The sequence below is a fragment of the Beta vulgaris genome, chromosome 5, assembly GCF_026745355.1.
Source record: "Beta vulgaris subsp. vulgaris cultivar EL10 chromosome 5, EL10.2, whole genome shotgun sequence".
Taxonomy (NCBI): domain Eukaryota; kingdom Viridiplantae; phylum Streptophyta; class Magnoliopsida; order Caryophyllales; family Amaranthaceae; genus Beta; species Beta vulgaris.
In genome coordinates this window covers 3,581,636-3,719,814 of record NC_079206.1, presented here as the reverse complement: position 1 = coordinate 3,719,814, position 138,179 = coordinate 3,581,636, and the positions used below count along the sequence as shown (strand labels likewise).

The following is a 138,179-nucleotide window of genomic DNA, read 5'->3' as shown; positions in this document are numbered from 1 at the left end:
CTCCGCACAAAAACCTATTGTCGCATACCGCGAGTCGCAGTGTGCTTTCGGCCGTTCTTCGTAAAACGGGTGTATCTTTCTTGTTTCTCAGCGGAATTGAACATATGACTTATCGTTGGAAAGCTCTTGAAACAAACTATCACCTCTAATTTGAATCACATTAAAACCAATTATAAATTAAGAGATATGTGCATTTAAAGAAAGTCTTATGGCATTCACAAGATTTCAAGTTACAAATAACATGTGCCTTAATTAAATTGCATTTCGAAGTACATCAAAATTTAAGTTAGGTTGATAAGTATGGACATATTAAAACTAATAACAACATTATGTACAAGTAACTACATCTATTTCAAAAAAGTCTAAAGTCTGCTATGATCACATATTCACATATAAATTGTAAAATAGAAGATCCAAGTCCCAAAATAATGATAATGAAGTTTTTTTTATAACAATGTCCAACATCTAAGTACCCATCTAGACTAGTCTATACACTAACACACAATAATCCTTATAGGATAACTTTAAACTATTAGGGTTGGAGATTTATGTAACAAGAGGGTAGTAGGTACCAAAATAAGATAATCAGCTATTTAGAGATGAAGATTTATGTAACGACAGGGTAACTCTCGACTACATTATATATATGCTAAAAAAATATTTGGCCTGGGTTGGACTTTTGACTCCACAAAGTTGATTCCAAGTTCGATCCGAAATTTTTGGTGTCAAAAATTTGAATCTGAGTCCGGTCCATATTTTCTCATGTCCAATCCAATTCGACAAGATTGGATTGATATTTGAATTTTTCACAGTACACTTATACCCCTACCTTTGATGCTTTAGTTAGTAAATCCAAGGATCAAGTCTTAGTGAGGAAAAATAGAGAGAGAGACTCAGAGGTCTTGCTGGAGAGCTGTTGATTACCTTCATAAACAGGAAACTGACATCACGCATGGCGCGTGAGATTTCGTGTGATCAATGAACTGTTTTCATATATTTCGGATCGGATAGGGGTCATAAATTTTCATTTTCGGATATCCAATCCTAAATAATATACGTTCTCAAGGTCGGATTTGAATATCTGATGATTCGATCCGAAACTTATTTTATAAACTTTTCCTTTAAAATTTTCATTTTTTTAGTTTTTGGATGTTGTGTTTGATTCGATTTTTTTTGAATCGGATTCGAATCGTATTTTTCCCGACCGAAATGAACACCACTACCCTCCCTTGCTACCAGAAAGAAAATCCATTATTGTAACACAAGCTCCTCAAAAAACAACGATGTAGAAGCGCTTGATGTACACCCAAACATCAACGTATATAGAAAACATTGTTAAAAAGAGTAACCTTATTTTTTAAAAAAAAGGAGAATCATCAAAAGCGCTCATGAAATTATGAAGGCCGTTAAACATAGTAATCTCTATATGCTTCAGGGTTCTTCAATTGCGTCTTCATCATACCAAACTCCAATTTGGCGTTGGTGCGTGTCCACGTCAAACCAGTTCAAGCATATCACTTTCTATTTCTAAGCTCGGAGATTATTCGGGTTAGCAGGTGACACATCTGCCTAATACCCTTCGGGTTTCATATGAGAAGTACACACTTATAGAATTTGTGCCAAGGTGGAGAATGTTGTGTCACAAAATTCTAGCTACTACAAGTTATTTCCTTTTCCTCTAAGACTTTGAAGACTCTTGGCTCCAAGACTTGTGAAGACCCTTGGCCTCCAAAGTTATTACTCATGTCCTTGGGCTCTAAGGCTAGTGCATATACTTGGCCTCTCCAAGGTCAAGGTTTATGACAACTTGTAGCTTATTATAAATACCCATTATGCTCCTTTTGTTTTAAAACACACAACACACAAGAGCTATGCATGCACACAATACCCATACACATATTAGCTCAATCAAATTAGATCCAATATTAGTTAGAGATTCATACCATACTCTTATTACCCTTTGCGGTTGTACTCTCATACCTTTTCATATATTGGATAATATTAGTGCTCGTCAGCTTGTTCTTTTTTTACCTCTTTTGAGGATTTTTTTCATGTTAAATGTGTTCATCTTTCCTTTTTTATGTCTATCTTTTACCTAATTTTCTCATTATCACTATTTGCTTCCGCTTGCGTTCGAAACCCCAACAAGTTTAGTTGGACTTTGAGTTCACACTTCATAGAAAAGTTTCGACCTAGATCCTAAAATAATCCAAGGAGCCTAGAAGTCTGGAACAACTGATATATTATTTTTCATCTAGTCAGTCATACATTGTACTAAGCCTAAATTTCTTTTCTATTTTTGACGGAATACTAAAGTCAAGTTTTTATTTTGACGGTTACCAAGTTTAGTTACTTGGTCGTGATGAGAACCTTAATCAATTCAACTGTAAGCACTACTGAGCATGAAGGAGAGGGATTCTACAAGGAAACACACACATGACACACTACACATATATCTTCAAAGTCGTTTAATAATCAACGTATGTTGCACCTTCAAGTTCTTAAACAGGAACATGTCTTCTAGTCAATTACAACTTCCTATCGTCAATTAAGTCGACTCAAAATTACGATAGATTGTAAATTCAAACAAGCCGCCAAGGCTTGATTTAGAAACATAATTAGTATTTGGGCCCGGACGTTGCTTCGGGTTGGTACCGTTACAAATTTGATATGCATTTTTTCCCATTCTCATTAAAATATATTAAGGGTAACTCAACATTTTAAAGGTACAAATATAATAAAGTAGATACTTAAAACATGATTAAAAGTTGGTTGAGATGGTAATTGTGTCATATACAATTGCAAGAGGTCACAAGTTCAAATCTTGTTGGAAGTTAATTTTATTTTTGTTAATTGAGATGGCTTGTCACTTGTGTACACATTCGATAATTCTAGTGGAGTAACAGAGGTGCCATGTGACGTGTATATATTGTGTGGAGGTGCCACGTGACGTGTATACATTGTCACGCACGCCTTTTAATATATTTGTATATATTGGCTATATATGTATTGATCTAAGGCAGCAGTTACATATACGTGAGAGTAGGGGTGATAATGAGCATGACTTATTCGGTAATAGTTCGAAATCGACTCTATCATAGCTCGACTCATGGTGGCTCGGCTCAAATTCAGGCTCAGATCGAGAATTTAACGAGTCGAGCTAAGCTAGGTAAAGCTCGGCTTGAAAGCTCGTGAACAGGCTCAATTATATATACATAAATATATGAACCTAGATATCACACAGTAATAAATTAATAGTTTCATTGTCTAAAAGAAAACTTATAAATCTCAAATACTAATAAAAGAAAAATATAGAAAACATGTAAAAACTAAGAGTGATAAAGAATTAAGGTTGTTTGTGAACAGTTCGATCTCGGCTTGTTTAAGTTTGGTCAAAGCTCGGCTCGAACAAAAGTTCAATTCGTTAAACTTTGAGCTCGACTCGAGCTCGAATAAACATAAACGAACAAAATCCGACCAAACCACCATTAGGGCTTGGCTCGACAGATAAGTAGCCCTATGCAAGACCACCTGATTTAATTAAGAGAATCTTATTATAACCCAAATCACTCCCTTTACGGTCCATTTAGTAATTGGTTATAAATGGTGGTAATGGGGAATGACTTTGTATGTAAAATTGTCAAGAAAATCATTGTTCATTCCATGTTAATGCTAATTTATCCTAAAGTGTCTAATTTTCTTTTTGAATAGTCATTCCCATCAAATACCACCTTGTAGGTGGTAAAGGTCGGTAATAAAAATTGCTTTCCTTGGAGAAAAAACACAAGTTTCGGGTTGAGATTGTTCCCCATAGAGAAAAAAATACAAACTTGGGAGTTGAAATTGTCTCCCCTTGAAGATATTAAGGGTCCTTTCTGATAGAATATAGATCTATTCCTGAGACCTCAACCATCAGCTTAAGCTTTTGGTATTTAATTAGCTTTTGGTTGGATCCATAGGTATATAAGTTAAATTCCCTCAATCATAACTTGTTTAATAATTGGGTTAATTTGAATTGACCCAGGCCATTTATTTAATCGGGTTAAAAACCTTAATCGTACCCAACTCAAATCCTTAATTCGTGTCCATTGAGTTGCCATATATATTGTGTTGATATCTTCAACTTTTAAGCCAAATGTATTTGTTTCTATAGGTTTAGTTGAATTTTAGTTTCCCATATATTGACTCCATACCTTGAATATTAATGTTTTTTTTTTGAATAGGTAGTTGACATTTCAGCCTTTAATTAATGGCCGTAATTTCATTCTAAATATAAGTCCTCAATGATCAACCTTTTTTTTTTTTGACTAATGATCAACATTTCAGTATTTTAGAAAAAGTTGCTTTATACCTTGGTCCATTATATAAAGGGGTTTTCTGTTATTCAATAGTCACATATCAGCCAAAAGCACCTCCCTTAAAAAAGAATTATTCACATGGATTTATTTAGCTATATGCTATGGATGCTACTCTTATGTGCAACAATTATAATGTTTTTCCTGATTTCACTTACAAAACCAAAATCATATGCTAAAAACTTACCTCCGGGACCTTCCCCTTTACCTATTTTTGGCAACCTCTTGGATTTGTTGCCTTACACTACCAAGCCTCACAAGTACTTCGCCGAGCTAGCTAAGACTCATGGCCCTATCATGAGCCTTCAACTCGGCTCCATTACCGCCATTATTGTCTCGAATTCCGTGCTCGCCAAACAAATCCTTCTCAAAAACCACAAAATTTCCTCCACCCTCTATGATCTTGACGCTGTTCAGGCTCATGATCATGAAAAGTTCTCAATCGGCCCGTTATCGGCTTCTTCACCCATGTGGAAGATCCTTAGAAAAATTTACAATACAAGGTTGTTAAGTGATAAAATGATGGAAGCCATGCAAACTCATAGATATAGAAAGTTGGAAGATTTGTTATGTTACATGAAAATAAGCTCGGAAGCTAACATTTGTGTCGATGTGGGACAAGTGGTTTATGATGCTTCTTTCAATATGATATGTAGTACCATATTTTCCATGGATTTGTCTAGTGATATTAGGATAATAGAGATTAAAAATTTGATGGATTGTATTATACAAGAGATTGGTAGACCTAACATCGTGGATTGTTATCCTTTTCTTAAGATGATTGATCCACAAAGGATCAAACACCGTTTGACAATTTATTGTGTGAAATTGTTTAAGTTATTTGATGAGATTGTAGGGTTGAGATTGAAGTCTAAGGAAGGTGAAGCCAACTATTCAGGCTTGTATAATGATTTGTTGGATGTGATCTTGGATGTTATGGAAGAACAAAAGGATGAAATCAACGGAGATCATCTGCACCATTTGCTTTTGGTAAGTGCACTACTCCTTTTTTTCTTAAATAAATTTGGCTGTAACAGCTGCGTTATTAGGGTTTTGAAACACACACCTTTATTTGAGAACTATTATATTTGTTTACGTATATAAGAATTATTAATTAAAGAGTAGTATTATGCATGAAAATACGAATTTAATAACATCCACATGATAATAATTTTCTTATGCATTAATTTTTTCTGAAAGGGGACTCCAATTAGGAGTTTCTTATGCAATAGTTGGTCAAAGGTAGTGGAGTTTCTCAATAGTAAATGTTAGAACTAATTTGAGACAAGTTAAAAGATAGCATCCCTTCAAATTAAAGCAGGAAAATATTGTATTTTAATAGGGTAATAAGCTCGGAATAGAAGAAAAATCTCATATATCGATACTTCATTAGTCTCTAAATAAGATATTTCCTTAAGTACCTTTACAAGGATTTTCATAGTAAGCTTGTACTACTAATTGATATGGGCAAACAAATTAAATTCAAATGTTTAAAAAAAGTTGTGAAATTTAACTCAAATTTCGGAAAAATGACTTATATCCAGGGCAACCTATTAATAAGAAAATAAGAGTATTTTAAGGTTATGCAAACAGTATACATACCATTACATGATATATATTCACGTAATGTACATATGTGTTGGTTAAGAATCAGGTTCACCTAGTTAGTTTTCTCTCAGAGAGGTCCCGACTTTTGTTTTTAGTTAGACCATTGATGTCATTTCAATGCTAGTCGGTATATTACTTTCGTGCTATATGTTACTTAATTATTGTTCTTTGAACATTTTCTATATGTGGATAAATTCTTTATTATATATTGCACTAATACTATATTTTGGAAACAAAAATTCCTAATGTATGATAGGATCTCCTTGGTGCTGGAATGGATACAACTTCGAAAACAATAGAGTGGGCAATGGCAGAATTACTCCGAAACCCTAGTGTTCTACTCAAGTTACAAGAAGAATTAGAAGGAGTGATGGGAAAAGGAAAAAATACAGTGGTCCAAGAATCAAACATCTCACAACTCCCATACCTCCAAGCAGTTGTTAAAGAAACCCTTAGACTTCATCCAGCCGCACCATTGTTACTCCCTCGCAAAGTTGAACAAGACATTGATATTGATGGCTTTCTACTCCCTAAGGATGCAATGCTTATAATCAATGCATGGGCTATCGGTCGCGATCCAAATACCTGGACTAGTCCAGATTTGTTCTCTCCGGAGCGCTTCTTAGGCTCGGAGCTTGAAGTGAAGACACAATTTTCGCAGTTATTTACATTTGGTGCAGGAAAGAAAATTTGCCCTGGGATGCCCTTGGCAATGTGTATGATATCTCTGGTGTTGGGTAACTTGATTCACAAGTTTGATTGGAAGCTTGAAGATTGTGGGGAGCTGCAACAGGTTTTGGACATGGATGATCATTATGGGATTACTATTAAGAAGGCCAAATCCTTACGTGCTTTTCCTATCCAACGTTTTGTATGAAAATGGGTGGGAATTGTTTTTATGATTGTAATCATAATCCATATATATATATAAGTGGAATTGTTTTTGTGATTGGTTATTAAGAATGGTGTTGGAGTACAAGGTGACACTCAAGAGGGTGTTGGATTGAGTGAAAAAAATTAATCAATTGTCGCAAAAACACTCCTATAGCACAGTATCTTACAGTGTTTTATTTACTCGTAAACTTTTCGTTTGATGTTTTTGCTCGAACTAAATTGTATCAAAACAAGAAAACAATGAAATCAAATACTAAGACATAGAAATTTAACGTCCTTTGATCTCACCTCTGAGATCTATGTCCACACAAACTACTCTTTTATTATTTGAATCTTAAAATACCAAAACTTTGATATAATATGATTCCTTCACTACTAACTCTAGTAGTGCTCCCAACACTTAATCCTAAGTGTTGCTACTCTCTATATATATAATATGAGAATTACATAAAGAATGATTTCTCACAAGCATGCTTCTTAATTATTCAAGCAAATGGATGATCATTACAATCGTTGTTTAGAAGTCTTAACTTACTAGAACTCTGTGTCGAACACTGTGCACTAGGGATCCATTTTCAACTCTAAAAATTTATCAAACGGGACCTTTGGTAGAGCTAACATCCTGCAAGTTCTCTGAAATAGAAGAAAACAAGAAAAAGAATTGATGCTTCAATTTAAACGACTTCCTTTGGTATGGTGTAAAATGTTTTTCATGAAAATGAGTTTTCCTTTTTCTCTCATTTTTTGTTGTTTGGTTAAGTTTCTCATAAAAGGAAAAGAGCTCTTGTATAGGTGTAAATCATTTTCCTTTTAAAAAAAAGAAAAAATATTTTCTTCCATCCTCCTTAGTAAACTTTTACTCTTCTCTTATCCATCCTTTTCCTCTTAGCTTCCTTCCCCTTCCATTTTTCTTTTTTCATAGATTTTTTTGGGGTGTGCTATATACAACAAAAAAAGGCTAAATACAGCAAAACATATTAAAAGACTAACCTACCCTTTGGAGTGTCATCTATGCAAATGACCCCCTCTTGGGGGGTCATTAATGACAAATGACCCCGCTTTGGGAGTGTCATCTATGATAAATGACCCCCTTATATGGGAGTCATCTATGATAAATGACCCCCTATTCTTATAGGGGGTCATCTATGTTAAATGACCCCATTCCCACCATACTGCTACCGCGTCAAACATATAATATAACCTGACACGAAAATTTTAGGCGCCGGCTATTATGTTAGGGGGATGTGATAGGCCCATTTCAGTATTTTTCCCAACCCTAATGCATCCAACTTTATAAATAAATGTAACACGTTGGCTTGTGCGCACAAGTACGTACTTATGGTAATGTATTTTGCTGCATTTTTGCACCATTGCCAACGAGATTTTTTTTAAAAAAAAATTCAAATTAACCATGGTTAAGTTAGGCATAATTTTAGATGATGTATTTAGCCCTTTTTTTTTTTATGCATATAGCACTTACGATTTTTTTAAAAGTTGAACCAAACAAAGGAAAATTAGCTTTGCAATTGAATTTTCCATTATAAAATATTTTACATGAAAAATCATTTTACATGTAAAATGTTTTACATCCAATCAAATAGAGCCTTTAGCCAACATTTCCGTTAAAAGGAAGATCAATAACGGTTATCAAGAAGGCAAGGGTGCCAAATATTTCTCATTCTTCCCTCCTTGATTCCACCCATTATTTTCTTTTTTCTCTCTTAAAGAAATTTTTTTTTTATCGATTTCAGGAAACTTATAGATTGTATCTATATGGATGAAATATGGGTAACTTGTAGATAATCAAATATTCAATCAGATCAGACTTAAGAGTTGCCACTCTACTCCATTCATCATAAAGTTAAAGGGTTATGCAAAGACCAAAATCATATCAGATCGAAATTTGGACTGGATCGGACTAGACTATTTAGCAGAAGAGATTATTTTAAAAGTACATATTCCGGTCCACTTGGAAAAATTCCAGTCCCAACCGGACCGGACTAATAGACTAGAATGTTCCTGTCTCAATCAAAAAAATTGCCAGATTCCAGTTCACATGTTTCAGTCATGCCCGATCCTTCCCATTAATGGAGTGGGGATTATACTCGAACAAAATATTTTCTAATGGATAAGGTTTTACTAGTGAGATTGTCCATTATCTACTCCATAACATGTTTAATACATTGCGGAACATTCCTCTAAAGTCTAAATATCTTGGGGTACAACTTTGTTAACCACCAATGTGGGATAACAACAAATGAAGTTAATTAACTTTCATGTTTGGACCAACATAAACCAAATTATTCTAACAGTGTGTAAGTCTTGTCTCACATTGATTATAAAAAGTGAAACAAACAACTTAATAAGTTTGAGAAGTTACTTCTCTCATTACAATCTGTGTTAAGTTGCTCAAACTCTCCTCCATTCACGAACAAAACTCTTTTAAATTTCAATCAAGTAGAAGAGACATATGTGTTTGTCGTCTACTCAAGTTCCAAAAACAAATATGCAATTCAATCGATAGTATCAACCGGAAGTTTTTTTGGCGCTCTTCTGCCAACTCCACAGGACTGCCTTTAATATCATGGTCAAAAATTTGTCGGCCAAAAAAATATGGAGGCTTAAATTTTCGAAAAATGACACATACTAACGAAGCTTACATAGCCAAAATGGGTTGGAGAATCCTTTATGATCAGCAATCTCTTTGGCCTACCCTTATGCGTCAAAAAGATCTTCGAAATTCGTCATTCTTTGAATACAAAGCAAAGCCGAATGACTGTCAGATTTGGAAGGCTATCCTTCAATCACGAGAATTATTAAGAAAAGGAATTCGTTGGAAAGTTGGCAATGGTACAAATATCTTCTTCTGGATAGATAACTGGTGTGCCAACCAGAGTCTCATTCAACTATTAGATCTCATAATGTCTTCTATTGCTAATTTAGAACTCACAATAAATAAGGTCATACTGCCTACAAATCAATGGAATATTTCGCTCCTAAATGACTTAGTACCACCGCATATTGTCCACATGATATTAGGCATTCCTATCCCTAACTCCCCTACCCCTGATCAACCCTGTTGGGGATTGACTAGTTCTGGAAATTTTTCCGTTAAAACGGCTACCTGGCTAGCTCATGGCATCAATCCTGAAACTATTCCATGGCAATTCAACTGGGTATGGACAATCGATATGGCACCAAAAATCCAGATATTTCTATGGCAATGTTTACAAAATGGACTTCCACTAAAATCTATATTATACAACACCGACAAATCACTAATGAAAACCTCTGTCCTGTTTGTAAACACACTACTGAAACTATTGACCATCTTTTCTTCTCCTGTCCATCCATTTCTCAATATTGGAATTCACAAAGGATAAAACAAAAGATACATAACATAGTTCCACTGGAGCTCACTCAAAGCCTTACTGATATCCGATCTTATCCAAAAGCATTACAAATTTTTTGTTATAATATCTATCTGGAGTATTTGGAAGGAACGTAATTTAATAGTATTTGAAAACAATACTATTAATTTCAATCGAATTTATTACAGAGCGTGGCATATGTATTCGGAATGGAACGCACGAAATATGATGGACTTTTCTTTTACTAATTCTTATTTTCTTCCTTGCAGGTTCCAAAAATCAATTGCAGTCTACTGGAAACCACCTCCCGTCGGGTATCATAAATTAAATTTTGATGGATCAGTTAATGGCCCTTCAGCTGCTGCTGGTGTGGTTATTCGAGACTCTACTGGACAGATTGTGGGAGCACAAGTATATCGATTTGGACAAACCTCGGCACTGGTTGCAGAAGCATGGGGGTTAAGGAATGGACTCCTTCTCGCCCTCCACAGGGATATAAAAGAATTATACATTGAAGGAGATAACCAAGTGGTTGTAAGAATATTGCAAGGACAATATGCTTGCCCCTGGATCATACAAACTCTCATTGAAGATATACGCCAACTGCTAAGCCAATTCAGATTCTATACCATCAATCATATTTTTCGGGAAGCAAATCGAGTAGCAGATATTCTATCAAAAAAAGGGCATACCAGTTTTGCTGCCACAATTGACTTCGACCCCTCCACTGATCCCCATCTTCAAAAAATTGTTCTTCTGGATTCGTTAGGTTTCTCCCTTGAGAGAAGGGTGCCCTAACTTCTTTCTTGTACCAAAAAAAAAAAAAAAAAAAAATGTGTTTGTCGTCTTGGAATATTGAGTTAATGGATAGTCTTATCTTACGTTCATAAGATATTCAAGGATACTAGCTATAATGTGTATGATGGACTGAAAGAGAGTACGAGAAACACAAGGAATAGCATGGAGATCGTGGCATTCAATCGCTTTTTTTTTTTTTCCAACAAACTTCTTTTAAGGTAACACGACAATTACTATTCACTTATTGATATTTTTATCCCATTCAACATAGTAGTAACAATTTGATTGTTTAGCTTTTTAATACTTCTACATAACTTTGACAATTGATAACTTTAATAATCTATTAGTAGGTATCATATAAAAAGTTAATACTCAAATATATACACTGGAATTATCCAACACCGATTTACATTTTACATAATCAAGTTCCCCAAAGAACTCTACATACTTTTAACGAACTAATTTATTAAACTGAAACGGAGGGAGTACTATAATAGCCTCTTTCCGCGAGAGCAAGGAGACGATGGAGTGGAAAATATTTGCTGCTATACGTGCTTTTATCTGACCCCTCTTTGGCAAAGGCCTCTTATTTCCGCAACGCGGTTTCGCTGTTGTTGCCATGACAATAGCTTTCCCTACATTTTTCATATTTTTGTGACTTATTTCTTTTGTTTGTTCACTAGTAGAATAAATGCTATTTGCTGCGGTGATATTGCTGCGGTTTTACCTATACGCAGCAATATAACACGCAAAAAAAAAGAAAAAATAGAAATTAGCAATATTGCTGCGGTTCCGCCCAAAACCGCAGCAATATTGTCTAACAGACACTTTTTAAAAATAATGTGGAGCGCTGAACACAAATTGATGCGGTTTCCTAGGACCGCAGCAATATATTAAAAAATATTTTTGTAACTATATTGCTGCGGTCTACGTGGCAACCGCAGCAATTATGCTGAACTAACCAAAAAATAAACGGCGCCTTTTGAAATTATAAACACAACATTAGGGTTTTTCTTTCACTCCTGTCAAGAGAGGCGCCTCTCTCTCCTCCTCTCTCCTCTCTCTCTCTCCTCTCTCCTCTCTTCCAGTCGTTCGTTTTCTCTCACCTTCTCTCTCCTCTCAGCCTTCGTTTTCTCTCCTACCCTTCTCAGTGCTGAACGCTCGGTCCACTCAATCGTCGTTCGTCGGATGCGGGGATGCGGAGGGTGATTGCGAGAATTCGTGGTGGTGGTTTTCTCGAGCCGCTTTCGTTCTCCTCTTCGCCGGTCGATCGTTCTCCTCTTCGCCGGTGGTCGATGTTCGTCCTCTGGTAGCCTCCAAAGGTATGTAATTTGTTACGTATACGTTGTGATGATTACGAATATGAGAAATCGATTGATTAGGTTTTTAGTTTTTGTTGCGTGTTGTTGATTACGATTGTTGTGTTTTATTTTATCGATCTAGTTGCGTTGATTACGATTTGTCGAGTGCTGAAGAGGTTTTTGTTGTTGAATCATTTTGTTCTTCGTGGGTTCACCTGGTGAGATGAAGCTCGCTCGTGCGCTCGTCGTTCTAATTCTTTGTTCCTCAAAAATCTCAGATTTTTTTTTGCATTTTTATTTTTGAGATTCAATATAGTATTAGGTTCTGATTTTTGGTTATTTTTGTAATATTTTTCTTTTGAATCTCTTTTCTTATGTGTTGTATTTTTTGTGTATTTTTTTTTGTTTTTGAATTTTGTGTATCTCTTCTGTTTTTGAGTATTTTTTTTTGATGTTAGTTTGAACTTTATTTTATTATTTGAGAATTTTAATTTGTTGTGTTTTATTTTTTTCCATTATTTTTATTTTTCAATTTGATGACAAAATGCAAAAAAAAAAAAAAAATTTTTTTTTGCCTGTAGTAGTCATATTGCTGCGGTTTTCTCCGCGCTATGCTTTACAAAAATCTGATATAAATTAAATATATTGCTGCGGTTTGACCTAAAACCGCAGAATCTGCAGATATTGCTGCGGTTTAAAACCGAGCAATATTATTAATACCTATTGCTGCGCCCTTAATTGCTGCGCGCCCAAATCCGCAGCAATAGGGCACTTTTTAACCGCAGCAAGTAGCATTTATTCTACTAGTGGTTGGAGGTAGCTAGTTTCAGGAAGGTTTTGTGTTTTTGAAATGTGAAGTAATTGCAGTATTTATACTGGTTATATATCACTAGCAGCAACATATTCAATGGATAATCATGGGAGAATACTTTACCTAGGAGTAGGATTATTCTATTATATTATAACCTAAGGTTTTAGGTCTGCATAATTACATGCATGGTGGGATAACGTTAAAAGGCAAAGTGTGGCTTGTTTTTCCAGCTAATATTCTTTCTTAATTACAACTTGATGTTGAATTAGTTACTCTACTATTCATATAAAGAATACTTAATTACTAAACCATAAAGTGGCTGGTAACTAAATACTATGGATTAGAGGGATATGATCTGATGATATCATGAGATTCCAAGAATTAGATGATTAGGTGGCCTCACATTATCTAATTGTTTGCCATACAGGATTAGTACGACCAATTGTCTCTTAATTAAGGTTGTTTTAATTTACAAAGTTTTGGAAAATTTATTGCTACTTTGAGTCAGACTATGACAATATGCAGCTGATAACTTGTTTGTTGTTTCATGAGTAGAGGACATGTACCTGGCTTATCTAGACATATGATTATGTCCAGATTTATGTGATGATGCAAGTGCAACATTGGTCAATTGTTGGATGATTTTGGTGTGGGGCATTTCTTGCATTTAAAATCCTTTTTGTACCATAAGAGCAACATTTAAGTTTCATGAGATATTACACGCTAGCTTTCATGTCCTGGAAGCCTAGAAGGAGAAAAGAAGAAATATGTAGCAACAACCAAAATCAAATTAACGTCTTATTGTAACATGAGTGGTACGCACTCTCACAATTTCATGTTATATACCATAAACGAGTAAGCAACTATGTTTCTAAAGACCTGTGTAGCAAGTAGGTCGTGACAAATAACACTAAATAGATATAAACTTGCATATAATTGCATATATAAATATAATGAAAGTTTCATGCCAATATTTGTGATAATAAAACTTACAGAAAATAGAAATATTTCAATATGAACATATATATTCATAAACTCGGCGTTTAAATTTAATGAACATTAGTTTTTTTTTTTTTGACGGGAATGAACATTAGTTACATTACCATTATTTAGCTATGTCATCTGCCCACCAATTAATCTCGCCATAAGTATCTTTTAGAGATGGCCAACAGTAGGGGCCAATCCAGCCCAGCCCACCTTGTGGGTTGTGTGGGCCGAGCCAGCAAAAAGCCTGGTCCAGCCCAACTCGAACTGTGAAATTGGTGGGTGGGCCATGGGCCAGATTTCTTGAGCCCAACTCACTACTAAAACCTTCCATCCCGGACCATGAAATCAGTCCAACCCCATCCATGAACCAGACCAACCCAATCCAAGTAAATATTGAACCAAATTGTGTATATTTTAATCAAATTGTATATATTTTAATCAAATTGCATATATTATAATCAATCAAATTTTAAAATAATGAAGTTATTCATTAATATTAATATTTGTATATATTTTTAATTCATTTTAAAGATTTTATGGAACAATAATGAATAATTTCAATGATTAAATAATTTTGAAAAAAAAATTAGCATGCCGGCACGTCAGCGCGGTTCAGCCCATCAGACCCATGAACCGTGAAAATCGGTAACAGACTGGTGTGGGTCAAGATTTTTCAGCCCGCGGACCAGCCCGCCCAACCCATGAATTTCATGGTCAGGTCCTAGGCCGTGAAATCTCAACCCAACCCACTACAGCCCACGATCCGGCCCGCCTAGCCTGCACTAGTGGCCATCACTAGTATCTTTCAGGTTTTATTTCGTTATATATACTAAATAGTCAATTGTTCAACTTGGTAGTCTTGCTTCTAAGGATCTGAAGATTTCAACTAAAAATAAAATACAGTCTCATTAACATACATGTAGGGTCACTACATAGGGGGTAAATAAGGAGAAAGTTGGTAGAACAATGACAAATTGAAATAAGGGGGGGAAAAAAATTTAGAAACAATTTTTTAAAAGTGAAATTTTGTTAGAAACAACCTTATAAATTTTTGTTATTGTGAGAAATAACCTTTAAACTCTATTTTCTTGTCAGATCAAACATGTCAACCATTTTCCGACATTAACTGAATTTTTCGGCATTAGACTTATATCACCCCCTCTTCACTCTCTTTTATTTGGTTTAGAGGTTCATTTCCCTCCGTATTTCCGCATATATAACCTTCTTTCCCTCTCTTATACACTTAACCTCTCTTTCCCACACCCCAAATCCAATTTTTCCAAAGAAATTCCCTCAATCAGGATATTCAATTGGTAAGTTTAGGTTTCTTGATTCTTAAATCTTGTTTGATGTATGTTTTAGGGTCATTCATCTCAATACATAATATTCTTCAAAACAACTAGGCTTTTCTTTTCGATTGAATTAGGGCATTCTTACAAACTTAATTTGTGATTTTCAAAACAATATGGTGAATTATGGTTTTCAAGAGAGAAATGAATTACTGAAAGAGGGAGGGGAGACTTAATGTTTCTTACTTGTTGTTGCAGATAGTAATTGATTATTGTCGAATGAGAGACTTCAATAATGTTGTTCTTCAATGCTAAGGATGTGTAAGAGAGGAGGGAGAGAATAGTTTACTTAGGTTTGAAAGAGGGTGGATATATAAGGTAGAAGTTGAAGGGAAATGAGGAGATTATGGGGTAAAAAAAATCAATGTCGAAAAAATTCAGTCAATGCCGAAAATGATTGACAGGTTTGATCTGACAAGAAAATATAGTTTAAACTTTAAAGGTTGTTTCTCACAAAAAAAAAATTATAAGGTTATTTTTCATAAAATGTCACTTTTAAAAGGTTGTTTCTGACAAAAAAAAACTCTAAGAAAAAATGGTTGACTATAAAAAAAAAAGTTGAGAAACAACAACAAATTGTTAAGAAAGCTAGTGGTACAAAAAAACGTAGTACATTTAACCAATAAAGTAATACATTGGGTCTTGAACGTGCTATTTTTTGTATACTACATTTTTGTATAGCATACTTTATGTATAACATACTTCATTAGTTAGGAAATAAGTGAAACACTTCTTTTTAAAAACTCAAAAGAGACGGTTTCATTTCTTCATAACGGAAAAAGTATTACTTTTCTACTATCGATATACTACTTTTTTGTTCGTTAAATAATAATTTTTAGTCCTAAACTAATGACGTTTAATTACGCTATTTCTTTTCTTTTTTTTCCTTTTTTTAATAATCATTTTCTCATTATTTATGGAAGTGTCACAATTCTGTACAAATTTGTACATAATAACCTTCTGAATTGGGCAGCCCTCTAACTCTGATATCTTCTATAGGGTTCCTGTAGTTGTGGACTTGTGCCTACTTGTGGGTTTGCACATTGTAGCCCTTAAGGATAACTGCTGGAAAGCCGAAAGCCTTACTTAAATTATTCCGGATTTGTCGCAAATCCACCAGAAAAAACAAGGTTCGCAAAACCGGAAACATTAGCCTCAGATTCATCAACCTTAATTTAATAAAAGTTGTATCTGGAAATATGTTTTTTATGCTTGCTTCGACACTTTTGTTTCTGTTCCTTACCTAGATTATTTAATTTTCTTTAACAATAACAAATCGTGCATTAATTAAAAGAGTAAGTACGGCCTAATGTCTAAATTACTTTTAGGCATAATCCCTTTCCTAAAAATATATAAAAGTAAAATAATTTTCACTTTACCTTGGGGCAAAAAGTATTCGTCCTTTACTTGCTAAGTTCCTACATTTCCATTTTGAGAAAGCAAAACATCAGTTTTAGGAGTGTTCGCTAATAGTTTTTGAGGTATCTTTTAATGTTTTGGACTAAGTCAAAACTTTAATAATAGTGAAAAGTTGTGTTTGGTAAAGTAGTGTTTGGATTGACTTTTGATGTTTGAATTAGTGTTTTGTAAAAGGTATATATATAGCTTTTGAGGTATAAGTATATTTTGCAATAGCTTTTAAAAATTGAATGTAATTTATTTTTGTTATTTTTATAAACTTACATCTTAGTTTTGCCAAATACTAATTATCATAAACACTATCTTCACAGACAAACTATACATCTGATATGTGACAGCTAAAAGCTAGTACAAAAGCTGATAGCTAACATCTAGGGCGTGGTCGGCACAAACTTTTTAAGTAGCTATTAGTGTCTTGACTCGATCAAAACACTAATTGAAGAAAATAGTAGTGTTTGATAAGTTAGTGGTATAAGTAGCTTTTAGTAGTATAAGTAGTGTTTGTCAAATGCTAAAATTTGTAGCTTTTGGGGTAGCATTTATTGGTGTATAAATAATTGTTAAAGTTTTGTTTGAGTTTTTAACATCAATATCTTATACCGTTACTTGAACAGCTAAAAGCTAATAGCTACACATCAATCACTAACAGCTACCAGCACAGTTAAAAGCTACCACCACAGGTATCGTTGTCAAACACGCCCTAGGCCCTTTGAGACTTTGAACCATTATTTTGATTTTTTTTATAACTAAAAAAATAGTCTTGTCTCTTGTGTGGTCTTATGATCGACTCGATGTACATGATTCATAATATCAAATTCTACAACTTTTTACTTGAATTGAGTAAAAGAAATGTATTCAATAAATAACCTTTTATAACTTTTTACACAACATTTTATATGAGAGTAAGAATCTATGAATGACAATGGCTCGAACATAGATTAGATGTTGTATAGTTCAACTCTTACACTATTTGTAGTCGAATGTCCTATCTACCTCTGCCTCCGACTTGAATTTCCATCCTTCGACTACGTCCCGAGTTGTAACCTCCGATATTCGACTTTGCCCCATCATCCAACCTGACCTTTTGTTCTAATTATTATGACTGTCTTTCTAACTCGAATGAGGCCTCTCTCCATGAAGTGCATATGAATCTTTAAACTAGGCAATATTTCTTTTAGCTTAACTACATAAATTGTGTTTGTAACATATATAAAACAACAATAGTGTCTTCAATACATTTGTTTTTCCAAAGGCAGCAAGCCAATAATTCATAAAAGACAAAAGTCCTAAAATTGATGTTCCACAAGTATAACTCATAAGTACAAAAATAACCAGTTACATTTGTTTACTAAGGCTATGTTCAGTTCACCTTATTTTTGCTTATTTTAGATCTAATCAGATCAGATCAGAAAAAATAAGTTCAGATCAGATCAGTTTAGATCTTGCTTATATTTAAAAATCATTATATCTTTCATACATATTAGTAAAAATTATAATAATTGAATATTAATAAAGTACTCATTGAGACGAATCAAACAAGACCCCACATGACTATATTTTTTCTTATATATTGAGAAAAATCTAAAAAGATAAGATCTTGTAATCAGAAAAAATAAGTTCAGATCAGATCAGATAAGTTCAGATCAGAAAATTTCAGGTGAACTAAACATAGCCTAAGTACTACTCCCTCCGTTTCATTTTAATCTACACACTTACACTTTTCACGCATGCCAATGTAAAACTTTGAGGATATATATCTTTAGTTTTGTATTTGTAAAAATTATAAAAAGTACATATTTATAAAATATATACTAATACGAATCTAACAAGATCCCACATGACTATGTTTTTATTCACATATAAATCACAAACGAGGGTCAAAGTGCAATTTGTGAATAGTGTAAAATTGTCAAAGTGTGTAGATTAATATGAAACGGAGGGAGTATGATTTATGAATTCAAGATAAAATTATCATAAGATACAATTAAATGATACATATTGATGTCCTAGCGATGTTACCCCTTATGTACTCATGGACTCTTTGTCCCTTGATTAATGCACTTCTCTTTCCCCTCAAAAAATGATACATATTGATTGAATATTAGATAATTTGTGTATGAACTCGTGCATTTTATAACGGTATATATTGTATAATAATATAAAATATTATGTTAGAAGATGACTAATGTATAATTTTATATTATTAAATACTCATAAATTATGTTCATTACAACTTACAAGATGAACGTTGACATTTAAATTAAAGGAAAAAATCACATGAATAATCCCAACTTTCATCCATCTTCTCAAAATAATCCCAACTTTGAATTATTCTAGAATAATTTCAACTTTTAAAGGAACCTTCTCAAAATAAAACCAACTTGTATTTTTTCTTGCCTATACTAATCCAATTTAGGTCTATAATATAGTGAAAATTAATAATTAGGGTTATTTTAAGACTGTACCCCCTAAATTGGGATTATTCTGAAATAATTCAAATTTGAGATTATTTTGAGAAAACTGGTGAAATTAAAATTATTCGTGTGAATTTTTCCTAAATTCAATACAATAATATCCAATGCAATATATTGGAAATTGGAAACCGTAAAAGTCATACTAGTTAGTGGTTTACAACTTTCAACTCATATGAAGTATTTTCTTTTGATGAAAACTAATATCAAGTTGAGGTAAAAAAAAAAATAGATCAATTCGATAGGGTCAAATATGAGATTAAGTCATAGCAGAAATGGGACTTTGGATCGGAGTCGGAAGCAGTGAATCGAATCCACCTCGTAATTGGAGTCGAATAAGGGTCAAATCCGGCCAAATTGTCATCCTTACATGAGATGCATCTCAGGTATTCAAATTTTGTTGTCAGTTTATAAACTTAAAACTAAAGATGTCTAGATTAAATTGACTTGTTGTAGCTTAAATTGATAGGTGCCTTGGTTAGACTAATAGACATACGGGGTTAAACTAATAGATGTAAACTTAAATTATTACCCATCTCATAAATGTCATAATTCGAGAGAATCTCACACAATTTTTTTTTTATTTTTCCGTTATACAACTAAAAAGACAGCTCAAATCTTTTTGATCGAAAACTCTGACATATTATATGGATGATCCGATCCGCAAGGATCATGATTGGAAATTGTTTGATTGTCTTTCTCTTTTTTGGGAAAACGTATCGAGAGAATCAAATTCTATCCAATATCCAACTTTAAAAATCGAACATAGTTTCATAATCCGAAATTGAAACTTGTAATTGAGTTTTGAATACAAATCACGAGAATGCACCATAACATGTTTGGTTAGTATTACTATTTCTTTCGATATTGTCTTTTGAAATTTTTTCTATTTGATTTGCTAATAATTTTACAATAAAACCACTCATGTCTGGTAATGCAAGGGATGGCTTTTCAGATAATCAAATAGCCATTTACTATGTAAGATATTGTATCTATTATTGTCTAATTACATATGCAAGATGTATTTATCTTATTGTCTAATTACAACATGTCAACCTTCTATATTTTTCACTAGATAAGCAAATATATAAAAGATCAAAGTTGTACTTTGTCAAGTACAGAGTCAAAATGTAGCAACTTTTACAAAAATAGAATTAGTACCATTCACACAAGAAGGGAATTTAAGCCCTGTATAATAAGAAAGAGTCATCCAACAATGGCATGAAATCCTATACCTACCTTACATTATAAGGCAGAAAATATATTATTGATGCCTTCCTCCCTCTGCCATTTTACAGTTCCTTGTGCCAGAAACAAAGAACATTTCTCTTCTGACTCTATCATACATATACCATATAAATTTTTTAGCTTTTACTTTCCAATATTAAGGCAGAAGACATATTATTGATGCCTTCCTCTTCCCTGCCATTATACATTTCCCACTACCAGAAAGAAAGAACATTTCTCTTGTGCAACCCCCTTAATTTGTAACAAACAATGGCCTTCGCCGCTGTTTTTCCCTGCCAAAACATACCTTATCGTTGTCGCTTCAACCTAACTGCCCTAACCAATGTAAGATCACCAATCTACAGGAGAAACCTACAAATACCCAGAGGAAAGGAAGTTGTCCCTGAACCTATTTTTGGAACAAGAAATGCAGGAAAATATGTCATCAGCCACCGGTGGAGGCCCCAGATCACACCTCCAGCAGTAGCAGCGAACTCGGAGTCCAGCTTTGAGATTCTTTCCTTGTCAGATGTTGTGAAGAAATTTTACAGGTGCATCAATGAAGGCGACAGGAAGGGGCTAGAAGATCTCATCTCCAGCAACTGTCGCCTTGAGGATTCAACTTTCCCCTATATTATCCAGGGGAAGAAGGTCAAAGCTCTTTGTAATCTTTTACACCTGAAAACTTTCAGAAAATTTTACATTTACTTCTAAATGTTTTCTTGCAGGAAGTCATGAGCTTGTTTATTCAGCTCGCTGAGTCTATGGGCGAAACTGTGCATTTCAAACTAGGAACTATTTGTGAAGGAGATGAACTCACAGCTTCTGTGAATTGGCATTTGGGTATATTATCATGCTTTAAATGAAATTTATGTTTTTAAACTTAGCACAAAGTAGAACAAATAAAAGAGTTCAAACTTTCTCTCACGAAAGAACTGCCTAAAAGTTTATCTACTGTCATGCTATGCAGAGTGGAAGAACGATCAAATACCATTCTCCAGAGGTTGCAGTGTTTTTCAGTGCTCAAATGAAGACGGCAGACTTGTAATAATGTAAATAAAGTGAACCAACTGTAATTACTCCCTTCATTACCCAAAAGAAAATTAACAAACTTGCCAAAAAAATTATTACAGGAACGCTCAGATCATAACAGAGTCACCCATAAAACCGGCAAAATTAGCCATGGTACAATTTTAACTCTTCATGAATAAATTCAGCCTTAGTTTGCACTTATCATTTGTTAACAAATTCAACAGACACTGCTGAAGACGGTGACATCACTTATCAATGAATTCCCAGATGCAGCAAAATGTAAGCAAATACTTTTAACTTCCATAATGTGCAAACCATATGTTATACTACACAAGCATCATACTTACATATGTGACACATTTAGGGTTCCTAAAGAGTCCACACATCATACTCAAAGCAGTGTTGAATATATACAATCTATGCTTAGCTCCGGTGGTGAACCCAGTTCTAACATTCTACATCACCCTATGGAGAATTGTTGCTCGAACACTTGGATACGGGATAAGCTTTCTGCACATCATTGCAAGATTTTTCAATAAACACTCATCATCAAATGACAATGATAAAGATACCTCAAACTTGGAATCCGAGCAAGGGCCAAGCAGTTTGCCCTGAAATAAATCTCAGTCGTCGTTGTTGTCCTGTTTCGACAACGTATCCAGAAAAGAGAGGGCAACAAGCGGTCCTAAAATGGGCGGAAGCGGAGGCGGCCTGCTGAAGGCTACAATAGGGTCAGCACCTTTCTCATCTGACACCGTTCTCCTTGCCTTACAACTCTCTTCATTGCCATTCTTTTTGGGCTCCAAAGTAGGAGCAATACCACCTGTTGTAGATAAAAATATTTTGTTCAGTTATAATTGTTATGCACAATCAATAGATGAAAACAAACAAATTACTCCCCTCCCTTCACCCCTTTTGAAGTTCCTAGTTTCACTTTTTGCGTCTAAAAAATATTCCAACAAGCAACATAAAAAAAGAAACGGACAGATTTACCCCATGCTCGTTGGATTTGGTATGCTTGTTTCTGAATACTTCGCGCCAATGAACGCGGAGAAGCTGATCCTCTCATGTATATGCTACCACTGAAAACACCAGATTCTGCAACATTTAAGCATAAGAAACAAGGTAACATCATATCCAGATCAAAATTAGTGTAAAAAATCCCTAATCAGACCATTTGAAAGACTAAATATTACTCCTACATTGATCATTTCAAATCAAAATCAGCTACAAAAATTAGTTTACATAACCCAAAAAACACTTTCCACCGGTAAAAATCAGAAAGAAAAAAAAAACAGAAACACAATTTTAGCCAACCATAATATAACAAGCATAGGATTATCAAATGCAAGTAGCTAAATTTGACAGTTTGGAGTAAGAGAGAGAAAAAGGTAGAAAAGCGGATGAATCAGAAAGAAATTAGAAAAAGGAATCACATGATGGAGATCCATCATCTTCCCTATTAACTGTCATCATCTTCATCCTCTTCATCAAACAGTAATAATATACTAGCGTTTATTTTATTTTTTAGATTTATATAATAACAAGCATAGACTAGTAAAAATTAGTTTACATGACCAAAAATCACTTCCAATAAATATTTGAATCACCAAAAATCAACTCAATGCCATAAAATACAGTTAAACGATTAAAAAAATATGAATAAATAAAGATGTTAAGGAACAAAGTAGTGCATTAGATAGCGTGCAGACAGTAAATGTCGAAATGATGAAGTATTAGGAAACATATGAAGTATATTGAAGTAAAAAAAAATAGTAGTAAGAGAAGATGAATCAGAAAGAAATTAGAGTTTTGGAAAGGAATCATATGATGACATCCATCATCTTCCCTATCAACTTTCATCATCTTCATCCCTTTTCATCACATAACAATAATATACTAGCATATACTCCATCAGTTTTTTTATGTTCTTCCTACTTAGAAATTGCAACACACTTAAGGAGTAAAAACAAAATAAAACAGAGGAGGTACTCCCAGTCCCTCTGTTTTTTTAATCATTCTCACTTGATATCTTCACACTATTCATACTTAGAGAGAATTTTCCTCAATTTTTTTTTAATTTATAAGAAAAAATATTGTTATGGATCTTGTTTGATTCGTCTCAATTGGTACTTTGTTAATATTCAAACTTTACTAATATAAAACAGAAGATATTTAAATTCAAATATGTACATTGGGAGACGCTTACCAAAAAGTTAGAATGATAAGAAATCAGAGGGGATACTAGCTAAAACTAGTTCAGCTACCAAAAATCACTTTCAATAAATATTTGAATCACCTAAAATCAACTCAATGCAATAACAATAATATACGGTTAAACGATTCAAAAAATATATATGAATTTTACCGGAAATATGAAGAAAGATATACTTTCTCCGCTTCCTAATACTTGCATAATACTCCCTCCATTTTATTTTAATTGTTACATTATGATATTTTATACTATTAACAAATTTCACTATGACGTTATACGCAGATGAAAAAAAATATAATCATGTGAAATCTTATTAGATTACATGTATTTTATTAATATGTACTTTTTATAATTTTTACAAATACAAAACTAAAGATATGTCTCAACAGTTTTAGCAGTTGACATAAATGAAAAGTGTAAGTGTGTAAATTAAAATGAAACGGATGGAGTAACTATTATTCATCAACCAACCTTATTCCATATTCTCTCACAAATATACAAGAAAAAAAATATAGTCAAATGTGATCTTATTTGATTTGTCTTTAAGTATACTTCCATAGTATCAATTTTTTATAATTTTTACTACTAATAATTAAAGATATTGAAGGAACAAAATATAATAATTAAAGATATTAAAGAACAAAATAGTAAATTAAACCGCATACAAACAGAAAACGATAGTAACAAACACATGAAATACATTGGAGTGAAAATATAGTAGAAATAGAGGATGAATCAGAAAGAAATTAGAGTTTTGTAAAGGAATCATATGATGAAGATCCATCATCTTCCCTATAAATTTTCATCATCTTCATCCTCTTTAATTATCGCATGAGAATTTCTACAACTACTTAAGTGCAAATTTAAAGATAACAATGGAAGAGAGAGAATGAGAGAGAGAGAGAGAGTACCTGAGAATTGAAATGCGCGGCGATGCAAAGACGAAAGAGTAAAAACTAAAGAGTAGAAAAGAGTAGATAGTACTGAAATCCTCTTGAAGAAGTTGAAGAAATTTCGAGATTTCTCAAAATAAAAGGTCATATATTACCACGTGGCCAACATTTTACTGTGGTTTGGTTGTGGCCAAACCCTAATTGCCCGATTGATCATTCGGGTCATCGGGTGGGTTTTTCAAACTTTATTTGCTTTTGTATCATTCATTAGGTCAAGTGTATTAGAAAAGATATCGGATCCAATTTGATGAGATCCATTTCATTTGGGCCTATGCTTAAAACTAAGAAGTTATGTCTTTCTTCGATGCTTATATAGGGATTTCCTAATTTGATAAATAATAGTGCTCCTCCCATAAACTAGGTATGTTGATTCCAAGTAGATCTGTTTTTTTTTTTTTTTTTTGGGTAAGATGATCTAAAGATGTAGTTAAAAATAACACAACTCGTCAACTCGACCTGAACCTAACACAACATTAACGGGTTTTTAAGATTAAGTAAACGGGCTAATCTGACACGATTCGTTTATTAAACGGGTCGGGTTAAGGTTGAAATTTTTAACACATATCCAACCTGATAACCCATTTTATATTTAAATTTCTATTCTTATATCAATATTGTTAGTTTTGCTTGGAATAATTTGAATATATTTTCTTAATATGACTCGAACCATACACGAAATTAGCGAATTTGCATTGAGGTTTACAACTCATTTAAGTAAGTGTGCTGACCCAACAGGACTTATCCAATAAACAAATTAGGTTAAGGTTGAGAGACTTTTAACTCGTTTAGCGACGAATTCTACACGAATTTAATATGAGCCGACCCGTTTACCAGTTTTACTTAAAACCTCTAACATGTTAACATGCCTGGGTTAGTAGTTAGCAAGCTAGACATTTTGGGGAGGGTAAAGGAAATGCCCTTCCCTAAAGCACCCGCAGTGAAAATTGAACATCTAACCTTGAAATTAAAAGGTACAATTTTAATCACTAGATCAAACTTGGTATAGATAAGTGGATATGTATTTTATGAAGTTATGTACTCTATAAAATATATCTTGTCGAAAATTGTTACAATCAGGACCTAACTTGTCAAACTAATATGCCACTTTACAACTTCCAAGTGGTGTTTGGATCCTCTATAGTTGTAAAATAACTCTACAAGGTAGAGTTTGAGCAATATCAACCATTGAATTAAAAATCAATGGCTCATGTATTCTCTTTTTAAAATCCCTCCTTATTTTTTCTCATCAAAATCCACCCCCTAATTTTGTTCCCTCCCATCAATATGAACCATTAATTATTAAATGTAAAGTTTAGATACAACTCTACTTTATAAAGTTTCACTAAAATTCTAAAGGATCCGGACTCTTCCAAATAAGTGTTGAAGTTGATAAGTTTGTACTCCTTTCCAGATAGAGTCTCATATCAACTATCAACTTGATTTCTCATCATGCATCATTGACTTTGACACTCAAAAATTTTGAAAATTACTAATATTATTGATCTCTTTGACTCCTACGTGATTTACTAGCTAGTAGTAGTAACACATTTTGAAAACTATGCATCAACAATATATAATGCGTCCTTTATCAGGGGGCGTTTGGTTCATATGATGGTATGAGTTTGGAATCAGATATGAAATCAAGGCGGTGGGTTTGGAACTTGATACTTAATACCTTGTGTTTGGTTTCATTTAGGAATAAAAAATCTTCTTTTATTTGATACCTAGAGGTAAGGTATGAGCCATACCCACCTCCCTCCATGGGTTTCTAAACCCCATACCTTATGGGTTTGAGGTATGGGTTTAAAATTTAGAAATAAGTTAAACAAACACTAGGTATGAGTTTTGTTTATTCCAAACCCATACCTCATATCTAAAACTAGTGAACCAAACACTCCCTCAGTGGTCAGATCATGGTGCAACCAAACCACCAGTGAAATACTAGATTTACACTAGTTAAACATAAAGAAGATTCTTAAAATAACAGGGGATAAATCAGGGTGTAATTAGTAATGGTATCCTATATGATATTGTGGATTTGTGGTTGCCCATCATCATCCCCCTCTTGATTCATCACACTAATAATATAGGTGCAGACTGCAGAGGGTGAATCAAGAAGATATGATATAATTTTCGGTTATTTCACCAAATACTTCTTGAAAAAAAAATTATTCATCAAATACCTTCAGTTTTTCAAAATTTATCAAATATTCCTGACCTTTTAAAACATTCACCAAATACCCCTAAACTTTAAAAAAAAAAACCCCGAAATGCACTTTTGGCTAATGGAGGTTAGTGCTTCGCTAACTAATTAACTAATTAACCCTAAAAAACCCTAAATAAACATAAATGAACTCTAAGTAAACTCTTAACTCTTTTTGTCCCTAACCCAACCCCAGCCCCACCACCCAACCCAAACCCCACCCTCTCCCCTCCCCGGCAGCCCCCATACAGACCCCCTCCCCTCGACCTCCCTCGCGCATCCCCCTCCCTGCCTCGTGCGTCCCCCTCCCTCCTTTACGCCTCCCCCTCCTTCCCTCCCTTACGCCTCCCCCTCCCTCACACGCGTTTGTTCAACACCAGTCCCCCCTCCCTTGATATTACCGACATCTCCCCCTTCCTCACTCACTCGATCTCGTCAGTTCAACACCAGTTCGCCGACGAGTTTCTTCTACTTTTCAGTTTACCCCGAATTTGATGCGGGATTCTACGGGGGAGGCATGGCTGCGGGGGAGGGGGAGGCGCGGTTACGGCTGCGTAGGAGGGGGCTGATGGGGCTGAGGTTGGTGGGCTGGGGGCTGGTGGGGTTATTAGAGGGGTTGGTGGGTTAGGGGAGATAGTGTGTTAGGGTTAGTTAGGGTTACATAGGTTTACTTTTGGGATAATAAGGTTGACTAGGGGCTAGTTAGGTTGATTTAGGGCAAAATTGTAAATAAAAGCTAACGGATGACTAACATCCGTCAACAAAAGGGTATCTGGTGTAATTTTGTAAGGTCAAGGGTATTTAGTGAATTTTGAAAAAAAGTAGTGCTAGGGGTATTTTGTGAAATTAATAACTGTATAATTTTACAACATACTTCCTCTATCTTTAAGTAAATACATGAAGATAAATTTTTATATATTAACTGTTAGATAGAATATTTGTCACATAACTATTAGTCACATAATTATTCTATCTAACATTAAACTTTGGCTATAAGTAATTACCAATATGTAAAAATAAATGATTTATATAAATATATTAAAAGTCGTTCTTAAACAAGGAACTATGTCACGTGGCGCTCTTCCTAAGGGTGTTTTACTTTATGCAATCCATGTTCATATCTACTAAAATTTTAACCACTAGACCAAGTTCTATCTAGTGCTAACATTTTAAAGTACAATATAAATAAAAGAAAATTTTCCTTACCCGGATATTAGCCCAGATCTGGTAGTTTTAATTATTATTAGGTTACTTCAATGTACCTTATTTAATTTTAAGTGGTCAAATTTATGCATCGACAATTCTTCTAATTCAATACTATGCAAATCTATTAAGAAAAAGGAGAAGTTTCAGCTAGTCGATTATATTTTCAGAAAGCTCTTGGCAAATTTGTCTCTACTCTCTACTTACTTCATAATGGGATATCGAAGATTTGTAAATTTACCGGCTCCGATTCGAGGGTTCGGAGAATATTAGACACAAATATATATTTGTAGTACACCATCTTTTTTCTTTTTAGTCCATCCGTTTCATTTTAATCTACACTTACACTTTTCACGCATGTCAATACAAAACTTTGAGGACATATATCTTTAGTTTTATATTTGTAAGAATTATAAAAAGTACATATTAATAAAATACATGTTATCATGAATCTAATAAGATCCCACATGACTATATTTTCATCCGTGTATAAATGACAAACGATGGTCAAAATGAAATTTGTGAATAGTGTAAAATGTCAAAATGTGTAGATTAAAATGAAACGGATGAAGTACATTATAAATATTTTGACATCATTTACATACATCTCTTTGTTCACCTTTGTAATTTATAGATAAGTTAAAATAACCAGTCGCTTCACCACCACAACCACCACCGACCCACCACACTACCACAACCACGATAATGACTGAACCACCACCCCACTAGCACCACAACCATGAAACCACAACAACCACAAAACCAACACACCACACATCCACAATCGGGAACCAACCCACCAGTCTACAAACCAGAAAACCATCACCACCAGATATCCACACTACCAAAGTATCAGGTCACAAAACGACCCACCAAGCTATCAGCCTATCACTAGGAAACCAATGGACCACCTCCACGAAACAACCACCACATAATAACGAAAAAATTCAGCTATGAAACAACCACAAAACCACACAGCAGCTACCACGAACAAAAAAAAGGAAGCAAGAGTAACAAATTAACAATGGAATAATCTTTTCTAATCCTTAATTATGGCTTTAATTAAATGCTCAAATTCGGCCATTAAAACTTAATCTGAAGTTTATATGATCGAATTTGACTTTTAAAACCTCATATTTGAGCTTTTATGGTGGTGAAGAAGGAAAAAGGAGAGAACGAAGGGGGGGGGGGGCGATGGCAGCGAGAAGGAGGCGACAGGGGCGACAGTTGCAACAAAGGGGACGGGAGACACATCAAAAGTGATGGGGGTGGCGGCGAGGTGGCGACGAAGGTGTATACTAGGATCGAGTGAGCAACTCCAATAGTGAATATTAGGGACTTGCTAGCAAATAAATAAAAAGTTAAGCAATTAGCCCAACCATTAGTGTGAATAGCTAAAATTTCATTTGTTAACCAATGTAGCTTAACTAAGCCAATTTGCTTGAGCTAAAGTTGCGGGCTCATGTGAAAATTTTGGTGAACAATTCGATACTCTTCTCTAAAAAAAAACTATCTTACTTCAAGTGGGACCTACTCATATTGGTTAACCATTGGGGAAATTTTGGCTTAAAGTGGAGTTAGTTAGAAAAATCTATGTGGCACTCTAAGCCAATTTTCATTTTGCTCTACCATTGGAGTTAAGAGGAAGAACATATATGGTAGAGCCATGGTAGAGCCATGGTGACGCACTCAGAATTAATGGAGAAAAAACAAGTGTAATTCCTAATATGAATAAACAGATTTACAAGCAATAAATTTTTAGAAACTCTTCCATGGGGAGTTTTAGTTCATGTAATCTATGTACAATAAAAAATTTAGAAATTGCATAACATAGGATTTGATCCCGAGACCTCAAGTACATATACTAAAGTCTTAACCACTAGGCTATGTTGTATTTAGTATTATTATCATAAAGTATTATATCAATAAATGAAATTTTTTCTTACCAGGGGCATAGCCCGAGCCTACTAACTAGTTAACAAAACAAAAAGTTTTCTCCTAATGTCGGCTAAAACATTTAAATAGTCTAAAAAACCCTGATAGGAAGATTAGGAAAAAAATAAAATCCGTGAATTATTAAACTGTTATTTTAAAACCCTAAACGAACTCGGATGGCCTATAAAGTCTGTTTCTCTCTCCTAAAAAGTATTTTATTAAGCATTCTAACATCGAGTGTCGGATTAGTATAAATCATTTTAGACTTCATCGAAGATGAGCTTCTTCGTCGAACCGTGCAGTTAATCTCCCCGTCACATGGTGAGAGGAGTATATTCTACCTAAACAAAACTTTTAATCAAAGTATTTAGCTTTCCGGTCTCCTTATTTTCCTTTTTTAAACCCTTTTCCCTTCATAAATCAAATGTTCTCTTAGGACTTTCCATATAAGTACAAAAGATAAACATTAGCATAAACACATTTCAACAACAAACATGACAATGCACGATGAACATGAAAAGTGGTTATGTTCATAAATCGTTGGCACTAATGCACTATCGAAAGCACAGTATTCGCATCACCTTCAAAACAAAAAAAAAAAAGGTATTGTCATGCATAGTTCCGCACTTTGCGTGATTGACCTTGTTGATGGAGTACGGATAATCTCTTCAAACTTCCCCACCTCCCTTACGCAAAAGACAAAATAGCAAGGACTATGAACTATGACTCGATGAGTGCAGATCGATAAATAATAAGTTGGTCTCCGACATATATCAATGGGATGAGGTAATCTCACTGAAGCTCGGGAATTACTAAAGATAATGGATGATTGGATGTTTTACTTCAATAAATGCAGATGGATAAGTAATAACTTCGTTTCGGACATTGCTATATTTATCTACTGGGTAAACCACACATTAGAAATAAATAATTAAAAAATAAATAATTCTGCTGAGTTGGACTCTACTTATTATTAATGTCTATCTCTAGTGGGTGGATTACCCATTGGGTAGATAATATTTTTCCCGTTGGTCTCCCTCTATTTTCTCCTCCCCTTACTCTCACTCAAACTGTAAAACTATTATGTAGTTCAATTCATGTTTCGAAAATATAATATCACTTTTTCCTAAGTTTTTGTATTTTGCTAAATACCGCCCTAGATTTTCCTACTAACGCCCTGTACAAATACATATACATGTATTTATACTTTAACACTCACTATCCCACTCTCTTTCACTCTCCCTCACTCTTCATCAATCCCTCACTACATCTCTTTCATCAACAAGGATCTCCCATCAAAAACTCCGGCAATTTTTTCTGCGACAGTAAATCTGGCGACAATAACTCCGACAACTTTTCCGACTACTTTTGCGGCCACATTATTGCATTATTGATATTAATGAAATTTTATAATTCTTTTAATACACAAATATCGGACTATATTGACTTTAAAAAAAAAGTGTCCAGGCACCTAGATTAGGTGCCCGAACCTGTGGTCAGGCACCTAAATTAGGCGCTCAACCACAGGTTTAGGCACCTAATTTAGGTGCCTGACCACATGTTCGGGCACCTAATTTAGGTGCCTGACCACAGGTTCGGGCACCTAATTTAGGTGCCTGGACACTTTTTTTTTAAAGTCAATATAGTACGATTTTGTGTATTATAAGAATTATAAAATTTAATTAATATTAATAATGTGGCCGGAAAAGTTGCCGGAGATATTGTCGTCGGAAAGTTAGCCAGAAAAATTGCCGAAGTTCTTGATGGGAAAGTTAGCTGGAATAATTGCCGGAGTTATCTCCATCACTCCCTCACTACATCTCTTTCATCAGCAAGGATCTCCCATCAAAAACTCCGGCAATTTTTCCGGCGACAATAACTCCGACAACTTTTCCGACTAATTTTCCAGCCACATTATTGCATTATTAATATTAATGAAATTTTATCATTCTTTTAATACACAAAATCGGACTCTATTGACTTAAAAAAAAAGTGTCCAGGCACCTAAATTAGGTGCCCGAACCTGTGGTCAGGCACCTAAATTAGGTGCCTGTACCTGTGGTCAGGCACCTAAATTAGGCGCTCAACCACAGGTATAGGCACCTAATTTAGGTGCCTGACCACAGGTTCGGGCACCTAATTTAGGTGCCTGGACACTTTTTTTTTTCAAGTCAATATAGTCCGATTTTGTGTATTAAAAGAATTATGAAATTTAATTAATATTAATAATGTGCCCGGAAAAGTTGCCGGATTTATTTTGCAGGAGATATTGTCATCGGAAAGTTAGCCGGAAAATTGTCGGTGTTCTTGATGGGAAAGTTAGCCGGAATAATTGCCGGAGTTATTGTGGATGAAAGAGATGTAGGGAGGGAAATACAACCCATGTATACATATACAAAAATACAGGGCGTTAACTGGAAATTCTAGGGCGGCATTTAGCAAGACCGTAGTTAATGATAGATATATACTCCCTCCATTTCAAAATATAAGGCACGCACGATGTTCGAGGTCGAACATTAATCATTAATTGCTTTCAATTTATGTGGATAAAAAATTTAAAAAATTAATTTCATAGTATTTTTTAGGACGAATCCAACGGTATAATTTTTATTTATCACATTATGAGAGATATTTGTGGTCAAAGAAAATTTTCGTAAAGAGTGAATGACTTATATTTTGAAACGGGTAGAGTATATATTAATGGTCAAAATTAATTCTCAAATTCATACGCCTCTCTCTCACCAAATCCTAGCGAAAGAAACACTTACAATAAACCCTCCCTTCGCCGCACTACCCACTCCCTCTGCTGGCTCGGCGGCGGCCTGAGCACACTAGTAGAATAATTGCTTATTGCTGCGGTGATATTACTGCAGTTTTACCTTTACGTAGCAATATATCACGTAAAAATAAAAGAAAAAAAGTAAAATAACCCTATTGCTGCGGTTTCGACCAAAACCCGCAGCAATATGGTTTAAACGGAATTTTTTTTATTATTTGACGAAACATATTGCCGCGGTTTCTAACAAAAACCGCAACAATATATTAAAATAATGTGAAAAAATATTATTTTAATATATTGCTGCGGTTTTTGACAAAAACCGCAGCAATAGGTCCCTAAAAAGTATTTTAAGATGTTAGGGCTACAAGCCCATCTCTCTAACCCTAAACATCATGTTAGGCGCCTCTCTCTCATTTCTTCAGTTTCTCACGCTGCTCCTCTCTCCTCTCCCTTCTCTCACCCTCTCTAACCCTCGTCTGTTTGTCTCTCCTCTCTCCTCTCACCCTCTCTAACCCTCGTCTGTTTGTCTCTCCTCTCGCCTTTCGTTCGTTCATCTACTCCGACGACTCTCCTCCCGCCTTTCGTTCGTTCATCTGCTCCGGCGAGGCTGATAAAGAAAAAAAGTTTCGATTGCGTAGATTCGTTCATTTGCTCCGGCGAGGTTCATTCATCTGCTCGCCGACGTCGTTCGTCTCCCTCGTTTGTTTGTTTCTCGTCCTCGTCCTTCATCTCCTCGCCGACGTCGTTTGTCTCTCGTCTTCCTCGTCTGTTCATTCTTCGTTCAACGACAACAACGACGCAATTTCTATTTTTTTTCGTTTTTTTGTTTTTAGAATTTTTTTTTTGGTTTTTATTTTCCTTTTTTTCCGTTTCTTAAGTTTGGTTTGTAGTTATTTTTTATTTTTATTTTTTTATTTTTTTAGTATTATTTGTTTTCATTTGTCATATACTGGTAATTGTTTTTTTAATTTTGCTTTTCTATTTTCTATTTTATTATTTTGTAATATTGATTTAATTAGATTTTTCATCTTTATATATTAATGAACATGTTATCTTCAGTTTGTCTGCAAATTTAATGGATAGTGAATATGTTAGTTGTTTGGTTTTGATATTTCAAATTTAATTGGCAAATGCAAAAAAAAAAAAAATCTGTACCAGGTCATATTGTTGCGGTTTCGGCCAAAAACCGCAGCAATATACCGGATTTTTTCTGATATAAAATAATAATAATACTGCGGTTTTGTACTAGAAACTACGGCAATATGTTGAAATATTGCTGCGGTTAAAAACCGCAGCAATATAATATTTGACTATTACTGCCCCCTTAATTGCTGCGCGACCAAAACTGCAGCAATAAGCCACTTTTTGACCGCAGCAATAAGCATTTATTCTACTAGTGGCATCTTCGGCTCTAAAGGTCATCGACAAGCCCAGTCTCCTTTCCCACCCCCACCCCCCCACAGTAGTCATAGTGTAGGTGACGCAAACGGTGGTCTTCAGGAGCTTCGTCTCAAACAGAAGGAGGAATCCTCGACGAAGGATCTCGAAGTCGACTGCCACAACGATGAATAAGCACCAGCATAGGCCTCTATCAGCTTTTCTTTTTTGGGCGCTGACGATTCACCACCACCACCCATGATTTCAGTAATTGCGGTGTTTCGATGTTCGATTTGAAATTTTACTGTTGAGGTTATCTCTTTATCTATCCTATTCTCCTAGTTTCCGTTATTCCACTAATTGTAGATATTCACAACCTAGCTTAGGTTAATTTTCTAGTCACTCTCTTCTACTAAGAGGGTGTTGGTGCCTCCTTATCTGTTAGTGGATTAATCGTTTTAGTATTTAGATTATCTTGCAAAGTATTATCTCCAAATTAGGGAGAAGCGAATCCTAACACTTTGGTGGAAAATTTAGTTCACCACATTAGTAAGTCTTGGAATAGAGCTTTGGTGTCACAATTGTTTCTTACGTTTGAGGTGGAAAGAGTTATGAGCATTCCACTTAGCTCACGCTTGCCTGTGTATACTGTATGTTGGGATATTGAAAAGAATGGCGTGTATTCAGTGAAATCGGCCTATAAAGCTTTGTGGGGGGACTCAAATATGGAGCATGAAGTGTTTGCTTCTTATACCATGGATTTGTGGAAAAAGATTTGGAGGTTGAAGGTGCTGCCCCAAGTGAAGATTTTTGCGTGGAGAGCAGTTGCAAATGAGTTGCCAACGAACTTTGATCTTCAGCATAGGTTGCCGAATCATTGTGCTACTTGTAGTTTGTGTGAGAGGGAGGACGAAAGTAGCTTGCATGCGTTGTACTTTTGCTCACTGGCGACGGAACTGAAGGCTTAGTTCGTTTGCTGATATGCGGCGGGAAGGGGATGGATCGGTTGGGGATTGGTGGGAGAGGTGCTTTGGGAGGTTGAAGGATGAGGATATGTGCATGTTATTGACTATTGTCTGGGCAGTTTGGGGTGCTAGATGTAAGGTGTTGATGGAACACGCAAGGGGGAAACCTACTGATATCCTCGCCTATGCGTTGAAGACAAGTAAGGAGGCTCTCGAGGTGAGCCCAGTACACTCGGTAGCTAGTGGGACTGTTCAGTCTTCTCATCCAAGTGCGTGGACAAAGCCTGCAACGCATAGGGTCAAAGTGAATGTAGATGCAGGTTGTCTGGGTTCGTTGGGGTGTGGTTTAAGAGTTGTTTGCAGGGATGACAGAGATGAGGTGATGGTTACATTCCAGTTCAATTCAATGATATATGGGAGCCTCGGGTTGCGGAAGCAAAGACGATCTTTCATGGTTTGAAGGTGGCGTTATTATTGGAGTTGGGGCATTATCACATTGAAGTAGAAAGTGATAGCCTCTTAGCTATACAAGCTTTGAGGAGTGGTAAAAGGGGATCTAGTGAGTTTAATTTTATTGATGATGTTTTAGATTTGGCTTGTTCTTTTCATTCTGTTGTTTGGAGTATCTTAAACGCGCAGGGAACAAGGTTGCTCATATGTTAGATCATCTCCAACATTGGGAGATTGGCAAGCGTGTTTGAGTAGACGATGTCTCGGATGATGTTATTTATGTTGCTTTGAAAGATATAATATGATCCCCTTCTAATGGGTTTCTCTCAAAAAAAAAAAAGGAATCATGAACAATATTGATGACTTAAAGGGGGATTTGTGCCTATATCACTTTGAAGAGAGTGATTGTTATTCTAATAGTTGGGTCAAGAGGATTGGTCATATCGTTAATCCTTTTGGTATCTTCGAGTATGCTCGAAGTTTAAAAGATGAGGGTAACACTATTTACAAAAATAATGTTATTATATCAACCATTGCACACATTATATTCAAGCCATCAATATCTTGTTTTTTGCTAAAATTAATGGTGAGGAGAAGAAGTCTGTTTTTTAAGCTTAGTTATCTCTATTAATGTGAACTTGGCTACATGTTTTATCAAGGAAATGAATTTTGAAAAAGCGGGTGAGTTGTGCTATCTTGTTTTAATTTATGAAGCAACAAATGCCAACGCTTATTTTAGGATCGGAGAGAAGTTGCAGCATTGGAACTCAGCAAGCCAAACTTAGCGTTTATAGATTTTACACAAGCTCTTAAATTTCACCCAAATAATGGAGAATGTCAACAAAAATTAAATGAAGTATCGTCATTGTTAGGACTGTCTTCAAATTTTGTTGATACTACTACTCAAGTAGTCGACGCGGATGAATTGTTTAGGAAATCTTCAATCCTTGGAAAGGAGGAGAAAAGGGGAAAGGAAATTCTACTAAGGTACCACTACTACTAAAGTGGAGAAGAATCACACCTTATCAGAGCAGGTGAAAATGAATGTTGTTGAAACAGATTATAACATTAAAAATACTAATTCGGTCCTGAAGTCTACTTCGGAAAAAAAAAAACGAAACTTGCGGGGTCTAATTCTCAGTTTTCAAATCTGAAAGCGCAAGATACCCATTTTCATATCACTCCCTCCATGTACAGGGTGATGTAAGCGGGGAGAACTTTGCATTACTATTGCTCTTCCCAAAAACAAATGATCAGCATCCAAACTCTAAATCCATCACAAAGCTAATGATGAATTGCAGCACGACTACAAATTACCATACGCCCATAGAGACGGGACACTCCTTTGTTGAAGGGTATTATCAATGTAAACAAGCTCCAAATATAGGCCTAGAAGTTAAGACTACAAGTATGGATTCTCAATAGTCGTCTTGTGTCTCTTTATTAGTACCTCCAAGCACCTCATTTTGTTCTCTAGCGAAGTCTACTTCATGGGTCACCAGTTAGTTTATCAGCAAGATGAAAATCTACTCTCATTTGCACTCCAAAATCAAAACACAACATAATGCGGTAAAGCATAGAAGTTCCTCTTTTTCTAACCCTTTGTGTTGTAACCTAAGGGAACACTCAAGAAGGGGGGGTTGAATTGAGTGGTGAAATCTAATCGATTTTCGCAAAAATCCTTTCACAGCTCAGTGCCAGGCTCTGAGCTGAACACTCGAAAATTGCTAATTTGCGTTTTTGCGAATAATAAACTTAAAAGATATTAGATTTGACACAATATAACGTGGTTCAATCTCACCTCTGAGATCTACGTCCACAAGAAACAAAAACTCTTTTATTTCTTTGAATCCTATAATATCAAACTCTTGATACAATACGATTCCCCTCACTACTAACCCTAGTAATGACTCCCCAACACTTAACTCTAAGTGTTGACACTCTTATAATGTAAAAGTTACAAGAAAAGAACGATCCTCAATGATGTGCTTCTTAGTCAAGCAAATAGAGGACAATTACAATTTGAAATAGTAACTTAAACCTAACGCTCAGTGCTATGCTCAGTGCCAAGGAAATAGTTTTCAGCTTTTTAATTAGACTCGATTTTTCTCTCTGAAAACGTGAGATTTAAAAGTGAATTCTGATTCCCTTTTATAGGCTTGTTAGGACGAAAATCACTTAAAAATATCTTTATCTTTTAATCCTTGATTTAAGGGATAAAACTTTATCTTTTTCTATCTTTATCTTTTAAACTTAAAAAGATAAGTTTTCCACATTAGATTTTCTTTTCAACTCAAATTCTGTTTTCTTTTATCAAAAAGATATTTTCCAAAATAAAATCTGATTTTATATTTTCTCAAAACACGTTTTAATTCAAATTCAGTTTTAAAACCTTTTTTCAAAACACGTTTTACTAAAACACGTTTTTTCCGAAAATTCTTTTTCTAAAATTCTTTAAAACTCGTTTTTATCAAAATCTGATTTTTGTTTAAAATATTTCAAAACTCGTTTTTATCAAAATCTTATTTTTATTAAAATCTTTTCAAAAACTCATTTTTATTAAAATCTTTTAGAAACTCGGTTTTACAAAATCTTTTTCTAAAAACTCATTTTCCTTAATCCCTTTTATTTCTGATTTCGAAAATCTATTTCCTTATTTTGAAAACTAATTTCCTTTTATATAGAATATAAATTAACATAATTATTTATTTCTTAACTCTAAGAAAATAATAATTATATAATATCATATATCTATATTTCGACACTAGCATATCACAAGTTGAGCATATTACATTTTAATCTAAAGTTACTATTCTAAGAAATTATAAACTAAAACTTCATTCTTGATTCTTCTTTTCTTCAAAGTCTTCGTTTATCAATTTCTTTCTTCATGCATCTGTTGCAACTGTTACATACTTTCATGCTACAACATATTATATTAATTTTCATCATCAAAACATAACATGTGCATAAAATAAAACATGTACATGCACAAATTCCCCCTTTTTGATGATGAGAAATCATAAATATAATATTGTTAAATAAACATTTGTTCCCCCTTAAAGTATGCATATTGACTTTTGTTCCCCCTCAAACAATGCATGGATTATTCACCCTTTATAGAATCTATCCGTACATCAGATTAATAGCATTCAATTATTCACTTTTGTCCCACATGCTCATTTATATTCAATTCACATTAGCTCAACCTAGGATATCATCAAGACACAAAGTCAATATTATATACCTTCTTTTCCCCCTTTTGTCATTCTCAAAAAGTACATAAAGACAAAAAAATCATTCACACATCAGAAGAGTTTAAAATAATCCAATAGCTCAACTAATTAAGCTAGTGATGCTGGTGCTACAACCAACACCAATTCACAATTTCAGAATAATCCAAATAACATCCAAAAGTATCAAAACAGTTTTAACAAAAAATTTGTCCAAAAACTACAAGGAATATGCAAAGATACAGAGTAGAACTGGGATCAAAGGAAAGTTGTTTATGGTTTAGACATAAGCTGGCGATGTCGCTGTGCCGCAAGTGTATCACTAGCACTGCCAAAATTTCAGCAGGATTTTCCACAGACAAAGTTATCACGATTTCGTTCACAGTGGAGGAGAGAAGAAAATTTTCGGAAATTTCTAGGTTGTTATAGAATTGACAAATCTCCTCTTCATATAAAGCATCATTAAAAACGAGTAATTTTTCCCACCCATGATTTTGAATAGATTCTAGAAGAATACTAGAAGGCTTAATTACCTAGCCACTCGGTGGGAAAGATCCGACCGGATAACACTCTAACAAACACCGAAACTCGTGGGCGTTTAGAGGAGGAGGGAGGGTCGTTCGTATTTGTGAGGTGGTAGCAGCGGAAGTCATCGGAATTTTCCAGTTGGATGTTCGAGTGGTGGGTTTTGTTACGGTTTTTTTTTTTTTTTTCGTGGCCAGCAGTTTTGAGGCGAAGTTTTGACGGGGGTGTCGGAGTTAATGGGGGATGGGTTTACTTGTTTGTTTAAGTTGGTGGTGAGATTGTGTTTGGGCTTTGAGTTCACTATGCACCTCTAACAACCTTGCATACATTTTTAAAAAAACAATTTTGAAAACCAATTTTTGAAATTAATTTAGTTTTATCAAAGCAACATCAATGTATATTTTTATAAACATGATACTTTTATTGGAGTTTTTCATGGAATTTTCTTAAAGCAACTTAGGTGTCATTATCAGGACAACATCAATAGCCTTTTCAGGAGTCTTGGATTAAATCAAAAATCTGACTTAGTGTAGATATAATCTTTCGAACTCTTGAGCATGTAAAGGGGTCAAATAAGCACATAAATCAACTAAGTACCAGAAATCAATCCCAAAGCTAATCTAAGTTTTTCAAATCTTTCACGAGCAAGTGGTTTAGTGAAAATATCAGCTATTTGGTCTTAGTACAAATAAATTCAAGGGCTACCTTTTTCTACAAGATTACTTGTTTTTTTAGGAACCCATATTTGCTTGGGTCCTTTTTCTTACGTTGAGCATCTAGTATGTCTTTCCTAACCCAGATTTGAGTAACATGTTTGACATTCTTTGCAATTCGATTTTTCTTTTTGTTGCAGTCGTCAATTAGATGACCATTATTTCCACAAAAATTGCAAATTAGATATTCAGGAAGGCCCACGTATTTTCTCTTTCGAAAGTCTCTTTCGAAGGTTCTGGCACTGAGCCTGGCACTGGTTGCTGGTCAGATATATCCTAATCCAGTTTTGTTCATGTTGTTTGTGTGCAAGTTAAGTAATTTAGAGCATTCATCCATTAGTCCATTTTTCGTGCATCTTTCGAGCAATAGAAAGTTGTGATTCCAAAAATTCAACTGAGGTATTTAAATCACTACTTCTTTTTGGGAAGTCTCTAAGTCTCTTTTAACTTTATCCAACTCTTCTCTATCTTTGCATCACTAGGCAGCATTAGTGGAACAATTCTAGATTGTTGTCTTGAGTTCTTAAGATCATTCAACTCGTGATTTAATTTTCAATTTGTTCCTCAAGACTAGATTTTTCAGCTTCGAACTCAGTGACTGGCACTGAGCTATTTACGAGATTATCAACTAGAGTCTTTTCTGTTTTAGTGTGTTTATCTCATGTCTTTCTCGTCAATCCTTTTCATCAGAGTTTTGTTTTCTTTCAATAAATCCTTATATTCTGTTTCTAATCCAATTTTTAGCCTGGTCAAATTTTTTATTTCCTTTTTCATGTTATCAAAATTATCATTCAGTTTTGACAATCATCAATTACGTTTTCAAGCAATGTACAAGCTTACTTTTGAAAGAAGATGAATTGAAGGTTTTAAAGAAGTTAGACTTACCTCACTGTCTTCTTCCTCTTCAAGAGGGTTCGAACTTTTAGCCATCAAGCATAGATGTGAGTCGTCATGGCTCAGTGCCGTCTTCAGAGTTGTCTGTACAGCATTCAGACATAATTTTGCTTCGTGGCTCTGAGCTGGCACTGATCCTCGTCAGAATCCGAGTCTCCCCAGACTGCGCATCATAGCTTTCTTGTACTCTTTCTTCGACTGCTCTCGTTTTTCCTTAGGCTTTTCTTCATCCACAGAGGGCATTCTTTAATCCTGTGATCAACTCACCACACTTGAAACAACCAGAGTTAGTAGCACTTTTCTTAGGGTTAGAAGTAGTGCCTTTACCTTTGAAGTTTCCACTTCTCCTGAAGTTGTTGCTCCTGTTCTCTTTTAAGAAATTTTGAAACTTTCTAGTTAGAGACGCTACTTCTTCATCACTTTCACTATCATCCGTTTCTACTTCAGTTTTTAAGGCCAACCCTTTATTCTTTGGTTCATTTGATTTAGGATCTAAAACAAGTTCATGGGTCATTAAAGAACCAATTAGTTGTTCTAGTGAGAGTTTTGTTAGATCTTTAGCCTCTTGAATAGCAGTGATTTTGGGAAGCCATTTATTAGTCAAACTTCTTAACACTTTTCTAACTAAATCTTCAGAAGAATAGATTTTTCCTAAGGATCTTAGTTCATTAGTTATTAGTGTGAATCTGGTAAACATATCTTTAATAGATTCGTCCTTATTCATTGTGAACAATTCATATTCATGGACTAGTAAATCTATCCTAGACTGTTTTACCTCGTTTGTACCTTCATGGGCCAATTCCAATGTGTCCCAAATTTCCTTAGCAGTGGTAGACAGCCGAGATTCTTGAATATTCATCAGGTCCAATTCCAGATTGGAGAATACTCATAGCTTTAAATTCTTTTCGCCTTTCCATAGTCAACAGAATTGTACTCATCTTCCTCCTTGTCGATCAGGTTTCCTTCATCATCTTTGTTTTGAATAGGAAGAGGTCCAGTCTTTATGATTCTCCAGCATTAAAGTCAGAACCTTGAATGTAATCCTCATCCTAGTCTTCCACCATCCATAATCTTTCCCGTTGAAAATGGACACTTGGAATACTTGTCACGAAAGTCTCTTGTGTGTTCATGGTTTCTATTCTCTAGATGTGAGTCTTACGAGAATAGCCTGCTCTGATACCACTTGTTGACCCAAGGGAACACTCAAGAAGGGGGGGTTGAATTGAGTGGTGAAATCTAATCGATTTTCGCAAAAATCCTTTCACAGCTCAGTGCCAGGCTCTGAGCTGAACACTCGAAAATTGCTAATTTGCGTTTTTGCGAATAATAAACTTAAAAGATATTAGATTTGACACAAGATATAACGTGGTTCAATCTCACCTCTGAGATCTACGTCCACAAGAAACAAAAACTCTTTTATTTCTTTGAATCCTATAATATCAAACTCTTGATACAATACGATTCCCCTCACTACTAACCCTAGTAATGACTCCCAACACTTAACTCTAAGTGTTGACACTCTTTATAATGTAAAAGTTACAAGAAAGAACGATCCTCAAGATGTGCTTCTTAGTCAAGCAAATAGAGGACAATTACAATTATGAAATAGTAACTTAAACCTAACAGCTCAGTGCTATGCTCAGTGCCAAGGAAATAGTTTTCAGCTTTTTAATTAGACTCGATTTTCTCTCTGAAAACTGAGATTTAAAAGTGAATTCTGATTCCCTTTTATAGGCTTGTTAGGACGAAAATCACTTAAAAATATCTTTATCTTTTAATCCTTGATTTAAGGGATAAAACTTTATCTTTTTCTATCTTTATCTTTTAAACTTAAAAAGATAAGTTTTCCACATTAGATTTTCTTTTCAACTCAAATTCTGTTTTCTTTTATCAAAAAGATATTTTCCAAAATAAAATCTGATTTTATATTTTCTCAAAACACGTTTATTCAAATTCAGTTTTAAAACCTTTTTTCAAAACACGTTTTACTAAAACACGTTTTTTCGAAAATTTCTTTTTCTAAAATTCTTTAAAACTCGTTTTTATCAAAATCTGATTTTGTTAAAATATTTCAAAAACTCGTTTTTATCAAAATCTATTTTTATTAAAATCTTTTCAAAAACTCATTTTTATTAAAATCTTTTAGAAACTCGGTTTTACAAAATCTTTTTCTAAAAACTCATTTCCTTAATCCCTTTTTATTTCTGATTTCGAAAATCTATTTCCCTTATTTTGAAAACTAATTTCCTTTTTATATAGACATATAACATTAACATAATTATTTATTTCCTTAACTCTAAGAAAATAATAATTATACTAATATCATATAATCTATATTTCGACACATAGCATATCACCAAGTTTGAGCATATTACATTTTAATCTAAAGTTACTATTCTAAGAAATTATAAACTAAAACTTCATTCTTGATTCTTCTTTTCTTCAAAGTCTTCGTTTATCAATTTCTTTCTTCATGCATCTGTTGCAACTGTTACATACTTTCATGCTACAACATATTATATTAATTTTCATCATCAAAACATAACATGTGCATTAAACATAACATGTACATGCACAACACTTTGTTTTGCAGGAAGCGTGTTGGATCCAAGAGAAGTCCATCCTGCTTTACTGGGGACGTCTGATACCCTTGTAGGAAGAAATGTTATGCCTCATCCCCCATATTTTAGTAGCTAATAATCTTGTTCATGATGACTTAGTTATGTATGCTCTTTAGGATGTAATTCGAGTTTTATTAATGCAAGTTTTTCTGATGTCAAAAAATAAGGTCAAAATTCAAATATATGTATTAGTAAACATTAATAGAGAACTTAATACTTTATTTTGATACCGATATGAGGAAAGGGAAGGGGATAGAGGAGAAAGGGATGGGGGTAGATGAGAAAGGGATGTGGAAGATGGAGCTTCCCCCTCCAAATCTCTCCAATTTTGAAGTAAGGGAGCTAGATGTATACTAAAGAGGGATGAAATATGGATCATTTTCTTTCCTCCATTCATTTCCCCAATTCCTTAACCAAATAAGGGAACTTGTTATCCTCCCTTTACCTTCCCTTTCTCTCAATTTCTTCCTATCAAGTTGAAGCGTAAATGTTGAAACAATAAGTAGTTTTATAATGGGCTACATTGTGCATATAATATGTGACAGTTATATATATTGAATGTTTTCTCTGTATGTTAGTGTCGTTTTTCTAGTATCCATCTAAACTATAACTTACTAAGCAAGGCTTAGCTAGTCTAATGGTAAAAGTTCAGCTCATAACAAAAATCATAGGATTAAACCTGTGCTCTTTCACTCCCATGTGAAACTGATTGGTGAGTTAATTTACAAGTGGTGGTAATTCAGTAGAGCTATTCTCTTTCCGTGCCTAAAAACGACTTACACTATATCTTAGGGAGTTATTGGCTCCCATAAACCCTAATTAATGTACATAATATTTCCTTTTTTTGGGAGGGAGGTTGGGGGGGGGGTTTAATTAAGAATAATGAAGCTGATAATTACCAACTAGGCAATTACGGACTGTGGCTAATCTAAGCAAAGACAGATAATCAGGTAAAATTGATTAATTTGTGCATTGTTGGCCTACAGGCACCCTTCCAACCGAGCTTAAGCTAATCATAAAATAACCAAATCAATTCTCCTACTTTTTTATGGAGGACAATCCTAATTGAGGGGTCCAATTGCAGCACTAACCCATTAGTATTAGGGGCCTATTACCTTGATTTAACACCACGTATCTTTAACTTTTGCTTAATATTCTGATTAGGCTTTACCTAAAAAAATAACGAGTCTGAAGTGGTCTCAAAGCCACATCATACTATTCTGCAGTCACTATTGACGATGTAGTGGGACTTTTCTTTTCTTCCATACGTTTTGAGGGTCACTTGAGTTGCGTTTTCATCAATGGACTTTGAAATGACCTCTTTATAGCTAGATTATTTAGGCTATGTTTTGGTTGTCAAAAATTGAAATAAATCTGAAACTGATAAGGTAGTTAAAAGGAGTTTATTTAATAAAGTGCATATTAAAACCCACTAGCCGATTTTTAGCCTCAAATTAGAAATTTTTTTTCCAATTATGTGAGTTTCCTTTCTCGTCATATGTTGTTCGGTTGTTCCTAAGTATTTCCTATTGTGAAGACTGAAGAGAGAGAATTTGTTGTTTGTTACTCTTGAATGTCTGACACAGTCGGAAATTATGGAGAAAAGCAAGCGCTAATCTCAATCAAGAACAAACAGATTTAGAAGCGATAAATCTGTAAAAACTCCGGAATCCACCAGAAAAGAGTAGGAACTCTGTGATTTTATTACAAGTCAAAAAACAGCCTCCAAACAATGACCTAATAATGTTTAAATACTTAACACAAAACCCTAATACGAAATTAAGGAAATAATAAAATCCGGAAATTATTAAAATGCTTATTTCGGGACTTAAACGAACTCGAATGGCTTAAAAAGCCTATAGGTCACAGCATAGCGGTGAGTTTGACTCGTTGGCCCGTTCCGCTTCCGAAAAGGTATCACAATAAGCAATCGGACTCCGTAAGTCCGATTAGTGGAAATTATTTCAGGCCCTTTTGTCGAACTTCCTTATCGAACTTATCCGCTAACCTTCCTACATCAATGTCGAAGGGTTGGTGCAATTTAATAATAAAATTGGATTAATTCTTCTTGAATGTCGAAGGGTTTGCTTCTTCCTTAAGTTTGCTTCTCCCGCTTGGTTTTATTTAAAGTCATTCAACTGTTAAGTGCTTGGTGTTATTACTTAGAGCATGTTCTCTTCCGCGTAAAACAGCTGAACCGAATGAAATTAAACCGAACCGAATTGAACTAAACTGAATTGAACTGAACTGAAATGAACTGAATTGAATTGAGTTGAACTGAACTGAACTGAATTGAATTGAACTAAACTGAACTGAACTGAAAATAAGCTGTAGAGAACAATCCCTTACTAGTTTTTATATGCACGCGATGCGTGCGAAAATACGTAGAAGATTAATTTGATTTAGGAGATGTAGAAAACTAAATTAATTGTTAATAATATCTAATAAATTACGGATGTTTGAATTGTTGATGGTTTTCTTTTTGTAATGTTTTTTTTTATTTTTTAAATTAAATAGGTAGTTTTCTTTTTATTTTTAAATTTAAATTTTTAATTAAAGTAAGTAGTTAGAATAGAGATGTATGAGGGTAAATGGATATTATTTTGGTGTCCTACCCCTCTCCCATATAGAATAGAGATTAGTTGCTTGGAATCGCCATTGCACTTCCTTTATTTTCTTGCAGTTTTGCCGCAGTTTTGAAGATTAATTCCGTAGTGTGTTTGTCTAAGAACCTAACTTACTTGGTTCTTAACCATATAATTCCTTAGAAAAAAAAATTCGACTATCCTGATGTCTTGAAATAGGGCTTCTTTTTTGACTTTCTCTTTGTCGTGCCTGAGACAGGGGTTTAATATATATGTTGTAAGCACGATTTTGCTCAGAAAAATCAGTATTTGAAGAGAGCTCGACTTTTCTCAAGAAAAGTCAATATTTGCTATGAGCGTGATATGCTCAAGAATTGTTACGGGTTCGACGAAAATAACGTTCCAGTTTTGTTAAAATATTTGGTGACTTCTAAAACAATGGCGTTCTCATCAAGAAGAAGAAAAATTTGTGGGTTCGCAAAGAATGTCGTTCCCATCAGTATTTTTATTTGATTTTACTTTTATTTTGTTTCTCCAATCATAACGTCCGTGTTACTGCCATTGTGATTGCGGGAGGATGTTAGTATAGATTTAGGAGTATTTCCTAAATCTATTTATCTAGAAGTGTTCACTTAGAGATAATATTTGTTAGTATTATACTTAGTTTAGGATATGTTTTCTTATGTCTACCTAAGTTAGGTTTTATATGATGTACTATAAATATCCCCTTTGGTTTAATAATAATTTGAATCTTTTTCCCTTCAATCTATTTTGCACCTATATTGTTATTTGTGACTTGCATGAATCTTGTGAAGATGGCATAAGGTTGACTTTGAATACACATATCTCTCAATATATAAATGGTTTTGATGTGATTCAAATTGGAGGTGATAGCTTGTTCAAAAATCTTCCCAACGACAGGTCATATGCTCAATTCTGCTGAGAAACAAGAGAGTTATGACTGTTTTACGAAGCAATGTAAAACTGGAATTTCCGATTGTGCGCTCTTAGTGAACTACGATCGGGCTTACAACTCCCGATCGAGACCGAGACATCAACCAATTTGAATTTGATGACCGCCCGATCGGGAGGATGTAGCTCGACCCGATTCGACGACGAGGAGTTTGACGCGGGAGGCACGAATTCGTTCCGAATTAAATTATGTGCGGAGTATATTCTAGGGTTTATTATGGTTTTCTTATGTTATAAAAGGACGCTCTTGGTGTTCCCTCGACATACAAACTTTTAGCCTCTAGTATTTTTGCACTCCCTTGTATTATTCTCTATGTTTTTCTCCATCATATTGAAGAAGCTCGAATCCCCCACCTGTGGATGTAGGTTTATTTTGACCGAACCACGTAAATCCTTATGTTATCTTGTTTATCTTAACAGCTAACCTCTAATAACTAATATCCAATCGTGAATAGCTAATCTAAAAGCTAACAATTACTATTATGCATGAGGGCTAACAATGATTGCATCAACTACAATTTCCAAACATTTCATTTGCTCTATCTTATTTCAACAGTCATCGTAACTCTTAATTTAAAATAGCCTAAAGTTCAAGAGCATCTCTAAAAACTGGCGCGTGATAACTGACTATATAACCTTAAAGTAAATTCAATCGTGGTAGAGTCAAATAAAAGAGTGGATCTTAGCTTGTTACATGGTGCTAATCTAAGGGCCTGTTCTCCCCAGCTTATTTTCAGTTCAGTTCAGTTCAATTCATTTCAGTTCAGTTCAGTTCAGCTCTTGACAATACTTTTACTCTCATATATCACTATTCATTTCAGTTCAGTTCAATTCAGTTCAGTTCAGATCAGTTCAGTTCAATTCAGTTCAGTTCAGTTCAATTCAGTTCAATTCAGTTCAGTTCAGTTCAGTTCAGCTGTTTTATGCCGAAGAGAACAGGCCCTAAGTGACATTTTACACACACGACAACACGATATATATATATCGAAAAATTAACAATGGAAAATTTGATTTAGAGAAAAGGAATGACTAAAATTCAAAAATTGGATATAAAGAATACAATGATCCCTTAAGGATAGGAGTTAGCTCAAGTGGGTAGAGCGCTCCCTCTTGATCCTTGTGATCAGAGGTTCGATCCTTACCCCCAGCATTACGTTGGGGGTATTTCCTTAGCATGCTATGCATGCCTTACCAGCCAATGTGCTGGTGTTTCCTATATGCTAGTAGCCTTGTAGGGGTTAGCCCTTGGGCTGACTTAATTTCCTAATAATAATAAAAAAGGATACAATGATCCCATAATATCCTCTCAACCAGCTCTTGAATTGGACCCTCTAGGCCGATGATTGGGAAGCGAGACAATCTTGTTGAGTCATTCAACGCCTTATATTCAAAGCATTCCAACATTTTATATAGTGTGATCATGAAGCATTACAACGTCTTCTAACTTTTTCTCAATATATAAGAAAAATAAACATAGTAATTTAGATCTTTTTTTATTCATCTCAAATAGTTCTTTGATAATATCAATTTTTTACAAATATGTAATCACAAATATTTTTAGTGAATAAATGTATTGGCAAATGTGCAAGTCAAACTAAGAACATCAATAAGAAACGGTGTATATGAGCATGACATATAGCTTATGATAGATAGGTTTTGGACATGTAATTATCTGTACATGATTGTGTAAACAAGAGATTTTAGTTATTTTATCTTAATGGTTGTATAAATCTAAGAATTTGTTGGATTGGTCTTTTATCTCTAGTAGCTTTAATTTTAAGAAGCTAATTTTCCAATTGTCAAATATTTTTGAAGTAATTAGCCGTTTTCTCATTCTATCATTCATGCTTGAAAACTAATGTTTTGATGAAGAGCTTTTCTTCAAATCAGTCGGAGTTCTCATAACACAATGTAGTAGAAATTGGAAACAATGGTCATGTTGGAATGCCTCAAGTCTATAATCTGGCCCTCCGAAGTCCGAACAACCTAACATAAGAGCAACTCCAATGGTTGGGGTGAAGGACTTGCTAGCAATTAAAAAAAATATGGAGCAACTAGCTTAACCATTGGAGTAGGTTGCTGAATTTTTTTTTGCTTAACAACTTGGCTGAAGTTAGCTAATTTGCCCAAGCAAAAGATGTGGGGCCATGTTGATATTGTGGAGAGTGAGTATTGTGTCAAAAATAAAATACAAAAGATGAATGACAAGTGGAACCTACTCAAGCTAAATGGAGTTTGGCTAAACCATTGGAGGTGTTTTGGCTTAAAGTACAGTTTAGCTAGATAAATCTAGGTGGCACTTTAAGCCAAACTCTATTTTACTTACCATTAAAGTTGCTCTAAGGGTTTCACTTCCCGGTCATCTGGAAGGTCTTATCCTATGCAGGGTAATAGTCTAGTAGGTATGAAAATATTACCAAGTGGGTAAAATAAGTAAATAACGTGAAGTGACAACTATCAATAAACGACATATACTCTATTTGTCTATATGTACTTGCTATTTGTGTTATATGCTCTTGTTTAGGCAAGTAAAAAAGCAAAAAATTAGAATGAGTGGGTGAATGTGGCTTCTACCTTTATTAAAAATATAGAGAAATTTCTTTGCAGAAAAATATGTAGCATGCAAAGAGGAAAAAAGCATATGAAATAGTGTATGAAGCAAGTAAAAAAAAAAAGAAAAACCGAATACAATTAGTGATATTTGACAACTTGCATATAAGTGGTTTTTCTTGTATTAGCTCATTACTTTAGATTGTACTAACCTAAGAATTTAATTTTTACAATATGAAAAAATGTTGACAGTACGTATTTCAACAAATATATTAACATTAATAACATACCCGTAAAAAAAAACTAATATATATACTAACATATAAGTTATTACTGTATTTCAAATATACTTTACGTTCGATTATTTACTAATTATAATTAGGGCCTGTTCTCCCCAGCTTATTTTCAGTTCAGTTCAGTTCAGTCCAATTCAGTTCAGTTCAGTTCAATTCAATTCAGTTCAATTCAGTTCAGTTCAGTTCAGATCAGTTAAGTTCAGTTCAGCTCTTGACAATACTTTTACTCTCACATATCACTATTCATTTCAGTTCAGTTCAATTCAGTTCAGTTCAGTTCAATTCAATTCAGTTCAGTTCCATTCAGTTCAATTCAGTCCAGCTGTTTTATGCCGAAGAGAACAGGCCCTTATTGTTGATAGCACTAGTAATTGCTATATTATTTGTGATATCAGATTAACTTCTTAGAATAGAAAGTTGGCATGCATGATGCATGTAAAACATCACAAAATCTATAAGTACTTCATATATATTCTACTCCATTTTTTTTGAAAGAATATTCTACCCCAGTTTACATGGAAAATTTACATGTTGCTATTTTTGGCGTCTCCTATGAGAAAGTGAAATTTTCTTTTCATAAAAATATATAATATTGATTTATTGATATAAAATAATATGACATCTATAATAATAGAAGTTAAAACTACTATATTGTGAGAAAACTCCTTGAGTTTGGAGTGTTTTGTATGATCAATACATATAGATTTACAAAATTCTAGTCCTAACATAGTTATGAAACTAATACAAAATATTATCCTAATGAAAAAAATATTATCCTAATATTATTTCTCTATATCAAAAACTAATAAATATGTTATACGTATCATATTGGATCACATCTAATATCACTATTGCAAAATCGTGAACATTGTGAGATCTAATATATATTTTGTTAGATAAAACCTTCTACGAGGATGAATTTAGTTATCTAAAAACAAGTAAGAAAAAAGATGTATTTGTCCATATAAAGTAAAGGGAAAGATTCCCATGTAGTGTTAGGCAACGGATTATTGATTACCATAAATGAATCATCCATCAAATCATGTAATTGCAGATGTACACTCATGTCCATCAATTACAATTAGTACAAATATGGCCTGATCACTGTATTAAGTGGAATACAAGGTTAATCACTCACTTTAGAAAAAGAACAAATTAAATCAACTTTCTATATATAGTCAAATCTCTGGTGCCCTATCTTTTTTAAAATTGCATGATAAACAAAGTCTTGAAGCAACAACAACTAACCATGAGTAGAGGTGAAAGTTATGGTGGTGGGCAAAGCTCTTTGGGTTACTTGTTTGGCTCCAAAGAAGGCCAACCACCAAATAATCCTCCTCCTTCACCATCTAAGCTTGTTAGCCCGCCATATGGTACCGATATCGAAGGCGAAAAACCTCCACAAAAATCAGACACCTCCAACAACAATTATCATAGAGCACAAGGACAAAACTCAGGAAACTTTATTACTGTGAGTTCATATAATTTTTTTATTTCATGAAAATTTTTCTTTGCATAATTTGTAGTTTTTGTACTAAATGAAACTTGGTATTATGTGATTTAAAATAATTTAGGATCGGCCCTCAACAAAGGTGAAATCTGTGCCAGGAGGAAGTTCTTCACTTGGGTACTTATTTGGAGATAAGTGATGTTATTATTGTACTCCATGAAATTAATTATCTTATTCTAGATGAGACTATAATTAAGCTTGTTAATGAACTAAAGTTGATTTGGTGTTTAATTTGATCTGTCTACAATAAGGGGATCTAGCTGGTGTGTTGATTGTGTGCAAAGATTTGATGTAATTTTTATGTAACTTTTCCAATTTGTAATTTGTTCTTGAAGCTTCTCAATTGTGGATTGTGCTACTTGCAATTGTAAGCCTAATGATTCTAGGGTTTTACTGTATGCAATTGTAACTTTTTCAATATGGGTGAAATAATATATATTTTATATTGCGTGAAATCAATTACATATGTGGACTACTTGTTACAAATGGTGAGATCTCCTATCTTCTATTACTTGTTTTCCAGATAATAGATTCGTATTAGAAGTTGCGCGTTTTCTTTTTAGGGGAGAAGTTGCGCGTTTATATCAAAGATCATCGGATTTTCTTTTTATTTCTTATACGTTCTCCTTTTCAATTTCAAGTTCTTTGTATTTATCACTACTAATTCTTCTTTATGATTTCTTTTTCCATAAAAATGAGTTTGCAGGTGAAAGGTTCATTATTATGTTTGAGCAAACTCTATAATACTACTAGTAGAAGACTCATAATTGTGGAAAAAATTGATAAAAAAACATATAATTAGATTGTCCTGTGTAATATTAAAGGACTTAATTATTATCAAAAAAATAAGAGAAAATGAGCCAGAGATTTATGCTTAGATCTTAATTATAGAGCACCAACAATCCTGATATATAGTAAATGTGGTATACTTCTATAATTTTGAGATGCATAAAATTGATGATATCTTGGATTATATAGTAAATTGGATCCTTAAAATTCAGGGTCCTATGAGGAATTTATTCTCTTAGTAATTACAATATCTCTTTACACTTTCTCTTGATGCAAACAAGGTGAATAATTCTAGAATAATGTTCTTAGCTTGTCCATTTGGATTCCCCTTGACATTGTGTCTTCAGATTTTCAGCACATCATGCATGATAAGGTAGACTAGTACTACTAGTACCCTCTATTTGATGCACAATTGTACATTTTGATGTGGTAAAAGAATCTTACCATCCCAATTTCTAATTCTTTCTGATATAGTGTAGATTATTCCTGGGGTCTCAACCATCAGCTTAAGCTTTTGGTTGAGTTGGTCCTTTGACATGGTATCAAGAGCCAACGTGACAAAAAGATCACAGATTCGAATCTCATCCACCCCTCCTTTCTCAGTGGAATATTTTGTACCAGGTATGAGGGAGGCTTGTGCTGCATCCACGCTTCAAGTCCAAAGGCTCTTGCGTGAGAGGGCGTGATAGAGTGTAGATCTATTCCTGGGGTCTCAACCCTTAGTTTAAGCTTTTGGTTGAGTTGGTCCTTTGACACTTTCTTATGATAGGGTTTTTGGGCCTATATTTCTTATCATCGTACATATGTATTGTTTTAAGTACCTTTTTTTCAGATATAAATTTCTTACCATCGAACAACATTATTTTCGAGCTAGTATTGTGTGATAAATAGAATTTTAATAATAAATCACAGATTTCGTCAAGTATCTACCCAAAATAAACAGGAAAAAGAAAGAAAAAGCACAGCCTGAGGACCTTAGCTTAGGAACACATCTTGGGTCTTGCTCATTTTGCATTGCATTCAGCCGTGAAATTTCGAGCTTCTGGAATTTCGTTAAAGTTTGAAATTTTGCTGGCCAATATCCATATACCTTGATTAATTGTTGTAGCTACTAGCTAGGGGGTTGGTCAATGAGACTTCCTTCCCTTTATGTTTAGCAAAATAACTGTATCGCGCAATCAAATTAATCCTTCTCTACGAATATCAACATATTCTACGTGATTAAGTCTCCAGTTTTCTCTCCCTTAAGAAAAGGGTGTCCTAACTTTTTTTCATGTATCGGAAAAAAAAAATTCTTCGGCTCTCTCAATGTAGTTTGAAAAATCACTCAAGAAAGATATTGTAATGGAACTTTAGGCTTTCCGAATGCAACTTCAAAAGGGCGATAAAGGAAAGAAGGGTTGCAAATTAAAGAGGGATAAAATTATGCGACATGCTGATATAGTGATATTCTCAGATAAGGCTAAGCGTCTGCCAAAGCACATAAGGTGCCCGTTTGGTCGAGTGCTGCTCATAGTCATTGCAATTCGCAAAGCTGCATGAAATGCTAAACTTAACATTTTTATTTGTAAGAAAGATTACTATAATTTAATGTACATAATAATCGAATTAATTATCAAAGTATAATATATTTCAGCTTCTGTTTCTTATTAAGTGCAACACTTCGACTTTTTGCACTTGTCATATATCTTACATTCACCCGTATTTGTTTACTACTCCCTCCGTCCCATAATATATACTTCCTTCGTTCTGTTTTAAATGATACATTGAGTGAAATGACACTATTCATTGATCAATTTTGATTTCAATTTATCTCTATTATATAAAGAAAAACATAATCAGGTGGGATCTTGTTAGATTCGTCTCGATGCATATATACTATTAAATTATAACTTTTTTATATTTTTTAGGTGTGCACAACTAAAGATATTAATGATTAAAGAAGCGCGTTGGATTGTGTGAATAAAACAAATGTTTCATTTAAAACATAACGGAGGAACTATAATGCTTACTTTTTTCCCTCGAGAATCAAGGAGAATGGAGGGAATGGTAGGATTGTAATAAAAAAACATTTAATGAAGTATTTTTGTCTTGGAACTACTTCTTTATTTTCTTTTTCCTTCAAAAAAGAATCAAAAGGCAATAAATTTTCCTTAGAATGGTGCAAAGCAATAAAGAGGAGCACGTATCTTGAAAAAAATAGTACTATTTTGGAAAATTTGTGTAAAAAATTGAGGATAATTTAATCCAAATAAATTGATAAAAAATGAAGTTGGCACATGCATAGTATTTTGGGACACTCAAAATGAAATGTAAGCACTATATTATGAGATGGGGGAAATAATATATATATATATATAAAATGATCATATAAAATATTGTTGGATTTATTTCAATAAATGTGCTTCATAATTTTAACATGCATTTTACAATTTCTACAAATGAATAATTATAGATATTAATAGTCAAATTTGTACATTGCTGGTAAGCATAAAAGTCAAATTGTTGCATTTATTTAGATTTCACTTGAAGTATTGATAAAGGTACCCAACAAAATTCCAATAGAATTTAAATTTATTGTTTTATGTTTATCAATTTGCTTATTTTTCATATCTGAGCTCAACCCAATTATTTAGAAATGTAACAATATTCAATGACTAGAATTCATTGAATATACAAATTAAACCAAGATCATGACATAATCTACGTTGGTTTCTCTCCCAAAAGCGAAAACTATGGGTAATGCAAGGAGCAAAATGTGTCTTAAGTTTTTTAATCCAAAATGTCATACACAAATTAAACATTAATCTGCCACAGCCGTACCACCAAAGTGATCATTCTGATTACATGACTACTATCCATTCTACAAAAGCTTATTTGTATAATTGTTTAAGCTGTCTTGAAGTTTTTAGAAGGAAATAAAAAAAACACTTACGGCCCGTTTGGTAGTCGTTAATAAATTGCAGTAATGGAAATGAATTTTAAGTGTATATTTATTAGGAAAGTACCCTTAATTAAAATCTCCATGGGAAGACATTTTTTCTCCATGGGCAAGCAATCTCACCCATGAACTTGTCTTTTTGTCTCCAAGGGGAAGCAATTTTCATTACTACTCATTACCACCTACAAGGTGGTATTGGATGGGAATGAAAATTCTAGAAGGAAAGTGGACACTTTAGGATAAATTAGCATTACCATGGGAATGGACAATGATATTTTTCACAAATTTACACACAAATTCATTCCCATTGCCACCATTTATGACCAACTACCAAACAAGCTGTTAAGGGTACAGTATTACGCCCTTTTAAGTTTTACCCCTAGATTCAGTAAGGGTAGAATGGATCTAGACTAACTAAATGATGCATGCACCTGATATGACAATAAACATAATCTGATAATCAGTCATGAATCTAATGTAATAACTAATAAGCTTATTACTAATTTAGCAAATGTATCTTCTAAACAAGTCCAAATCAGCGAAATGCATATGTTTTCTAAATTATACTAGTACATTACATCTAAAATCATGTACCACATTAACGACCATTCAACCAAAACAGCAGCAGAAACTAGAAAGCTAATCATTTATAAAGAGGACGGAAAGACTAAATCATGACAAAGTAACAGCTTCGTGCCTCTTATTTTTTAGCATTGTGTATGCACTTTGTTAAGCATTTGCAACAATTCGAAGCCATAAACATTAACAAACTGCAGCTACGTATTGTTGAATGTAACTAAAATATTTAAAGGTCATCTTATCTTGTCTTGCTGACTTTAATGGTGGAGCCATAATCTTTTCTATATTGTAAGAAAAATCCAAGCTATATAACAAAGTACTGTATGTTTTTGCAAGAAAAAGAAATTACATATGATTAAAAGATTTGTAATAGATAATATTATACTTCAATAATCATGCCGGTGCGGCGCTGCTGTACGTCGCTGCATACGTAATTCAGCAGGAAAATGTGACTTTAAAGATTCTAAATCTTGCTTTGATGGAATTTTATATTAGGTATATCGTCAACTATTATAGTTATACTCGTGGAACTTGATGAACATACAGAGTACTTATTTTAGTTAATATACTTATCCATGCACGTTGAAGTTTCTGCATGTCCCAACTTTTTTGGGCCATTTGCTATTGCCAAGTTAGGTCGTGTTCCAAACGCTGTCCAATCCCAGCTTTACTGGAGTCTGGAGTTATTGGAGTATTGCTATATAGCCAGCATATGAGAACGTACACTAACCTCAATCTAAATTTGGTTATCCATATTGGATAATATTATATGTAAAGGGATAATATTATATTGTAAAGGGTAGAAGGGTACTTTCATAGTCATAGGTCTGTATTATAAACACTATATATATTGAATGCCAGGTTAACCTACAACAGGTTAACACACAATTATTCCCACACTTGTACATGGTATCAAGAGCCTAGGTTTTTCTAAAGAAAAACTTAACACAAAAACAAAAAAACCCAAATCTTTCACGTTTTTTTTTCCTGGTCTTTTCTTCCTTCACGATCTTGGCCATGGCATCCCCATCTCAGATCTCCGCTGCCTCTGTGGTTCCCACGCAGCCACCGCCGGCCTCATCGTCTACCGCACCGGCCGTCTCGTCGGCGCCGTACCTCGCCGCGCCGGCTTATTCCGGTGCCGCCTTCACGCAGCCCTGGTCTGCTGATGTCCCCTCCGATTTGTACGCTGGGTCGTCTTTCGCCCAGCCTCTTTTCGCCGGAACTTCGCCATCCTCCGGGTCGCGTGCCACCCCAAGATTTCCGCCGGGTTTTGCTACTTCTTTTCCGGCGACTTCACTCCACGGTACTCCCCCAACCGTGTCTTCAAATATGCCGCCTCCCTCTCATGGTTGGTCACCTTCTCTCCAGTCAACGCCCCTTGTTGACTCCTCTTATCAGGCCTCTCCTTTTAGTCTTCTGACTTTATCGGCCCCTAATGTGACAAATCTGGTAACAATTACATTATGTTCTCCTGAGGATTATTTGTTATGGAAAACCCAAATTACTTGTTTATTACTTTCCCATAATCTGCTTGGTATGGTTGATGGTTCTGCTATGATTCCCCCTGCAACTATTATTGATGAACATGGTGTTTCGGTTCCTAATAGTCCCTTCTATACATATTTGCGTTTGGATCAGCAAATAAAATCCTGGATTTTTGCCACATTGTCTAAGGATGTTTTTGTGGATGTACATGATTTATCTACTTCGGTAGAAATTTGGACGCGTTTACAGACTAGATTTATGCATGCTAGTATGGCTAGGTCTATGGAATTAAAGGGTCGTTTAACTCGTATCAAAAAAACTGCTTCCCAGACAATGGATGGGTATTTACGGGAAATTAAGGTGATAGCTGATTCCCTTGCTGCTATTCAGTGTTCTGTTTCGAACCAGGACTTAGTTCAGTACACGCTGTTTGGTCTGGATTGTGATTCTGATTATGCGCACATAGTTACCACTCTGTTGCATTATCCATTCCCCATTAGTTTTGATGATTTACGACCTAAGCTGCTTCTTCATGAGCAACGTTTATTACACTCTAAGGATGCATCTGATCCATCATCCCATCATGCCTTACTTGCTGTTAAATCTACTGGTTCTGGCTCAAGTTCCTCCTCCCAGGCTCCGTCTGGAGGAAGAAATAGGGGAAGAAATAACAGAAACAGAGGGGGTAATAATAATCGTGGGGGCAATAATAATCAGAATGCTCGGGGTAATAATGGTGGGAATGGAGGCAACAATAATAATCGGGGCTCTGGCGGAAACAACAACAACAATGGTAATCGGGGACGACCAAATGGTATAAGCAAATTTTCTAACTTGTCATCCTATAGTATGCATTGTGTAGATTATATTGCTAATAATTTGTTGTCTGCAGGGAGTAATTCATCAAATAGTAACAATGTTACCTCTACCCCTACTTCCGATACATGTGGTTTGTGTTGGTTTCCAGGTCACCAAGCTGCCTACTGTCCCCAGCGTTTTAATCATAGCTTTGTTCCCTCCTCCTCAGAAAGTGTCACTCGAGCCTTAGCTGCACTGTCTGTTGGTGGTGAAGCTAATGACTCAGTCTGTTGGTGGTGAAGATAATGACTCAGTCTGGTACCCGGATTCGGGAGCTGCATCTCACATGACTCCTCAGGATGGTACGTTCTCTATTAAAACTCCTTATACCGGGTCTAGTTCTGTTGTAGTTGGTAATGGTACCTTACTCCCAATAAAAAGTACTGGACATTTAACTTTAAAAACAGCAAGTCGTCCCCTCCGTTTATCATCCGTCTGTCATGTCCCTAATTTAAAACATAATTTATTATCAGTTAACAAGTTGTGTCATGAAAATGATTGTGTTGTGAGTTTCGATAAAAATTCTGTTTATGTTAAGGACCAGATGACGGGGGAAGTTCTGCTTCAGGGAACCAGTAAACAAGGTGTCTACCCTCTTCAGCCCAACATTGTCCCTCCTGAGCCTTCAGTTCCTGCTTTCCTAGCCATTAAGGAGTCGGGTGACGTGTGACATGCTCGCCTGGGTCATACATCTTCTAGCATTATAGGAAAATTATGTTCCAATAAATATATCACATACATGTACCTCTAAATTTCATGATGATTGTGTAGGCTGTAAGCTAGGAAAGATACATCGTTTACCTTTTGATTCTGTTGAATATCTTTCTACATATCCATTATATGAAATTCATAGTGATCTTTGGCAATCTCCTGTTTTGTCAAATCAATTATTTCGCTATTATGTTGTGTTTGTTGATGATTTTTCACGCTATTCCTGGATTTATCCTTTACGTCGAAAATCGGAAGCTTATTCAAAATTCCTTATGTTTCAAAAGATGGTTGAAAATCTTTTTAATTGCAAAATTAAAATATTTCAAAGTGATGGCGGAAGGGAATTTGACATTCTCCTCTTCTTCAACATTTTTCTGAAAATGGTATTATTTTTCAAAAATCTTGTCCCACACTCCAGCTCAAAACGGTGTTGCAGAACGCAAACATCGTCATATCATTGAAATGGCTCGTACTATGATTATTCATTCTGACTTTCCTGCGGAATTTTGGGTTGATGCATCATATACTGCCACTTACACTATCAATCGATTACCCAGCTCGGTTTTAGGGGGTGTTTCACCTTTTGAAAAATTATTTCATCGTCCTCCTTCCTATCAATTTTTGAAAACATTTGGATGTGAATGCTTTCCTTTGTTTCTGGACTCTAAAAATCACAAACTGCAACCTAAATCTAAAACCTGTGTTTTTATTGGATATGCATTGGAATATAAAGGGTATCGATGTTTTGATCCTACTACTAAGAAAGTCTACACTAGTCGTCATGTTCTTTTCCATGAACATAAGTTTCCCTATCGTGCTCTTGTGCGTGCTCAACCCACCACTCCTTATACGTCGCCTCAGGTATTAGCCATAGATTGGACTCCCACGAATGTTGTGTCTAGCATCCCTGTGCCCCCCTTGGGCCACTCGAGTCTTCCTCGCTGCCCAACCCAACCCGTAGGGTCTCCTCTCTCGCCCTCGGATGCTCGTGCTCGAGCTGCTCCCTCCCAACCCCCTGCTGTCTCCCCCGTTCCTGCAGGCCCAGCAGTGCTGCGCGGTGACCCAGCCGTCTCCCCTGCGGCTCCAGCAGCTCCCATCGCTGGCGCTACAGCCGCGTCTCCCTCGCCCATCGAGTCGTCTGCCTCCCACGCTGGGCGACCAGCGCACGTTGGCATGCCTAGCGACCCCTCTAGCTCGCCTACGCCCCTTGATCCCTCACCTCCCGTGTCGCCGAGTCCTGTGTCCCCCCTGTCACCCCTCCTCCCTCGTCGTCCGTAGCTAACCATCATCCGATGGTTACGCGTCTCAAAGTTGGTGTGTCGAAGCCTAAAATATTCATGAACTTAAAAATTGATATAACTGAGTCTGAACCTACTAATTTTAAACAAGCGTCTAAAGACTCACGTTGGCGTCAAGCTATGTTAGATGAATATAATGCTTTGATTAAAAATGACACATGGGAGTTGGTACCTCGCAACTATGATAAGAATTTGCTTGGTTGTAAGTGGGTCTACAAGATTAAATATCATTCTGACGGTTCTGTGGAGCGGTTCAAGGCTAGACTTGTTGTTTTTGGCAATCATCAGCAGGCATGTATTGATTACTTTGAAACTTTTAGTCCTGTTGTTCAACCTACTACTGTTCGCTTGGTTCTTACTATTGTTGTTTCTCTTAAATGGTCTGTTCGTCAGTTAGATGTCAAAAATGCTTTTCTTCATGGGTTTCTCAATGAAGAGGTTTATATGCGTCAACCTCCGGGTTTTATTCATCCATCTAAACCTACTCATATTTGTCGTCTTCGTAAGTCCATTTATGGTTTGAAACAAGCTCCTCGAGCTTGGTTCTCCAGGTTTAGCAACTTTCTTTTATCTATTGGTTTCAAGTGCAGCAGTTGTGACACTTCTATGTTCACTCTCAAATTTCGTGGTCATCTCATTATTCTGTCTTATATGTGATGACATTGTCCTTACTGGTAGTAGTCCTCCTCTTGTTGCCAAATTCATTCTGTTCTTTCTTCTCATTTTGCTATGAAGGATTTAGGGGATCTTCATTACTTCTTAGGTGTTTAGGTTGTGCGTACTCCTCTGGTTTATTTTTGTCTCCACATAAGATGTTTTGATTTACTTCGTAAATTCCATCTCATACTGTTAAACCAGTTACCACTCCTGTTGTCTCTAGAGTAACATTGTCTCTGCTTGATGGAGAACTTCTTGCTGATCCCACAGATTATTAGTATGGTTGGTGCATTGCAGTACTTAACTATGACTCGTCCTGATATTGCTTATGCTGTTAATATGGTGTCCCAGTTTATGCATGCTCCTCGTACTACTCACCTTCATGCTGTGAAAAGAATTTTCAGATATCTGCAAGGCACTCTGGATTATGGACTTTATTTATATAGCAGCAGTTCTCCTACTGTTATTATTGCCTATTCTGATGCAGATTGGGCAGGATGTCCAGACACACAACGTTCTACTACTGGTTATGCTGTTTTTCTTGGGAAGAATCTTATTTCCTGGCGTTCTAAAAAGCAACCTACTGTCTCCAAATCCTCCACTGAAGCTGAATACAGGGCAGTTGCCTACACAGCTGCAGAAACTATTTGGCTCAAGCAACTTCTTGCTGACATTGGCCATTTTCTCCGTCGTCCTGTGATTGTCTATTGCGACAATGTCTCTGCTACTTATCTCACTGCCAATCCAGTTCATCATGATCGTAGCAAACATATCGATGTTGACTATCACTTTGTTCGAGAAATGGTTGCCAAGGGAGGTCTTATTGTTCGACATGTTCCTACACAGTCTCAGGTTGCAGACATCTTTACTAAAGGCCTATTTACTGACTTGTTTACTAAACATCGTACTAATCTATCCGTTGTTTCACCCCGTAAAGATTGAGGGGGTGTATTGGATAATATTATATGTAAAGGGATAATATTATATTGTAAAGGGTAGAAGGGTACTTTCATAGTCATAGGTCTGTATTATAAACACTATATATATTGAATGACAGGTTAACCTACAACAGGTTAACACACAATTCTTCCCACACTTGTACAATCCAGAATATGAAAGAGCATCCAACTCAAAAGTTAAGTTTATGAACTTAAATAAACCAACATTTATACATGAGAAGATCCGCATAGAAATCATCGCGTCCTTTGAGTTCTGCTACTGGAACAGAACCATATTTTGAACCCAATTTTTGACAAACAGAAGAGCAATGGACATCTAGAAAGTGGGGAAAAATAATTATGCTTAAATGACTATTCAGTCAGAGCAGTTTAACAGCTTCATTTCTTTTCCTGTTTATAAAAGTCACATGAACACAATGCTGCTATATGAATATACCAAATTTGAGTGTCTCAGAGAGACAGTCAGAGACAGCTATCAATTCAAAGCAGTGTGTTCTCAGCATGTCAGCATATTACTTTGCTGTGATTTATGAATACATAAGGAAATCTAAAGTAGTTGTGCCAGTATATAAGGAAAGAGAGAAAAGATCTTCCTGAAGACAAACTTCAAACTACCAGAGCAATGAAAATCTGCAGTTTATTCAATTAGTAGTATTTTTTAAGTTCATTTAGTCCATCTTGATACTTGATACTACCCTCTAGATCTCTAATCTTCAATAGTCCACAGTCATATTCTCATCTCCACCATCACATTCACCACACCATGCCGTCAACTGCACTCCTATCATAACCATTTCAGGTGACTTAAATGATAAGGTGCTACAATTTTAAGTCACCTTAACAGTTTCAGCTGCTACCTAATCAGTTTCAGTCACCTTATCAGTTTCAGCTCCATTTCAGTCGGTGTTGCCAAACATAGCCTAACTTGAATAAAACTAACTTATGAACTAAAATGAAAAAACTACTTGGAGCTTTTTTTTTCCTCTTTTGCATTGATTTTTTTTCTTTTTGGCTTTCTAAATGTCTAATGTATAACAACTACAACGAACTAATTCTTTAGAACACTTTTATGAACAATTCAACTAGCTTAAGCAACCAACTTCAAAAAACTAAAATCGCACATTCAACCAATCACATTACGTGTCAAAATCATAAATTTAGAAAATTTTCTTTTAATACCCCAGGTATTAACATTTTCCATTGGTAGCACTTCTTATTTCGTTGTCCCAATTGTATCCCCAAGGTATTACTTTAGAAATAATCATATCTTCATAGCCTTACCGTTTAATTTCCGCTAAATATAAAGTTTTTTTTAGAAATGTTGTCATTTTTGTCTTGATTTAGGTGCATTGATCTACATGCAAAAGTGAAAAACCCGACAAGGTTTCACATGTCATTTTTACCCCTAAAGAGTCAACTTGGACGTCAAAATTTGCAAAACCGATCAAACGAGTTAGGCTCCATAGAGTTGATAAATTTTGATTTGGATACTTTCCAATAGATTTAATGATCAACATCCAATTTTACTCCATAATGAAATCTGTTTACTCCGACAAGCTCAAAATCTCTGACAATTGGGAGAAGATAGTACCTTCAATTTGGTACCCGTATATTTAGATGGGTCTGTCACTGCCTTATCTTCTACCCCAAATCTATATCTCTCTTCTCCATTATCTCTAATATATAAAAGATATAGCTATTAATAATATAAAAATAATTTTTTGATATAATATCCATAAAAAATACATAAAAATATTATAAAATTAATTTTTCCATAAAAATTATGTAAAAGCCGAAAAAGAAAATTATTCGTGATTTGGACTAAAAATCAAAATTTTAAAAAATGCGGACCAAAATTTTTTTTTCGGTCTGGACCAAAAATCAAACATTCAAAAAAATTGGACCAAAGTAGGATCCTAATACGTAGGTTCGCCCTTAGGCTCCAAAATCTCATAAACGGATCTGCCTAAGTTCCAACTGCTCCCATGCCATCAGATCGTCGGCGTAGATGATTCCAACAACAACCAAGGAATGAAACAACCTTAAATGGTGTTGATAAACAACACTTACTATATCTAAGTAACTTGTGTTGTCAGTAAAGTTTCTAGTCTATTTGTAAGTTAACAAGTGAAATTAATGAAATGAATTTTGCTTTGTATATTATATTGTGATGTTCAGTATGTGATGTTTTGCAGATTTCAGATTTGATTTCTATGTCCAAAATGGCGCCTAATAAGGAGTATAAAATGAAAGGAAAAGGTGGCAGAAAGTGGAAAAGGGGGAAAAGACTTTGACCCGAATGCTATATTGCAAGAAAACATTTTTTGGTTTAATATTAAGCGTGAAACTGATTTTAATAAAAAATTTGTAGAAATCACAACAAATATGAGGTACCACTGCCATGGCAGCAAATTTGATCTAATTAAGTGGGATGAGAAACTTATGTGTGTTCCACATGAAGATCGTGAAGTTTTTGGAAATGAGGATTTCATGATCCTAAATTTGGCAGTTGAGGGATTATATGAAATACAAGTTTTAGTATTCAAACTTATTTTGTATTGTTTAGCAGTTGGTGTGGGTGGAAATTGGTGGAGGGTTGAAGATTTTGAGGATCATACGGCAATGAATTTTTCAGGCGCTAAACGACTGACCTATGACAGTACTTACGATGACATTCCAACTGATTACAATTTTGACATACTATGTGATTGTGTCCAAAAGTTGTATGAGAGAAATTGGAGCGAAATGGCTGATACTGAGTCCCAATTTAAATCTTTGTGCGTTGTTTTGTGAAACGATGGGGAGTAGCATTATTTTGCATGATATTATCCTTACTTGGTCGACCCAACACGAAGCAGATTCAAATTGTCAAATAAACATATAATTTTGATTCGAAATTGGGATAAAATCTCTAAGACGTATATTTTGTATGGTTTGGGTTTTGTGTGGAATGTTTTGAAAATAAGAGAACTTGAGAGCGATGAGTTAAAGAATAAAGATGAAATTATTGATTGTATTGGAATTCTTCTGTTCCAAAGACTTCTACATTTTTTTCCCGATTTACAAAAATATTGTCTCAAAGATTTATCTCTAAAACTAAATCCAAAAATTGGTCACACTTTTCCACAAAGTAAAAATTTTAAATGGCAATGACTTTAATTACATACCAAAAGAGTGAACAAAGAGAGAATACAAGAGACAATGACTTTAATTACATACAAGAAGAGTGGACAGAGAGAGAATACAAGAAGAGTGGACAGAGAGGGAAGTGAGGTTGAAACAGAAAGAGGTGTTCAGAATCTAGAGAGCTCAAGTAGCTAAAAGAGTGAGGTTAAATTATAGGTTTGTTGATGACATAAAGAAAAGACATGGTATTTGAAGAAAAAGGTACCGTAGAAAGAGGTGTTCGGAATCCAGAGAGCTCAAGTAGCTAAAAGGGTGAGGTTAAATTATAGGTTTGTTGATGACATAAAGAAAAGACATGGTATCTCAAGTAGCTAAAAGAAAACGATACCGTACACAATTAGGAAGCTGGAGAGCCTGCATAAAATAATTTTTTGATATAATATCCATAAAAAATACATAAAAATATTATAAAATTAATTTTTCCATAAAAATTATGTAAAAGCCGAAAAAGAAAATTATTAATAATTTGGACTAAAAATCAAAATTTTAAAAAATGCGGACCTAAATTTTTTTTTCTGTCTGGACCAAAAATCAAACATTAAAAAAATTTGGACCAAAGTAGGATCCTAATACGTAGGTTCGCCCTTAAGCTCCAAGATCTCATAAACGGATTTGCCTAAGTTCCAACTGCTCCCATGCCATCAGATCGTCGGCGTACATGATTCCAACAACAACCAAGGAATGAAACAACCTTAAATGGTGTTGATAAACAACACTTACTATATCTAAGTAACTTGTGTTGTCAGTAAAGTTTCTAGTCTATTTGTAAGTTAACAAGTGAAATTAATGAAATGAATTTTGCTTTGTATATTACATTGTGATGTTCAGTATGTGATGTTTTGCAGATTTCAGATTTGATTTCTGTGTCCAAAATGGCGCCTAAGAAGGAGTATAAAATGAAAGGAAAAGGTGGCAGAAAGTGGAAAAGGGGGAAAAGACTTTGACCCGAATGCTATATTGCAAGAAAACATTTTTTGGTTTAATATTAAGCGTGAAACTGATTTTAATAAAAAATTTGTAGAAATCATAACAAATATGAGGTACCACTGTCATGGCAGCAAATTTGATCTAATTAAGTGGGATGAGAAACTTATGTGTGTTCCACATGAAGATCGTGAAGTTTTTGGAAATGAGGATTTCATGATCCTAAATTTGGCAGTTGAGGGATTATATGAAATACAAGTTTTAGTATTCAAACCTATTTTGTATTGTTTAGCAGTTGGTATGGGTGGAAATTGGTGGAGGGTTGAAGATTTTGAGGATCATACGGCAATGGATTTTTCAGGCGCTAAACGACTGACCTATGACAGTACTTACGATGACATTCCAACTGATTACAATTTTGACATATTATGTGATTGTGTCCAAAAGTTGTACGAGGGAAATTGGAGCGAAATGGCTGATACTGAGTCCCAATTTAAATCTTTGTGTGTTGTTTTATGAAACGATGAGGAGTAGCATTATTTTGCATGACATTACCTTACTTGGTCGACCCAACACGAAGCAAATTCAAATTGTCAAATAAACATATAATTTTGATTCGAAATTGGGATAAAATCTCTAAGACGTATATTTTGTATGGTTTGGGTTTTGTGTGGAATGTTTTGAAAATAAGAGAACTTGAGAGCGATGAGTTAAAGAATAAAGATGAAATTATTGATTGTATTGGAATTCTCCTGTTCCCAAAGATACATTTTTTCTCGATTTACAAAAATGTTGTCTCAAAGATTTATCTCTAAAACTAAATCCAAAAATTGGTCACACTTTTCTGCGAAGTAAAAATTTTAAATGGCAATGACTTTAATTACATACAAGAAGAGTGGACAGAGAGGGAATACAAGAAGAGTGGACAGAGAGGGAAGTGAGGTTGAAACAGAAAGAGGTGTTCAGAATCCAGAGGGCTCAAGTAGCTAAAAGAGGACAGAGAGGGAAGTGATGTTGAAACAGAAAGAGGTGTTCAGAATCTAGAGGGCTCAAGTTAGCTAAAAGAAAAAGATACGGTACAAAATTAGGAAGCTGGAGAGCCTGCATCCCACATAGTTAGTCCCATGAGCCATGGCCCGCAAGCCCAGACCAAACATGGTATCCAACCACAAAAGCATCTCTAGAACTAAAGGAAGGAGGGAGCGAATATAAAAACAAGAAGAGATTCCCTCCCACAAACAATGTGGGACAAACAACAAAATGAGCCAAGGCTTTTCCAAGCCTTAACTCCAACATCCCTCAAAGTGAATTGTGGAAGTATTTGTTAACTCAATCTAATTAGAAAATGGATACTGCACAAGAAAGTGCAAGATACACAAACTAGGCCAAACATGGACACTAGAACGTTATGGACCATTTTTCATGAGACCATTACACACAAGTCCTTGCGAAATCCATCTGCTGGCCCACACGTTGTTTTGCTGTCCCATGACTCGCACAAGCCCATTGTTAATCCGCGTTTTAAGTAAGCTCCACACAAGAAACATGCTAACCCATAATCCAATGCCCAGTGAGAGAAAATACACCCAGCAGCCTCTGAAGCCCTATTCCTTAGCCCACATGTATATATTTTACCTATGTTACTCAGACACGGATTAAGTGTCTACTCGGATACGGGTGTCTAAGTGTCCGACTCGACTATTTTGTAGAAAAAAGTCAAGTTTTTAGTTTAAAATGGAGTATCCAATAAAGTGTCGTGTCGGGCACGACACGATACAATATCCCGTTTTTGAGGTGAATGAAGGTGTCGGAGTGACACTATATTTTACCATACATGATCTTATGTTGTGTTCTTTTCACCCTATTGATCTGAAATTATACGAATTTATTGAAATTGATCTGAAAGTGATACCTCCATCTCATCCTACAATAAGTAAACCCCGCCCTTTAAACTAGTATGTAGGATGAGATGTTTTAATCCACCACACTCCATGGAAAGTATGCATTTTAAGTTTTGGTATTTTCCAAATAAAAAACAGACAAGAAAAACCAGTATGATAGTATCAGTGGTTTAATTTGATCTACTAATTGTCATTTGTAAACAAACGCTCACAACTGATTCATAATCGGATAACCCTGTTGTAGTTAAGTTTGGTGATGGCTTTGTGGTTACTTACGCGAATGTTATAGGAGGGGGGAAAGAATAATCGTTTTCTTTTTCTTTGTACCTTCATAGCTCTTACTAAGTTACTTACCACTTATTATTCCTTTTGTTTCATTTTAATACTTCCTCCGTTTTTTATGAGATGTTACACTTTTCAAATCAAGGACTCCTACGTAATTTTTGGAGAGGAGACAGATAGAGAGAATGAAAAACAAAAGGGTTTCATGTGAACATGTGATAGGAAAGAGATAGAGAGAATTTATTACCCAAAATAAAAGTGTAACATCTAATTTAAAACTTCCTAAAATAAAAAGTGTAACATCTAAAAAGAAACGGAGGAAGTATAAGGATTGCTAGTAGCTTTGTGAAGCTTGTGGCAGATTATAGTGAGTATGCGCGCAAGATCTTCTCCCCCTAGCTTCTCAATGACCGTATCCTCGATCGTCTAGTTTTTTTTTTTTTGGTAAGCAAAGCATCAATCATATCTTAAAAAAGTTCACTACAATCCTCAATAAGTTGAGTTCTACAATAACTAGGGGGGTGGGGATCGTCTATGCTAGTTGGTGTGCTCCTATTGAGGGCTATGTCAAGCTGAATTTTGACGCTCACATCAATAATGATAATGGCGAAGTGGGATTAGGGGTGGTCTGTAGAAATCATCTTGGACAAATTGTAGCGTTGGGTGTTACTCTCGAAGGGGACTCATTGTTGGTTATTAATGCTGTGAAGAATAGTACAATAGGTGCTACTCCTCTTTTTCGTATTTTTTCCGATGTTATTTGCTTAAGGTCCGTTCGTTATCATTTTTGTTTTCAGTTTTTAGTTTTTATAAAAACTAAAAACCAATAACAGGAAATCAAAAAAAGTGATTTTTACTTTTTAGTTGTCAGTTTTCAAAATAATCAGGTTTTCAATAAATTTGACTAACTTTTTATTCATTATAGGACATATATCATATGACTTTGAAAATAAAAAAACAAAAAAAAAACCAAAAAACTACAGCAATACCGAACGAGCCCTTAGCTAGTGGTTTTGTATCTTCTACCTTTTCTTTACTCAGGTAAAACGAGCGGGCAATGTTGTGGCCCATCTGTTAATTAGCTTGTTAGGTGTGCCCCTACGGGGATAAACTTGTATGGTTAGACTCTTTTCCCCAAAGCATTACTATTTTGGGAGTGCTTGATTTAATATAGCTTAATACTTGTTTCCTCTAAAAAAAAAAAATCAATACACTTTTCTTTTTGATATATTTATTTTTTAGGAATATTATCTTAGATAATCTTGACATATAGCGATTTTTCCCAAATAATTCTCACGTTGTCATCTCTATCGCATATAACCTTAAATTTGTAATTTTATCATTCAAGATGACGGAATTACAAATGGCATTAAGTTTGTTTAGTATTTGATGGATTTAGCATCATTTGAGAAGGTGTTGGATGATATTAAATGTAAAAAAGGTGGTTTGGCGCCCAATAAGTGGGGTGCTGCCAACAATAAAGCTCTGGAAAAATATATATCAAAACTAATGAGCATTCTTTTAAATACCCTCAACCACATTTGTAAATGACGCCAAACCCATCCAAAGTCAAACCACGTTTGTAATTCCATCGTGTTTAATGAGAAATTACAAATTTTAGGTTATCTGCGATAGGGTGGCATTGTGGGGTTATTTGGAAACATAATTATATGTTAGGGTTATCTGAGATAATATTCTTTCTTTTTAATCTACACATTATTGTTTTTTTCTATTTTTGATAACATATCTATCTATTTTTTCCTTTTTTTTTTTCATCCATATCATTTATTTTTTATATTTTAATCCACTTTACAGTTTATCTTTTTCATTTTCCAATTTCTTTCTTAATCTTTTCAATTTCTCTCTTATACTTTTATATCTTAGGAGTAAAGAGAGTACACTTTTAGATAGTGACCCACTTATACTTACACAACGTTGGTATGACATTACAGAGATAGTGATCCATTTATGCGCATGACATTGTCCACCGAAAGTGATGAAAGAAATTAATTGGGTGAATGTAAACTATTAGTATTTAAGTAAAATAAAATAGGGAACAAGAATAGGTGGGATTTAAGAATATAAAAAATTGTAATCTTGTGAATAGCAAAACAAACAAACAAAATAAAAAGGCTAGTGTTGCCCTCCAGGCCCTCCACTAAATATTAACCCGTGAGAAACACAGGTGGCCGCTAAATAGAAATAGCGCTAAAGTAGTGGCTCACGGGTGCAATATTCTCTGCATATGCTGTCTGACATAACTTCCCCCATACATACCTTGGGCCCCATGCTCATCCATTTTTTCCAAACCGTTATTAAAGGATGGGTCGGGTTCGAATTGACTCGTTTACTTAAACAGGTTGAGATCTTCAATACTCCACATGTTTAGTTAAATAGGTTGGGGTTTTCAATCCACTAACTCGTTTAATAGCAATTTCCAATTTTTACTTACGGCGACTTGAGTGATAATAAGAAGACAAATTCAATTAAGTACCTTAGATTTAAAGAATTTCGCACTACAAAGAGTACATACATAATAAGAAGACAAATTCAATTACAATACAATTTTTTTTATTGTTCATTTAATTTGAAACTTTGATTTTTTTTGAATGGACGAATAAATTAGTTAGCGAGTCAACCCAACCCAAACTGAGCATCTCTAAGTAAATAGTTTCACTAAGTTAGCTAAAACTATTGTTAGATGGTTAGGTTTGGGTTGAGAATTTTGCAACATATCTATTATCTGAAGCAAAACTATAGAGGAGGAGACACTTTTGTCTAGGCGACTTATATGCGCAACAGGCAGAAGCAATGGCTTGCCTCTATGTGATTATGGAATGGGCTTCTTTCAACAATCTTCAACGAATTTCACTGTTAACATATACCTCCTCTTATATCGCTTGTCTGGACCATTAAAAAAATTAATGATTTTTTCACCAAATACCCCTGATAAATTTTTTTATTCACCAGACACCCCAATTTTTTTTCAAATTCACCATATATCCTTGACTTTCTAAAAAATACATCCAAAATACCCTTAATGACTAACAGCGGCTAACTCTATTAGTCATTAACGTTAATTAACCCTAAAAACCCTAATTAACTCTAAGTCAACCCTAAAAAACTCTAAGTAAACCTAACTCTCTCTTTCCCTAACCCACCCCTAGCCCGACCAACCCCCAACCCCAACCCCACCAGCCCCCCTCACCCTCTCCGGCAACCCTCTAGCTTCCCCTCGATCCCCCGCACCTTCCCCTCCCCTTCCCCACCACCCCCCGCAACCCTAACTCTCTATCTCTCCACCACCCCTTCGAACTCCCCTCCACCGTCGGAAAACTACGAGCCCCCACCCCTTCGAACTTAGTCCGACCCGACGAAAAAGACTTCAAAATCGCAAGCCCCCACCCCTTCGAACTCAGTCAGGCCCGATAAAATTGCGAATCCGGAGCCCCCATCCCCGAACTCAGTTGAACCCCAAACTTAGTTGCTCGAACTCAGTCGCTCGATGTCTCGAATTTTCTTTGACAACAATGGCGGTGGGGCTGGGGTTAGCTTAGGGTTGCCCTGACGAGAGTGAGGCGCGGGGGAGGCGCGGGGGAGATCGGGGGGCTGCATGGGGGAGTGGGATGGTGAGGGTTGTGGAGAAGGGGTGTTGGTGGGGTTGGGGGTTGTGGGGAGGGGGCTGGGGGAGTTAAGGTTAGGTTAGGATTACTTAGGGTTTTTAGGGTTATTTAGGGTTTCTAGGATTACTAGGGTTTAGTTATGATTTTTAGAGTTAATTAGGATTTTTTAGTTAAATAACGCTAATGACTAACGGAGTTAACCGTCGTTAGTCATTAAGGACATCTGTATGTATTTTTTAGAAATTCATGGGTATATGGTGAATTCAGAAATATGTTTGGGGTATCTGGTGAATAAAAAAATTTGTTAGGGGTATTTGAAGAAAAAATCGAAAAATTAAAGAACAATCTACAGTAATCTTCACTTGGTGTATGGTTACTAAAGTTACAAGGCACCTGGTAGCAGATGCAAATTACACAGCGAAGCGATGCACATGAAGTCCATGACACTTTCGCTTGCTGATTTGCATTTGATGTTTTTTCTTAGTCTTGTTTTGTTTATATATACTAGAATTTTTTGCACGCAATGCGTGCTTGAATTTTTTCCGAAACAGAAACTCAATTTTCTTCGGCAGAAGAGTCAAAATTTGAACATTAGACCTACAAAGTATAATTGTTTTTAGTTGTAAAATTTGATTGGTTTAGTTTCTGTCACTTAAATCTCTCACCATTCTTTTTTTTTTTTTTTACTTTTCAAAGTTAAATTCTATGAACAAAATAGAAATTTTATTGAATTTATTTATGATTTCTAATATTATAATTTTTTAGTTGTTTTTTGAATTAAGTACAGTACTTCATAAATTGTAAAGAAAGTGGACACTTTGATTTAAAGTCAATTTTTTCATAGGTTGTAGTTTGTAAGTGAATTTTTAAGTTTTTATAAAGTTTCCTCATTTTAGTGATTTGCATAACATAAATTATGCAATTTTATTATTTTAGTTGACTTCTGAGTGATTGTTATAATTATATTTTTTGGTATTTTTGTTTGAAGCCCCCTTTGATTTGGAGTCCGAATCCTCTAGAGTTTTAGTGAAACTCTACAAGGTAGAGTTGTATCTGAGCCCTACATTTTAAAACCAAAGGTTCATATTGGTGGAAGGGAAAGATTTAGGGGTGGATTTTGATGAGATAAAATAGGGGGGGATTTTGAAAAGAGAATATATGAGCCTTTGATTTTTTATTCAATGGTTGATATTGCTCAAACTCTACCTAGTAGAGTTATTTTACAACTCTAGAGGATCCAAATACTTTGATTTGTAAGTGAAATTGTAATTTAGAATGGAAAGAGGGGTAAAATAGGCATTTCAAAAGAGGATACCATTGCCCCTCCTTCCCTTATATAATAGAGATATATATATAACTAGAGTTTCTTTTTTGTGTAAAGCATGTTGTTAACACTAATTAGAATCCCCCTTCCACCAATATGAACCTTTGGTTTTAAAATGTATGGCTCAGATACAACTCTACCTTGTAGAGTTTCACTAAAACTCTAGAGGATCCGGACTCAACACTAATTAGAATCCTCTAGAGTTTTAGTGAAACTCTACAAGGTAAAGTTGTATTTGAGCCATACATTTTAAAAACAAGGGCTCATATTGGTGGAAGGGAAAGATTTAGGAGTGGATTTTGATGAGATAAAATAGGAGAGATTTTGAAAAGAGAATATATGAGCTATTGATTTTTTATTCAATTATTGATATTTGTTCAAACTCTATCTTGTAGAGTTATTTTACAACTCTAGAGGATCCAAACACAATTAAGTGCATCACGACATGACTTTGCTTTGCAACATTGGACAGATTTCTCTATATGCTAAATTGCTAATGCTACTCATGTAGGTTAGCACAAAATGATTGGACATCCACTAAAATTTTGGGTAAATTTAGTAATTAGTTAACAATGATTTGGAAATGTCTTCTTAGACATGTATTACCACTAAAAATAATAGTTTCTAGAGCCTACATGCTAAAAGTATAAGTATACCAAATATAGACAGTAAACCTGTTGTATAACTTAGATTCCAATTTCACTCAATTAGCCAAATAATATTGCAGTTGCAGGTGATAGTTTGAGTCGTGGAAGCTACAAGTAGTGGGACTTGATTGTGCTCTTCTTTTTCATAGTGGCCTCTGTTTGTTTGCTACTTGATAGTTTATCTTATCCTCACTATTTCGGTAAATCCTTAATTTTTTTATCCATATGAGCCACGAAGGCGGTACAAAGTACAAAGAAGGGGAGGGAGAATTCGAATCTGTGACCTATCGTTCACAGCACCTCAATCTTAACCACTAGGCCAAGACATCCTTGGTTTCGGTAAATCCTTATGGTATTGTATTCAAGCCCATAATTCTGGTTCCTTTGCTTTATACAAACTCTATTTATTTTTTTCATTTTGCAATTCATTTTTCTAACTTCAAAGTTTGCAAAACTGATTTTCCGTTTAACAGGCAGCGGGGACGGATGGGTCCGTAGTCTCAACCAACTTTTGATTTTTTCTAAAAATTTAAGATTGAAAATAGACTTGTGCATGGGTCTGTTTACGGGCTCGATTCGCAGGCTTGAGCAATGGTGGGCTGGACTGTGCACAAGCCCTAGCCCGTGATCAGCGGGTCGTGTCGGGCTGTCGGCCCCTTGAAACTTCCAAATTTTGTCCACGGCTCGGCCCTAGGTCCAAGGGCTTGCGGAGCGGGCTCGTGTCTCTTGCTGGCTTGGCCCTTATTTTATGGTATTTTCTTTGGATTATGAGTAGTTTTATACTAAAAATATAAAGAGAAAGTGTGTTCGGCCCGCGGGCTATATAGGCTGGCTCGTGTTAGGTTGGGCCGGGCTTGAAATAAAATTTATTGACTATGACAAGCCCGCTGCCCACGTATCAGACAATGGGTCGGGCCACACTTGATCGTCCCGCCTGTCGGCCAGGCCCATGCCCACCTCTAGTTGAAAATGTAAAATTTTAAATAAAATAGGTTAATATTTATATTAAGCCCCTTTAAAAATACAACTATATTTTTGGTCCATTCTCAAATATTTTTCTAGTTGCACCCTTGCTCAATGTGACTAGACAAATTCAGGGGAAGATAATAAGCTTTGATTAGCAAAATTAGATTCTGTGATAACATGTTGTAATTAGCAAAAATCAGTTAAAAAAATAGTTACTAGACATTCATGATTCAAACATCCTCATATACTTACTACAAAGAAAGGAAGAAGCTTTGAAGTAATTTGAAGCTTATCTAAATATGATAGCATAAGCTACAAAACTAAACTAATACTTCTAAGGTTCATCAGAGATTAAGTAATCAATTAAAGTTGTGTGCACAACTTCGAAACCAACTGACAATTGTTGGAAGCTAAGAGTACTTTTGTGCACACAACTTTTGCAAGGCAATTTTTTTTTGTCTTAAATCAATTAATTGGATATTCTCTTCTGGCATATGTTAAGAGATGGCTAATTATTAATAACCACCTTACAAAGCCATACACAATTTTCATGATCTACTTGTTAAGATCCAATAATGGTTTATAATCATAAAGATTGGTTGATGAAGTGAGCATATCTAATGTTATATATATATATATATATATATATATTATATATATATATATATATATATATATATATATATATATATATATATATATATATATATATATATATATATATATATATATATATATATATATATGTTATCCTTTAAGGTGATTCCCTATAACTAGTTGCACCATTATGGAGGAGGCCAATTATCTTTTAATTATGATGGGTAAGCCAAATATAAGCAGAACATGTTATGACTTGAAAACTTATACGCTATTTAAGATATTACGTTTTGACATTGATAATAGGGATGCACATAATAAAAAGTTAAGCCGATTTTAAACTTGTTGAGCAAAAATTTTCAAACACGACTCAATTCATAATTTAACTCGAGCTTGAGTAGCTTAAGCATGAATTACAATTTATGGAGAAGAAAGTATATATTTCTAGCTTTTTGCTACTAATTAAGATAATAAAGGTACTTTTTAAATTTATGTTATTATTAATACTTCATAATTTATGATTTCATGTTGATGTAGGCATGTAGGAAATTAAGGATCTCTATTATATAAGGAAAGTGTAGGGGAGCACTAAAAATGGTAAACCCTTTTATACCCTTGAGTAATAAAATACAAATTCACCATTTTTTACCATTATACCCTTTATTAACAAAATATTTACATCATCTTTGATTTATTGATTTCAAAAAATAGAAGAAAAATATACAATAAACTTTATGAACAATTTTTTATATATATTATTACCCAATTAACCTTTTATTTGTTTTCACATGCATCGTGTGCATACAAGACCAGTAGACAATAGCAAATAAGGAAAGGAAAAAGGGGGATTCACATTACCTAAGATACAAGGAAAACAAAGAATTCTGCTACCATCCAAGAAAGATTAAGACATAACTTCTGTCATGACCAGTATGGAAACGATAATACCCCAATAAACTTCCGTGAGCATTTTTTATCTTATAGTATAACAATTCTACACCTTCTTCCTTTTTCTTTCTCTCTATTATATATATACACACACACACAAACACATTACACACTTCAAAATTCATCTTTCTAAACAAGCCAAAACCAAACAACATTTTCGTTAAAAATGCATATAAAAGAGAGTTCTTTAACAATCTTTGAGGTAACAAGAAACACAGTTAAACTACTTTATTAATTAATCTCTCTTTTATATTTCCAGTAAAACATTAATTTGCATTCATTCTAATTAATCTGCATTTTTGCCCAACACTTTTTGTTGTTGTTGTTGTGTTTTCAGGTACAAAAAATGGTTGGAATATTATTTGGTTTAATATTTCTAGTTGGTATGATGAATATAAGAGAAGTAGAAGGAAGAAAATCAAGAGTTATAGATAATTTTGAGTATTCTGCAATAAACTGTAGAAGTCACAGTGCATCTATAACTGATTTTGGAGGAGTTGGTGATGGTTCCACCTCTAACACCAAAGCTTTCATCACAGCCGTTGATCATCTACGCCAGTTTGAATCAGACGGTGGAGCATTACTCTTTGTTCCTGCTGGGAAATGGTTAACTGGTAGCTTCAATGTTACTAGTCACTTCACTCTTTATCTTCACAAAGATGCTGTTCTTTTAGCTTCTCAGGTTTGTTTTTTTCCATCCTTTCTCATTAATCTAATCTTTACTCCATCTGTTTCATAATATGGTGCTTGTTTCCTTTTTACACGGTTTTCAAAATGTACCTTTGACCTTTGATATCTCCAATTTTGTATTTGATAAAAAAATTGATATCATGAAAATATATACATTGAGACGAATCTAACAAGATTTTGCATGAGTATATTTTTTTTTTACATATTAATAAAAATAATATGGTCAAAGATTTTAAAATTTGACCTTAAGAAAGAGAAACAAACACTATATTATGAGACGAGATGGATGGAGTGTAGTTTTTGCATTGTAATTCATAAAATCATTAATGAATAGATTCTCCCATGTCTAAAATTATTTCACATTGATAATATAATTATAATGTAACTTGAACAAAAACTAAGACAATTAGATCTAAAATGAGGTAGTTATTAACCAACTTTACTTACCCTTCACATCTATCCACCTCTCAATCAAAAAGGCTATGTTCTTTTGGACGGAATTAATGGAAATTCAGTTCAGTTAGAGTTCAGACAAATTTAGTTCAGTTAGTTTTCTTACAGTTTTAATTTAGTTTAGTTCAGACAATTCAAGTTCAGTTCGGTTCAATTTAGGTAAATTAAGTTAAGTTCAGTTTAATCCAAAAGAATATCGCCTAATTCAATATTAGTGAGGCGTATGTTGGACCGCATTACGTGTGTAAATGTTTGCTTTGGCTATTTTCTTTTATAGAATTTACCTATCATTTTTGTTCAAAATGAAGTGTTGAAGTGTCCTGCTTTATATCAATGTCAGTAACGAGACACAGGATCTTGAGGTGAAATGAGGATTACAGATAACTGTAACATAGACCAAGGCTATATTTGGAATAAAAATTAAATAAAATGGACGAAAGAAGCATAATCAGATTTCTTGGAAATATTCTAGTGAAGATATTACAATGGTATGAAAATTCTGGAAAACTAGAGATGATATATTGCTTAATGCACATTAGTTGATCCATATTAGTTCTGATGAAGACATCATCCCCTGATTATATGATGCCTGCTTTCTCTGATAACCTCATGATTTTAATTATTTCCTCCCTTTTTTAGCTCAATTTAGATATTTACTTGATCTTGAAATCCTACCACTCAAACTAATCATGCTAAATTAAGATACAATCAACATTAACAGCAATATTGTGATAATGGTAATATGTACTACTAGTATGCTTGGAAAAAAAGTCCTTACTCATATCGTAACAGGACATGAACGAGTGGCCATTGATTGATCCCTTGCCATCGTATGGTCGAGGAAGGGATGCACCTGGTGGACGATATGCCAGCCTAATCTTTGGTACTAACGTCACAGATGTTATAATCACAGGTACTACTCATAACTAACATGTATGGTAATTTGTTATTCATGGAATAAAAAAGTAGATTGGCATGTTTATCCTTACTCGCTCTACCATGGTTCACTGAACAAAGGGTAATAATTTCAATATACGTCATGCTGCGTGGAGAGCAGTTCATGAAGTTAATCAAAACGTTAATATGGGTGAATATGGTACTTGTACCAGGGGAAAATGGCACAATTGATGGTCAAGGTGAAATGTGGTGGCAAAAATTTCACCATAAACAGCTTAAGCACACAAGGCCTTACTTAATAGAGCTCATGTACTCTGATAGTATTCAAATTTCCCACCTCACGCTCATCAATTCTCCTTCATGGAATGTTCATCCTACTTATAGCAGGTTCGATTCTTCAATTACCAGATCTTATTTACAGTCATTTTTCCTGAGTACTGGCTTAATATAATTTCGATGATTTATAATACATTATTGAATCTGATGAAATGGTTATGTAATGACAGCAATATACTAATTCAAGGCATCACAATCAGTGCTCCAGTCAACTCTCCTAACACTGATGGGATTAATCCAGGTATATTAAGTTTCCTTTTCACCAATATTTGAGATTGTGTTATTGTTTTGCTTCCACAAATGGTTGCATACTTCTGCACTTCAGAGGTGCAAAGAAGAAACCAATTCAGGCTTAAATCAATGTCCAGGCCAACTGAGCCACACTTGGCCAGAACTGATCCCCCTAGCAGGTGGGCTGTGAGCTTAATCCCGATCCATCAGTCTGGTTCAAACTGTGTAGTTTAAAATTTTTTGTAAGAAATGTTGAAAAAATCTAATCAGCTTGAAGCGGTAAACCTCTTAAGCCATTTGATATGTGGGCGGGTTTTGGTAGTCCAAACCGCACTCAGGCCTGAACCATGAACCAGCTCGGCCCTAGTGGCAAATTGGCAATCACTAGTACCTAAGTAGGATACTAGGATCCCCTTTTATATTAAGGGTCCAACTAAACACCAAATGGTTTGGTGCAGAATAAGGGGGTGAGAACATAGCACCCCTATTACCAGGTCGGTTGGAGAACAAGGGGGTGACAACATAACACCCTTACTACAATGTTGTAAAGACATGTTTGTTGCACCCCATTGTTCTGTACGAAATCGTTCTGTGTTTATTGTTATTCCTTTATTAAATGGTACTACATGTAGTAGTTTGGATAGTTTCATGGTGTCTTAAATGCCTGTTGTGGTACCTTAGATGGTTGTGATTCATGTGATGGTTGGGAGTTGGGACTTGCAAGCTTCCATACGACCAAACATTGAAACTCTATCCACAACAGAATGTATAGATCCATACTTTTATGCAGACTAATTACATGTGTTTTGCCCTTTTTATGCAGACTCCTGCACAAACACCAGAATTGAAGACTGCTACATTGTCTCTGGGGATGATTGTGTCGCAGTCAAGAGCGGGTGGGACGAGTATGGAATCTCCTACGGCATGCCCACGCAGCAGCTAGTGATCCGTCGTTTGACATGCATTTCTCCAACAAGCGCTGTGATCGCTTTAGGCAGTGAGATGTCCGGTGGAATACAGGATGTCAGAGCAGAGGACATATTAGCCATAAATTCAGAATCAGGTGTGAGAATCAAGACAGGAGTAGGACGAGGAGGTTTTGTGAAGGACATATATGTGAAAGGTTTTACAATGCATACCATGAAATGGGCATTTTGGATGACAGGAAATTATGGTTCACACCCCGATGATAAATATGATCCTAAAGCAATTCCTACCATACAAAACATCAATTACAGAGATATGGTAGCTGATGATGTGAAAATGGCAGCTAGATTAGAAGGAATTTCAGGAGATCCTTTCACAGAAATTTGTATATCAAATGTGACCATTTCATTGGCTGCTAAACCTAAGAAAGTTCAGTGGGCTTGCACTGATGTTGCCGGGATTTCAAGCGATGTCACACCGAAGCCTTGTGACTCGTTGGCCGATCAAGGACCAGATCATAAAATACAATGTCAGTTTCCTGAAGATCGCTTGCCAATCGATGATGTCGAACTCCAAACATGTTCTTACAAGAGAAGATATCTTTGATCATGTTCTTGTTTCTCAAGTTTAAATAGTTGTTTTCTACCATAGGAAATGAAGGATTGTACAAGATTTATGAATATCATATGAAAATTTGGAAAGCTAATTGAAAAGCTACAAAAGTTACTATGAATTTGTCCAAAACATGTAGTATACTAAAAACGAATTTTTTTTTTTGATCCATATGAGCCACGAAGTACAAAGAAGGGGAGGAGGGATGAACCTGTGACCTATCGTTCACAACACCTCAATCTTAACCACTAGGCCAAGACATCCTTGGTTACTAAAAACGAAAATATGAAGGATCAACTATCAAGTCAAACTAATGTCAAAAGAAGACGAAAAAGTAACTTCCTCTATATAAAGATCCACAAATACATATTTAGTGATGGTCCAAGGCAGAATTTTTTTAATATATTAAGGAATTAAGGATGAAAAAAAGCACACATTTCGTGAATTATTTTTTAAAATCATGTCATATCCTTATTACAAGAAGTTTTGGCAACACAACAACTGCGGAAAAAAAGGTATTTGTTATCCTTACAATATCTGAAATATTGCACACATAATACTGAATCTGATAATTATCCAGGATGAGAAATTGTGACAATGCAAGTAGAAATGTATTTAACTTGAGTAAATATACAGAGTGATCAAGAGGTTCCTCACAAGTTATACAATATAAATAAACTAAGATTTACTCATTTAAGTTTTTCAAGAGGTTATATAATCATATCCATACTCTAAAATTCTAGCTATAAAGCACTCCCAATTTTTCCTTATTTTCCTATCTCATTTAACTCTTTTACAAAGGACCAAAGTTAAATACACCATAATCCAGACATTCTGGAATGAAAGAACTGGGTGGCTGAATGTTGACAAACAGCTTCATTTTCCTTAAAAAGACGCTATCTCCTCCAGGAATAAGCAAGGAGTAAAATCTGCAGGAGACTAACTTTTTGTAGCAGAAGCAAAGCAATTTGTCCTTTGATTTTTTTTACCTTAATGAGCTGGATCAGGGTTAAACTTCACTGATTCCTTCCAGATGAGCTCTTTCACATTCTCTTCTGTTAAAGATGTTTGCTCGAAATCAACACGGAAAGGTGCGGAGCAGATAGGCTCGTCATTGATGTCATGAAGGGAGGATAAGTAAGGGTGACAAAGTGCCTCGTCCACTGTGATTACACAGGTTTATTATCAAACAAGATTAATCAAAAGAGTAACCAATTAATTAAGAAAGAATATGTGTTAATAACAGGACATTCTAAATGATTGCAAACAATACCAGTAATGCGTTTGTTGGGATCAAATACGAGCATCTTCTCCAGAAGATCAGTGGCTGCTGGAGACATATTAGGAAACCTTGCTGAGAATTGCTGCTTTGGATACTGTGGGAGCTGTTTCACGTACCTCCTCGCGTGGTTACTTCTCAGAAACCCCAAGCTTGAATCATCTGGTGAACCTATCAACTTTTGGATGACATAATATTTTTCAGTTTGATTACGGAGAAAATGATAAGATAAATGGTACAGTAAACAGCTTTTGTATGACAAAAAATCAACAAAGCAAGAACAAAGTTGCATATCCACTGATCCACTTAGATCCAAGAAACTGAAAATAATTTTCCTATGATCGTTTCTAGGCCATGCACGAAATATAAGGCGTTAATTTCTCATCATCTGCAAGTTGGGGTATGTGTTGGGTTTCATTTGGGTAAAACTCTTAGTTTTTAGCCTAGTTGGCTGAGTCCCTGTGGTTTGGGAGTAAGTTATCTTCCCTACCTTACAAGGGTTGTGCCATCTCTGACGAGTTAATTTTGAGATAATGATTAAAAACCAATCCACGCCATGTATATTAGAAGTGGACAATTATAATTGACAGAAATTACCAGCTGAAGAGAGCACAAATGTCAAGACAACTTCAGAGGATGCCTTCCTCGAGTTAAACCAAGTACTTCAAAATCTTGAGCTCAACTTCCGAGGAATAGAACCTTAACTAGTTGCTACAAGATAGAGAGGGAGGACAGAACATTTACCTCAGTAATAAGCCTCAGCTGGTGAACATAATCTTTGCCAGGGAACAAAGGTTCTCTAGTCATAATTTCACCAAATATACAACCAACAGACCAGACATCAATTGCAGCCGTGTATTCAGAACAGTTAAGGAGCAACTCAGGGGCTCGATACCAGCGAGTTACCACATACTCGGTCATAAAATCTGTCTCAGTGGTGGTCCGAGCTAGCCCGAAGTCTCCGATCTTGAGGTCACAGTTTGCATTTAGAAGTAAGTTGCTGGGTTTTAGATCGCGGTGCAAGACCTTTGCAGAGTGTACATATTTCAATCCACGCAGGAGCTGGTATAAAAAGTACTGCATATAACCAAATATGTTAAGCTTCTGATTTTCAACAACTATTCAATGACAGTAGAAAGTTTAGCTTTTACATAAGCCAATTAATGAACCGCAATAAGGGTGGCTTGGGGAGAAACTTATGCTCTTAAGTTGTATGAGTCGGGATAAACCTGGCAATGGTCATCAGTCAATGATTGGTTAGAGCGAATTATCTGATGAAGATCAGTGTCCATCAGTTCATAGACAATGTACACATCATTAAATGCTTCCTTCTTCGGTGGTCGAATGATATCCTTAATGGCAATAATCTGCATCAAACCAACAAAATTAGTTTCTGATTAGATTTAATAATTGCTCACACTAAGGTAGTGTTCTGTTCAGCTTATTTTTGGCATATTTCAGAAACAAGTAGTTCTGATTAGTTCGATTAAGTTCCAATAAGTTAAAAACTGTTTAGATAAGTCAAGATTAGTTAAAAAGAACACAGGCTAAAAGTTACTAAGACTCTATGGTCACAAATTAGGATGAAGGTATCAATAAAAGAAGGTATTCAACACCAACTTTATGTATATGGCAACAAAAGGAGATTGCATAATATTTAGAAAATTGGAAATTTTTTCGACTAAATTCATAACAAATATAAACTGAAAACAAGCTCACGTTTTCATGATCCATATGACGAAGTAGTTTGATCTCTCTCAGTGTTCTTTTTGCATCTACAATATTGTCAAATGCATTACCAATTTTCTTGATAGCAACCTCCAAGTGTGTATCTGAGTTCACAGCAGCACTGGAAAGAAAGAATTGTGTTAAATTTCTGACATTCGTAATCCCAATCAACAAATATCATTTCCCAACATCAAATAGGCCAAACAAACACCAAGACTTCCCTGTATTAGATGAAGTAATTAACCTTCTTCAAAACTAGGCTTACTCAAGAAATCAGAAGAAATCTAGTCTTAGAGCTTACTCGAATTCGATACTTGCAAGTATCTGTAACAAGCAAACAAATTTAAGCTACTTTTTATCCTTATTCATGTGTGTTTCAGAATAATTAGCAGGCCACTATTAGCAGTTGAGAACCATTTCAAATTCAGCCAACAGCTTGTTTATATGGCTTGTCTGACCAGGTATTATTAGTTGTATCTATATGTCATTTATTAAGATGTTTGATAAAATTAGTTGTTCGTTGTTAGCTGTTTGAGTGCACATACCAACATTTCATCTAAACAAAGCCAATGACAAGTATATTATTTGGCTGTTTGATCACATGAAAATACCAAGTTGAGGATGAGTCCATTACTGAAGATGTGTTCTACACAACTAAATTTGACTTAAGCCCTGTTCTTTTTTCACATTAGAACAATAATATATACCATGTTGAATTATGCCTTGAATTATTTATCTGGCGCTAGGATCAACCTAGCACAAGGGTCCATTACTATATCGGGTCTGTTTTAGTTTCGGGTTTAGGCCTATCTGTTTAGGTTAATTAGTAGGGTACTTAGGTACTATATAAACTCTATTATTAACCTGTGCCTCCGAAATATTCTGTAATTTGTACTCTCTCCTAAATCTAATAAAATTGTTTCTCCTCTGCATGTGGACATAGCTAACACATTGTTAGTGAACCACATTAATTCTTGTGTCGATTGTTCATTGTTATCTATTTCGTTAATTGCATCTGTCACAACATATCATGTAATCACTCTAAATCTCTTAAAACCAATTTTAATCAGTAAAAATCAAAACTTTTAATGTGAAAAAAATTAGATTCAGTAAGTGAAAAAAATTCAGTTTATCAATAAGTTTCACCAAAAGTCAATTTTGATAGGTGAAAATAATAATTTCAATTCAGTATAAACAGGTGAAGAGAACAACGCCTTATCTTAACTTGTTTTCAAAATAAGGAAGTTGAGCATGTTACACTCTGAGAGTCAAATTCTTCAAAGATAACAGCATCTTAGACATTTAGTAATTAGTACTGACGATTGAAGCAACATCAACAACTTTGCTTTCTGCAAAGAAAGCTTAATAACTCAATATAGATAACACTCATCATGATTTTTGAAACCAACCAAACATATGAATCTCCTATATGCAGCTTTATCCCTACAATAACAATTGTATTAGAAAAGTTGTTTCCTTTACACTAATACACTTCACTACCATATTAAGTGAAGAACATTTTATTAAGACTTCTTTAGTTCATCATGATCAAAGCTGAATCTTGCTACATGGAGTATTTTCTTGAAAATGACTTCTTAGAAGAAGAACACATACACAGAACACACCTATGAAAACTCAACTCAAATGTTAGAATCATAATTCATATTCCAACAGTAACATACTAGTATGCTACTACTACTCCTATTTTTCTAGTTGCAACATTTGATTTTTTGGTGAGTGTACTGAAATAATCAAATGTTAGACTGAAAAGATAGAAGTAGTATTTAATTAACACCCGTCAAGACCGTTTCATAAAATTAGGGGCTCTGTGCTAAAATAAATTATAAAGATTAATTTTTTTGGTGAATAGAAAGACGAAAGAATTGTAAATGGGGCTTTTTTTGGAGAATAGGAGAAGAAGAAAAACACCAAATAGAAATTAATCTCTTTATATTAGATTTAGATTTTTTTTTTAGGCAGACAACTAATAAAATTGGACCCCTTATATGTTCGAGCCTGTGCAGTTGCTCATCCTGCATATGGCCTTAGCCGCCTCTGACACCCGTCATGGAGAATAAGTTTATGAGACCACTAAAAAACCACACAAACCTACCAAAATCCAATCATATTTCAATTTACTACCCAGTTAAATTAATACCATAAAATTTGCTAAATAGTACATTAAACCCCAAAAAAACCCACCAAAACCCAGAAAATATATAGGAGTAGAAATACCCATATAACAAATATTGCACTACAACAAAAAAAAAAGTGTCAGGCTCACTTCAAAATAACGAGTCGTGTCACTTTTTTCCACCTCGCCTCTATAGGCAAATGCGAAAATTACGAAATGGAACGAGGAAAAGAGAGGAGTACCAAACAAGGCCAGAAGCACCACGACCAATAGGACGAATAGGAGGAACATATTTAGAAGAAACTTCAAATAAACTGCCGTGCACATTGTATTGTACATATCGACCTCCATGTGTCATAACTCCTTTTATTTTCCCTTCTTGGTTTGCTTCTCCATGTAACGCTTCAAAACAATCCATTTTTTTTGTTTCTTTTCTCTCCCCTCCTTCTCTCTACTTGTGTAGTTGTGTGTGTTTTTTCACTTCTGAGGTAGATACTAATAGATTATAGAAATATAGATAGACTACGATATGATTTTTAGTAAGTAGTAGTGAGAGAAATGTGAGTTTCCAACCAAAAATCAGCACAAAAAGGAAGACAACACCACACCCACACCCCGGGTTTTTCAATTTTTTGACACAAAGAATAAAGAACTTGAACTACTAATAAGTTTTCCTTTTTTCAAAATTCCGTGAAGTGAAAATGGACTTCTTTCTTATTCTTTGGGTTTTTGTTCCACGTGTCACCTTTTCTACGATGTTGACATTTATTTAGGAAGTGATAAATTGTTGTTAAATGGTAAACAATGTTGGAGTATTCAAAACTCAAAAGACTCTAATATGGGTAATGTTGGTATTTCATACAGGTTCATCCCTAACAATTTAGAAGCTCTGGGGCAAATTAACAAAAATGAGCCCTTTTCAAATGTCAATTACATTTTTGATGTATTAATGGTCAAAGTTAACCTAACCGCCCCCTACTCTCTCTTTTCTTTCTAAAACTCTAGCCTCCTCTACCCTTTTGTCAACAGTTTAGGAGATGCCATAGATGATTTCATCCATGGTGAGCGCCATTTCCCCTTTTATCTTCAGTGTTTAGTTTCTTTTCTTGTTTTGTTGAATAAATTAGTATCTCTTTATGAGATTTCTTCAAACTCAGTTATGGGGTTTTTTGTCTCTGTTGTGGAGACTTCTTCTCCCCTACGGGAGTTGTGAGTAGGTCTTTTTTATTTTTAGATATGAGAAATTGTTTTCATTGGTTGAAGTTCGAAATTCAACATGAAGATATTGAAATCTCGGATGCGGTTAACATGACTCGATCAAGAATGATCTTCGAAAACTACGTCAAGCTTCCTCATCAATAGCTGCTTGATTCAGCAAATACAAAGAGGATGCATTGTAATGCTCGACCTGGTTTATTGTAGTTTCTTGGAAGATAAATTTGATTTAACATTTTTATATTGCATCTTATTTTTCTTTAGTAGATGTCGTTTTAGCCTTCAATCAATTATGAAATTTCTCTTTCAAAAAAAATATTAATGATCAAAGTTCGGTGAATATAGGTTTCATAGCTTACATTTTTTTATAAGGTACCCACTGGATTAATAGTTAATTGGTTATACTTTGACCTAGGAAGGTTAGCGGATAAGTTCGATAACGAAGTTCGACAAAAGAGCCTGAAAAGATTTCTACTAATCGGGATTACGGAGTCCGATTGCTTATTATGATACCTTTTTGGAAGCGGAACGGGCCAACGAGTCAAACTCACCGCTATGCCATGACCTATAGGTTTTTTAAGCCATCCGAGTTCGTTTAAGGACCAAAATCAGCATTTTAATTATTTTCGGATTTTATTATTTCCTTAATTTCATATTAGGATTTTGTGTTAAGTATTTAAACATTATTAGGTCATTATTTGGAGGCAGTTTTTGACTTTTAATAATATCACAGAGTTCCTACTCTTTTCTGGTGGATTCCGGAGTTTTTTTTTTTTTTTACAGATTTATCGCTTGTAAATCTGTTGTTCTTGATCGAGATTAGCGCTTGCTTTTCTCCATATTTTCCGACTGCGTCATACTTTCATGATATGACAACCTAAATTAAGTCATATATTGCTTCTTAAATTTATCACGTCATCCACTACATTGAGTTGTCAATTGGAGTTTGGGTTTTGTATGTATTACGAAATTGCATAAGCCCTTTGACCTTTTTGATTACATCTTTAATATATTTTTGGGCAATTAGTGCCAATCGAGAAAAATCACCATTCAAAATATTACAAAAAGTCTTGTAGGAGATTGTATCAATTTAAGACATGATGATGAGATTAGTATATGTTTAAGCCTAACATATATCAATTTAAGGCCCTGTTTTTTTTGGGACAATTTTAATTTTATTTCATTTCAGTTTAATTCAGTTCAATTCATTTTAGTTTAGTCCAATTCTGTCCAAAAAATAGGGTCGAAGCCCATACATATATTAGTTTAACCCAATCTATCTGTTTAACTTATAGCTTCTATCAATTAATGCCGGATTATATAAGTTTAAGCCTCTGTCATGATAATTTATGCTTGTAAAGTATAAACTGATAATTTATGTCTACCTATAAACTGATAACATGATCTCGTCTTAGTCATTCTAAACAACTTAGGCGCGTCTCACATCATATGAATATTATGATGAAAGTTTAGAACTTTTAGTTACGCCAATTTGGTAAATTGGTGAAAAAGTAAACTTTTCTCATTTTGATAAATATAAACTTCGGCGTCCAATTGATATACATAATTACAACCTACTGCACTTCTAAATATATATTTTTACCAAATGAATGCACGTGCTAAATATTCCATTTAGAAAGGACTTTTATGTCACGTTGGTTCTGGTATCATATCAAAGGACCCAACTCAATCAAAAAGTTAAGCTGATGGCTGGAATCCCAATAATAATTTTATACTCTATCACTATTAAATATGTTTAACCCGTTTTACTTGCAGTATATCTTCAATTGAATGGTAAAATAACAACATTAAATCTTTGTTAGGAATTCCATTCACTTGTGGTCTTTTGAAGATTTAAAATAGTATGGAATATATATGAAGTACAATAATAATTGACCAACTTCCGTTTTTCTTCCGTTTCAACATTTCTCAAATATGCTTAGACTTTTGACTCATATTATCTATAACTTTGATTTCGCCACCTTGTGATGCATTTCTAACGACCTTTTTTTGGTTTATCATATCATACTTTTTTCGGCAAAAGAAAAAGAAAAGTAAAAAAGTATTGGTGGATAATGTTTCTACACTTGCATGATCAATATTGATTAACACCATACTGCTAATTAATTAAAGGCTTTCTAGAGGATTTGGTAGTTGTGAGAGCTCACGAGACATGAGCTTTTCTACTCACAAGTATGACATTGTTGTAAGGCTCTTTCCCCGTCCAAATGTCACTTTTTTCAGGCCATGCAAATTAATTAAAAGGCCAAATATTTCCAACCAAATTCAATTTTTTTATATATTGTAGTGCATTTTTTTTTATTAGGAAATTAAGTTAGCCCTAAGGTATGCATAGCATGCTAAGGAAATACCCCAACATTTGTTGGGAGTAAAGATCGAACCCCTGACAACGGGGGCCAAGGGGGAGTGCTTTACCCATTTGAGCTACCTCTTATCCTTAATATATACTTCCTCCGTTTCTTTTTACTTGCAACGGTTTGACTTTTACACTATTCACCAACTCTACTTAGTTTACATTTGGTGATTTATAGTTAAGGAAAAACATATTCATGTGGGATCTTATTAGATTCGTCTGAATGTATATTTTCCGAATATATACTTTTTATAATTTTTATTCATCGGTAATTAAACTTATTAATGGTTGAAAATATGCATTGGCAAGCGTGAAAGTCAAACTGTTGCAAGTAAAAAGAAACAGAGGAAGTATCGTAGTGCATGCATGCTCTCTCTTGATTTGTTGATTAAGTTGTGATCATCTGATAGGTAGAGATCAAGCCGATCCATATTCTCCTAATTTTAATTTCCTAAGATTATTACCTTAAATATGTTTAGATTGAATGAGATAGGTGAAAAAAGGGTCTTGTTATTGTTTTTCTACTTTGATTTGTAATATTGGTTTTCTTGGACACTGTTTGTAAGGGTAAACAGATTTAGGTTAAGGCCCACCTTGATAAATCATTATCTTATCGTTGAGAATAACGTAGTTATCCTAGTTGATAGAGTATCATACATGATATTATTATGACAACTAGTTATTAGACTCAGACTATGTCCTGGTTAAGAAAAAAATTTCATTTATTATAATACTTTATGATAATAACACTAAATACAACTTAGCCTAGTGGTTAAAACTTTATTATATGTACTTGAGATTTCGGGATCAAACCCTATACTATTGCAATTTCTTAATATTTTATTGTACATGGATTACATGAACAAAACTTCCTAGAGAGAAGTTAGTAAGATATTATACAACCAGGAGTCTAGTTGGATATATTTTAGAAAACCTTACTAAATACTAACTCCTAAAATATATCCAATTAGACTCTTATAGTGGTATAATATCTTATTAACTTTAATCATATCTCCTACTACTAGACTTATATTATCATATAGTAATACTATACATGATATTTTATCAATTAGGATAACTACGTTATCCTCAATACTTATGCAGATGGGAATATGATGTGTATCATACTTTTGATGATGAAGAAGTTTGTCACTGCATTTTTTCCCTATGTTACATTTAGATGTTCATTAAGGGAATGTTGTTTAAGCTACAAGGTCAAAAGTATAACCATGAATTTGTACTAATTTATAGGGGGGGAAATGCATCCAAATTGAAGACCCTGGTTAATTAATCTTAAAATTGGTTACTAACCCCTCAAATTTAAATCCCTAATGATGAAATTGACGTGTGAAAGCCAGAAATAGAAGCCCATATCTTCTTCAATTTCTTGCTTGAAATTTATAGGGAGTTTCTTAGATTTTATGAGAAGAGGGCCGAGTGTATTAATAGGCAATTGTTTTAATAATATATAGTAAAATTTTATAGTTGTTTCTAAAACCTTTCAGAAAAAAGTGGTTGTTTCTAACAAGCTTCATATTATGTTACATATAAATAATTAATATGTTTTACATCTTGTTTCTTTATGAAACTAAAGATAACATGTGATCTTAACTCTTAATTAAGTTTAAACTTACTTTATCTGTTTATTATAAAAACCATATCTCTAATTAACAATAATTTAAATGCATAACTAGATTAAATTTTGACTTCTTCCAACCATCTCTATTACCATTTCTCCATGTTAATAAACTTACACAACATATAAAATCATCATTACAAGTTGACCATTTCTCGTCAATAGTAATAAATCCCAATGTTAAAACATCGTTCCAGCTATTCATTTACTCCATCTGCTTTTAAATAGATGCTCTATTTCAGATTTTGCTTTATTCACAACTCTACTTTGACCATATTTTTCGGCACATGTATAAGTCCCATTGTTAACATACCTATTCCGAATATTAATTTTTTATAATTTTTAAGTAATAGCTAATTAGAGATTATTAATTGTGAAAAATATGCATTGACAAGTATATAATTCAAAACGGACGGAGTATTATTTTGCATCGATCATCTAAAATATCTGGTATATAACTGTGAGCATAAAATCAACCATGCATGGCCGTGCACCACCCTACCTATAATACATCACCAACTTATACTCCTATGAATGCATGTCCCAGATGTACGGTAGTCCAACTTTCAATTGCATGTGTTTGCTATATATTGAATGTATGGCATGGGTTGCCTGTGCTTTCTTGTTTTGTGCCTTTTAAATTGTCTTTAATGTGATTCTTGTAGAGTACTTGTGTATGTCCTTTCACTTTACACACCCACTCATCATCTATTGAATCAATTATTCGTGTATGAAATGAACCATGAGCCAGAAATTTAACACTTCAAATGTCTTCAATTAGAATATCCGATTCTAGGATTTCAAGATCCAACAATCAAATTCATTATTCTTTACACTAGTCGTCTTTGACTCAAGCCATGCTCAAAATTATGTTTAACCGTAACTTTTGTTTATACTACACTGATATAGTATCAATTAAGATAATATGTATTTCAATGTTGTGCATATATGTACAACCTTATATCATATCTACACTGATATAGTATCAATTATATATTCAAAGATACGGTAACATATGCCCTTTCTAACGAGCTTGAATAGGCGTCTCATTGCGAGAGGTCAAAATGGCCTCTCACAAGTCACAGGGGCATTTTTGACATTTTGTGCAAAAAGACAGAAAATAGACGCTGAACTTTGGTACCAACTTATACCAAAGTTCAGTAAAGTTGGTACCAATATCAAAATATTATTTTGGTACCTAGTGTAAGTGAACTTTGGTATAACTTTGAGTTTTGGTACCACTTATACTTACTTTGGTATCAACTTTGAACTTTGGTACGACTAATACATCATTTGGTATAGTAACTCTTATTTTGATACATCTAAATTACTTTGGTACCTCCTATGAGACGCTAAGAGTTTCTCCATTCTGACACTTAACTTATGACCAAAAAAAATCAACAAGTTTGCCGGAACATTTCTAGTATGGTGTTGTCAAGTGTACAATATAGATTTTATTTCAGTATAATGAAATAGATAGATGTTGTTTCTCAATTAGATTCATCTAAACATATATCCATTTAAAGAGTCTATGATTTCTATGGCTAAAATGCTAAATGGATTCAAATAATTTATCGATTCACAATTTGAAAATGATCAGATAAGTTCAGTTTCAACTTTAGTAATGTGTAGTAACATGACTAATTATTTACTCTTATCCTTACCTTTTACTAGATTCATTTTTGTTATTCTTTACATTTCAGTAACTTAACATATGAAATAATAAATATTACTTCCTCTATTTCGTTTTAAATGCAACAAATGAATATTTTATATCACACAAATAATGATATTCATTTGTTGCATTTAAAACGAAATGGAAGAAGTAATTTTATTCGTATTCGAAGTTTAGATGTGAATGTTTCTTGCTATATCACAAATTCACAATGTCACTAGCTATCATAATTGTCGCATGCAACATTTATATGTATGATCCTACAAGCTAAGTCTACAGGAATTTGATTATATTCCAAGTACCCCATCGATTCAAAATAGAATCCCCAATCTCAACATTATTCCACTAATCAGACACAGAGGCGGCTAAGGCCATGTGCAGGGTGAGCAAGTGCACATGGACTCCAAAATATAAGGGGTCATATTCTATTAGTTGTGGTCCTAATGGGGGAAAAAACCTAACTCTAATTACAGACTATTTCTATTCAATTTTATAGAGTGTAATGTTGGATGCAAACTTAAAGAAATTTCTATTTGGTGTTTCTTCTCCTCCTATTCTCAAAAAAAGACCATTAATGACTCTCCCATCTCTTCCTATTCACCAAAAAAAATTAATTTTTATAATTTAATTTAGCACATGGCCCTAATTTTATGAGACGGCCATGATCAGACACTTTGGTAAAGCTCCTGAAAAGTAAAATTGGGAAATCAATTCTCAAATTAACATGAACACAACAATCAAAACTGTCTTTTTTATATAACGATTAAATCCCTCATTAAGAATACTGAAACATAATCTGGCCAATCATGAACATTTTTTTTCATACTTCACAAATGTGATTATAGAAAATTTATCCTCTAAAAAAATTTCAAACCAAAAGCCAGAAATTTCTATGAGTTTTGGAGTTAAGAATATAGCCAGAATTTTGGCCCTTTCTTTGCACTGCCACACAACTGCACGGGCTATTTTCTATCAAATATTCAGCCGTGTCTACTGATTTTGACACTGCTCGTGTTGTTGATCCAGTACTTAAAGATCTTTTAGACCTGAGATTCAAATCAAAAATTATGTTACAAGATTATTCGAGTGAGATATTAACCATAGATTTCGATGTACTAAGTCACTAGAATACAGTATTGAGCACTATAATTAGTTTTCCAGTGTACCTAATCATAATTTGCCATTTAAACACGTACGTAAAATATAATTTTGATTTAATATATGGGAAGAAAAGAAAATTAGAGTAGTTTCGTCAGATTTTTTTAAAAAAGTTATAAAGTCAATCAAAATCAGATTTACAAACACAAAAAACATATACTCCCTCCGTTTTTTTTTAGATATAACATATTGACTTTGGGCACTATTCATCCCATACATTTTGACCACTAATTGTTATTTATACATAAGAAAAAAATGTATAATCAGAATTAGGGGAGAAGTGATGGGAAGAGAATTATGCATGGTAAGTTCCATCAAAATTAGCATATCAACTTCAAGTTCAAGTATCTACGACCTATTTAATATTTTTATTATATTATAGTAAGAGAGTACTAATATTATATCTCTTATATATCTCAATTATTTATAAAGTATCTATCTTTTCTAGCCTTTTTTTTTTCATTTCTAAACCTCTAAGCTAGATGTTTTATGATTAATTAACTATTTGTCACAAGACTTCTCTCCATAGACAAATGTACAACACATGATAGTATAGAACATCGTTTAGACTATCCACTCGATATAATTTTTACTATCAATCCATATCAATTGAAGTACTTACATATGATTATATTATTCGCAAACTTCACTTATCCTAAACGAAGAGATCAAGGAAATTAACACGTGACAATATGAAGTATCGTTTAGACTATTTACTCGATATAATTTTTATTATCAATCCATATCAATTGAAGTACTTACATAGGATTATAATATTCGCAAATTTCACTTATCCTAAACGAAGAGATCAAAGAAATTAAAAGACATTAATCAGAATGTAAATACTTTTCAAATTATTCTAATGAAAGGTTAAAACTTAAGAGGTAAGACTCACCCTAAGAGACCAGATAAAGAACGACGACGTTGGCCAATAACAAGTAAATCAACCCCCAACTCCTTACACCTGAGCAAAATAACAGCACCCTTACTATCCAGGCTCCCTTGCTCCACCTTCTCAACCCTAACCCTCGAATTCGGGTACGCCGCTTTGCATGCCTTCTTCATCACGTCCAAGAAATCTCCGCCACAATGGCGGCCTTCGTTGGCAGCATCAAAATTGGAAATATCAGTTAACCCTGGATCAGAATTTCGTCGTCGAAAAAACGATTTAATTGACATGGCTTTTTTAGAGTGTGTGACGTGCATGAGAATTACGTCGTCATTCTCATGCATTGCATGGGAGAGGGTGTATTGTAGGGCGTTAATCGACTCGTTCGTCGGGTCCGAAACCACCATCACCCTTCGTTTTCCGGCGGGTGATGCGTTCGGTTTCCATGCCATGCAAATATGCAATTACGTGATTTTGTCAAGAGTTGATTATGATGCCTCTTCTCCACATGATGAAGGAAGAGGAGATGGTGGAGCTTGGGGAAATAGAGGATGTTAATCGTTTTTTCTTATGTTATCTGATTGTTGTTTGGGGTATTGGATTGAAGATCAAGGGTGTGAGATGTGACCCTTGTTTTGTTTTTGTTTTTTCTTGTCACAAATTTTCCTAATTCATAGTTTTGTGGTAATTCATTAGTTGAATTTCTTAAATCCAGTAATAAGATAGTATGACCAGGTCAGATGCCTAACAAGAAGAGGTGCACATATTTTAAAAGGCAAATTTTTGTACATGACTTATTGTAAGACTTTAATGTATTTTAGTTGTCGTGGGAGACTTCAAATTAATAAAATATGGTTGGTTAAGTTCTAATGTTTCAGAAATGTGAGTTAGGTTTTTTTTTTAGGCCTAAAGAAATTTTTAATTTTGATTACATTTAAAGACATACCAAATAAATTGAAATATTTGCCAATAGAGTTGAAAAATATTTTGTTTAATTAATGGACCATAAATGTTTGTAATTCTTTAGCCATACACATAAAGTATTCTGAGGAAAATAATAGCAAAGATCATGTTATATTTATTAGGGGTGTTCATTTAGGATAATCCGATCCTAGATTTCAGATCGCGGAAAATGCTATTCGAATATGGCCTAAAAAATCGGATATTCAAAATTTTGGATCGAATAGGATCAGATATCTGAAAACTAAAAAAATTAATTTTAAAAAGGAAATCTACATGAGTTTCAGATTATCGAGTATTTCGGATATCGGTCTTGAAATCGAATATTTTTGGATATACTGGAAAAAAAATCCCATGTTAAGATATTTTCGGATATTTGGATTAAAAATTTTCGATCCGAAATATTCGAAACTCAAAAAATTGCCGGTTTATCGAAACCGATTGGCCGCACGTTTGGATCAACTAGGTCGGATATTTATGCACCACCCTAATAGTTATAGTTTTATTTTATATTAAATAAGAATAATTTATTTGTATTAGCCACCATAGCTGGTATCTTATACTAGCTGCGAATATTATATAGGTTTTTGAACAGTTTATAAAGATAATGATGGAATGGATTGTGCCAAGCCTTGCTGCTGGCCGGTATCATAATACACAGTAGTCGCATGCCCATCCTCTATTGAGCCAACACTAGTAGAAAAAAGGCTAAACATCACAATAAAACGGATTCAGATCTACAAAATTCGAATTCGTTAAGTCTGTAACTGATCCGGTTGGTCTACAAATCGAATCAGTTGGTGGGCCGGGGCCTTATAAAAAAGGTCAACTTCTTCCCTTGCCCCTTCATTATTCAACGCCCTACTCTAAACCTAACTTCTTCTCCTCATTCAATCCCCTCCTCACTTCTCTTCTCCAAACCCGCCACACACCCTCTCTTCTCTCTCCTCAATCATACCTCTTAGTCGTTCATCTCATCTCCCTCTGATCTCACGGCGCCCTCCGTTCGCCGTTAACACCCACAAAGGCACGAACATCGTTGCTCTATTCGTCGTCAACACCCACGATGGCACGAACACCTCTCTCATCACCGCACTCCATTCGCTGTCAACCACGAACACCACCAACCAACCACTAACTATCGCTCTTGTCTTGACGCCGATCTAGGCTTGTTCAACATCAACCAACCACCACCCACGAACATAAGTCGCTCCTCATTTTGCAGGTTTCAAATTTGTTAGTTTAAAGATTGGTTTTTTGGTTCTTAATCTAGGGTTTCTTAATTTATCGAGTAATTATTTGTATTTTTTGTAATTTTTTTCATTTCAATTTAAGTTTAGTCATTTCGTATCTATTTCTTTGTAATTTATTTTGTAATTCCTGTTGTTAATTTTGTAATTTTTGTAAGTTATCTTGTATTGTAATTAATTTTGTGATTTCTTAATTGTTGTAATTTATGTTTTTCAATTTCTATGTTCTAATTTATGTTGTGTATTCCTTATGCTCGAATTTTTTTCGTTCTCATTGTTTATGTTGCAATTTTATGTTCGTATTTTTAAAAAATTTGCTCCTGTTTTCGCTTTCTTGGTTGCTGGTTAGGTCCGCTAGGAATTGATTCTTTTATCTGGTTGCTCGCTGGGAAGTGGAAACCGTCAAAATTTTTATATATATTAATAGGCTAACTGATCCGATTATTTGTGAAAACTGGATCAGTTCACAGCGTACTGATCTGGTTTTCACAAAAAACTGGACCAGTTAGTTGTGAATTGATCCGGTTGAACCGCTTCGAACCAACAATAGATTTTGTAAGACCTATTTTGATCGGAGCGATTGAACTTTTTTCCATCAGTGCAACCAAAATCTAACCAAACCTAGGCACAACACCACCTAATAGCACGGACGTTTCGTGGTTAGTATCGTAAAAAAAGCATAAATTAGCTGTGCTTTTTTGTTCCTTGTGTTGTGCATAGGCGGGTATACGAGCTTGCCTAGCTGCCTCAACCATTGGCCCACCCTTTGTGCCTATATCCTACTTCCCCCTGGCAGCAGCAGCGTGCTCCCAAGCCCACTACAAATGAGGTACTTAGTCTATTACCCTATCAAGCCTACACCATGTAGCCTCCTCCTTATGACTATTCCATACAGGCGCCACCTTCATCCGGTTATGCTTCGACTGACGTCGATGCTGCCATGCATACTCTCACTTTTCACCAACCGATGATAATTTGTATATGGACACGGGCGCCACCTTTCACATGACTGCTAATCCAAGTACTATCACCTCTTATTTTAATTTGAGCAAAAACATTGGTATTGTCGTTGGTACTGGTAACACTATTCCAATTCGTGGCTATGGACACACTTCACTTACCCCCCATAACCCCTCTTTACGACTCAAAAATGTTCTACATGCTCCTAAACTTATCAAAAACCTTATTTTCATTGGCAAATTCACTAACGATATGAGAGCATGGGGACTTGTATCCTATCACCACCATGCATAGCCTCATCTCACCATCTACTTCGAACCAAAAATCCGATTCTATAAGACCTATTTTGATCGGAGCGATTGAACTTTTTTCCACTAGTGCAACCAAAACCTAACCAAACCTAGTCAACACCACCTGACAGCATGGACGTTTCGTGGTTAGTATCGTTAAAAAAAGCATAAATTAGTTGTGCTTTTTTGTTCCTTGTGATGTGCATAGGCGGGTATACGAGCTTACCTAGCTGCCTCAACCATTGGCCCACCCACCGTGCCTATATCCTACTTCCCTCTGGCAGCAGCAGCGTGCTTCCAAGCCCACTACAAATAAGGTACTTGGTCTATTACCCTATCAAGCCTACACCATGTAGCCTCCTCCTTATGACTATTCCAAGCAAGCCCCACCTTCATCCGGTTATGCTTCGATTGACGTTGATATTGACATGCATACTCTCACTTTTCACCAACCGGATGATAATTGGTATATGGACACGGGTGCCACCTTTTACATGACTGCTAATCCAGGTACTATCACCTCTTATTTTAATCTGAGCAAAAGCATTGGTATTGTCGTTGGTACTGTTAACAATATTCCATTCGTGGCTATATATGGACACACTTCACTTATCCCCCCCCCATAACTCCTCCTTACAACTCAAAAATGTTCTACATGCTCCTAAATTTATCAAAAATCTTATTTTCATTGGCAAATTCACTAACGATATGAGAGCATGGAGACTTGTATCCTATCACCACCATGCATAGCCTCACCTCACCTTCTACTTTCCTTGCTGCATCACCAAATTTGTGCACTCTCGCTTAGGACCTCAGTGCCATATTATTCTTAGTTCTCTTCATAGTCATGATTTGATACATTATTGTAATAAAGGTTCGTTATTCTTTTTGTACTTGTCCCTTGGGAAAACATAATAAATTGGCATTTTGTGATTTTATGTCTGCTACTACAACACGTTTTGATATTATTGACATTGATTTTTGGACATCTCCTATTTTGAGTTCTAATGGGGATCATTGTTATGTCTTTTTCCTTGATAATTATAATGATTATATATAGTAATTACTTGTGGGCCTTTCCCATAGCAAACAAATCACATGTTTATTCCATTTTTCTATTTTTTAAGACATTAATCCAAACTCAATTTGAAAGGGATATCAAAAATATTCAATGTGACAATAGATGGAAATTTGATGATAGACCTTTTTAATCCTTTTGCACGGCTAATACTATACAATTTTGATTTTCTTCCCGAATCTAAAACGGATATCAAAAATATTCAATGTGAAAAGATGACGCAACATGACAAGCAACAGGGGTTGTTTCTTACCATTGGAGTTGCTCCAAGGCACGAGCCAGCCATACAAAATATTCTCGTGAATCGTGATGTATAATGCATTTTTTTTTGTTATGCTTTTTCTGTGTTGGGACTTGGGTTATTCTGTATTTTGTGCCGATTTGCCCTTGTTCCATCTGAACTTTTTTTGGCAATTCTTTATACCCCATTTTTTTCGACCCATATGACATTATGACATATCAACTTTAGAAACAGGAGTGGAACTTCAAGCCCATAACGATTACATGTTTCATTACATACAGTAAGTCAGTAAGTAATACACAATCTCGAAGGAGTAACGTCAACAACAACCAAAAGAAAAGAAAGGAGGAAATAGAAAAATTCCTTTTACTTGATTACTTCCTGAGAATTGCCGCCTAAACAAACTAGAAAATTTACCAGAAAATTAGCCGTTTTTCTCCCCAAACTTCAACTCAGACATAATCAGCTGCATCTGATCATCACTTAGAATTCATCAATGGCGGACGTTCTTCGCTTTTCTTCAAGAAGAGATCAATCAGCAACGTTTTTTTTACAGATGTGCGTCTTTCTCTCTCTTCAAAATTATGAAAATGATGATGATCACGACTTTTCCGACGCTCTATTGCTTTCAAAAATGGATGTAACTGAAATTTTCTTTTTTATGCTGATGTTTTGTTCTAACATATTGTAGGCGCTGGATAAAATTAGATTGAATTAAGAGTTTAATTGATGGATGTGAACAAATTTGATGATCAACCAAAATTGTTCATCAGAATTATAGCTGATAAAGTTGACGAAAGCAGGTAATCTCAATTCTGCTTCATCTCTACTATATTTTGGCATTTTACTCTATGCTGATGAATTTTTAGTGTTCTATTTCACTAATTGATCGCAAATTGTTGATTTATTTATTGAACAAAAATAATTTCCTCAAAAATAAGATAAACATATCTAAGTTGGTGGAGATGCGGGGTATCGATCCCCGTACCTCTCGCATGCTAAGCGAGCGCTCTACCATCTGAGCTACATCCCCTTAGACGCTATAGTATTTCACTATTCACACACATTAATTGCATCTGCAAAATTTAACTTTCACAATTATTGCATCTGCAAAATTTAACTTTTTTTTTTTCTCAATATGAGTATATGACAGTTATAGGTGAATGTCATCTAGCTTATTCAAATTCTTGAGATGTGGTACTCAAATCGTGGGATCAAATTCCGTCCACGGTCTACATAGTTATAGGTGAATGTCATCTAGCTTAGTTAAAGTCTTGAGATGTAATACTCAAATCGTGGGATCAAATCCCGTCTACAGAATTCGCCCTTGCCACTCTTTCTACCCAAAAAGAATGGTAGCCATATATATAAAACCAGCTGGTTTCTGTGATGATTGCCATGATTGTGAACTTCAGCTAAAATTCTGGATGGGCCTATCTATTAGGAGTCAATTTAATTGCTGATCTTGGAAGTCTCAAGTTTGCATGAAGAAACCTTGTTGGAAACAAAAAACAATTTCTTCTGGAGATGCGGGGTATCGATCCCCGTACCTCTCGCATGCTAAGCGAGCGCTCTACCATCTGAGCTACATCCCCATTTATATTTTAAAGCTTCACAGTTTTTTATTATTAAAAGTAACAACAACAAAATGCATATCACATATTGACATGGATTTTTTGAACTTGAAATATCTGAGTGTTGGGGCTGGTGGGTTGGATATCATGAATGGGACAGAAGGTACCAGCTTGTTTTGCCATCATTGCCATGTTTTTATTAAGCTGTAGCTAAAAAGTTACCTTACTAATTTGGATTCGAGTACTCATATCGGATATTAGTATGTGTACGAGTGTTTGACTTGACTATTTTACTTGTTAGATTGTATAAGCTCCTTAATCTTGAAGTGTTGTATATATGATCATACCCCTAATATATAGAAAAAATATTCTAAATATACTCTACCACACTCCCGAAATATAGCGGAAGGAGGACGTACACTAAACCAGATCTGAAATCCAAGAAGAGTTTTCAGAGGTAGGCCCTTGGTGAAAAATATCTCATTATTTTGGCAGAACATGAAGTGTTGATTGTCAATGTTGTCGAAGTATCAGGAATCCTACTTGAGATAAAATGCACAATGTGAAGTAAATGAGGCTAAAAACATTATACATAATAGAAATTGACTTTGAAGTTTCATGAAGAGGTAGAGTTAACATGAGTTTGTAAGGAGAGTATGAGTAATGACCAACATTTATCTCCTGGACTACTTCACCTAGCTAGCTATTGACAATATTTATAAAAGAAATAAATTTGCTCAAAATCATAATTAACAAGATAATGTATTACCAAACTCACAAAATTAAAAAAAAAATGAAGAACTAAGCATTTTCTATAAATCATGACAGCAATTTTTCATCAATATACCTCCCACAATTGTGTTCCAAATCCAAAATCTTTGATCAAAGACTAGGAGAAAACCAAAATGGGCAACAATAAGATGACCGTGATTGAGAACCTTCGTACAAAAATTGAACCGTGTCATCTTCTAGGCTATATACACCCATATCATGCCCTCCAACTTTATCCTGCGTACTAGTATACCATGATCGCAAATCATCGCAAAAGTATATGCAATTGCTTCGACAACCAGCAACTCGAGGTGAAACAGAGAAACTCGTATTCGAACCAACAAAAAAAGCACAACCTTGCAAATCTTGCAACTCCACAACACTCTTGGTAGAATCATCAAGCTTGTAAACTCTAAAATTAGTAGTATTGTAAGCATATGAGGAAACAGATTGCCTTATTATCGAAATATCCTTTATCATTACAACTATATTTCCCCTTGACTCAACAATATATGTAGTACTCCATTTTCTAGGCACATTTTTATTTTGTGCAAGTGTGACTCCTTGATTTGGAGGCCCTACCGCGTAACGCTTGAGCCTTTGTGGATGTTCTATGTCACTTAGGTCACAATAGAACAAGCCACCTTCTACATCACTAAATAGCAATGACCTTATACTTTGGCAATAGATAGCATCATCTAAAGCCATAACATGAGTTTGAAGAACATCATCTTCCTCATCATTAACGCGGTTAATATCCCATGATAACGGCAACCATGTTTTATCTCCAGGCTTTGCTATAGCTACCCTGGTATTGCAACCATATATTGTCACCACAAGCCATACACTACTGTCATTAACTCTAGGCACTCGAACCAGGACTGCTTTCGATATAAAAGAATCTCGAATACTCTTATCTTTCGCTCTCCACCATGAACCAGGGAATGTCCCTTGGGAAGGAAGAGGAAGACAAGTTTTTGTAACTGGATTGAATAATTGCATCTCGCGATCAAGACTTAAGGTCACTACCCAACCATATGGTGAACCCCAACAAGCACACCCATAAAGTTCAGGGAGGTTGAAATTGTAGCGTTTATTTCTATTAAACCTAAAATTCAGCATATATCTTGTATAGTCATTAGGAATATTCATGATGTTCTCCCCAAGATTGTCGAAATTATCGTTTCCTTGTGGACAATAGTCCTCAAGGTCGTCGTCGATATCGATTTCAGCTTCATTACCATCAGTTAGCATTAGCCATGGCATTTGATGATGAATCCAATTGTTTTTCAGTGTAGCTATATTACATGTATATGAAGCAAGGTGCCATGAACGACAAACAGAGGAAAATATTATATAATCTTCCAGTGATAATATATGATCTTCTACAATATTTATCAGCAATTCAACTGGGAGTACTGAAGAATGATCAATCGCAGCTAACTTCATGTTGAATTGATGTTAGCAATAAGATTGAGATATTATGAACATTGAACGACGCACAACCAGATTAAATAACCAACTTCTTAGGTGATATTTTTCCTACTTAGGGTTGGATTTAGTCTCGTAAGTGTCCACGTTTTATAGGTCTCTCTCTCTCCCACATTAGTGCTAACCAAATCCGAGAAGTTCAAGGTGTCTTATCTATGGCAATATTGTAACCTGTTAGAGTTATCTTAGGCATTGAGATATTCTAGTCTATATTCCTTCCTATCTTTTAGGGAAGTTATTTTGATACTCCTTGATTTCCTCCTCCTTAGAGGATTCTATTGTACTCCCTCCGTTTCATAATATAAGACCCGCACGATTTTCGAGGTCGAATTTTGATCGTTAATTAATATTATTATAGTATTTTCCAAGACGAATCCAATGGTATAAGTTTTATTTATCGTATTTGATAGATATTTGTGGTCAAAGCAAATTTTCGTAAAGCGTGAATGCCTTATATTTTGAAACAAAGGGAGTATTATATACTGTTATTTTCAATGAGAGGAGGAAAATTAATCTTATGTAAGATAAGGACTTTCAATTTTACGTTTATTATTGCGTATTAGTTAAAAAAAATTAAAGATCTGTCCTGTTCACCTTATTTTTGCTTGTTTTTGAAAAAAAAAAAAAAGCTAAGAAAAGTTCAGATTAAATAAAAAAAAGTCAAGAATAGTTTATAAAAAATATGAAAAGTTATGAAAAAAAAAGAAGAAAATTTTAGAAAAAAATAAGAAAGGTTAAGAAGAAAAGATTAAATACGAAAACTTTGGGGGGAAAAAAAAAGAAAAGTCTAGAAAAACTCATCAATAATAATTTTTTAAAAAAGTTAAGAATAAATAAGAAAAAGTTCAAACTGATTCAGAATAATTAAGAAAAAAAACATAAAGGTGAAGTGAACAAGGCCCTCAAAATCAAAATTGTAAGTTGAACAAATAGAACAATGATCCTATATGTACAAGCATGTTGATTGTTGCGTGGTCAAAATCACCTCGGACAAAGGCCTTGTTTGTGCAAGTTTATAGAAATCTTGATATGGACATACGTGGTATTCATGAAAGGCGGTGAATTTGATATGTCATGGCAATCCGCTTCAAATAGGGAGGAAATACTAATTTGAATGGACGTGTGAGGAGCACTTGAGAAACGAGAAAATCTCATATGTGAGGTAGGATTAGTTAGATGTCTTAAAATAGTGAATTAATACACTTACTGTCAATTGATTATAGAACGGACACTTGTCAACTTCGACTCTTAAAATTGGCCTTAATTATTCTCTAGACCTAAGACTCGACTCTAGACCTAAGACTAGTGAATTGGGGTTAGTTAGATGTCTTAAAATAGTGAACTAATGCTACTGCCAATTGATTTTAGAACGGATACTGATACACTTGTCAACTTCGACTTTTAAAATTGAACGCAATCATTCTCTAGATCTAAGGGACTCGACTCTAAACCTAAGACTTGAGCTTCATTAGTAAAAACATGCACATGAAAGTGACCCGTATCAGATTTTGGCTTGAGGATGGCTCTTCTAGGGGTACCAGTACCCTCACATCTGATTTGAGTGAATTGGATTTTCTGTTATCTGTATTAATATTTTACTTTTTTTTGTTTAGGAAACCTGTCTGCTTGGAGATTAATGAGTTAGTTCACTCTTTCACCAAAAAACGAAAATAATTGTCTACTATGTTATAGTATTATGTGCTTAGATATGGAGTTTCTGAGGGGTCAAAAAATATGGAGATGCGGGGTATCGATCCCCGTACCTCTCGCATGCTAAGCGAGCGCTCTACCATCTGAGCTACATCCCCTTAACATCATGGGATTTCACTGTTCATAGATAATTGGAGATCTGCAAAATGTCTAAACTTGGGTTATTTCGAACAAAGGTTTGAAGAGTCAAAATTACAGGATTGGCCTTTTATGAGTCAATTTAATTTTTTAATTGCTGTTCCTGGATTGTTTGCATGAAGAAATCTTATTGGGAAAAAACAATGTCTTCTGATATGTGGTTAGAAATGGAGGGTATTTTTGAGGGGTTAAAAAAAGTCACAAAAATTAAAGAAAAGTGGAGATGCGGGGTATCGATCCCCGTACCTCTCGCATGCTAAGCGAGCGCTCTACCATCTGAGCTACATCCCCTTAGACGTTATGAAATTTCACTGTTCATAGACAATGAATACAGCTTCATATGTCAGAACTTGGGTTATTCAGACCAAGGTTGGACATTATATAAGAATCAGGTTATTTGAAGAACAGTTCTCCCCCACCAAATAAATAAATATGGGTTATTTAACCTATCTATTAATATGTTAGTCATAACTCATATGTGAATATCAACTAGCTTAGTTAAAGTCTTGAGATATGTTATTCAAAAGCAGGATCATATTTATTCTCCTGGAGAGACAGATAAGATATCCCGACACAGTGGCATTTTGATACCACCAAGCCGAACAAATTCCAAGGACTCAAAAAATTTGAAAAATTGGATCTATGTCCAACGGATCACCCCTACTAAGAAAAAATATTTTGTTTTGGTTCGACCCGTAGTCCCATATGAAATAACGGACGGTATCAATTTAACAACACTTTTTCCTCACAATTTGTTGCAGGAAAGGAATAACGTGCAACTTCGAGTTGTCAATTTATCTTTTATGGAAATGGCAAAGCCACTCGAGGTTCTACATCATTCTCCCTTATCGCTCTCTCTACCCAGAGAGAATGATAGCCATATAAAACCAGCTAGTTTTTGATGATTGCCATGGTTGTGAACTCCAACTAAAATTCAGGATGGGCCTATTTGTTAGGAGTCAATTTAATTGTTTAATTGCTGTTCTGGAAGTCTCAACTTGCATGAAGAAATCTTGTTGGGAAAAAAAAGTCTTCTGATGTGGTTAGAAATAGAGGGACTTTGGAGGGATAAAAAAGGTCAAAAAAAATGAGGATAAGTGGAGATGCGGGGTATCGATCCCCGTACCTCTCGCATGCTAAGCGAGCGCTCTACCATCTGAGCTACATCCCCATTGATATTTTAAGGTTTTACGCTTTATCTATCATAATTGACTTGAATTACAGAAATTCTCAAAAATTGGTTCTAACTTCTATATCAAACATGCGAAGGAAATTTATTATTGAGTACAACTGTTGTTAGGCCAGTTTAAGTTAATCTGTTATATTGTCACATTGATAAGCTGTAGCTATATGTTCTTTATAATATTATAGGCTATGCTGTCACATAGCTACAGGAGTGAAGGCTATAGATGGGGATCACGAGCTCATGGCAAAAAGCCTATTACAATCATCCGAAATAATATTCTGGCAATAATTAGGGGCGTGGAGAAAATGCCTAATTACATTCAAGGTATTGCACCCATTTCTACATTCATGGGCCATCTTGTCTGTCACTTGATTGTGTTTCCTCCTAATAGATACGAGCTTCATCTCCTGAAAGTAGTACCGCAACTTCCTGCAATCCATAATAATCTCACTATAAGTCATCTTGTATATCCCCATAGCCACTAATTAGGCTCACGGCCTGTTGACATTCCGAGGATATAGGACACCTAGTTAATGGAATAATATGTGCAGGTTGCATGTCGATAGCAAGTTGATAGTAAGAGAAGCAAATAGAGGAGTAAGGAAATACTAGGTAGGAGAAAGAATGGACATAAACACACTTAAAAAACTCTAACTGTAGCTAGCGTGTAAGTCAAACTGTTGCAATTTATAGGAGTTGAGTTTTCCTTACCATTCCCCCCTCCTCCCTCTAAGGAGTCTAACCTACAAACCTAGCTGGTTGTACCTGTATCTGTATGAGACGCCAGTTCAGTAGGATCCCTTCATCTTACCAACTTGTATATAAAAAAAAGGTGTATAAATACTAACAGACATACTATCCTGTAACTATTATGTTAGATACAGTACATGCTTTTAGTTGCTTGTGACAACTGACAAGTCTGTATACACTATTCCTCATCACCTGATCTTAACTATTTCAAGAAACATAGTTTCAAATCAGTTCCAGGCTACTAAGTTCAAGTAAGTTAAGATCAGCATATGTCTATTAATCCAAATAAGCTAAAATCAACACTAATAAGAACTACCAATCCAACACAAAGCCAATAAGTTCAAATAAGTCACTATCAAGACTAATAAGTTTAATTAAGTGAAATCAGGTGAAAACCACTATTGGGTGCTCCATAAGACATTTACTTGGCAGTTCCATACATTAGATAATATTGAATACAATTTTGATAATATTTGAATCATAAACGTGTTATAGTCAGTTGCAAAATGTTATAAAAGAGGACAGGTAAAAAGGAAAGTGCATGAATATGGCCACACAAATAGAACGCTCGAGAATTAACAACATTCCACCAGCTAAATGCAAAATTAAACTTACTCAAGGTACATGTAACCACGCTAAAAGTAGCCTCTTCTAAAAGATTGTACTACATTTTCATTTTTTGCTTCAACTCAAACTAATGCTGTTATGACTCATGACATCCAAAACTTTGTATGATCCTATTCATAGTAGTAGAATTATGATGGAAGATCTGAACTCGTTGGTCCAGCACCGAAGCTGCCAGCTCCACGACCAAAGCCTGGTCTTCCACTAGAACCCTGCAATATTACAAAAAGAAAATGATCATCATAAACGAATGTTGTATCGAACAATTAACAGAAACTGACTGAGGAGGGGGCAGGGGGATAGTCACACTGTACACAACCACAAGTAGGTGGAGAGAGGGACGATACGACATATGAGACTACTAGGGGGGTGATCAAAAGAGATTATCAATGATATCCAAGAGGATAGCCACCCTTGCAGAAAAAATGTCAGAACCAATAAACTTCCTCTGCTTCACATTAGTTGCAATATTTGCTTTCTGAACTCCAATGCACGATATAACTATTTACAGTATTATGTATAACAAATATTATAATAAGTTAATATTTAGAAAATATACATTGAGATGAATCCAATAAGATTTAAGATTAAAATATCTGGTATTGAGCATATACCGGAAAAAAAATGTGGTCACAGTTTTTGGAGTTCGACCTGCGAACAGCTAAGGTTGCACGTATTATTAGCCAGAGGAAATTTAAATTAACCAGGGTTTTACTATAAGTGGATGGTAAACTTTATTTACTCTCCTTACAATTCAATTTTTCCTGGCTATTATATACAGAGACAAATCACGAAAGAGGTGTTCAAGGCTCAAACGCTGTGGTATGCAGAAGAAAATCATAGCCAAGCTCCTATGTTCCAGTCTTTCAGATAAAGCTACCACAAAAACTGAATAGCTTCAGTGCAAAATCCATCTACCCTTATGTTCATAAAACATCGCAAAAATTTATCTACATGACAACTCTTAATATGCTATACAGGTTTATACTCCCTATAATATACACTTCCTCTCTTTTTTGATCACTACATACCCTTTGAGCACACATCTTGAGACGTGGGAGTAAAGTGGCCCTTGATACCATGTGAAGTACTATGTGAGAAGAAAAGTAACTAAAATTGGTATATATATATATATATATATATATATATATATATATATATATATATATATATATATATATATTATTATATATATGTTCTAGTTTTCATGCATTACATTATCAACTACCACTATAGCAGTATTTCAGCATGGCCTTCACATATAACTATGCTCACTAAGGCCTACCAACAAAAACAAAAGAATACTTGAATTATTAAAGACTAAAAAAAAGTGTCACCGATTCATACAAGCCAAGTCTTTTAGGCTGGCCCCCGGACTAGGGTGTTAGTCTAAGCTTGTTCTCCTTATCAAAAAAAAAAAAAAAAAAAATACAAGCCAAGTCTGATCAAACTTGTGACTAGATGCACAAGTAAATAAGAGCAATAAAGACTACAAAAAAAAAAAAAAAAAAAGCAGCATCCAGAATAGATACAATGATAATTTAAGCATTTAGAACCATCAACAGTGTACACTTACCCCAAAAGATGGCCTGTAGTCAGCAGGAGCACCACCCTTATCCCCGTAATCACCTGAGGCCCGAGGTCCTGCACGGTAGCCTTCCCGATCACCAAATCTAGGCCTGTCTCCTTCAAATCGTGATCCACCACTGGTGATTAACAGACAGAATAACAAAGTCAGAAATTTAAACAAAGAAACTTAAAACATCAGATATGTAAAAGCCAACAAATTAAGCAAAAGTCAGTCATAATGTCAATATCGATTACACTTAAGATACCATCAGGAGGGAGAGAAGGAATAAAAGGAAAAAGAAAACTCATGAAGAACTTAACCACTCTGACAAAGTAAAAGACTAGACAATTACCGGCCAGGTGGGCCACCCATGGGCCTGCCAGCAGGCTTCATCTGCTTCTTCAAGGTGGCAGGGACGATCTCTGAGGGAAGGTTGAGATAGGTTCGGAGAAATTCAATACCCTCATTGGTCAAATACCAGTAGTAGTGCATCCAAGCAAAAGTTTCCCTCACATACTCCTTGGACTTGAAGCTTTGCATCAGCTTGATCACTTGCAGATTAGGGACATCAATGTCAGGGTGCTTTGCCAAGTTGAAGTCCTTCTTTGCATAGCAAACTCCCTCTGTTAGAAACTCAATTAAAGTCCAAATCAGTACTATAAATTGGGCCACTAAACCATTTTAACAGATGAATATCTACTAACCAAGATTCTAAGCCTCATTAAAACCCTTCAAAAAGTGAAATAAAAACTGGCAAAAGCTAAAACATTTCAAAATGGAATTTAGAAACATGTATTACAAGAGGAAACTTAAGAGAAATACAAAGTTTCCAACTGTTATAACTTATCTCACCAAAACACCCACTTTTTACACTCCTAGACCTCCACCTATTTTCCCCAAAGTTCTTCCCAAATCCCAATATCCCATATTATAAGCTATAACAGTTAGGAATTGAGAAGAGCTCGAAACTCAGCCACATTATGACGACGGTTCGTTCATTCGTCTCAAAATCATATTCCTGCACTCAAGTCTTGTGATTCAAAACTTATTAGCTTTAAACACTATTGTAATATCACAGCATAGTCATATACCGATCATCTAGCAAAAATAATTCTCACATCATAACACAACACAATTCTTGAAAAACTCAAAATCAAAGCTTTGTCCACCAAAACCAAGCAAGGGCTCAAGACCATGTACATAAACGATATCCATCAAATAACAAAACCATTTTAAAGCAATATTCATGGAAGATTTTACAAAGCATGTAAACAATCAATTGAGAAAATTGCAACTTTCAGCTTAAAAAATGAGATAATACAGCAACCCTCATCAGCCACAAACCACATTGGCAAAACCCAATTCATCTCATCATGTTCCCATAAAAAAAAAATCAAATTTTCCTCTCATTCGAGTAGGAAAAATCAGTCCTATTTCATAAAAAATTGCACAAAAAACATGGGTAATTTCATATGAATAAAATAATGATAACCTGTAAAAAATTAAAATTTTAAAACTTTAACAAAAAAAGGTTTAAAGAGAGTACCTTGGAACAGGTACTTGCAGATCTCACGGCGGTTCTTCTCCTGGATAATCTGTTCAAAAATGTCCCAAAATTGTTAGTAAAATTTCAAAGACTAAAATTGTTTTTAAAATTATACTAAAAATTAAAAAGAAACAGAGAATTAAGCACAAACAAACATATTAAAGAGTAAGATATAGAAAGAGATTATACCATGATTAAAGGAAGAAGAAGGGTGCTCTAAGAATCGATGAGATGGTAAAATCGCAAGAGATTATCAAGAGTGTTTGCCGCAATTTTTTACAAAAAAAATGCTTAATTCACTGAGAAACCCTAGCCTTTTTCTTTCCTTGTATTAGGGCTTTGTCTTTGGGCTTTGTTTGATTGATTAGGGCTTCAAACTGCGCAAATTTGTTGGGTGTTGTTGGAGAATCCAATGGACTTCTCTTTGGGGGTTCACCTTAGGTGAGAGCTTATAAACTTAGTCCGGAATTAAGTTAGGGCTCGTTCGTGATTACCGTCTTTTTCCAATGTTTGGTTTTATTGATGTTAAAGTCGTAAGACATAAGCGGACTAATGAACTTAAAATTAATAGTACTTATATTACATATCTTCAGTTTGAAAACTGACAATAGGATAGTGGAAATTACTTTTTCTTGACACATGAATAATATTGAGATGTTTGAAAATAGTGTTACTTATTTCGAATTAAAAGATGATGTGAATTTTGATTGGATTTAGTAATATGTTCCAAAAACATACTTTGCCAATGTTTGATGATTGTAACTTGTAAGGCTTCCTTTGTTTAAAATGTGTGTAACCAAGTTTCTTGGCATGCATGTTGAGAAAAATGATAGAAAAGATAAACGGCCTATTACAATTTACAAGAGTCAAAGAATGTTAAACTTTAATAACTCAAGCGATTCTCTTACTAGTAAGAATTTGAAGGAAAAAAAATTTGAGCCGCCTCCGACAAAAAAATAATCAAAATAGTTGACTCCGTTTAAAAATTACGATTTCGAGTGAGAGGAGAGCCGGAATTAGATCCTATGAAAAAAATTCAACTCCGATTTTAAGGCAGTTAATCCTTTTTTTGAGTCAATTGTATTATATAAGATTTTTCCATTGAAGAAACGATTGCTAATAATAATAATAATAATAATAATAATAATAATAATAATAATAATAATAATAATAATAATAATAATAATAATAATAATAATAATAATAATAATAATAATAATAATAATAATAATAATACAAATAATAATAATAATAATAATAATGTCTAAATTCCATATGATTATTAAAAAAACAGTAATATATAATTCCTCTTAAAAAAACAGTAATAGTTAGATTATTTGTATTATAGAAGATTTTTCTATTAAAAAAATGGGACAAAAAAAAAGTCGAGTGTGATGTTAGAATTTAAAGTCAGGTCGGACTCATATTTTTGGAGTTATAGTCATATCTAAAATCCGATTTTTTGTTGGGTCGGAGACGAATTATACATAATTCGGTCCAAGTCCGATCTGTTGTCTTACTTACAAATGATACTTAGTGAAAACAAAGGGTAGGGGAATATGGAATCATATCAAATTCTAGGAGATCATAGTAGAGATTTTCTTTAAGTAAAACAATATTGCTTGATAGGATTCAAAACAACAATGTAACTCGTTTGAGTTATACCACATCCGTTTCTTATTATTTGCAACAATTAGACATTTTTTACTCAAACTTTATGTTAAATCGTTGCAAATAATATGAAATGGAGGTACTATTAGTTTTTTCGAGGACAAATGACGATCATACATGACACTAAATTTGCTTAATTTTATAAAATTGAATAAAATAGCTTCACGCGATATATACTAAATAGACTCGGTATAGCCAAATATAGATCACAAAACAAGCAAATATTAATGAGTCTTTTTAATGCATCTCAATAGTGACGTATCGGATATTAATTAATGAGGTTATATCAGTTTCCTTCTCACCGACCTGTGGGTTACGTCAAGGCGATCCTCTTTCGCCTTACCTCTTCTTGTTCTGCATGGATATCTTGTCTCGTATGACAACCTTGGCTACTGATATTCATCAGTTTCAAGGTATCCGCATTGGGAAACGGGGGCCAAAGATCTCCCACCTGTTCTTTGCAGATGGCTCGATGTTCTTCTTTAAAACATCTCAAGAATCATGTCGTGCTGTGACTAAAGTAATTAGCAGATTTTGTGATATCTAGGGTCAACTTTTGAATTTACATAAATCCTTCGTCAAATTCAGGCCAAATATTCCACAAGAGCAGCAACAAGAATATAAATCAATTTTGTGTATGGAATCACGGTCGTCACTTGGTACCTAGCTACCTTGGATCCAATTGATTTTCAGAATTCAAAAGTGCAACATTTCACTCCTCTATTGGACAAGATCTCGATGTGAATTGCTAGCTTGAGTCATTCTAATATCTCACAACCAGGAAAAGTTATCATTATTAATTCCATCCTCATAGGAGCAATCCTGCACCACCTCGCGATTTTATGAATTCCAACCACAATAGCAAGTAAAATTGATAGAATGTTAGCAGCTTTCTTCTGGAAGGATAATCAGGGGGGAAGGTATCCATTGGAAGAAGCGCGATATCATCCAAAGGCCCCAGGGACAAGGGGGTTTGGGGATTCGAAACATTGGAGTCTTTAACAAGACCTTACTCATGAAGAAGGCATGGTGTATTAAACAAAATCAGCATCTGCTTCTCTCGAAAGTATATCATAGATCTAGCAGTCCAGGTCAATCACCCTTGCGATGTACTAGGTAATCTTCATGGGGTCGCAATGGCATTATCATGCTTGACAAATATAATCACTGGAAGGTAGGGGATGGGTGCACTATTGGAGTCTCTACTCACCCTTGGATGAATAGTAATCAACCTATCTAGCGCGATCGCACACCGTTATCCGAAGCACATAATCTAAAAGTGGCTGGCGGACTTAATTCTGGCCAATCAACAAGGGTGGGATATGCGCAAGATTAACCGACTCTTCGAACCTTCATATGCTCGTCAAATTAAAGGTATTGAATTACCGACTTCCCTGGATAAACGGGACGAGCAATTTTGGCCATATAGTAAATCAGGGGAGTACTACCAAATCGGGGTATGCAATATTACTCCAATAGCAAACTGAAATCTATAGCATGACATCTACCTTGGATATGAAATTCTTTCGTATCTTATAAGGATTGCGCATCATGCCTAAATGGAAGCTCTTTTTATGAAAATTGTGGCACAATGGTCTGGCTACCAAGCTAAACCTCTACAATCGTGAGATTGGTATCTCTAGTGAATGTTCAATCTGCTTAGATGACCTCGAAGACACACAACACTTATCCACTGGTGTCCATTAGCAATAGAGGATTGTGAACGTCGATAGACAGTACTGGATCCGACTACAGGTACAAAACCTCTATTTCGAGACTATCTATTTAATTGGTTGATTTATTTTCACCGCGAAGATGGTAGTCATGGGTCTCGACCGCCTGAATTTGTGGGCACCCTTTGGACCATCTGGAAATCACGCAATGAACAGGTATTTTGAAATCGGCGACCAACAATAATGCAATCGATTTGTACCCAACTCCAGGACAGTGACGTCCAACATGAAATCTTTGTCACTCCTATGCATGATCCATCTAGGAATCCTCGGGACCCCAACGTACCGCCAGGTTTCCATTGTGCACACGTCGTCCAAAAGATTAAGGGAGAGAGGCCTCTCGTGGTGCAAGTTGATGGATCGTGGGATATATAAGGCAACAAATACAAGTGGCGTAGCCTAGGTGAACCTCTCAGCAACTAATACCACGCTAAATCAACAAGGTTATTTGTGCTACGCTCTATCAGCACTCTGTGCGGAGGCTATGGCTTGCCTAGAGGCAATTACTTGGGCAAGAAATGCAGGTCACATGAACATAACAATCTTAACAGACTCTTATAATCTAGTCCAACTTTTACGATCGGAAAATTAAAGGGACATCAACATAAGACGGACTATCGAGCAAATTAGGACTCTAGCCAGGTACTTTACATCGTGTCAAGTACTAAAGGTCTCCCGCACATTGGTAATGCAGGCTCATCAGCTAGCACAATGGTGTTAGAAGCATCATATGGATTTTGGCTACGGCTATAGCTTCTGCTAGCTTTCCATTTCCGCTTTTCAAATTATCTGTATGTTTTCCTCAATTTCAAAAAAAAAACCCACCTATTGATCATTTTCACTTATTATTATTTCATCTCTTGTAGCAAGCAAGCAAGCAAAAAATATTAATTGCATGTGTGTCTAATACATTGTATATCATTTATACAAACTTCAAGTTAGCATCTCACAACTCAACAAATGTATAAATAAACAATCAAATCAATCCAAGAAAAAAAATGTCCAAATCAAGTCCTTTGTTTGAACTTGAAAGAAAAGTTGTATTTCATTTTGTAGAAATTTCACAATGGAGAAGGGAAAGAAGAGAGCAATGTTCCTGTGTTCGACGAAGGCGGTCCAAGTTGATGTTCTTCATCAGCAATATTGTTTAGAGATAACCCTTCAACTTGATCCCAAAATAATAAACTTGGACAACTTTGTGATTCAATCATTCCCCATCCATTATTAACACCCTCCATTTGATCATCATGATCATGATGATCCTCTTGCCTCGGCAAGCATTGATTAACCGTCGACCGATGATCTTGATCCATACTTCCATTTGTACATGATTGTACCTCAATTGGAACCATGTTGTCCATACTTTCTATCAAACTTGGCAAATAGGGATTGTTGTTATCATTACTCAAATCCAACCCACTCATAGTACTTATAGTGCTAGTGGTACAATTAGTAAAGATTGGCATATCAATAGTTGTGCAATTAGTAAATATTGGCATATCATAAGAGTTCCAAATATGTTGGGAGTCAGATGTAGCCATCCCCGTGACATTGTTACTAGTTTCAAGATTGTTGTCACCATTGGGGTCCATGTTGCATGGCGTGCTTGTGTCAAACATGAACAAGGGATAAGAAGGAATTAGGGTTGTGTTACTTTTTTGTACAAATAATGTTGTCTCCTTTGTTTGCGTATCTTGATTCTCTTGATTGGTCGTTTCGGGTCCAAACTTGATCATAAATGGGCAATTAGATGGGGTACTAGCTGCTATTTGAGCCTGGATAGAAGTAGTAGTTGTAACGGTTGTGTTTATATTTGAAGAGACGGATATGGAGGAAGATGAAGACTTTCGAATCTTCTTCTTGATCCAAGAATTCCAATAATTCTTAATTTCATTATCTGTTCGTCCTGGCAAATGACTTGCTATGTGTGCCCACCTACACATCATTCATATATATGATCATGTCATTTGATGAATGCATATTATAGAGCAATGAAGATAAACACTAAGCAATTCTCACAAACCTTTTGATATTTTAATAATCAAGTACTTATACTCACATTTATTAGAAAATAAATGTATAAAATTATATTTAGTGGAGAGTAATGACAATAATTATGTAAAAATTTAAATTAAATTCTTTATGAAGAATAGTAATAAGGACAGTCTTGCTTCTCTTAAAAAAGAAACCACATATATAAATACAAATATACGAAAATTTACTATTCACAAAAAGTTCAATCACTATAGGATGATAGTCCATACATGGTAGAGAATTTGAATTAGTGGTAGTTATTAGTTGAAAGACAGAAGAGAAAAAGATTTACATGAAAAGTTAAGGGAAGTAATTAGGCAATTCAAAGCATAGTGCTAAGATGTGATAATTTCAACAGAAAACTTCTATTTCAACTGAAAGGCAAGCAGCCTACCAATCCTAAACTTGCTTCAAGGTGTATTATAGTTAATATATAACTAAGATGACTTAAGCATGTGTAATATTTTTCCATAATCTATATTCATACATAGAAAACGTGCTTGGAATATATATGTACTCTTTATAGAAATAACCTAAGCTTAGTCAACAAGTTAAGGCATGTACGTTTTGATAATAAGAGTTTGATGAATTTTTACTCAAACTTTGTTTAGAAGCTAATGTTCAGTTGTTCAGCTATTAATTAATTTGGTAGTTTATTTACAAATGAACTGATGTAGCTTGCTAATGACAAGGAAACAGAGAATGAGGCCTAATATCTATTCGCAACAACTTGAATAATATCACTCTCGAAGATAATGATGTTTACACTTTTTCTTTTGAGAAAGAATTATATATGTTTATTATACTTTTATTACTAGCTACTAATAATGTTTTATGCTTGATATAGAAGCCATTTATTTATGAAGGAAAATAAGTTAATTAAGGAGTTGAACCTGTTGCCTACAACTTCATGAAGACTGATGATCAATTTCTCCTCTTCTGGAGTGAACCTTCCCCTTCTAATATCGGGTCTCAAGTAATTAATCCATCTTAAACGGCAACTCTTGCCGCATCTTTGAAGCCCTATCTCCAAAAAAGAATGATGGAAAATTAAGAAATTATTAAGAATGCGAAAAATGAGAAGTGAGCACTATATTATGAGACGGAGGGAGTATAAATCTTGAATTCCAAAAAAAAAAAGCAATCCACCATAAAACGTAATAATGTAGTACATGAAAAACTCAATGACGTGGTCTTTGTCATAGTTCTATGTATATTCATTTGTGTTGTACTACATTTAATTAAAAAAATTCTACCAACTTAGTATATTACTTGGCAATCCTAACAAAATCAGATGAGAAATTAAGCAATCGAAGTCAATAGATTAGGGTTAATGGGTCAGAATTAGGTTTGGTTTGAAATCAAATTCAATCATACCCAATATATATCAAATATTACGTGAGATGTATATGATATACTTCAAGAATGTTAATTAGGTTAAATTTGAATTGTTCGGGATCAGTTCGGATTTCACTCAATAACTTTAGAGATTGTCATCTTTAATATCATCACTAGTGCCCAATATACAACAAATTGCACCATGTTTTTTAGGAACACATATACTCCTACGAGCAAGTCCATGCATTACATATACAAGTGTACGTTGAGCAATGAGCATAAGTAGTTGTAACTTGTAAGTTACTAATGCATTATCTAAAAGAAAAGAAGAAAGAGCTCTAACCAGCTTTTTCAGGCACTTCACTCCAACAACCATAGCCATGAGTAGTAATGTAACGAATGAGTTTTTCATCTTCTTCAGGAGACCATAATCCTCTCTTAACCTTCTGTTGATTGCAGCATGAGTGATGCCCCATTTTTAGAGCTATATCAGAATTAAAGTTACAAAATATAACAGATATGAGAGTAATCAATTAGAGGAATTAAGAAGCTCTAATTTCAACTGATATATAAGTTGATAGAAATCAAGTGCAAGATTTTGTCTTTGTTTTAAGGTCATTTAATATTAATAATATACATATACAGTATGTTTGAGAGAGCCGACATTTGAAAGGGAAGACGATAGAGGGTCCAATGCATGGGACCAAGCAAAAGCAATTGCATCCATATCTAACCCCTCAAAAATGACCTTTCATCAAACTATATGTTATTATATGTACATGTTTTTCATCATTTCTCTTGTGAAATTTCACTCTACGTAAATGTTTTGTATTACAAACTATCACGTACGTTTTAGTTTTTTACTTTTTTTTACCTCGATCAATGGATTGGTCATACCCTACCCCCATTATACTCCCTCTATAGCAAGTAGAAATTTTCCTCATCAAATTCACCAAGTGTTTACCTTGCTACATCATATGTCAATAATAACCATTACTTTTGCAAAATAGTAGTTTCGATGAAATTTGGATAATCTTTCTATAAAAATAGGTTGTTTACTTATTCAGCATGAGATTAGAGTGTATCAGATCTGATTTGGCCTAATTGCTTAACTTAAACCTATTTTTAAAAAATTGAGGTTGGGACCTTGGGGTACGGTATTTCCTAAAAAGTTTGCTCTCCTTAGGATATCTAGGTGTAATGAGTAATGAAAAATAAGACGTAATTAGTTGTATAACGCAATAAAATCTTACCACTTATTCACCACCACATATATTAGCTTTCTCACAAGAAATACCTGATTGGCTGATTCCATTGCAGTATTTCCTAGGGTTGCAATATAAACAAGAATATGTATATATTCCTATCAAAAAAAAAAAGTATATGTATATATTGTCCTAAAAATATGGGGCATTTTCATCTATATCATTGAACACCCTAAAAATATGGGGCATTTTCATCTATATCATTGAACACGTAGCTAGGAATTTGTTGCTTTCTACTGAAAAAGAGGCGGATCTATCTAGATACCTGTTACACTGAAGTACTCCCTCCGTCCCATAATATAATGCATACTTCATTTTTGGTGGGTCAAACTTTAAAATCTTTGACTGAATATTCTCATTTGTATATATAAAAAAACATATTCATGTTGGATCTTGTTAGATTCGTCTCAACGTATAGTTTTATAATATCAACTTTTTATATTTTTTATTAATACGAAATTGAAGATATTAAAGGTCAAAGTTACGTCTTGAAGACCGTGTAAAAAAGAAACAAGCACTATATTATGGGACGGAGGGAGTATCATATATGGACGACGCTATAATATTGCTTTCCATTCTTAGATAGAAGTATGCAGTACCTCTATTATTGTAGCATTTCGATGAAATTGCCTTCCATTCTTAGATATGTAGCATTTTGTTGTAACATTTCCATGAGACTTCACACATGCAAATCTCCCCATTTTACTATAACTCTGGTAATTATAATTTTTATATATTAATATTTTACTTTAAACTTATGACACCAAGCATTATTTGATTTAATGGTTAACACTTTAGTATATAAAACTTAAAGTTATGAAATCAAATCATACACTATGTATTTTCTATTTTTTATTGTATGTGGAGTACATGAACCAAATACTCTAAGGAAAAAATGCCACGTGGCAGAGTTACTTGTTCAGGAACACCTTTTAATACATTTGTACTAGCATTTTTCGCACGCGATGCGTGCTTGCTATTTTTTTCGAGACAAAAACTCGTTTTTTTTGTATATGAATCAAAATTTGATTTGTTAGTATGAATGCATTAATACTTGTAGATAATTGTAATCATTTATGGTGGCTCAGTTATTACATAATTGTTTTCAATATTTTTGTTAACTTTTTTAATGCTATATTTGAGTTTGATTTTTTTTTTTTCTTTTTTAGGCAAAGTAGTTAATTTATCTATGAGGGTAGTAAAATAATGTCCTTGGGGAACACCATAGCTCCCCCTTCCTTTATATAATAGAGATATAATTATGTTTAATATTTTTTTTAACTTTTTTATGCTATATTTGAGTTTGATTTCTTTTTTTTTCGGCAAAGTAGTTAATTTATTCATGATGGTAGTAAAATAATTTACTGGGGGGACACCATAGCTCCCCCCTTCCCTTATATAATAGAGATATATTAATCGCTTATTCTGGGCAATGTCATAAATTTTGATGATGTTTGGTAACTTACCTCCCAATTTTTGCTAGTTGCAACAAAAGATGCTAAACGAGTTGAGCAAGTCGAACTCAGCTCGATTAAAACTTGACTTGACTCGAATCGAAACCTTACTTAGCTAACACGAGTTGAGCACCCCCAAGCTCGTGATTGACTCGTTCGATTAGTACTCCTAGTTGTAACTCTTTCAACCTCACATACTCTTGTGAATGTACAACTTTGATTATCAATATTTTCAATTATACTAAATATATATTATAGAAATTTGACATTTTATAAATATAGATTGAGAAAAATGGAGCACCTTGTCAAAAATTAAACACGTGAAAAGTCAAATTTGTACATTAAGGCTCTCCATATGGTTTGTTTGGGTGGAGTTTGTTGCTTGTTGGTCCCTTTTTCTGATGAGGTCGTAGAGAATCTTAATTTTGTTAGATCAGTTTGCTCCTCGGCTTCTTAGTTAATTTTTCTATCATTTGGTGGTTTGTTTGGTTTCAAAGTATATGTAATAGAGTTATTTTCCAAAAGGATTCTACTTCTGTGGTTGGGGTAGCGTATTCTATTTCCAGTTTTGTTAAAGATTGGGAGGCTTCGCGTAGCAGTGAAGAGGTTTGTGATGTTGTGTCGGGTCGGTAGATTTCTTCTCGGATGACTGGCGTGTTGGTCTCGTGGTCCCCACCGGTTGAGGGCACGCATATTCAAGCTTAATTTTGATGGGGTCGAAGCTAAGTTAGAGAATGGTCAAGCTTCTTTTAGTTTTGTTATTCGGGATCATTTGGGGGAGCTTTGTCTAGCCGGAGCTATGGCTCTTTCTTCGGACAGCTTTATCTTAAGTCATAGGCGTGGGGGGCTTCGGGAAGGTTCGCGAGCGGCTCGATTCCTCAAGATTAATTGTCTTGTTGAAGGGGAGAATCTGGTGGTTATTAGTGCTATTAGGCAGAGTTGGAAGGTTACTTGGGTTATTCAGTCTTTGGTGGTGGACTCTCTTGCGGATCCGAATATGTTTAAGAGGTTTCCATCAACTATCGTTTTCGAGAAGCTAATCAAGCGGCGGATTTTATGGCTCATAGGGGTTTTTTCTTCTTCTTTGGCGTATTGGTTCTCTTTAATGATATTTTTTCTTTCATCATTCAAAAGGATATTGTAGATTGGTTCTACCTTAAAAATCATGCCTAGTGTGTTTCTCCTTAAAAAAAAAAACCATGTGTATTCGAATAAATTAGAACTTAAGAATTCACATAGTATGTATAAAATAGTAAAATAAATAAAGAGAGAGAGAAACACGGAAGCATGATGTGATACTAAGAAATGGAGTAAACCTCAAAAATACTGGCTTACTGCCATGCCGCCCGCTCAAATCCTTCTAGTTTGATACTAATAATACTATTGACTTGATTGAAAGTGTGTGAAAATCCTACTTTAATTAAATAAAGTGATTTTGTGAAGCACAATAAAAGTCATTTTCAATATTGGTTATTTCTGTTCCTTGCTTAATTAGAAAGACTTAAATGCTTATTCTACCAGAAAGAAGTTTGTATGGCAGCATGTGTTGACGTCATCCTTTCACTGTGTGTTATTTGGTCCACGAATTTATCATCATTCATGAAAAAAAATTCATTTAATAGTGTACATAACTTAGAAACTGATAATACGCCGTAAAATCATGATGAACTTGAAGGGTGGATAACTGGATATACACATCAAGGTGCTACTTGTCTACTTTTTGCTGATTTGAACGCTTATTTCCTACAAATTCAACCTTCATATACTCGAGTCTTGACTAGAGACAGTAATGGATCCTGGTTCAGATCCAAATTCGTGGACCACATTCGGTTTTTAGAATTTGGATCCTAAAATTTAGATACGACGGATCAGGCCCAGGTTTGGATCCAATAATTAGACTTCGAATTCGATCCAAGGACTCGAACCTAGATGCGTAGATCCGTTTTTTCTCAAAAATTAGTTTCAACTAGTTTATAATGTTGGGAATATAGTCAATATATATGGGGAACAATGTGTATGGTGTAGAGATAAGGTTGCGTGTTCGGCAAATGGTTGTTCGCAGATAGCCCGATCGAGTCGGGAAGTGTCGTCCGACCGGGTGGGAGCGCCTGATCTCATCGGGCTGGAGTGCCAGATTGGACGTGAACAACGAAGTACGATCAGGCGATCCCCGCCCCAATCGGGTGGTGGTTGATTTGACGCGGAAACGCGTTTTTCCGAGTTGAGTTAAAATTAGGTTTAACCTAATGCGTTTATTAGACGGTTTTACATTATTATTCATATAATCAAGAGAGGAAAGCTTAAGAGAGATCTTGGAGAGCTTTTGTAACCATTTTTTGAACATTCATCGATTTTTAGTGCATATTCGTGGTTTTTCTCCTAGTTCTTGGGTTTCCAAGTTAAAAGTTCTTTTGTGTCCTTTATTGCTTTCGTTCTTTTTTTGTTCTATTATTATTTGTTATTACTTGCTAGATTGTTATTTAATATGGCCTATATATAAATCCCACCCACTCACAGAGTCACGGTAAACCTTAATTTTGATCAACCCTCTCACTTTCACTGTCCTCTATGTCTCTCTCCTCCATCATCCCACCACACAACAGTCCTTCGACCGCCACCTACACCACAAGCCAGCACGCTGACCGTTACCACACCTCAATGCCAACCGCCTTTGTCCTCTCATTCTCTTCCCTTCTTTCACTCTCTCCCCTTTCCTCTCGTCAGCGCGTCATGCATGTCAAATTTAAGGGCCATGTCACCTCTCACTCCTTTTTTTCTTCTTCCTTAAGTAATGAATTAAATCATTCATGAGCCACAAAGATATCGTTAGTTTTGAGTCTACCAGGGATAAATCCACTTTGAGCTTCATTTATAATATGGGAAGTACGATCTTCATTCTGTTAGGTAGGATCTTTGCAATCACTTTATAAATTACATTACACAAGCTAATAGGACGAAAAACTTTGGGAGTCAAGCACACTTATCCAAAGAAATATTGTTGCTTGTTCATGAGTTAAACAAAAAAGAACAAGGCTGCGCTGTACGTATACTTGTACTTTCATCTGTACTGCAGGCACCTATGACTATCAATTTAAAAGTGAAAAGATTGCTATACTACAATCATACAAGCGAGATTAGTTACAATATTTACGGGTCAGGGTAATATATTATTCAACGACAAGAAACTCTTGTTTGGCATTTGTTGTTGTATGTATATATGATGCTTCCTGAACGAATTCATATTGATATTAACGCCTTATAAAAATAATTAATTTAATTGGGTGATTAAATTTCTGTTGAATGATGTTGATGAAGTACCACATTTGATGTAAAAAAATGGAGGGAGTGAGGTGACATTAGCTTGGATGAATAGCAAAATGATTCGGGAAAGTAACATGCAAATCATTCTGGCCAAAGACCAATAAGTCAGCTCGAGAGAGAAAAGATATCAGAAAGAAGCTTTGAAATGGAGCAACAATTTGATCACAATTCACAAGTGAACTATCTTTAAATTTTTGTACGCACAAGTATAGATTATTATGTACACAGTGGTTGGGATTACTGATTATGAAAATTTGATATTTAGACGGTTCGCCCATAAAAGAATTTAGGTTATGTTATGTTTAACTTATTTTAACTTATTTATAAAGAAATAAGATGAGATGAGATAAAATAAGATAAATAGAACGAATTCTAATAAACCTACCTAATTAAAATATAATTGATAATATCTTGTAATATTATGCTTCTTGAACTTGAAAAATGGGTCATTATATTATTATATATCATGTTATTTTATAAATTAAATTATAACAACAACATTGCCTCATACACGTAGAAATGAATTGATCACGACTCACGACCAGTCACGACTCACGAGCATAGGCACATTATCTTTTTTTCCCTTTAATATAACTTGTAAAAGTAATGTTATATAATTTTGCCACTATAATATGGAGTATATGTTTAAGGATAATCAAAAAAAAATAAAACTACCCAAAATCCGATTATAGAAAATTCAAAAATATCTCACCTTAAAAAATTTGTGTAGTGACATAAGAAAAGTGTTTATTGTTTAGGATTTTGTTGAATATATGATAAGTGTGATTATATTAACATAATCTTAAATATAATGCAAATTCATAAACAACTGCATAAATTGAGGTAAACACACATATATAATTGCATTTTTGATAATTTTTTTTATGAAAGTATCATTGTATAATAATTTTCATCAAATTATGATAAGATAAGATACAATAAGATAAAAGAAGATAAGATAAGTCAAAATAAGTTGAATCAAACATATTTTTAATAAGATCTCATAATAGTATTTTCATATTTGTTTCTTATATATGGGTAGGAATAAAAATTTCGTTATATAACTCATTTCAAATTGGAGCATCAACATCCCTAAAAAAATATAAAAATTTGGAGTATCAACATAGACCCACGGAAGTAACAATGTAACATATGGTTTTTACTTCCTTTGTTTCAAATACATGAAAGGTTATGCTTTCGTGCATTAAAGTACGACACTTTTGAATACTTTTACACAATCAAAAATACAAGTATAGCTTTAATAAATGTTAAACTATATGATGGGGATCAGGTTTCTTGGTTTTAAGATGGGATTGAACCTTTGCACGAGCAATCATTTTTCTTATGGCTCCCTTAGCAACCTATCCTTTTGATGGCTCCCTTGTTTCTCTAGCTTTATAGAGAAAAAGTTACATTTTCTCTTTATAGCAAGTATGTAAAATCGAGAATTTTTTCCTTTTAAGTAGAGATTATTTGTTTTAACAAATTATGGAAAGATAAATTAAATAAATAAACATACTTATGTGATTTATTAACATTGCATCAACAGTATTTACTAACAAAAGACAAATACTTTATCAATCGTATAGAGCGTGTTCGGCAATAGTTCATGGTAGCTTTTAGTGTTTCGAGTTTGGACTAATTCAAAACTCAAATGATGGTAAGAAAAAAAAAAAAGTAGTGCTTGAATTAGCTTTTGATGTTTGAACAAACTAGTGTTTGGAAAAGTTATAAATATCAACTTTGGATAAAATTAGCTTTTGGAATAATTTTTAAGATCGAATATAGTTTATTTTTGTTATTTTTCTAACTAACAATTAGGTTTACCGAAGCTAATTATTATAAAAGCAATATTCACGCTTGAACTTTAAAAACTAATATTTGATAACTAACAATTAGTCTTATAACTAACATTTGCAACAACTACTGTTACACAACAGACCCTAGACCTTTAGGGCATGTTCTCTTCGGCATAAAACAGCTGAATTGAACTGATTTGAACTGAATTTAACTGAACTGAAATGAAATGAATAGTGATATGTGAGAGTAAAAGTATTGTCAAGAGCTGAACTGAACTGGTCTGAACTGAACTGAACTGATCTGAACTGAACCGAACTGAATTGAACTGAACTGAACTGAATTGAACTGAACTGAACTGAAAATAAGTCGGGGAGAACAGGCTTTTTTGTGACATCTATATATATATATAAAACAAGGTTCAATTAGCTTATGTGTCATTCACTAAAAGAATCTGTCCACATGTCATTTGCAAAAGCCCTCTCACTACCTTCTGCCACGTGTAATTCTGACTAATGGAATGCATCAATTACAATCTTTGTAACTTTAGTAAGTTTGTATATTTATGTAGATTAATTTCTAACTATTTTCCTATTTAATATATATTATTAGCGATTTTTTTGGCAATTTTCTCTCCACTTTCCACATCTAAACAAAAAAAATCATTATATCATACACGGAAGTAGATACATACTGTCAAACACCATATTTTTAATTCTCGGTAAAACAAGATACTTTTTAAAAAAGATGTTAAAAATTAAAGCTTAAATCATCAACTCAAAAATTCAATGACCACCTACTTATTAGGATTTAGTGGGGTTAAAGCAAAGAGAATTGGTACAGCTTTTAATTAAACAAAAACATTAAGTGCATATTCACCGATTTGAAGTATAAACAAAAAACGATGAAGTGTGATATAAAAAAAAACTACCACGTTAGAAAGTTGACAATCTATGATTCCACTCTCACAGTCTCACTTAGATTTGCACTGGATTAAGAGGAAACAAGCGACATTGATGGAGTTTTTTCAAAATAGGAGTTTGGTTTATATAATTGAAATTAAATGGAATGACAAAAAACAACCATATTATTATACAACAACCATATTATTATAAAGTCGGGCTATGGATGACGAAGATTGAAAAAATTCGTGTAAAATGAATTACCTTATGTACGTAATTATTATACAACAACCATATTATTCTAAATAATTGGAGCTCAAGAAGATTTGATATACCATTGTCATCAATTACCATCACAAACAAAATAGTGATTTCGAAGTGTAGGAGCCTTTTAATGGATATATCTAATAGTAAGATAATCAAAGATCAAAGAATAACAAAGAATCTAGAAAAGGAGAAAATAATTTTATTCTACAAATAATCTTCAAAAATATAATTAAGAAAAAAAATCAAATGGGTGATTTCACAACTTAAAAGACGTACCTTTTAAGCAAAGTGTAACTTTTAATTTCTAATGGATCACTTCTAGATTAATAAAATTGACGTATTTAAGTCAAAAAGTTACCCCTGTCCCACATTAATTTATTGTATATTTGTATATATGTGTTACTAAAGAATTTGTATAAATAAAATAGCATCAATATTTTTCAGTATATCTAATCAACAAAAAATATCCCGTGTATTTTATCATGACATTAGCTACATCAGTCATTGAACGCACGGGTCATAAGTCTGTTTTAAAATATATTTTTTATTTCACGATATGATTATAAAAACTTTAAATCACGAGCTAATATTCAAACCATGATTAGGAGAAACATCCTAAAATCCTAAATTTACAAAACAAAATATTCCCGCACACTTTAATGTGTATTTTGTTTCATCTATGTATTTATATATGTATATATTACGATTACAAGATTTTTAAAGTTTAAAAATGTTGTAACAAAGGATTTTTATATATCATGAAATATAATTTTACATTATTTCCATCTTAAAGGCACGAATTCTAATAATATTTATTGATTCAATAAATTTGAAACAAAAACAACTACTTAATGAATAAAAGAATTTCCATGCATTATGCACGAGTCCAAATCATATCTATATAAATCCTCCCGTGCATTGTTGCAAGTGGGTTTACTGGGGCCGGTCGTAGTGCGTGGGTGCAGCCATAAATACTCAATTCATTTTTCTCCAAGAATATACACTTGCTAACGAAATAACATATATACATGAGTTATATTGATGAAACCATGCAACATCGGCATAATATCCATAGATTTTTCACACCGTGGTCCTTTTTTGCAATTTTAATTTATAATTTAACACTAACTTAATATATCAAAATCAAACATAGGTACTACAACTTATAAAATTCACGAGAACAAGTTTATTGGAACATAGTAACAAAAACCTATAACTTCTACGTTGCTCATGTTGCTCTATTCATTTATTTAATATAAATTATGAAGTTTTTATTTCTTTAAGCAAACTACATGTTTTACAATTGTCAAAGTCACTGAGTTGATGCTCGAATTCTTGATCTTACTTTTGTAAGGAGCAGTCAATGTGAGATATAAATAATGAAATATATTGTTTATGCATGTAATAAGTCAAACTTATTTTTTTTATAAATTGAATTGAAAAATGTCTTTTCACTTTAATTTTTGTAAATTTATATTTAGTGCATGGGATAAATTAGAATGTCACGACTTTTAGGTCATAAATATCTTACTAAATATTTAATTATTTACACAAAATTTCAAGGAACATATTGTAAAATAATAAAAAACTAAAATTTGAGGTAAAATATTAATCAACTTTTCGATCCGATTGAACACAAGTAACCATCACAACATGTATGTAAATGATATAAATAATATCTAATCTCAAATATCAAACAAGCTGAAATAGAATTGATAAAAAATAAGTATTTTTTTAGGTGCAAAAAATCGAAATATCATTTGTCATAAAATAGATCAACAAATTTAAGGTTGTAATTTTTGGCAATTTCGGTACGAAAAAAATTGAATTCTGGCAATTTCGAAGGGAAAGATAGAGAATGAAGGAAGAGGAAGAGGACCAAGGAACAAGGGTGTATAACGAAGTGGTGGATGATTAGAGTGTTAGGGTTAGTAGGGTTTATATTCAATTACTATTATGTGTATTAGGAGTATAATAAGTTTATGTCATATTATTTCACTTTTGGTCAAAATAAGTCACTTTGAAGTCCAGATGGGTTACTTTTTAATTCAGAATGGGTCACTTTTAATGTTAAACAAGCCAGCTTCGTATAAGTCAATTGACCCATTTAGGGAATAAAGTTACTCATTTTTTTAAGCTGGATGATGTATTTAACCACGGACGATTATATGTTATATTTCAAGATCTTAATATGTGATAAAGATTGTGGCAACTCATCTTTTACAACCAATGTGGTTTATGAGGAAGTTTCTCAAAATGTTTGAATCGTGTATGAGTTGTAATTGACCCAATTTTTTATGTATCAATTTAGATAGTGTAATTGTTTTTTTTTATCACAATGTGTTGTCAATTCAGTTTGATTTCAATTAATCTCATTAAACAAAAATGTTGCTGACAATAATAACATGTCTCTTTTTGTCTGATAAAAATTTATAATATCACATACAAATATGGCCTCCCGTGCATTTTTGCACGGGTGAAAAGCTAATTGATTACAATCCTTGATAACTTCCATAAAACAAATCGGTCTTATTATTCCGTATCATCAAACAAATACTTCATGTTTGCTTCCCTAATAAAGTGAAAAGAAAGGAAGTAAACTATATTTTTCCATGTTTGGTTGGTAGAAAGGAAGTGAGAGGCAAACACAGTAAAAAAAAGTCGGGACTTTTTTTTTCAAGTTTAACATTTCTCTTTCCTACCAAATTCTCCTAATTTTGGGAGGAAAGGAAACTGAAGAAAATGTAAAAAGACTTTCCTCTCACTTCCATTCACTTCCCATCTTATTTTTCTAACCAAATATTGGATATTTGTTGAAATCCATTAAGTGCCCACTTGTGAGTGTCCCACATTGGAGAAAGAGGAGAGAATAAACCACTTTATAAGATAAGGAGTTACTCCTCCTATCACCAATTGGTTTTAGGATGGAACCTCCTAACTTGTAAGTGGGCTAAACTCTCCTCCTCCTTATTGGGTTACCCAGGCCCATTTTCATATAATCTGAAAATTAACAATATTACTTTATTTAAGAATAGCAAATACAAAATTATTGCCATTATTTTATAAATTGGAAACTATTTAAAGAAACTATTATTTATCACTAGATACAACTCAAATACTTAATGAGTAATGCAACGTCTCCCAATGCACTTTTTTGAACTTAAATATCTTTTATTATATATTAGTAAAAATTATAACGATTGAATATTAATAATCTACTAATTGAGAGGAATCAAACAAGACCCGACATGACTATATTTTTCTTATAAATTGAACAAAATTGAGAAGATTCTCTCTAAGTAAGAATAGTGTCAAGATTCCAAGTGAGAAAGATAAAAAAAAAAAAACAGAGGGAGTACTTTGTAAGGATGAATGGGAAGTTAGAGTTTAGCACTGCTATAGCCTATGGGGAAACCAACCGTCCAGCAGATTGGTTTGCTAATTATGTTATGGAAATTACCAAAAAATCATGTCCTTTGAAGCAGCCCCAAGGGAACTTCGTGCCATTATAATGGAGGACAAGGGTGGAGTAACTTGGAAGTTGGAGGAGAGAAGTACTTGTTGTTGCTGCATAGGGTCTTCTTAGGATTGGCTCCTAATTTTAACCAGTTGTGCTACTTCTGTTTCATTCTTGTTTTTTAGAGTTTGTTGTGTGCTTTGGTAATTTTTCTGATTTTATCTTGTTTTTCTCTTGTTTTGGGCTTTGTCCCTGTTTATCACCCAAAAAAAAATGTATTTCAAACAGTTGTTGCTAGATATTTAAATCATCTACAATAAATAGTAATATTTTGGGTGAGAGCTTAAATAAAATTTCAACTTTAGATTCGACTAAAATATAGTATTTCAAACCTTATCAATTCAACTCTTTTCATATATTTTTATAATTTCAGCTCGTGTTGTCAAACATACTTTAAGTTGAATAAAACTAACTTATGAACTAAAATGAAAAAACTACTTGGAGCTTCTTTTTTTTCCTCTTTATTGACTTTTGTCTTGTTGGCTTTCTAAATGTCTAATGTATAACAACTACAACTAATTCTTTAAAACACTTTTATCAACAATTCAACTAGCTTAAGCAACCAACTTTAAAAAACTAAAATCGCACGTTCAAATAATCACATTACGTGTCAAAATCATTAATTTAGAAAATTTTCTTTTAGTACCCCAGATATTAAAATTTTCCATTGGCAGCACTTCTTATTTTGTTGTCCATCCCCAAGGTACTTTAGAAATAATCATATCTTTATAGCCCTACCGTTTAATTTCCGCTAAATATAAAGTTTTTTTTGTTAGAAATGTTGTCATTTTTGTCTCGATTTACGTGCATTGATCTACATGCAAAAGTGAAAAACACGGCAAGGTTTCACAAGTCATTTTTATCCTTAAAGAGTCAACTTGAATTACATGCAAAAGTGAAAAACCCGGCAAGGTTTCACAAGTCATTTTTACCCTTAAAGAGTCTCGATTTGGGATGACAATGACTTTAATTACATACAAGAAGAGTGGACAGAGAGGGAAGTGAGGTTGAAACATAAATTTTTGATATAATATCCATAAAAAAAAATATTGTAAAATCAATTTTTTTTTTCGGTCTGGACCAAATATTTTTTTTCGGTCCACATTGCTACCAACACTTTCTCCTTCCTCCCTCTCTGCTCATCATTTCTTTGTGGAAACTTTAGTTTTGTTCATATCATGTGTTGTAGAATTTACTATTAATTTTTTTCTACGAATTAGTGATTATTGCTATTATTTAGTACTGCAAATTGGATAATAAACTTATATGTGTTCCACATGAAGATCGTCAAGTTTTTGGAAATTTGGCAGTTGAGGAATCATATGAATACAAGTTTTAGTATTCAAAACTATTTTGTATTGTTTAGCAGTTGATGTGGGTGGAAATTGGTGGACGGTTGAAGATTTTGAGGATCATACGGCAATGAATTTTTCAAGCGCTAAACGACTGACATATGACAGTACTTACGATGACATTCCAACTAATTACAATTTTGATATGCTATGTGATTGTGTCCAAAAGCTGTTGTATGAGGGAAATTGGAGCGAAATGGCTGATACTGAGTCCCAATTTAAATCTATGTGTGTTGTTTTGTGAAATGATGAGGAGTAGGATTATTTTGCATGACATTACCCCTTACTTGGTGGACCCAACACGAAGAAGATTCAAATTGTCAAATAAATATATAATTTTGATTCAAAATTGGGATGAAATCTCTAAGACGTATATTTTGTATGATTTGTGTTTTGTGTGGAATGTTTTGAAAATAAGAGAACTTGTGAGCGATGAGTTTAAGAATAAAGATGAAATTATTGATAGTATTGGAATTCTTCTGTTCCCAAAGACTTCTACATTTTTTCTCGATTTACAAAAATGTTGTCTCAAAGAGTTATCTCTATAAGTAAATCCAAAAACTGGTCACACTCTTCTGCGAACTAGAATTTGGGACGACAATGACTTTAATTACATACAAGAAGAGTGGACAGAGAGGGAAGTGAGGTTGAAACAGAAAGAGGTGGAATTTTTTGATATAATATCCATAAAAAAATACATAAAAATATTGTAAAATCAATTTTTTTTTTCGGTCTGGACCAAATATTTTTTTCGGTCCACATTGCTACCAACACTTTCTCCTTCCTCCCTCCCTACTCATCATTTCCTTGTGGAAACTTTAGTTTTGTTCTTATCATGTGTTGTACAATTTACTATTAATTTTTTTTCAACGAATTAGTGATTATTGCTATTATTTAGTACTGCAAATTGGATAATAAACTTATATGTGTTCCACATGAAGATCGTCAAGTTTTTGGAAATTTGGCAGTTGAGGAAACATATGAAATACAAGTTTTTGTATTCAAAACTATTTTGTATTGTTTAGCAGTTGATGTGGGTGGAAATTGGTGGACGGTTGAAGATTTTGAGGATCATACGACAATGAATTTTTCAGGCACTAAACAACTGACATATGACAGTACTTACGATGACATTCCAACTAATTACAATTTTGATATGCTATGTGATTGTGTCCAAAAGCTGTTGTATGAGAGAAATTGGAGCGAAATGGCTGATACTAAGTCCCAATTTAAATCTATGTGTGTTGTTTTGTGAAACGATGAGGAGTAGGATTATTTTGCATCACATTACCCCTTACTTGGTGGACCCAACACGAAGAAGATTCAAATTGTCAAATAAACATATAATTTTGATTCAAAATTGGGATAAAATCTTTAAGACGTATATTTTGTATGATTTGGGTTATGTGTGGAATGTTTTGAAAATAAGAGAACTTGTGAGCGATGAGTTAAAGAATAAAGATGAAATTATTGATAGTATTGGAATTCTTCTGTTCCCAAAGACTTCTACATTTTTTCTCGATTTACAAAAATGTTGTCTCAAAGAGTTATCTCTATAAGTAAATCCAAAAACTGGTCACATTCTTCTGCGAAGTAGATTTTGGGATGGCAATGACTTTAATTACATACAAGAAGAGTGGACAGAGAGGGAAGTGAGGTGGAGACAGAAAGAGGTGTTAGAAATCCAGAGGGCTCAAGTAGCTAAAAGAGTGAGGTTAAATTATGGGTTTGTTGATGACATAAAGAAAAGACATGGTATTTGAAGAAAAAAGGTACCGTACAAAATCAGGATGATGGAGAGCCTGCCAAGAAAAGTCAAGGTGGCTGTGGTGTGCAGCAGCTGACCTTCACTATTGAAGGTATGAAAATAGTGAGGGAATTATATGTTGTGCATTGTTTTGATGTTATGTTTCTTTCCATTTCAAAAGCTTTGCGCGTTGCCTACAAAGTTTTAAATGGTAGGACATTCAGATTAGCGTGTTAGGGTTGCTTTTTTCAACTTAATAGATACTCCGTAAATAAATTACTCGTGCTTCTTTTAGAAATAACCAGATCAGAAGAATTATACTACTTGTAGAATAAAATCAATATTTTGACAATAAATCTCTTGCATCCGTGTAGGTATGGGTGATGGTAAGAGGTGCATGAGGCTGGTTTCGGGGCTCTTCACTCCTTTTAGACTTCGACTTGGGGGTAGACGGATACCTCTTAGCCTTGATCTCTTGGATTCTCAAAGGAGCAATCCGGGTGATAGTTTGTTTGTCCTTAAACGGATTCTTTGTAGGTTCTTTCTTGGACTGTTCTCTCATCCTCATCCCACATGGGTGGTCTTAAGCTTAGGAATTTGAGGAGTTTGGTCTTGATTTTTGTCTGTTTGAGGGGATGATTTGGTGTAGTCTTGGAGTTCTTGTTGTATGACTTTCTTAAACTCAGTTAAAATAGCAAGAAGTTGTGCTTGAGTGACTGGGGCATTATCATCAATAGGGATATGCTAGTGCCCTCCCCCCTTGACGAGAGGTCCCAGCTTTAGAGGCAGCTTGGCTCCTCTGATCCCTCCCCCGGGGGGACGGTCCTAGGGTTCGTCCTCTCTTTCAAGGAGGTGACTCTCATCCTCTACATGAGGTTGAAGAGATTGAGGAGAAGTGTCATCCTTACCAGCCATGTTAGATCATCCTCCTTGGTTCTGCACAAAAGAGATAACTTGGTACTAAGTTATTTTCCTCTGATGCCTAAGTTAGGATGTGTTTAGGCTAGGGAAAGACTAGAACAATAATTGCTAAATAAATGCTACAGTAAATGAGGAGAGTGGTTAGAAATTAGATTTCTAGAGAGAGAAGGGGATAGCACCTAGAGAGAAAAAGTGATTAATGTGTGAATAGTTGTGATGGGGTGTGACAAAGGGTATTTATACCCTTTGTCATGTCAAATCATCTCATGAGAATGCGACAGGTGGCGTTGGGCAATTCCTTATTTTATTATTACTTTTCTTGTTTGAAAGATAGTTCCTCTGTGTAAATTGTCTATCAGTTGTATTGTAGACTATATCGGATACAAACCATTTTATCAGTAGTTATGTACAAATTAATGTATAGAATTTAGCCAAGTATTCCACGTGGCATCCCCTGATTGGGCCACGTGGCAGCCTTTAAGAGGTACATGTGTCAATAATAGGTAACACGTGGCGGCTGATTTGGCATGCCACATTAGATTGGTTTTGGTTGGATTTGTTGACATTCTTCAACTCATTATGGATTAACCTTGGGAATAATTAAATAAAATGCCAATTGGGTTTTAATTAGTGATAATGGTTTAATTAATAAAATCTGAAATGGTTTTGTGATTGTTGCATAATTAGGTTAGAGGTTGATAAAATCAGTTAATTAATCTACTAATCACGTAAAGTAAGAGACGGATTAGCAATAAAACTCTTGATGAGTGCACGTCTAGAGTATTGACTAACTAGTACGGGTGGGGATTAGTGTCCCTTTCCTGGAGGCGTCTGATCGTCCACGCACTCCCTTTTGGTCTTGGGTGATGTTACTTGGAATATAGTCTATTACCCCCTTTTGTTAGCTCATGAGATCACATACTAACTAGGGATGTGCAAAAATATCCGATCCGAAAACCCGCCGATCCGATCCGAAATTTCGGATATCCGATCCGATTTTAAGATTTCAGATATTTCAGATCGGGAATCCGGAAAAGTTTTCGGGTTTTCGGATCGAATACGGATCGAGATTTTTCAAAATTTCAACGAACCCGATATGAAAATCCGGTGATCCGATCCGAGAACACGGTGATCCGATCCGAAAATTTCGGATCGGATTCGGATCGTAATTCCTCCGATCCGAAATTTTCGGATATCCGGATTTTCTGATCGGATCGGATCCGATATCCGACATTGAACACCCCTAATACTAACCAACGACATGGAGTAACGCCCTTATCGCTGTGTGAAATTACTTTGGGTTTTATTTTGGTAACCCATGGTTTATTGCTACTCCACATTTTTAGATTAATTTAGGAAGATGGAATCTTTTGAGTAAAAGATGTCAATAATTATGTTCCGAATTATACGTCTCATGTTGTCTAGATGTTTTTGGTTTGCTTTGGTTTATGGATATGTATGTACTCAGCTTTGGTGACTTAGTGCGCATTTGTTCATTGCTCGCATTGTCCACTTTTCTTTCCTTGGTGGGCCTGTGATGAGCTATAATTTCACTCCAAAATCATGGCGAGCATATTCTACAGGTGAATATCTTGAAGGATATTATGGATGACGTTCACATGCATCATTTGGGGACATGGCTGTGATTGAGTGATCAATTTGATTTCTGCATTATTATTAAACTTTTATTATTAATGATCTAGATTTTTAAAATTATGTGCCTTCACTGGTTCCGAACTGTAAGGTTTAAATTTAAAGGTTTGGATTTTCAAAACTTAATTATTTTGTTTTGAATTAGTTTCCGCTGCAATATTCTGATCAAGTCGTACGTTTTCACACGTGGCGGTAATACTCTAATAATTCCTAATATTTTGCTGAAAAATTGGTTTCAAAAAAGGAAAGGAATTATTGGGGTGCTTCATTTGGATATTTCATTCGTTATCCTTTAGGAAAATACAAAAAAAAATACAAAAAAAGGCTAAAAAAAACCCTTGAAAAAATCACAAAAAATCAAAAACACACTCAAAATCACAAATCAAAGCACCATTTCAAGGTCATTGAAGCATTCCCAAAGCTCTATGTCTCGGAAAGCACTCTGAACACTCAAAAACTCAATTAATTTGCTTTATTTTGCTTATTTTTAGTAGTTTTCTGGTATTTTCTTAAATTTCTTTCATAAGAACCCATGGATCTCTTCTTAGAAATTAAATTTCTAAGGAGTAGAGAAGGTTTTGTGGGTCTCATAGTCCGGGAGCTAACATGAATAAACCCCCAAAGGCCCAAAATCTCTTTTAAAAATGCTTTTCAAAACCTTAAAAAAATTGTTTCTCTTAGCATATTTTGAGTTATCACCTGAATTTTTGACATAAGCTTCCTGGAAACATGTGGACCATAGTGTTAAAAAATGGTGTACAGGGGTAGATCATATCTATTTTGTATTGGTTTTTATAGGGTTCATTCTTTTCAACTGATTTCAGCACATCTATCTGATCTAATCTAATGAGATCGGAGGAGATTTGAGGAGATCTAATCTGATAGGAAATAAGTTGAAAAGAAAAGACCCCTAGTTTCTAACAATAATCTGCCTATTTTCACTCAAAAATTCGTATTTCTCTGAATATTTCGATTTTGTGGTGATTTTTTAGGAATCTAGGTATTATAAGCAGGATTTCATGAATCTAATTCATAAGCACCTAAAACATGATCACATGCATATACACTAATGGTACACATAATAGTTTAGAGATAACCTCTGATGCATGAATTCCACATAAATAGCCAAGAAATAGGAGTGAAAATTTCAGGCGTGATTCCTTTACTTGGTCGACTAATATATATGGATCAACATTCCTCCAATTCTAGTTGGAATGAAGAATGAACGAACGTCGCTTCTTTTGTTTGGAATATCTTACTGACTATTTGTGGAGAGAAAATAAGAGATAAGAATAAATTGAGAAATAGAATTATTCTTTCTACGTATTCCTGACTATTATATAATAACAATTAGGTTATGTAGTTTGTTTCTCTTCCTTTCAGTAGTCAGTAAAACTAAGACCCAATAAGAAATTAGGTTTTATTTTGTTGACCTAGATATTTTGTGTGACCTTGTAGGATCAGTTCAAGTGGGTTTTAGGTCATTTATCTACTGACCCAAAGTTCCTTAGCATTCTCTAGTAAGACGTAAGGACGACCCAAACAAACATGATATTAACTCCGTAATACGATTCAGTTATATTTAGTAATTGCATTAGAGTCGATGAGGCAATTCCTTCAATTTTTGGACAAAAGTTCGAGGATTATTTTCCCCTAAGATCTGTTCCAAAAATAGTCCATAAACTTGTACTGTAGCTCCTTGGGTAATTTTTTGAGTGTTTATAGTCAGATCTGTCAATTTCCTTCAAAAACTTGTTTCTCATAATATTTGCATCCATTTTGGCTGAATTATTGATAAGTTGTGTGGGATATTGTATGCTATATTTTGTTCAAATATCGTAAATTATTTCCATGTATTCTATTGGGAATGATTTTTTGATTGAAAATCCCCAGTTTTGGGATTGACACTTAAAAATTTATATAATTCCCAGTACTTGGCCATAATTCGTGATTTTTGTTAAAATTCCTAAGGATATTATTCCTCATGTTGTCTCCAAATTTCGTCCACAACGGATGAGTATGTTCTTAGAAATCATTTTTTGAGTGAAATTTCCCAATCATTGCTCTGTTTTTATAAAAATTATGGAGGGAGTTATATTTGACCCATGACCCTTATCTTTGGAGAATTGCCTACTTTCAAAATGTCCTACTTTTTTTCAAAATTATGGTGGTTAGGTCACAGTATAACCCCTTCAACAATATTTTATCACCTTTTTCCCGGTTTTTCGAAAAATCATTGCGGTTAGCCCATAACTTGGGGATCTATGAGAATTTTTAGTGGTGATCCTACTGTCCATACAAGCTTGCGTCCAGATCGCGTAGCTTTCCGAGTTATGTGTGGAGCGGGGTTATTTTTTTGACCCTTGCTAAAAGTTTCGGCCATGGAGACGCTTCCCTCATTTCTTGGTTGCTTGGCCTTTACTTGTGCATGTTAGCTCCTACTAGGTTGGTTAGCTTAGTCTAGTTCATGCTAAACATTCTAGCCGGTTTGTCCTGGTGTGCTAGCCGGTTTGTCCTGGTCCTATTGTCGTTTTGGGTGATGTATAATTCCTTC

At 34.4% G+C, this 138,179-nt stretch overlaps 9 protein-coding genes, 1 long non-coding RNA gene and 5 other non-coding genes across 18 annotated transcripts; 5 read left to right on the top strand and 10 right to left on the bottom strand.

The window, feature by feature from the left end:
- The first annotated feature begins 4,194 nt into the window (after window positions 1-4,194).
- On the top strand, window positions 4,195-6,865 carry LOC104892671 (geraniol 8-hydroxylase-like). Its single transcript, XM_010678661.4, has 2 exons — window positions 4,195-5,345; window positions 6,220-6,865. Exons 1-2 carry the CDS (start codon window positions 4,437-4,439, stop codon window positions 6,838-6,840), a joined length of 1,530 nt encoding a protein of 509 aa, XP_010676963.3. The 5' UTR covers window positions 4,195-4,436; the 3' UTR covers window positions 6,841-6,865.
- A 13,676-nt stretch (window positions 6,866-20,541) lies between these two features.
- Window positions 20,542-24,894, bottom strand: LOC104892255 (uncharacterized). 3 transcript variants are annotated; one of them, XR_007274652.1, is made up of 4 exons: window positions 24,750-24,894; window positions 22,617-22,721; window positions 21,971-22,446; window positions 20,542-21,269 (listed from the first exon to the last, which is right to left on the bottom strand). XR_007274652.1 is itself a non-coding variant. In XM_010678127.2 (3 exons), exons 1-3 carry the CDS (start codon window positions 24,877-24,879, stop codon window positions 22,247-22,249), a joined length of 435 nt encoding a protein of 144 aa, XP_010676429.1. In that variant the 5' UTR covers window positions 24,880-24,894; the 3' UTR covers window positions 21,680-22,246. The 3 variants fall into 3 exon arrangements, 1 of the variants encoding a protein (XP_010676429.1); XR_007274651.1 differs by having other exon boundaries at window positions 20,542-21,220; XM_010678127.2 differs by lacking the exon at window positions 20,542-21,269 and having other exon boundaries at window positions 21,680-22,446.
- LOC104892254 (hypothetical protein) lies at window positions 20,862-22,238 on the top strand. Of its 2 annotated transcripts, XM_010678125.4 has the most exons (6): window positions 20,862-21,242; window positions 21,320-21,434; window positions 21,562-21,643; window positions 21,725-21,776; window positions 21,848-21,902; window positions 21,988-22,238. In XM_010678125.4, the coding sequence occupies exons 1-6, from the start codon at window positions 20,862-20,864 to the stop codon at window positions 22,236-22,238; spliced, it is 936 nt and encodes a 311-aa protein (XP_010676427.1). The 2 variants fall into 2 exon arrangements, with proteins under 2 accessions (XP_010676427.1, XP_010676426.1); XM_010678124.4 differs by having other exon boundaries at window positions 21,848-22,162.
- A 26,389-nt stretch (window positions 24,895-51,283) lies between the features above and the next one.
- Window positions 51,284-52,051, top strand: LOC104892253 (protein SPIRAL1-like 5). Its single transcript, XM_010678123.4, has 2 exons — window positions 51,284-51,563; window positions 51,667-52,051. Exons 1-2 carry the CDS (start codon window positions 51,306-51,308, stop codon window positions 51,739-51,741), a joined length of 333 nt encoding a protein of 110 aa, XP_010676425.1. The 5' UTR covers window positions 51,284-51,305; the 3' UTR covers window positions 51,742-52,051.
- Window positions 52,052-76,327: 24,276 nt separating this feature from the next.
- On the top strand, window positions 76,328-80,547 carry LOC104892252 (probable polygalacturonase). The gene is made up of 6 exons (XM_010678122.4): window positions 76,328-76,482; window positions 76,618-76,962; window positions 78,216-78,336; window positions 78,533-78,707; window positions 78,827-78,897; window positions 79,711-80,547. The coding sequence occupies exons 1-6, from the start codon at window positions 76,447-76,449 to the stop codon at window positions 80,418-80,420; spliced, it is 1,458 nt and encodes a 485-aa protein (XP_010676424.2). The 5' UTR covers window positions 76,328-76,446; the 3' UTR covers window positions 80,421-80,547.
- Window positions 80,548-81,015: 468 nt separating this feature from the next.
- LOC104892250 (mitogen-activated protein kinase 4) lies at window positions 81,016-86,207 on the bottom strand. The gene is made up of 6 exons (XM_010678121.4): window positions 85,810-86,207; window positions 83,425-83,554; window positions 82,935-83,072; window positions 82,450-82,782; window positions 81,700-81,883; window positions 81,016-81,589 (listed from the first exon to the last, which is right to left on the bottom strand). The coding sequence occupies exons 1-6, from the start codon at window positions 85,983-85,985 to the stop codon at window positions 81,417-81,419; spliced, it is 1,134 nt and encodes a 377-aa protein (XP_010676423.2). The 5' UTR covers window positions 85,986-86,207; the 3' UTR covers window positions 81,016-81,416.
- A 7,128-nt stretch (window positions 86,208-93,335) lies between these two features.
- On the bottom strand, window positions 93,336-94,804 carry LOC130591662 (uncharacterized). Its single transcript, XM_057395331.1, has 2 exons — window positions 94,521-94,804; window positions 93,336-93,513 (listed from the first exon to the last, which is right to left on the bottom strand). Exons 1-2 carry the CDS (start codon window positions 94,802-94,804, stop codon window positions 93,336-93,338), a joined length of 462 nt encoding a protein of 153 aa, XP_057251314.1.
- A 4,650-nt stretch (window positions 94,805-99,454) lies between these two features.
- Window positions 99,455-105,000, top strand: LOC125497638 (uncharacterized). Its single transcript, XR_007274653.2, has 3 exons — window positions 99,455-99,851; window positions 99,985-100,096; window positions 102,932-105,000. It is a non-coding gene; the product is annotated as an uncharacterized LOC125497638 (long non-coding RNA).
- On the bottom strand, window positions 100,254-100,326 carry TRNAA-AGC (transfer RNA alanine (anticodon AGC)). Its single transcript has one exon. It is a non-coding gene; the product is annotated as a tRNA-Ala (tRNA).
- Window positions 100,816-100,888, bottom strand: TRNAA-AGC (transfer RNA alanine (anticodon AGC)). The gene has a single exon. It is a non-coding gene; the product is annotated as a tRNA-Ala (tRNA).
- Window positions 104,865-104,937, bottom strand: TRNAA-AGC (transfer RNA alanine (anticodon AGC)). The gene has a single exon. It is a non-coding gene; the product is annotated as a tRNA-Ala (tRNA).
- A 195-nt stretch (window positions 105,001-105,195) lies between the features above and the next one.
- Window positions 105,196-105,268, bottom strand: TRNAA-AGC (transfer RNA alanine (anticodon AGC)). Its single transcript has one exon. It is a non-coding gene; the product is annotated as a tRNA-Ala (tRNA).
- An 807-nt stretch (window positions 105,269-106,075) lies between these two features.
- On the bottom strand, window positions 106,076-106,148 carry TRNAA-AGC (transfer RNA alanine (anticodon AGC)). The gene has a single exon. It is a non-coding gene; the product is annotated as a tRNA-Ala (tRNA).
- A 1,211-nt stretch (window positions 106,149-107,359) lies between these two features.
- On the bottom strand, window positions 107,360-111,003 carry LOC104892249 (40S ribosomal protein S10-1). Its single transcript, XM_010678120.4, has 5 exons — window positions 110,843-111,003; window positions 110,654-110,702; window positions 109,460-109,730; window positions 109,114-109,243; window positions 107,360-107,749 (listed from the first exon to the last, which is right to left on the bottom strand). Exons 1-5 carry the CDS (start codon window positions 110,843-110,845, stop codon window positions 107,669-107,671), a joined length of 534 nt encoding a protein of 177 aa, XP_010676422.1. The 5' UTR covers window positions 110,846-111,003; the 3' UTR covers window positions 107,360-107,668.
- A 3,579-nt stretch (window positions 111,004-114,582) lies between these two features.
- On the bottom strand, window positions 114,583-118,007 carry LOC104892248 (myb-related protein 308). Its single transcript, XM_010678119.4, has 3 exons — window positions 117,773-118,007; window positions 116,985-117,114; window positions 114,583-115,992 (listed from the first exon to the last, which is right to left on the bottom strand). The coding sequence occupies exons 1-3, from the start codon at window positions 117,903-117,905 to the stop codon at window positions 115,119-115,121; spliced, it is 1,137 nt and encodes a 378-aa protein (XP_010676421.2). The 5' UTR covers window positions 117,906-118,007; the 3' UTR covers window positions 114,583-115,118.
- Window positions 118,008-138,179: the final 20,172 nt, after the last annotated feature.

Excerpts from the sequence above, each read along its gene's own strand:
- LOC104892252 (XM_010678122.4), top strand. The coding sequence starts at position 76,447 with ATGCATATAAAAGAGAGTTCTTTAACAATCTTTGAG. Across the intron at positions 76,483-76,617 it reads GTTCTTTAACAATCTTTGAG|GTACAAAAAATGGTTGGAAT; the intron begins GTAACAAGAAAC and ends TTGTGTTTTCAG. Across the intron at positions 76,963-78,215 it reads CTGTTCTTTTAGCTTCTCAG|GACATGAACGAGTGGCCATT; the intron begins GTTTGTTTTTTT and ends ATATCGTAACAG.
- LOC104892671 (XM_010678661.4), top strand. The coding sequence starts at position 4,437 with ATGGATTTATTTAGCTATATGCTATGGATGCTACTCTTATGTGCAACA. Across the intron at positions 5,346-6,219 it reads ATCTGCACCATTTGCTTTTG|GATCTCCTTGGTGCTGGAAT; the intron begins GTAAGTGCACTA and ends AATGTATGATAG.
- LOC104892255 (XM_010678127.2), bottom strand. The coding sequence starts at position 24,879 with ATGACCTTTTATTTTGAGAAATCTCGAAATTTCTTCAACTTCTTCAAG. Across the intron at positions 22,722-24,749 it reads CCGCGCATTTCAATTCTCAG|AATCTGGTGTTTTCAGTGGT; the intron begins GTACTCTCTCTC and ends TAAATGTTGCAG. Across the intron at positions 22,447-22,616 it reads CCAAATCCAACGAGCATGGG|GTGGTATTGCTCCTACTTTG; the intron begins GTAAATCTGTCC and ends TATCTACAACAG.
- LOC104892250 (XM_010678121.4), bottom strand. The coding sequence starts at position 85,985 with ATGGATTGTTTTGAAGCGTTACATGGAGAAGCAAACCAAGAAGGGAAA. Across the intron at positions 83,073-83,424 it reads GTCATATGGATCATGAAAAC|ATTATTGCCATTAAGGATAT; the intron begins GTGAGCTTGTTT and ends GGTTTGATGCAG. Across the intron at positions 81,590-81,699 it reads TCCCAACAAACGCATTACTG|TGGACGAGGCACTTTGTCAC; the intron begins GTATTGTTTGCA and ends GTGTAATCACAG.
- LOC104892248 (XM_010678119.4), bottom strand. The coding sequence starts at position 117,905 with ATGGGGCATCACTCATGCTGCAATCAACAGAAGGTTAAGAGAGGATTA. Across the intron at positions 117,115-117,772 it reads TGAAGTGCCTGAAAAAGCTG|GGCTTCAAAGATGCGGCAAG; the intron begins GTTAGAGCTCTT and ends TTTTGGAGATAG. Across the intron at positions 115,993-116,984 it reads CATGAAGTTGTAGGCAACAG|GTGGGCACACATAGCAAGTC; the intron begins GTTCAACTCCTT and ends AATGATGTGTAG.
- LOC104892249 (XM_010678120.4), bottom strand. Across the intron at positions 109,244-109,459 it reads ATGGGTGGCCCACCTGGCCG|TGGTGGATCACGATTTGAAG; the intron begins GTAATTGTCTAG and ends GTTAATCACCAG. Across the intron at positions 107,750-109,113 it reads ACTACAGGCCATCTTTTGGG|GGTTCTAGTGGAAGACCAGG; the intron begins GTAAGTGTACAC and ends GTAATATTGCAG.
- LOC104892253 (XM_010678123.4), top strand. The coding sequence starts at position 51,306 with ATGATAAACAAAGTCTTGAAGCAACAACAACTAACCATGAGTAGAGGT. Across the intron at positions 51,564-51,666 it reads ACTCAGGAAACTTTATTACT|GATCGGCCCTCAACAAAGGT; the intron begins GTGAGTTCATAT and ends AAAATAATTTAG.
- LOC104892254 (XM_010678124.4), top strand. The coding sequence starts at position 20,862 with ATGGCCTTCGCCGCTGTTTTTCCCTGCCAAAACATACCTTATCGTTGT. Across the intron at positions 21,435-21,561 it reads TTCTGTGAATTGGCATTTGG|AGTGGAAGAACGATCAAATA; the intron begins GTATATTATCAT and ends CATGCTATGCAG. Across the intron at positions 21,644-21,724 it reads GACGGCAGACTTGTAATAAT|GAACGCTCAGATCATAACAG; the intron begins GTAAATAAAGTG and ends AAATTATTACAG.
- LOC130591662 (XM_057395331.1), bottom strand. The coding sequence starts at position 94,804 with ATGTCAATTAAATCGTTTTTTCGACGACGAAATTCTGATCCAGGGTTA. Across the intron at positions 93,514-94,520 it reads TCTTTATCTGGTCTCTTAGG|GTCTAAAAGATCTTTAAGTA; the intron begins GTGAGTCTTACC and ends TTTGAATCTCAG.